At 47.5% G+C, this 142,367-nt stretch overlaps 2 protein-coding genes and 1 long non-coding RNA gene across 12 annotated transcripts; 2 read left to right on the top strand and 1 right to left on the bottom strand.

The window, feature by feature from the left end:
* Positions 1-38,283: 38,283 nt before the first annotated feature.
* Positions 38,284-40,443, bottom strand: LOC149854754 (uncharacterized). Its single transcript, XR_016438730.1, has 3 exons — positions 38,707-40,443; positions 38,528-38,609; positions 38,284-38,425 (listed from the first exon to the last, which is right to left on the bottom strand). It is a non-coding gene; the product is annotated as an uncharacterized LOC149854754 (long non-coding RNA).
* Positions 40,444-43,081: 2,638 nt separating this feature from the next.
* LUC7L (LUC7 like) lies at positions 43,082-81,542 on the top strand. 2 transcript variants are annotated; one of them, XM_090023175.1, is made up of 11 exons: positions 43,082-43,265; positions 44,922-44,992; positions 46,119-46,213; positions 57,372-57,470; positions 64,071-64,181; positions 70,684-70,827; positions 71,406-71,582; positions 72,729-72,817; positions 75,930-75,959; positions 76,481-76,651; positions 79,445-81,542. In XM_090023175.1, exons 4-11 carry the CDS (start codon positions 57,375-57,377, stop codon positions 79,584-79,586), a joined length of 960 nt encoding a protein of 319 aa, XP_089879301.1. In that variant the 5' UTR covers positions 43,082-43,265; positions 44,922-44,992; positions 46,119-46,213; positions 57,372-57,374; the 3' UTR covers positions 79,587-81,542. The 2 variants fall into 2 exon arrangements, with proteins under 2 accessions (XP_089879301.1, XP_089879302.1); XM_090023176.1 differs by lacking the exon at positions 44,922-44,992.
* A 393-nt stretch (positions 81,543-81,935) lies between these two features.
* FAM234A (family with sequence similarity 234 member A) lies at positions 81,936-140,800 on the top strand. 9 transcript variants are annotated; one of them, XM_090023912.1, is made up of 15 exons: positions 81,995-82,216; positions 83,826-83,901; positions 84,924-85,121; positions 104,840-104,927; positions 109,736-110,037; positions 111,401-111,517; positions 111,932-112,120; positions 128,045-128,175; positions 134,667-134,799; positions 135,687-135,825; positions 137,433-137,573; positions 138,364-138,442; positions 139,146-139,298; positions 140,204-140,306; positions 140,463-140,800. In XM_090023912.1, the coding sequence occupies exons 5-15, from the start codon at positions 109,770-109,772 to the stop codon at positions 140,672-140,674; spliced, it is 1,665 nt and encodes a 554-aa protein (XP_089880038.1). In that variant the 5' UTR covers positions 81,995-82,216; positions 83,826-83,901; positions 84,924-85,121; positions 104,840-104,927; positions 109,736-109,769; the 3' UTR covers positions 140,675-140,800. The 9 variants fall into 9 exon arrangements, with proteins under 9 accessions (XP_089880039.1, XP_089880036.1, XP_089880038.1 ...); XM_090023908.1 differs by lacking the exon at positions 104,840-104,927; XM_090023910.1 differs by lacking the exons at positions 81,995-82,216; positions 83,826-83,901; positions 104,840-104,927 and adding an exon at positions 81,949-81,973.
* Positions 140,801-142,367: the final 1,567 nt, after the last annotated feature.

Here is a 142,367-nt window from a genome sequence, read left to right as displayed (position 1 = left end):
CAGGAGCACCCCGATCGCCTGATGGAGGACTACCACGCTCAGGGGTGTGTGCTGAAGGAGATGGGTGCACAGGTGGTTTTCTCTTCTATCCTGCCAGTGAGTGGACGAGGCAGATGGCATGAAACATGCATCGCAGAAACCAACTGGCGGCTACAGGAATGGTGCTTCGAGGCGGGCTTTGGCTTCCTCAGCCATGACCGGCACATCATGACGAGAGACATGCTTGGATGGGATGGGCTTCACTTTTCCCCTAAAGGTAAGCGTGTGTTCTCTTCTAGGTTGGCAGACCTCCTCCAGCGGGCTTTAAACTAGGCCCGTCAGGGGAAGGGGAAGATGAGGGCGGAGGAAGCATCAGACTGCCAGACCAAACAACACCCACAACTACAGCCTAGCCCAGACGAAAGAGTGAAACGAGCAAACAGGTAAGCAATGGGGGCCAGGGCAATGCTGGGACTAGGGGGGCAGTACACACATCCACGGGAGGCCTCAAATGCCTCTGCACAAATGCTCATAGCATGGGAAACAAGCAAGAGGAACTCACCCTCCTGATGGCTGACACCAGCCCAGATATAGTGAGGATCACGGAAACATGGTGGGACTCAACACATGACTGGGCGGTGAATGTCAAGGGGTATAGGTTGTACAGGAGGGACAGGATAGGAAGGAGAGGTGGGGGCGTGGCACTCTAGATCAAGGAGGAATACACATCCTCGTTAATTAGCAAGATGTCAGAGGAGGGGCACTCTGAGGTGCTTTGCGTTAGAGTACAAGGCAGTAGAGGGGTGAGAGATTTAACAGTGGGGGTCTACTACAGACCTCCCAACCAGGGAGAAGAGCTTGACCAGGAATTCTTAGGTCAGCTCACAGAGATAGTGAAGGCTAAAGGTGTGGTAGTCATGGGGGACCTGAACTTCCTGGATATCTGCTGGGAAGAGCAGTCAGCCTGGTCTGACCACTCACGTAGGTTCTTAGACAGAGTGCAGGACCTCCATCTAACCCAGGAGGTGCACAGCCCCACCAGGGGGAACACCTTGTTGGACCTAGTGCTGGCCACGGGTGATGACCTGGTGAGGGGGCTGCGGGTGCTTGACCACCTGGGCGACAGCGATCATTGCCTGCTGGAATTTACCACACCTGGGCCCAAGGTTAACGTGGAACTAGTTAGGGGGCTCCTGGAGGGGTTGGACATGTTTAAGTCAGCTGGCCCAGATGATCTCCACCCTAGAGTCCTAAAGGAATTGACTGAGGTCATTGCAGGACCCCTGGCACAGCTCTATAAGCACTCGTGGTGCTCTGGTGTGGTCCCAGAGGACTGGAAGAGGGCCAACATGGTTCCAATCTTCAAAAAGGGGAGGAAGGAGGACCCAGGAAACTATAGGCCAGTTAGTCTTACCTCGATCCTAGGCAAGCTGTTTGAGAAAATTATGCTGGCACACATCCATGAGGGGCCAGCTGGGGACTGCATGCTTAGGGGCAACCAACATGGGTTCATCAGTGGCAGGTCCTGTCAGACCAACCTGGTGGCCTTCTATGATCAGATCACCAGATCATTAGATGCAGGGGTAGCAGTGGACATAGTCTTCCTGGACTTCCGGAAGGCTTCCAACACTGTCTCTCACCCTGTTCTCATTAAGAAACTGGGGGACTGTGGTGTCGACGCCCACACAGTCAATTGGGTCGCCAGCTGGCTGGAGGGCCGCACCCAGAGGGTGGTAGTGGATGGGTCCTTCTCAACCTGGAAGGACGTGGGCAGTGGGGTTCTGCAGGGCTCGGTCCTCGGGCCCGCACTGTTCAACATCTTCATCAGTGATTTGGACGAGGGGGTAAAAAGCACCCTGTTCAAATTTGCTGATGACACTAAGATGTGGGGGGACGTGGGCACACTAGAAGGAAGCATCAGGCTTCAATCAGACCTAGACAGACTACAAGGGTGGGCGGATGTGAATAGGATGGGATTCAACACAGACAAGTGCAAGGTGATGCACCTCGGGAGGAACAACCAGCACCATACCTACAGGTTGGGGAACTCCCCTCTTGTCAGCACCAAGGAAAAGGATCTTGGAGTCATAATTGACTCCAAGATGAACATGGGCCGGCAGTGTGGGGATGCAGTCAGGAAGGCCAACCGCACCTTGTCATGCATCCACAGATGCATCTCAAGCAGGTCCAAAGAGGTGATCCTCCCCCTCTATGCAGCACGGGTCAGGCCACAACTGGAGTACTGCGTCCAGTTCTGGGCGCCGCACTTCAAGAGGGATGTGGACAGCATCGAGAGGGTCCAGAGGAGGGCCACTTGCATGATCGGGGACAGCAGGGCAGGCCCTATGAGGAGAGGCTACGGGACCTGAACCTGTTCAGCCTCCAAAAGAGAAGGCTGAGGGTGGATCTAGTGGCCTGTTATAAACTAGTCGGGATCAGCAGGCATTGGGGGAGTCACTGTTCCCCTGAGCACTGCCAGGAGTGACCAGGAATAACGGTCACAAGCTGGCAGAGGGCAGGTTTAGGCTAGGTATCAGGAAGCACTACTTCATGGTCAGGGCGGCTAGGATCTGGAACCAACTTCCAAGAGAGATGGTCCTGGCTCCTACCCTGGGGGTTTTTAAGAGAAGGGTGGATGAACATCTTGCTGGGGTCATTTGACCCCAGTATTATTTCCTGCCATGGTGGTGGGTTGGACTAGATGATCTACTCAGGTCCCTTCTGACCCTAGAAACTATGAAACTATGAAACTGCAGGCATGACAGGGGGACATCTCCTTGGTCTGTGCAAATTGCTGGCACTGAATTTATGACCCAGATACCTTATTCCAGGTGGACCCAAACCCTCAGACCATCCACAACTTCTTCCATTCGATAATAGATGAATCTTATTGATACACCGTGATAGCAAATAAGAATAATTCAGGCAAAGCAAACAAAATAACCCCCCTCCCCCCAAGTTCTGTATCCAGATCTATCAGTCCTAGGGTTCACAGAGGGAAGGTATGTCTGGCCAGTACGCAAGCTTCACCCTGTATTTCTTTCTTGAATGTCAGCTGTCAGCAGTCTCGGAGGTCAAGGGCCAAGGCCCACCCACCTCCAGTGGGGTGAGTGAGACAGGCTGGTGGTGTGCCCTCTGTCCATGGTGGCCTAAGGTTCCCGCCCCCTCAGGGCTCCTTTGCTGCTTTGAAATCCCTCTGTGACAGAGTGGGAGTCTAGGGGTGCCGTGAACTCCCCTAGCGCCCCCTACCGTGCCAAGTTGGTGTCACCGCACTCTCACCTTCTCGCCAGCCACGTTTGATGTTAATAGTGTTTAAAGGAAGCTGCCTTTTTGTCCTCTTTGACACGGTGCCCTGATGTATCCCAGCCTGTGCTCTGTCTTAAGTGACTTGGTGCACTCCAGCCTTAGGGGCTAAGTTTGGCTCCAACCACCCCTGTACCACGCCCCAAGTCTCACAAATGTACCAGACGTTGTTTGGTCAATCCCTTTCTGCAACCTCATGGACACTCCCAGGCTTCCCTTGTGGCCCCCCGCGCCCTCACGGATGCTCTCTGGCTTGTGCTTGCCCACACTGGGGCTTCTCTCGCAATCACTTGCCCGCACTGGGGCTGGGGTCGCTACACCCCTGAACGTTGTGCCCTCTCTGGCACCGGGGCCCCCATGCCACTGTGGAGCCCCTATGAGGCCTCCTCCAACCCCTAATAGCCTCACCCAGTCCTCTGGTGTAACAACAAAACAACTAAAGCAATAACGCAAGCTAGTCGGCTATAACTCAAATCTAAGTCTCCTGGCTAAAATGTTCTCTAAACCCCACAACATCTCGCACCCGTAAAACCAGTGGTTTGTACCTCCAGGCCTTTCCCTTTTCCCCATTCAGGGCCAAGCTCTTTTCCTTGGTTTAACAGTGCTCCTTCGGGCCAGCTGCCGGTTGGGAGAGGGAGGGAGAGGGAGCACCTGCAGCCTCCTGTCTATGTTTTATAGTGGTCAGCCCTGCCCCTTCTGGTCAGCTGACTCACCAGATGTGGGCTCTTAGCTCCTCCTGGTTGCCCCTAGCAACCAGCACCTGAGCCCATACTATTGCTTTTCAGTAGCAGGCACCTTAGTGCTCTGCTACACCCTCCTTTTGTATTCTTTCTCTCCTCTGATGCTTCTTCATCTCCAGATACTGTTGACTGGTTTCCCTGTGGTCATCATCCTGTCTACATTCTGTTCTATCAGCATGTGCCTTTGTTTTCCAAACCCATCACATGAACATTCTTAATTTGATCATTTATCAGTGTCTTAATTTGGGCATGCCCCAGCCTCCTAATTTGGCCTGTTCACCAAAACCAGAAATCCAAGGACTCTGCAGGTGTTCACTGTGGCCTGGCTCCAACACAGCCTATCAGCTGTTATGGAACACTGTTTGACTTTCCCAGAATGTGTATGCCCACTTGTCTGTTCACCTTAGATAGGTGTCTGCCTTGAAGGAAACTTTGTCACAAACAGGCTTTTAAAAGCCAATTAACCCTTGGCATCCCCCTGGACCATTATTCAAATGCAATATCTTGGCGGAGGAGGAGGAGAAGCAGGAGCTGTCTACTTTACCTACAAGCCAATTCCTAAACCATCATTTTCTATCCATCACAAACCAGTTTCACTGACAGTCTTGGTGAAGCCACACAGAGAAATGGCTGGAGGATGTTGCAGTGTCAGAGTCACTGCCCCTCTGCCTCTGTTTGCACCTGTGAGGTGTCTGTCCAGGCAGGACTTCTCACTGTTAAGGTTTCCCCCCAGGTCCTGGTTTAGCACTGTGGAGACTGTGGTTTTCTGGTTCCTCCCAGTGACAGCCAGGTGGGGGAGTGCCTGTGATGTGAGTGTGACTTCTTACGGTGTCCCTCAGGGAGCAGACGAGATCTACAGGAGGAGGTGGCAAGGTTCTGAAGCATCCTTTGCCATGAGGATTTCATTGATCTGATGCTGGAAAAGACCCCAGGACTATGGAGGAAGGGCTGTCAGAGAAGGAAGAGGACATGGACTCCCAGGAAGATGGAAGCTTGTGACCCTTGGCAGCCAGCAGAAATCTTCATTTTCATCTGCAGCAGTTTGCCTGGAGAACAAATATGCAGCCCAAGCAACAGAGGAGGAGGAGCACATTCCATTGATGGAAGAGGCCAGGCCAGGCCCCCCAAATTTGGAATGGTTGAGACCACTGCCACCAAGAGGAAGTGACAAGTGGTAGTGGTCGAAGACTTCCTTCTGGGGGGGGAGGCGGCGGGGACAGAGGCATCCTTCTGCCTGCCTGACCTGTTATCTCAGAAGGTCTGCTGCTTGCCTAAATCTAAGACATGACAGAGGGATCACTGAGACTCATCTGGCCCTCTGATTACCACCCTATGCTGCTCATCCATGTGGGAACCAATGACACTGCTGGGGTGACCATAAGCAGATCAAAAGTGATAACAGGGCTCTAGGTGAAGGGGACAGAGACTCAGGTTGCATTCTCTTCAGTCATACCAGTCAAGGGAAAGGGCCTGGGTAGGATCAGACGCATCCTGCAGATTAACGTATGGCTGTACAGATGGTGTCACCAGCAGGGCTTTGGCTTCTTCAACCATGAGATGTTGTTCCAAGAGGAAGGATTGCAAGGAAGAGATAGGATCCACCTGATGAAGACAGAGAAGAGGATTGTTGCACACCCTGGTGTGGTCTGTTGGCTCGGGTCCCACAACGATGAGCCAACAGCATGCCTTTGCTGCAACAAAGGCTAAGGGCATTGTTACCTCTCATCTTTATGTTCTTGGGGAACCCTGACACAGGACGCAGACTGTCTGACTCACAAAGAATACCTCCCCACACCTAAACAGAAACTGATTAAGATGCAGTGGGAGACACACCTAAAACCCTCCAGATAAGGGTGATAAGAGTGAAACAACTGCCCTAGGTCTCATTTGCATCCAAGATGGAACCAGATGACCATTCATTTACATGAGAGATGGAGAACAGAAAACCTGAAGCAGAGACTGCAGTGAATTCTGGGATCAGAAAAGCAGGGGAGCACTGCATGATGGGGAATCTGTACTCCAAATGCTAATCAACCCACATTTACACACACCCAGCTCAGCATTTATCAGACCAGTTCTAATCTGGATTTACAAAGGACTTCCCCCCCCCCACACACACACCTCTAAGCAGAAGTAAGTTTAATAGGCATCTTGGACCATACATTCCCCGGTCCCACTATGGGAGGCCTATTTAAACTTAATTGGCTACAACTCGGTTGCCGGGTTAGGGAATGCTGAGGCAAGACACCGAGTCAGAGGGGGTATGGGCAACATTTGAACAATGGTAAAGGGTTCATCACAGTGTCCAATCCATTGGAGCCCTGACCACAAGTGTTGTCATACTTTTCCCGGGACAACTGATGGAAGTCCTCCCCTCCCAAAGGTTATGAACACTCCAATAATTGCCTTAAGTCTGTTAAAAGACTATAATAAGATCTGGAAAAGTCATGCTAAGCTGAGGCTAGTTCACAAGTAAAAATCCAAAACCCTGATGCTGCAAGCTACCCATTGTTTCTGAAGAAACCAGGAGATATCCCATCAGTATATCTGCTATCCATAGGAATTTCAAGCTGGCTCCTAAGTGTCTGGTTACTCCCTAACCTTATGTGTTTCCTGATTATCAATCAGTTGCCTGAGATATTCCAAACCAGATAACCCCCTGTCAATAGAAAAGACCATTTGATTTACACTATTGAGAATGCTTGAAAGAAGCTGAACTGAGGGTATAAAGATCTGTAAAAAGCAGCAGTGTGTGTTGACACCATCCGCTTTCTTCTTGAGAAGCTGAAGGAGGCAGATTGTCTCCCTTCAAGGATTGTGCTGAGGACTTTAACCTGTCAGCTTTGCAACCCGAGTGCCTTGGACTGGTGAGATCCCAGCTCTCCCTCTTTTCTCTTTTCTCTCTAGGCATAAATTTTTGAACCTGAACTGTATTAGTTAAGCTTGAGCTAAGTTTCCCCAAATACTTAATGAAACCAGGGTAATACTGTGATTGTTTGTGTTTGTTTTTCCTGTGCAGGTTTATTAATACTAGTGCCATTATATATTTCATATACTTAGCAATAAATAACTTTTATAGTCAAACTGGTGGTAACTGGGTAGATTTTTCCTTCACTACTTCTCCTTCCCCACTTGCTCTGCAGCAACACTTCTTTTACCTAAGTTAAAGATCCCTGTGAAACCCAAAAATACTGTGGGGTCTGCTCATCAAGAGGCTAAAAGATTAGGACGTGCTGAGTTTGAAACACATAAGGGGATCAGCTTGTACAGGCTGACTGACCCAGTGTGGCTCAGACGTGCCCTAATGGATGAATGCTGGCCCATGAGGGTGTCAGTTGGATACCCAGCTGGATTCAGAGGTATTCTGATTAACTGTGTGCTTGTGTCTGACTGCAGTTTATTGTTCCTCTGATGAACTGATTTTTGGCATATGAGGGTGTCAGCCTCATATTGGCTGATCAACCCAACCAGGTCAGGCATGTCATGTTAGTTTGTGTGTGTTGGTGTGTATGACTGATTTGGGGACTGGAGGAACCCAGCCCCACTGAAACTGAGTCCTGCAAGATAGCTCCACTGGGGGGTGAGGGCTTGCAGAAGGGAGAGATACAGCTCCGTATAGAAACACAAGTAGCACAGGCAGCACATTAATAGAATTACCAAGACCCTAGACACGTATCCCTAGTAAATGACCACACTCCAAAGTAATGGGCAAATCTGGTAACAGCATACTGGACTGCATTAGTGGGAGTGTTGCTGGTAGATTGAGGGAAGTGATTCTTCCCCTCTATTCAGCACTGGTGGGGCCATATCTGGAATACTGTGTCCAGTTTTAGGCCCACCACTACAGAAAGGATGTGGAAAAATTGGAGAGTCCAGTGGAGGACAGCTGGTTAGAGGGTTAGGGCTCATGGCATCTGAGGAGAGGCTGAGAGAACTGGGCTTATTTTGTCTTGAGAAGAGAAGACAGAGGATTGAATAGCAGTGTGCAACTGCCTGAATAGCACTGGGCTTACTCTTGCTTTATTTTAAACCACTAGACTGGAAAGGGACTAGCAAAGGAAGTTTAAGGTCCCAGATGTGTCCAAGGGACATGTGATTGCCTGTAAGCTCAGCACAGGGTTAGGCTTAGCGTGGGGTTAGGCTCCATGCCCAACCCAGAGGTTTCTGGGAAAGGGGAAGCCTGAGTTTGTGAGGGGCAAGACCAGAGCTCTTGAGGAGTGAATCTTTAGCCTCTAAAGGGTTGAGATCTGAGCCCTGGAGGGGTAAAGTCTAATCCAGTGAGGGGTGAGACAAGAGTCCTTGAGGGGGTGAATCCTGAGCTTGTAAGGGGGTAAGACCTGAGCCCTGCAGGAGTGAATCCTGAGCCCATAAAAGGTGGGACTAGGGGCTTTGATGGGTGACTCCTGAGCCAGTAAGAGGAAAAGACCAGAGATTGTAGAGAATGAGTCTGGATTCTTTGAGGGCAAGATCTGAAATCTAGCAAGTTGGCAGCAGGACCAGGGCCCAAGGGCAAGATGGAAATGATGTGGGCCAGAGCATAGAGTCAAAGTATGACACAAGGCCCTGAAAAGAAAGTGACCTCAATAAAGATCTAGAGCCTGAAGAGACACAACATTGGACTAGGGCCAAGGCCCAGTGAGATGAGTAACACCTGTGAGGCATAGGGATTACTCTAGGGGAAGTCAGAGGCCATGAAACTAGCCATTAAGGTGCTGAGTGCACTAGTACACCAACTGACAGTGGGTGAGTGGCCATTTTGGGTTCCTGGGACAGCCTCCCTTTTCCAAGTTGACTAATTACAGCAAGGTGTGGCAGGTAAGAAGAAGGGGAGATTCTCAGAGAGTCAGAGTAAAGTAGGGGCTACATGGCCACCAGGGGGAATCACAAACATCCCTGAGGTCCTAAATGGACTGAGGATAGGAGGGGCATTGTTGGTAGACCCTCACTAGAGAACATCATGCTTATGTCAGGTTCTCCCCCAGCCTTCAAGCAAATGGAATAGTGTTTAAAAGAAGGGCCTTCCTCTGAAAGCTGCTCCCAGCAGTGAGAGAGAGGGAGGCCCTCAGTCCTGCTACCCTGACCCCTGCTACCCAAGTTCTAGGAATTGACATCTATCCAGAAGACCTCAGCAGTTGTTTGCATTGATCCATGTTCTGTGTTTGGGCTTCTGGTCCATATCTCAAGTAAAGCAAGCTGTAACAGTTTACAAGCAACGGGCACCTTTCAGAGATTGAAACATAGAATAGCAAGGCTGGAAGGACCCTCTGGAGGTCATCTGGTACAACCCTTGTGCAATCATCTGTTTCTAAACCATCCATCTAACCTGCTCTTAAAAACTGCCAGAAATAGTGTTCACAGTTTCTGTAGGCAGCTTTTTCCAATCCTTACCCACCCTCATTTTAAGAAAGTTTTTCCTAATCTATGACCTAAACTTCCCATCCTATAATTTAAGACCATTACTTCTTGTCCTGTCCCCTGGAGCCAAAGACCACAACCACCATTCTCTTTCTAACAACATTTTGAGTATTTGAAGACTGTTCTCAAATCCCTCAAGTTTTATTCCTCCAAACTATCTCAGTTCTTCCAGGCTTTCCTCCTAAATCATGTTTCTCAGACTTCTCATCATTTTTGTTGCCTTTTGCTTGGACTCTTCCTTATTTGTCCATATCTTTCTTTAAATGTGGTGTCCAAAACTGGACAAGATACTCCAGCTAAGGTCTCATCAGTGCTAAACATAAACTGGAAGAATCATTACCCCTGCCTTGCAAGAGACAGTCGCATGAATACAGTCTTTTGGTCTTTTTTTTTTTTTCAATAAAATGCATTGTTAGTTCTCATCAGCTAATAACCCTAAGTTCTTTTCTGCAGCGCTGCAGCTTATTAGTCATTCCCCAGTCTGTATTTGTACATGCAATTTTTCCATCCTGTATAGAATTTTGCATTTATCTTTACTGAAATTCATTGAAGTAATTTTAGATTATTTTTCCAGTTCATTTAAATCAATCTGAAACCTAACCCTATTCTCCAGAATGTCTGTAACTCCACCCAGTAACATATCATCTGCAAATTTGCTAACTGCACTCAATCCCATCCTCCAAATCATAAAGATTCTGAACAATAGTAGACAAAGGACGGACCCCTCAAGAATCTCACTCAGTACCTGCTCCTCATTAGATTCAAGACATCAATGACTACTCTTTGAGCATGAGGATCCAACCAGTTACCAGTATGTTGGATCTAGTATTTTCATCTAAATTATACTCCCTTGATTTACTAATATGAATGACATGGAAAACAATATCAAAAATCCTGCTAAAGTAAAAAAAATTCTCATCCACTGCTCTTCCCCATCCACAGAGCTTATCACCTTGTCATAGAAATTGGGGTGGGGCAGCCATGCACTTGATGAAGCCATGTTGGCTGTTCCTGTTCACCTTGTTCTCCCTCAGGTGCTTAGAAATAGATTCCTTGATAGCCTGTTCCATGATTTTTCCAGGTATCAAGGTCAGAATGACCAGATCTTGCTTTTATCTTTTCTGAAAGGCAGTTATTCAGGACCTTGTGTAACTTCCATGAATACTCAAAGGTCATAGCTAGTAACTTCAAAATTACCTCAGCCAATTCCTTGAATACTATTTATCTAGGGTACATATTATCTAGCCCTACTGGCTTGGCAACATCCAGGTTCTTCAAGTAATACATAACCTGTTCTTCCACTACTCTAGACCAGGGGTTTTCAACCTTTTTAAAGAAGTGTACCCCTTTTGGTGGTGGTGGCAGGGGTGGGATCGGGGGCTTGCACATGCCGGCTACCACTGCCACCCACCACCCTGCACTGCTGCTGCCATCACACCCTGCTTTCAGATGGCCAGTTGCATGTCCATCTCCTCAGGTTGTTGACAGGCCTTGCACCCAGCCAGTTGCACACAGCCCATTAGCAGCCCGCGGAGCCTCATGTGTGACCAGCCATGGGAAAGTGGTGCATAGCAGTGGCACAGGGTGGTGGCTGGTGACACAGGGTAGTGGATGGTATCAGCAGCTGCTGCATGCGAGCTCCCTCCCCCACCCCTGTGTCTGGCCATCTGGGTGGCGGCTGTGCAGCCCACAAAGGGGCGCCGTTGCCCTTGCCCCCTCTCCCCAGCCACCTTGCTCCTGGGAGGTGGCAGTGCAACGTGGTGGGGGAGGGGGCATACCCCCCCACCCGCACATACCCCCCACTCACCCGCGCATACCCCCTAGGACCTTTCCAAGTACCTCTAGGTGTACATGTACCCCCTGGTTGACAACCCCTGCTCTAGACTCTCCTCCCCTATCCTTGTTGCTAATTGTGCTTGTGTTCTGGTAGCTAACCCTATTCCTGAAGATAGAGGCAGTTAGCCATATTAGTCTGAAGCCAAGGGGAAGACAGGGTAATATGCACCTTATAAACAAACTAAAGTAGGAAGGAAGGACGGATGGACAGATGGACTTTGACATTTTAGCTACTTTATTCAGGGCTTTGGGGTACAAAAAGCCGATGCAATATACAAACCAAAGTCCAGCTGCAATATACAAAGCAAAGAGAGACACATCACCATCAAACCAAAAGCACCATGCCATTACATTCATAGCATCACACCGTGACAGACACCTTCGCAGTATTACATGTCATGCCTAACATGTCGTTATGCAGTCAAGACACCTGGCCACATGGTCTTGGTAAGCAAGATAGTTAACCAAATTAGTTTGGTCTTTTACTTGTTGCTCTGTATAAGGTGTGTCTCAGCCCTTGGATCACAGTGGCTCTTCCAATTAAGGTTTTTTCCTCAGCATATCCACCCTATTCTCACCTGCCATGACTTGTTGGATCAAAATAAAAGAGGGAGGCTTGCTGTTCTTAATTGCTGTTGACTGGGGCACAAATAAGGCCTTATTTACCACGTACTTGACTTTTGTGATGCTCAGTCGTGACTGCTATTAGGCAGTTTATCTCTATAGTGTTCCCGGCTATTTTATCTCTATCTATAATCTTCAATGGATGGCAGGATTGTGAATCCCTGTGTTGTCCACAAGTATACCCCTATCCTGCAGCACCACCGCTCACAGTTAGTTATCTTCTGTGTCTTCCAACTTCCCAGGCTGAAATCCTCATTGCTGCGGCAGACCTTGCTGGTGAAGTTTTTTTCTCAGAAGAGGTAGGTAAGTATGACGACTCCTCCAAGTCTTAGGAAGAGATAGTCTCCTACTCTCTTCCTCTATGCCTCCTGCAGCATTATCCCTGGTTTTAATTTTCCCACTGCTCATCCTGCTCTCCCTTCTCATCTCTCTCTCTCTGCCTGCCCTTCCGGTTGTTGCTGGGTGTGGTTTTTTTAACTCTTCTCTGTCCCATGCCCAGCCAGCTGGAGCTGACAGGAGCTAATAAATCTTGGCACTTCTGCTCTTCCTGCTTCTTGCTTCTCCCCAGGTAAGTGGTGGTGCTTGGAGCAGCCTCTGCAGCATGGCTTACCACCTTCCGTGACCTTCTTTTGGGTCCCTGTAGCTTCTTTACGGTGGGCAGTGTGATCCTTGCTGCCACAGTCTTGCAGACCAAAGCGCTTTATAAACAAAAAATTCCTAACCTGTTCTGTCTAGTAATACACATACTAATGCCTTCAACTACCCACTAGGCCCTGTGTGAAAAGGCTAATATTTGCTTTGGATTTGGATTAGGCCGATTCGGGGGTGTGACAGGGGTGCCACTATTGGAGCCTCTCTGGGTATGGCTCCGCCCTCCTGCAATGGGCCAACTGCCTGCTTACTCTCCTGCCATGCCTTCATCTTATTTAATTGATTGTTGTAATAAGCGGGAGGCTGCCCATTTCTACGCGCCCCGATGACAGGGGGCGCTATCTGCGGCTCCTTTTCCTCTCCTGCACGGCAGCCCAAGCCTCGCAGATGGTGCTGGTGTGATCTGATTTGGGCCCTGTTATGTCTCGGCTCTCCTTTTGCCCTTGGGACTCCTCGCTGCCCCCTCTCTCCCTCTCTCAGGGCTCCCCGCTGCCCCTCCTCACTCTCAGGGCTAGGCCAATGCACCCCACAAAATACTGCACCTTCTCCGGCTCCAGGAACCCCCACGCTACTGGGGGGCTCCTATGAGGCCTCCTCCAACCCCTAATAGCCTCACCCGGTCCTCTGGTTAAACAGTAAACACAAAACACAAAGGCCCTGGGCTATAACATAAAGCTAAACCGTCCGGTCAGACAACAGTTAATCCCTACCAAACAAAAATACTCCAGCTCATGGCAGCAACCTGCTGATACTCATGCAGCCAAACCTTGGCCTTCTCTCCACACTGGCTGAGCTCCTCACTCCTTGGCTGCCAGAGGAGGAACTGCCACCCTAGCCTCCTGCCTGGGTTTAAGAAGGGCTAAGCCCTGCCCCTTCCTGTCAGGGGGTTTCGCTGGTTGCTCCGGCAACAAGCACCTGTGTTGCCCTGGTGACTGGCGACTGCGCCTCCCCCTTCTCACCACTAGGGGACTCTCTGGAGCCATCCCTGTTCTCAGGCGCAGGGCACCTAAGTGCTCTGTGACACACCTCCCCCCCTTTTTACTCCAGACTCACTGAGCCAAGTACTTCTTTCGCCAGGTATTCCATCCACCTGGGATTCTCCTCTTGGTCTTTTCCTCCAGCACCCAGCCATTTAGGTATAGGAGGTGGAGACTAGTGTGGATAGCCTGGGTAGGGCGTGTCCCGCTGATGAAGGCGGCTGACACCGTATCCTCATAGTTGGGAGCCCATCTCCCTGCTGCTCCCCTGCCTCGCTTCAGTTGCCCTTCTCCAGGGCTTGGCTTTCCTCCTCCAGCTGCCCACCTGACGGGCCCCCCCGGGAGATCCCAGAATTGGAGGGGTCACTCAGCCTCCTAGCAGTGAGGTTAGGACCTCGAAATATACGCCCCCTTCTTTCTCTCATCAGGGGTCCCTCTGTTCCTTCTGGTCCCTCTTCTTCCTCGTACTGTCTTGAAAGAAAGTTGGCATTTCTATTCTGGGTTCCTGGGTGGTGTTCCACCTTAAAACAATACGGTTGGAGGCTAAGGGCCCACCTCATGAGTCTTGCATTATCTGTTTTCATACTCTGCAACCAGCGCAGGGGTGCATGATCGGTAACCAACGTGAACTTCCGCCCTAATAAATAGTATTGAATGGGCCATTGAATAGTATTCAATGGCCCATTTAATGGCTGGACACTCCTTCTCAACTGTGGCATAATTCCGCTCTGGCGGGTGTAGCTTCCTACTTATATAGGCTATAGGATGCTTGCCTTCTCCTTCCCTTTGCACCAATACCGCACCGATGGCCACATCTGACGCATCGGCGTGCACCAGGAAAGGTTTGTTAAAATTGGGTGTATATAGAAGTGGTTTTAAGCATAGTGCATCCTTTACTGCTCGGAATGCCTTCTCTGCCTCTGGTGTCCATCTTTGGTTGGGGCCCCTGCCTTTATCATCTCCATTAGCATAATCTAGTAAGACCAATATGTACTGGTTTCCTGTGCTACTTCGAGGGAGTGGCCCAACAATGTCCATTGCCACCCTCTCAAAGGGAACCTCTACCAGAGGCATTGGGACTAAAGGGGCTCTTGCAGGCTGTCTTAGGTCTGTTTTTTGGCAGACAGGACACGAAGTGCAGTATCTCGCAAGTTCCCCCATCATACCTGGCCAATAAAACCTTGCTCGAATGCATGCTTGTGTCTTGTCCCAGCCTAGATGCCCGCCCATGGGAAGCTCATGGGCCACCCTCAACAAAGCCCGTTGATACCGCCGTGGGATCAACAGTTGGGCAACCTCCTCTCCTTCCGGCTCCCCTTGCTCCATTCCGGTATAGGACGCCATTCCTCACCTCGAACCTCGGGGTTGTTCTCATCAGCTCCGGCCTCAATACCTCATTGTTTCTCCGAGCAAGGTGTTCCTGTAATGCCCACCTAAAATCCACCTCTCAGCTTTGTTCCAGCTGAAAGTGTTCATCTTCTCCCAGCTGGGCAATATCCACCCTCTGTCCTGCTTCCTCTCCAGGGGAAGGTTGCTCAGTTTCACCCATGAACCCCTCCGCGGTCGCTTTATGCCTCATGCCAACTATCTCTTCTAGCAACTTGGGCCAGTCGCAGCCCAGTACCACAGGGTAGAGTAAATGGTTTGCGACCCCCACTAGCATCCATCGGGTCCTATTGCCCACTCGCAGGGTGACCCTCACCTTGTCAAGATCGAGGAGGTCCCCGCACCAACACTGCACTTTCACACGATCCACTCGTCTCATTTCCCTTGCCAGTAACACGTCGCTCCGTACCACGGTCTGTGCTGAGCCCAAGTCTAGCATAGCCACCACTCTTTTCCCCTCTATGGTTATTTCTACCACCGGTGTGGGCAGCTCATCTGACACCTCACAGCCAACTTGGGCTGCATAGCCACACATTCCTACCTGCTCTGGTGGGCCTGGTCAAGTGTTTCCCCATCATACTGGCTTGCAGGGTCAGTTGTCCTGCTGCTTGATCCTGCGGGCCTTGTACCACTTGGTGTGGCCGATCCAAATCTTGTTTCCCCGTCTCTGGTCCAGGGGTTAGCATTTGTCCTCTTTTCCCTCTCCACGTGGGCCCAAGGGTCCTCTTTTTCAAGCCGGCAACCCAGCATCTTATAAAGCCTACTGCCATATAAACCTTTCCCCGCCAATGCACCATTGTGACAGGGGTGCCACTATTGGAGCCTCTCTGGGTATGGCTCCGCCCTCATGCAATTAATAGATTGTTGTAATTAGTGGGAGGCTGCCCATTTCTATGCGCCCCGATGACAAGGGGCGCTATCTGCAGCTCCTTTTCCTCCCCTACACTGCAGCCCAAGCCTCACAGATGGTGCTGGTGTGATCTGACTTGGGCCCTGTTATGTCTAGGCCCTCCTTTTGCCCTCGGGGCTCCTCACTGCCCCCTCTCTCTCTCGGGGCTCCCCGCTGCCCCTCCACACTCTCGGGGCTAGGCCAATGCACCCCGCAAAATACTGCGCCTTCTCTAGTGCCAGGAACCCCCACGCTACTGGGGGGCTCCTATGAGGCCTCCTCCAACCCCTAATAGCCTCACCCGGTCCTCCGGTTAAACAGTAAGCACAAAACACAAAGCCCCCGGGATATAACATAAAGCTAAACCGTCCGGTCAGACAACAGTTAATTCCTACCAGGCAAAAATACTCCAGCACATGGCAGCAACCCGCAGATATTCATGCAGCCAAACCTTGGCCTTCTCTCCACACTGGCTGAGCTCCTCACTCCTTGGCTGCCAGAGGAGGAACTGCCACCCTAGCCTCCTGCCTGGGTTTAAGAAGGGCTAAGCCCTGCTCCTTCCTGTCAGGGTGGGGTTCACCGGTTGCCCCGGCAACCAGCACCTGTGTTGCCCTGGTGACTGGCGGCTCCGCCTCCCCCTTCTCACCACTAGGAGACTCTCTGGAGCCATCCCTGTTCTCAGGCACAGGGCACCTAAGTGCTCTGCGACAAGGGGACAGTGATTTGATTCAGAGATTCGCATCACTGTGCCGAATCGATTTGGACAAATCTGATTCGGAGATTCAGCTGCTGCCAAATTGGCTAAATTTCTGAATCAGCCCCATCCCTTGTCAGCTCTCCCAGCCCCCTCCATGACTGCCCCGCGCAGCCCCAGCATCCCAGCTCTTTGTAAAAAAAAGCCTGACATTCACTGTATGCTGCCAGGTGGCTGGGGTGGGGCATCCTTGCTGCCCCATGCTGTGTGGGAGGCTTTGTCACAAGCCCCTATCCCCCACCCACTCTCACAGCCCTAGCTCAAGAATCAGGCTGAATCAGGCTGAATCTCCTCCAAATCAAATCAGCACCCAAAGTCCTACTACGCACACAAAGAAAAAAAGCAAAAAGCAGCCTCATGAGCAACTTTGGCCCCAGCCACGGGGTTGGACCAAGGTGGTCAAGGGCCCCAAGTCCCCACTGCACCAAGGCCCCCGCCTCACCGAAGCTTTGCAACAGATATGAACCTCTTGCAGCCACAGCAGAGCCTGCCAAGCTGCCAGCTCCTGCAGGCGACACAGGCTCAACTGTAGCTACTGCCCCTGCTCTCCCTAAGACAAAACGCAAAGTGTTTGTCATGGGAGACTCCATCCTGAGGGGGACTGAGGCGGAAATCTGCTGCACTGACCCCTTAGCCTGGGAAGTATGCTGCTTCCCAGAAGCCTGTATCTGAAACATTGCAGAGAAGATACCTGAGCTTCTCTGACCCACTGACCACTAACCTATCTATGCTCCTTATCCATGTGGGCACAAATGACATGGCATAGAGCAATCGCAGCTGGGTCATGAAGTGCTACAGGGATTTGGGAGCAAGACTAAGAGGGTTGGGGGTGCAGGTGGTGTTTTCCTTGATCATCCTAGTCTTGGGCTATGGGCTGAGGGAGAGGAGGATCAAGCTAGTAAACCAAAGACTATGGTATCATCGGGAAGGCTTCGGCTTTCATGACCATGGTCCTCTCTTTGGTGAAAGAGGCAGTGAGCTGCTGGGAAGGGATGGCCTCCACCTCTCTCTGCTGGGGAGGAGGTTCTTTTCAGCCAGACTGGCTGACCTGCTCCACCGGGCTTTAAACTAAGTCCGCAGGTGGATAGGGGGACTATTCCTGCTGCTGGCCTGCTGAGCAACCCTTGCAAACCCAGCAGGCCAAGGCACTTAAGGGAGCCTGCCCCTTCCCCAGCCCTGGAACGATCTGTAGGCAAGGCAAGAGCCCCCAAAGGCACACTTTCCTGCCTGTACACAAATGCCAGGAGCTTGGGGAATGAACAGAGGAACTTGTCCTCCTGCTTAACACAAATAATTATGATGTCATAGGGATAATGGAGACCTGGTGGGACTCCACCCATGACTGGGCCACAGAGAGATCAAGGAAAGCTATGTGTCCCTGCAAGCCGACATTGGTGCCCAAGGTGGATGACTGGAGACCCTCTGGGTTAAAATCCATGGGGAACATGGCACAGAGGCCACAATGGTGGGAGTCTATTACAGACCTCCTACCCAGGATCAAGAGCTTGACCAGGAGTTGACCAGGGAATTGACTGAAGCTTCATGCTCCTGGTTCATTGCTGTCATGGGAGATTCAACTACCTGGAGATCTTGTGGGAAGGGTGCTCGGCCAAATCTGAGTGGCTGCAAAGCTTTCTCTTGTGTGTGGATGAGCTCTATCTGATGCAAGAAGTCTATCAGCCGACAAGAGGTAAAGCACTGCTCAACCTGGTACTGGCAAAGAGGGATGACCTAATCAGCGACCTAATGATCAAAGGGAGGCTAGGTGACAGTGACCACAAGCTGATCACCTTCACCATCCACCGTAAAGCTGGCAAGTCAGTCAGCAATACAGAAGTCCTTGACTTCAGGAAAGCTGACTTTGACAAGCTCAGGAGGCTTGTCAGTGAGCCCTAAGGGACCATGACTCAAAGGGGAGGGGAGTTCAGGATGAGTGGTTGCTCCTCAAGGGAGCAATCCTGGATCCACAAGCAAAGTCTATTCCATTTTGGAGGAAAGGGAGCAAAAGGGCACAGCAGCCCCCTTGGTTCTGCAGGGAACTAGCGGACCTCTTGCATCTAAAAAGAAAGACCTACAAAGGGTGGAGGACTGGATCTACCTCCAAGGAGGAATACTCTGCACTGGTCCAGACCTGCAGGGAGTGAACCAGGAAAGCCAAGGCTGCCACTGAACTCCAACTAGCTACAAGTATCAAGGACAATAAAAAGTCCTTTTTAGATACATGGGGAGCCTAAGGGAAAGCAAGGGTAACGTTGGACTCCTGATAAACCAGATGGGACAACTGACAACTGATGCCCAGGAAAAAGCCAACTTGCTAAATGGGTACTTTGTGTCAGTTTTTTACCAGTCCCAAGGGATGCCCCTGCCTGTTACAGGATGGGAACGCTTGAGTGAGGGTGATTCCTTACCCTCCATCAGTGCTGACTTTGTGAAGGAACACCTTCAGAGGCTGGACACCTTTGAGTCACTGGGCCCTGACAGTTTACACCCCAGGGCACTCAAGGAGCTGGCGCCATGAGTCAGGCTTCGGATTTTTTGACAATGACCCATATTTCTGTACGGAGGACATGCTGGGGCGGGATGGGCTTCATCTCTCCCCTAAGGGCAAATGTATTTTTCTTCTAGGTTGGCTGATCTCATATGGCAAGCTTTAAACTAGCTTAGCCGAGGGAAGGGGCCACTCCGAGTGGAGAAGATACTTCACCAGCATACAGGGTGACAAGAGAAAGGGATGCCCAGGTAAGCAACAATGTCCTGGGAGTAGGGTGGGAGGCACGTGCACCCTCAGGAAGCTCAAGAGCCTCTACACCAATGCTCATAGTATGGGAAGCAAGCAGGAAGAACTATGCCTCCTGATTGCAAGTAAGAATCCAGACTTAGTAGGGCTTACAGAAACCTGGTGGGACGCTACCCACGACTGGGCAGTGGGCATTCGGGGATACACCATATATACAAGGGACAGGACAGAGAGGAAAGCCGGGGGCTCGCACTCTATGTCAAAGAGCAACTCACATCATCACGGATTAACTTTGGGTTAGAGGAGGGTTGGGTGGAGACACTATGGGTCAAACTACAAGGGGAGCATGGCAAAAGGGATCTTATGTTGGGTGTCTACTACAGACCACCCAACCAGGAGGAAGAGCTGGACCGGGAGTTCTCCGGTCAGCTTATGGAGGCAGTTAGGTCAAGGGATGTCATTGTTATGGGTGACCTAACCTACCCAGACATTTGCTGGGAGGAGTAGATAGCCAGGTCTGACCACTCACGTAGGTTCCTGGCTGTATTACAGGACCTTCACCTTATCCAGGAGGTGCAGAGCCCCACAAGGGGTAATGACCTGGTCCTGGCTACTGGGGATGACCTGGTGAGGGGACTGCAGGTCCTTGACCACCTGGGCAGTAGCAATCATCACCTGCTGGATTTCACTATCCAGCACAGGGTGTCAAGGGCTTATAGCAAGACTAAAGCCCTTGACTTCAGAAGGGCCAACTTCTATGAGATTCGGAGATTAGTGGGGGAGGCACTGAGGGCCCAGAAGGTAGAGGAGATGGGAGTCCATGAGGGATGGTCATACCTTAAGGAGGCAATCCTCCAGGCCCAAAGAGTAACAGTCCCTGAGAGAAGCAAGGTGGGTAAGGGTGCTCAGAAACCCCATGGCTCAGCAAGGGAATTTAGGAATGCCTGAGGACCAAGAGTGGCATACAACCAGTGGAAGGGAGGAGCTATCACCAAGAAGGAGTACTCCTCCTCAGCCCGTGAGTGTAAGAGGGCTATTAGGAAGACCAAGGCAGAGATGGAACTCATGATTAAGGACAACAAAAAGTCCTTTTTCAAGTACATTGGGAGCAAGAAGAGGGCACCAGGCAATGTAGGGCCCCTGCAAGACTCAAATGGTAACCAGATGAGAAAGCCAATATTTTTAACAGCTCAAACTCCAGCCAGAGGCATGTCCGTACCAGGAGGCTGAAAAGCCTCAGGGCATCATCTAAGCTGGTCCTGGCAAGCTGGTTGTGGTGGCTTTTGAGGATGGCCATCTTAGCTTGACCCAGTAGAAAGTTGACCAGACAGATGGTGCCATGCTCAGCTGCCCAGTATGGGTAGGAGCTCCTGTAGGTGTTCTCCAAGCGGCTCCTGCCCAGCACTCACAGCAGCTCAGGGATGACAAAGACCGGCTGCAGGTGGGGACAGTCAAGGAAGGTGTGAAAGAGGCTCTCCTCAATGTCCCGGAGCAGAAGGGGCAGGCCATCGAGGTGGCTGGGTCAAAGTGGGATGCAAATTTGCCAGTGGCTAAAATGCCATGCAGCTGCCACTGCAGGTTGCCAGTCTTCTTGGTGGTTGGTGGCTTATACAGTGTGCGCCAAGCTGAGTGGGCTGGTGGGGAATCTGGGGCCCTCGGGCACCATTGCCACAGTGTATTGAGGCAGCCTGCCAGCACCTGGACATGGCAGACATGAACCACCCAGGCATACAAGCTTCCCTTCCCACTGGGGCAGGGAAGCAAAGGGGCAACCCGTGTTGCTGTCAGGTGGCATGGGCAGCATAAGAAGGGTGCCAGACCTACCAACCAGCTCGCCAGCCACAGCTAGGTGACTGGCAGCAGGAGGAAGGCCTTGTTCAGGGCATCCATGGTGAGGGGGACCTGGCACATCTGGAGATGGTCATTCAGAGCAGCTGCTGCCTCTGGTGGGAGGGCAGCCTGGATGTCATGCAGAAGATGGCCCATGCTGCAGATGAAGCACATACCCAGTTGAGCAGGGCCTCGGGTGACAGCCAGGCTGACTGAGCGGAGTCAAGGGCATGGCCCAGGCGGAGGACACATGCCTGGATGAGGGCGGCTGTGAGGCTGGTGGAGGCCAGGCTTGTCACGGGGCGCTGCAGGCCAAAGTGCTGGCAACCCCCCGGTTGTGTACCAGGGGCTCCCTCAGTAGCTGTGAGAACTACTGGTGCTGGGCCTGGGGCTGGAGGCAGAAGGTGGCCTGCCAGGCTTGTACCACACTGCAATTGAAGGCTGGAAGCACAGCCCAGTTCAAGAGCATGAGATCCAGCAGGAAGAGCTCCCGGTCAAAGATGAGGGTCACCACCCTCTGCAGGAACTGGCAGACCACTTGTTGCCAGGGTAGTCACTCCTTGCTGTAGAGGAATTACTGAAGGGGTTGCAGGTGGAAGGCAGCCACCTTGCTTGCCAGGTTAACCAGGCCAGTGGCGCCCGTCCCAAAAGAAATCTACCAGGAGGTGCTGGAGTCTCTGGAGTAGGTCCAGTAGCAACAGGGTCACCGCCACCAGGTTGTTGGCAATGAGGACACGTCCACAGTAGGAGAGGCTGGGTAGGCGCCAGTGCCACCATTGCAGGTGGGCCTCCATCCTCTGCTCAAGGCTGTTGCAGTTGCATGCCATGAAGGTTGGTGGCCCCAGGAACACACCCAGGATCTTGAGGCCCTCGCAGCACCAGGTGAGCCCCTTCGACAAAGCTGCAGGGGGTCATACTGGTCCATGCGCCAAGCAGCAGGTTATCACTCTTGGCCCAATTGAAATGGGCCAAGGAGGAGCAATCATAGGCTTACTGGCAGTCCATCAGGGCCTACACATTTTCCTGGGTGTTGAGGAAGATGGTCACGTCAACAACTGGAGCAGAGGGCCAATGGACAGGCCTGTGGCCATTGGCAGAGCCATGCCACTCAGGTGGTGCTGCAGCATATGCAACAGCAGCTCAATGGCCGGGGTGTAGAAGCCCTGACAGATGCCCCTGCATCCGGGGAATGGGGCTCAGAGCACTCTGTTCACTTTGAGCAGGCTAGAGGTGTCCGGCCCAGTGACGGAGGCCATGACGGTGTGGAGGCGGGTTGCCAGCACTTTGGCCAGAATCTTGTAGTCCACCCACAGCAGGAAGACAAGCCACCAGTTCTTAATGTAAGCAAGGTCTCCCTTCTTGGACAGCAGTGTGAGCACCGCTCAGTGGCAGCTGATTGGTAGGACCTTGTCAATGAGGCTTTCCTGGAAAACACACAGGAGGCAGGGGACGAGGAGAGGCAGAAGGTCTTTTTTAACTTGGCAGGGGTAACCTGTCAAGGCCTGGGGCTTTGCCAGAGGCAAGGCCAGTCACAGTGGCTGTTAACTCCTCTAGAGACAGTTCCCACTCCAGCTCGCTGGCCTCCAGGGTACAGAGATATGGCAGGTCCTCATGGAGTTCCCACATGGCCTTGGGAAAGGATGGCTTGGCAGCAAACAGGTCATGATAGAATGTGACAGTGTGCTCCTGCACCTTGTCTGGGTCTGTAATTATCCAGCCCTTGGGGGTCTTGAGGTAATCTAAGACTTTGCTTACTGCCCACTGTTGCTCCAGGTCAAAAAAGAAGCAAGTTGGAGCATTGGTTTCTGTGAGCTTTTGGAAGTGGGCGTGGATCCTTGTTTCACAGGCTGTGCTCTCTGCCAAGTTGTGCAGGCATTTCCAGCAGAAATGGAGGCTCTCACACAGCACTGCATCACTGCCAGCAACCAGCAGGGTGGCCTCAAGCTCTGCCACATCTTCATCCAGCTCTCATATATGGCAGCATAGTTCATTCATGGCCAGCTGGGTGTACTGCTGGCAAAAAGCCCAGATCTGTACCTTGCTCATGTCCCACCATAGCTTTCAGGAGGAGTAGCTTGGTCTTGCAGCCTCCCAGCCCCACTAAAACTGGGTGAAGCAGTTCCAGAAGCAGGAGTCTTGGAGCAGGCTGACACTGAAGCACCAATAAGCTGCCTGCATGCAGATTCTGCCAGGCAGGCTCAGTTCGCAGTAGGCCAGGCATGATCTGACAGGCCCAAGGGAATGATGTGGTTGCTGTGCAGAAGTAGCAGATGCTGCTTTGTGACATAAAGGCAGTCAAGGCGGCCATGGTTAGACCACCAGCACCCATCCTGGCCTAGGTGTACTGGTGCACATCAGGATGCAGGGCTCAGCAGATGTTGACTTGGTTCATGGTCTTCAGGTTAGGCTGCAGCATTGTGGATTAAGGGCAGGTGAGGCGGGAGCCCCATGCGGACAAGTGAGGCATCAATGGTGCACTTAAAGTCCCCACCTACGAGAAGCAGGTCATCATCTTCATTAGCATTGCTCAGGAGGGTGGCCAAGATCTCAAACAAATGAGCCTCTCCTGGCCATCAGTGGGTGCTAGATGTTGATGGGTAGCAGGTGGTGTTGTGCTAGGGTGATGCGGGCAGTCAACAGGCAGCTGGGGACAGCATCCTGTGCCATCACTATGTCAAGCCACAGCTGCAGTGATAGGAGAGTTGTGACCCCAGCACTGAGATTGGTGCCATGGCTCAGGAATAAGTGGGCTCACCAGGCAGCATGCCAGGCCACCTGGTTGAGCCTGTCAGAATGTGTCTCCTGGAGGAAGGTGATGGCCAGCTGCTTCTGGTACAAGAGCTCCAAGACGGCCTGCCATTTCACTGGATCTCGACACCCATTGATGTTAAAAGTGCCAATGGTCATGACTGCCAGGGTTGTAGGTATGGGAGAGGAAGAGCGAGGCAAGATGTGGATGGAAAAGTGAGCACCCAAGAGCAGATCAAGACAGGGAGACTGGTTGGGGAAGGCCTATCATGCCCTACTCTACTCCAGGGACCACCCCCAGGCCCCATGCATCTCTCACCCACTGTGTGAGTTTATCCAGATGATAAACTATCTGCTGGGTACCTAGATCTTGTTTCATAAGTTTGGCTGCAGCCCTGGCAGCCTTGACAAAAAGCTTAGGATCTGTGCACCACTGGGTGACGTGCCCTGCTACATTATTCTGTCCTTTGGTCTGCTTCAAAAATAGTTGGGGGTGACCGGGGGCGGGGTCTGCTAACTTGGCCTGGATGTTTCCAACAGAAGAGTGGTGAGGCTGCACCCAAGATGGGAGCTCACCTGAAAATGTGGTGTCTACACTCTCAATGTCAGCTTCCTCTCATTGTCCAGGTTGAAGACCGGCTCCAGGAGAGTGATCCCTGCCTTCTTGGAGAGAGAGAGGTGGTCCTGCTCTCAAGGTTGCTTGTGACACTCAGAAAGCTGGATCTCCAACTCACACTTCCTCATCCAATTCAGTATGCTGGGACATGACCAAGAGGTCAGCAAACTCCTCTGTCCCCTGGGTCAGGCCTTCAGAAGAGAGGCATTTTATATCATCTTTACTGCCACACAACTCCAGGAGCTGGGAGACAAGCAAGGGGTTGGTGACCCTGCCATCACCCCCGCCCCCACCATTGAATCTTCCCCAGCTGCAGCCCCATGCAACAGGGTCACCGGCAGGACAGCCGGAGCAGGGTCAGGCTCTCCAGTGGGGACCCCCCCCGGCACTGGCCCAGGAGGGTCCCAACAGGAATGGGGTGTCCTGAGAGGCCCCCTTCATCTTCCTCTCCTTGATCTTCTTTTTCTTTGGAGGAATGGCAGGCAGCCTCCACTTCATAGGGAATGGGCCAGACTGCTCCTGGCCCACCCCACCAGGGCCAGTCACCTCAGAAAAGACTATGGTGGAAGCCAACCAGGAGGAGGCCTGAGCATCATTCTGTGACAGGGCCTTGGCGCCACAGTTACCGGCCACCCAAGCCACCTTGACTAGCGTAGTCAGGACAGGCAGGGGGCAAGTGGAGGCATCAGCCCTTCCACCTGGTGGGGCCTTTGCACTGGTGGGGTGGGCACTGTAAGTTGGATGGGCAGGGGAGAGGGCTGGGGAGTAGTCCCATCCCCTCTGCTGGATGGTACTTTCACGCTGGAGACCCCAGCCCCCTTGGATGGAACGGGGTGAAAGGACATCAGGAAGAGCTCCCAGCCTCACTGTGTGGGGCCTGTGTCCCAGAGGTGGATGTGGCATTCATCAGTGCTGCTGCAGTCACTGATGTCCCAGCCACTTTTCCCCATGGGCACTGGGCTACCAGGTGGGAAGAGCTACCACACTGGAAACACATGTTTTCCCCCAAGGAAAAATAAATCACAAACCTCTGCCCGTTGAGCATGAGGTTCAAAGAGTAAAGCAGAGACTGAGGGCCCTCCCTGAGGAGGATGAAAATCTGCCTTCGAAAAGACAGGACACGATTCACCTTTGGGTCCTTGCTTCCGATCATCAGTTGGCAAAAGGGACTCGTAGGAACCCCATAGGGTTCAAGTCCCTTGGCCAGCTCCAGGTCAAACACATGTGGGGGCACGTTAGAAATCACCACTTTCACTGACTGGATGTCTAGGGGCATGACAAGATAGTGTATGCCCACAATGTCCAGGCCCTCCACGCACACCCTGTTGACCAGGGTGGAAGCACTCTGTTAAACCACTGGGACCATATTAACATGACCCATGTAATATATGTTACGTCATCCCATGAGATCAGCTAGGGCACCTACACAGACCTTGACCCTGACATAGGGAGTGGTATGAACCCTAAAGCCATGGTTAAAGGGGAGGTCTTGAAAGGCATCCCTATGCCAGCTGCTGAGTGTGGAAATGGCCAGTACTGCTAGGACAGAGATAATCCCAAAAGCTAAAACTCAGGGAATGAAAAAAAAATGTGTATATTAACTACAGAGATAAATGTCTGGGAATGCAGTCATAAAAAGCTAAAAGGGAGAGTAAGTGCTCGAAGTGGGGAGACGAGGAGTGAAAAAGAGTCAGGGGGAGGGTTTATGGATGTTAGCAATAAGAAAGAAACAGAGAAAAGGGAAAAATGGGGGGGATTAAGGACACCCCTTGAAAGGCAAGATATAAAAATAGTTCCCCATGACAGGCAAGCAAGAAAGAAACAAAGGAAAGAAACAGTAAGAAGGGTGTGAACTAGCAACTCTCAGACAAAGAAACCAGAAGTAGAGGGGGAGGGGACAGAGAGCAGAGAAAAAGAAAAAAAAACACTGCAAAAATGCAATAAAAAAATCAGAAAGGGGGATAAACAAAAGCAAAATATCTTTAGACAGGTGAGAGGCAGAAAAGAAAAGAGATAAGAAGGCAGGGAGTCTTATGCTCAGGATCACCCCACACAGCTCCAAGTGAGCCTGGTCTGAAGCATCCAAAGTGGAAGGAAGGACTTTGACTTTTTAACTACTTTATTCAAGGGTTCAGGGATACAAATAGGGTGGCTGCTTACAAAGCAAAAAACAAACAAATTAATATCAAATTAAGAACACCATGTCATTGCATTCATCACATCACACCGTGACAGACACCTTCGCTACATTCCACATCGTGTCTTACATGCTAGTTATGTGGCCGGAGTGCAGGCCACACGGTCATAACTATAATAAACAATTCATACCCTGCTCTATCCAATCATACACATGACAAACCCTTCAACTTCCCACACAAAAAGAAAGCAAAAAAGCAGCCTGGTAAGGGCCCAGGACACAGCACAAGCTGGAAGTCATAGTCTGACACCGAGCCAGCCCGGTCACCCAAACCAGTCATGACATTAGAGTGCATATGTGAGACGGCCATCCTCCACATGGCACAGCGCTCCCTCAAGGGCCCAGCATGTCTCAAAGGCAGTCACCGCCCGCCGGAGCACAACGTGCTCAAACTCCAGCAAGAGGCACGCCTGCACCAGGAGGCAGAAAAGCCACAGGACATCATCTGAGCTGGTCCTGGCAAGCTGGTTTCGGTGGCTCTTGAGGACAGCCAACTTGGCCTGACCCAGTAAGAAGTTGGCCAGGCAGACAGGGCCCTTCTCAGCCGCCTGGTATGGGTAGGAGCACATGTAGGTGGTCTCTGAGAAGCTCCTGCCCATTTCTCGCAGCAGTAGCTCAAGGGTGACAAAGAGCAGCTGCAGGCAGGGAAAATCAAGGAAGGCATGAAAGAGGGTCTCCGCAACACCTCCCGGGCAGAAGGGGTAAGCTGTTGAGGCGGCTGGGTCAAAGTGGGACACAAACATGCTAGTGGCTAGGATGCCATGCAACAACCGCCACTGCAGGACACCAGTCTTCTTGGTGGTTGGCGGCTTATACAATGTGTGCTATGCCAGGTGGGCTGGTGGGAAATCTGGCGGCACCAGGTGCCATTGCCACGGTGTATCGGGGTGGCCCACCAGCATTTGAGCATGGTGGACGTGACCCACACAAGCACATAGGCTTCTACATGACAGAAAAGCAAAGGGGCAACCTGTGTCACTGCCAGGAGGCACAGAGAGCATCAGCAGAGTGCCAGGTCTGCTGGCCAGCTTGCCAGCCATGGCTGGGGTGACTGGCAGTGTGGGAAAAACCTTGCTTGGGACATCTGCGGTGCAGGAGACCTGGCCAACCCAGAGATGGTCATCCAGGGTGGCTTATGCTTCCAATGGGAGGGCAGCCTGGATCTGCAGACAGAGCCCATGCCCAGCTAGGTGGTCAAGGCCTCGGGCGACAGCCAGGCCAATGGAGCGGGGTCAAGGAGATGGCTTAGGCAGAGAACATGCAGCTGGATGAGAACAGCCATGAGGCTGGCAGAGGCCAGGCTCAGTACGGGGCGCCTCAGAGCTGAGTTGTGCACCAGGGGTTCCCTCAGCAGCTGCAGGAACTGCAAGTGATAGGCCTGAGGCTGGAGGCAGAAAGTGGCCTACCAGGCTCATACCATGCTGCAGTAGAAAGCCGGAAGCACCACACAGTTCAGAATCATGAGGTCCAACAAGAAGACCTCCTGGTCAAAGCCAAGGGCCCCCACCCTCTGCAGAAACCGGCACACCAGTTGTTGCCAAGGTAGGAGCTCCTCGCCATACAGGAGTTGTTGAAGGGCCTAGAGGTGGAAGGCAGCCACCTTGCTTGCAAGGTCAACCAAACTCTGCCCCCCCCCCCCCGTCAGCTACAGGTAGGTAAAGGACAGCTCATGGGAGCCAGGGGCGCCCATCCCAGAAAAAATAGACCAGGAGGTGCTGGAGTATCTCGAGTAGGTCCTGTGGTGGATTGAGTATGGTGCATCAGTGCCACAAGGTCACCGCTGTTAGGTTGTTCATGATGAGGACTTGTCCATGGTAGGAGAGGCTGGGTAGGTGCCAGTACCACCCTTGTAGGCAGGGATCTACCCCTTCCTTAAAGCCAGCCCAGGTGTGTGCCATGAAGGTTGATGGCCCTAGGAACATGCGCACAATCTTAAGGCCCTTGCAGTGCCACGTGAGGCCCCCTGGCAAATCTGGGGGTGTTGCACTGATCCATGTGCCAAGCAGCAGGGTATCACTGTTGGCCCAGTTGATATGGGCCGAGGAGTCATGTTCATAGGCTTGCTGGCAGTCTGTCAGGGCCTTCATGTCTTCCTAGGTGTTAAAGAAGATAGTCACATCATCTGCATCTGCTGATAGCTGGAGCAGAGGGGCAATGGAGAGGTCTGTAGCCAATGGCAAGGCCATGCCACTCAGGCAGCTCCACAGCACATGCAACAGTGGCTCAAGGCATAGAGCATGCCCGATAGGGGGCAGCTCTGACGGACGCCTTTGCGTGTGGGGAATGGGGCACAGAGCACCCTGTTCACCTTGAGCAGACTGGAAGTGTCTTGATACAAGACCCAGAGAGCCCTGATGAAAAGGGGCTGTTGCAGAGCACTTAGGCACCCTGCTCCTTTTAGAGAGGGGAAACTGCTAGGAAAGAGCCCTAGCAGTGAGTGAGGAGCCCCAGCTGCTGGTTGCCAGGGCAACCAAAGTTAGCTAGTAACCCACACCTACCAGCGGTCAGCTGACCGGAAGGGGCAGGGCCTGGTTCACATTTAAACCCCCAGAGCTGGGGCCAGGCTGGCAGTTCCCTGCTAGCAGCCAAGGGAGAAGGAGCTCTGCTGGAGAAAACAGGGGAGAAGCCTGACAGTACGAGCAGCTCTTGATTGCTGTTATGGGGTGCAGAATTCCCTAGTAGAGATTGAATGATGTTTAGCCGGACGACTTAGATTTTATGTTATAGCCCAGGGGCTTGTGTTTTGTATTTGATGTTTAGACCCAGAGGTTTGGGTGAGGCTATCAGGGGTTGGAGGAGGCCTCATAGGGGAGCCACGTCCACTTGGAGACCCCAGCCCCAGAGGGAGGGCAGTGAGAAGCCCCAGAGAGGGGGGCAGCATTGATGAATGCTCAGTGAGGCACCCAGTGAAGCAGGGCCATGGAGAGCCCAGGGAGGACGAGGGGGCCAGATTAGAGTAAGGCCCAGACTAAATAATGTGAGTACCATCTGCAAGGCTTGGGCTGTGGTGTAGGGGAGGAAAGGAGCTGCAGATAGCACCCCCTTGCATCGGGACAGTAAAATGGGCAGCCTCCCGCTTAATTAACATCCTCTAATTAAGCAATTAACAACAAGGTGTGGAAGGTGAGAAGGCAGGCGATTGGCCCATAACAGGTGGGCGGGTTCACCAGTGGACACACCCCGAAGGGACACACCTGTCACAGAGACCCAAAGCCAAAGGCCTCCAGGGTCTGAAAGTGGTTGGCGTGGTCCACCCGGTCGATGGCTTTTGACTGATTCAGAGTGATGAGGTCAATGTCTAGGCTGAAGAGTTTGCTGGCTGTGAGTAGGTTGCGCAGCAGAAACAGGTTGTCTTGGATGGTTCTGCCTGGCACACAGTGGCTCTGCTCAGTCTCACTGATGGAGGCCATGACAGTGCGGAGGCAGGTGGCCAGCGCTTTGGCCAGAATCTTGTAGTTCATGCACAGCAGGGAGACTGGCCACCAGTTCTTAATGCAGCCAAGGTCTCCTTTCTTGGGCAGAGCAATGCACAGTGGCAGCTGATTGGCAAGACCTTGTCGGCAAGGCTCTCCTGGAAAATGTGCAGGAGACAGGAGCCAAGAAGAGGCGAGAAAGTCTTATAAATCTCAGCAGGTAACCTGTCAAGGCCTGGGGCTTTGCCAGAGGTGTGGCCAGCTGCAGCAGCTGCCAGGTCCACCAGAGAAAATTCCTGCTCAAGCTCACTGGCCTCCAGGGCACAAAGGTATGGCAGGCCCACATGGAGTTCCCACGTGGCTTCAGGGCAGGATGGCTCAGCCGCAAACAGGTCACGATAGAAGGCAACCATGTGCTTATGTACTTTACCGGGGTCAGTGATTACCTGTCCCTCAGGAGTCTTGAGGTGATTTAAGACTTTGCTCACTGCCCGCTGTCACTTCAGGTTGAAGAAGAAATGGGTTGGGGCATCTGTTTTGCCAGCTCTTGGCAGTGGGCATGGATCCTCGCTCTACAGGCCGTACTCTCTGCCAAGACACGCAGGCACTTCCTGCAGAACCGGAGGCTCTCGCACAGCACTGCATCACTGCCGGCAGCCAGCAGGGCAGACTCAAGCTCTACCACATCTTCCTCCAGCTCTCTGATAGCAGTGTGTTGAAATAGGTTTATCCAGGCCTCTAACTTGACTATAAATTTATCCAGGCCTCTAACTTGACTTTAAAATGAAGAAAAAAAATGTTCTTGCTTCATATTTTAAAATGTTTTAAAATAAGAAAAACCCTTCTGCTTTATTATGTCTTTTACAGTTCTCTGGGAACAAATGTTCTTCCTTTCCTAAAAACAAAAGAAGTGATAACAGTTCTCAAAACAAAATGTATTGCTGAGCAAGCAACTGTTATGATCTACCTTTGACTCTCTTTTCAAGGATGCTTTGTTTAAATCATGTGTCTGGTTTCACAATTTTAGGTATAAAAAGGTATGTTAACTTGTAAAAGGGAGGAGTTCTGTTTTAGATCTCCTCCCTATGTTTGTTTGTATGAGTGCCATTAAACTCAGACTGGGCGCTCTATGAATTCTAATACCAAACACAATGAGAAGTTTGATTTCTTCCACAGGTGGCACAGTTCATTTGTGGCCAGCTGAGTGTACTGCTGGCAAAAAGCCCGGATCTGTACCTTGCCCCCAACCCACCATAGCTTCTAGGTGGAGTAATTCAGTCTTGTGGCCTCCCAGCCCCACCAAAACTTGGCAAAGCAGTCCCGGAAGTAAGAGTCTTGAAGCAGGCTGACGTTGAAGCACGAATAGGGTGCTCGCAGCAGGTTCTCCCCAGCAGGCTCAATTCACAGCAAGCCAGGCCATGATCTGACAGGCCTGAGGGAATGATGCAGCCACTGCATAGGAGTGGCAGATGGTGCCTGGTGACATAAATGCAGCTGAGGCGGGCCATAGTGAGACTACCGGCACTCATCCTGGCCCAGGTGTACTGGCACATGTCAGGGTGCAGGGCTCGCCAGACTTCAACAAGGCCTGCAGTCTCCAAGATGGACTGCAGCTTGTGGGCTGAGGACAGGTGAGGCTCAGGCCCTGTACGGTCAAGCGGGGTGTCAGTGTACAATTAGAGTCCCCACCTACAAGGAGTAGGTCATCAGTCTCATTAACATCATGCAAAAGGGCAGCCAACGTCTCGAAGAAAGTGGCCCTCTCCTGGCCATCTGTAGGTGCATAAACTTTGACAACTAGCAGGTGGTGTTGTGCTAGGGTGACACAGACAGTCAGCAAGCAGTCGGGACACTCTCCCGTGCCACCGCCGTGTCATGCTGTAGCTGTGATGATAGGAGAGTCGCAACCCCAGCGCTAAGGTTGGTGCCATGACTCAGAAACAAGTGGCCTCAGGAACTGGTTGAGCCTGTTGGAATGCATCTCCTGGAGGAAGGAAACAGCCAGCCGCTTCTGGCACAGGAGCTCCAGGTTGGCCTTCTGTTTCACATGAATTAGAGTAGGGCGAACCTGGAAGCTGCCCCCGCCATCCACAAACGGGACCGGGTAGGTTCGCAAAGGAACCTGAACCACCGCATTCGGGTGTTCCTTCTCCTGGCTGGGTGAAAATGCCTCCCCCACAGGACCTCGGCTCCGGGTCCAGACCAAAGAAAAGCCTCTGGAGGCAGGGAGCCCTGAGCTCAGAGCTGGCGCTGATGCCACGGGAGCTGCAGCGCTCTCGTCAGGGGGAAGGGGTTGACTGGGGACAGGGAGAGCAGGGTAGAGAGGCTCAGGTCCGTCTTCAGACTCCACAGAGACTGAAATTGGAGGATCATAAGGAGGTGGAGTGGTAGAGTAAAGAACCAGTTTTGGGGCTTTTTCGGCCAATTCAGCCCACAGGTACCAATAATCCATCTGTTGAGGTTTTAAAGCTACCAATTCCATTCGAAGGAATGGCAAACGAGACCGATCAAATGAGCCAAATTTCGGCCACCGTTTATCCGGAGCACCTTGTTGAGTTAAGACAGACCACTCCTGTGTACACAAAATACAAGTGCGCTTCCTGCTCGTGCCAGACTGCACCGGCAGATTCCCTTCTCCCCAAACCTGGAGAAGCCTCCCTAAAGGAGATCCCGGTGGGACCTTTGAAGCCGATTGTCCCATCCTCCCGAGACTTAAGCACTCTGGTCTATAAATTCCTGGGAACAGCTACCCCTCACGGCAGGCCCCACTTACCCGACTCCCGGACCAAGCCCTCCGAATGGTGACAAACTCACCTATGCCGGCTGGGAAGGTTGGTCCGAACGACAAGCAGCCGGGTCAGCACACAAGGGGTCCCATCTGGGTTGCCAAATTGTTGAGGAGTTCGTGACCCCTTGCGGAGCTGTTCCCAAAGACGCAGAGACACTGTCAGTCTCAAAATTTATTCAGCATGCTGGGCACCCTGAGCAAGCTCAGAGGCCCCGAATAAAACTGTTAGAGGGGATTTATAGTTTACAGACAAGATGCGCACGGAGGTGGGAATTTTCCACCGTGAAAGAAAACAAGATATCAGGTCAGTGTGAGAAAACTCTTAACTGTTTCAAAACTGGTTTTTGGCTGCATGCTAACTAATTGGGAGGGGTGGGGACTGCATTCTTGATTGTTTCAGACTTCAATGCGACTAGACCTGTGTCTTATCAGCCTGTCTTTGAAGCACTGAGTCTGCTTTATAGTTAACTTCTTACATTATTATTTATGGTCTTGTTAGTAAATTTCTACAACAGGATACTTCCAATGATGCCTTTCAGAGTGTGCAGAAGTACCTCTTAAATAAATGGGTACCACACCCAAAAGGGAAAAGTCAGTCAGCTAATTTTGCCTCTGTGCAAGATGAGGAGAGAATTACAGCCACGTCTGTTCCCCCTAACTCAGTGGGGTCACAGGAGGGTTGTACAACTGCCAGCAGGGTCAGGAGGGTGCCACTGCATTTCAGGGAGACAGGGGCAGTTCAGGGTCATGGTGAGGTGAAGACAAAGAAGCACACATAACTATAATAGTGTGTTGCAAAAAATAAAACCTCACGGTTTCCTGGCTTCCTGTGTCTGCCTCCATATCCACCCTTACACTGCTTGGTTGCAAAGGTGGATTTTGTTCATTGTTTGGGTTCATTTCTCAGGTTATTTTTCCTGTCAATTGCTGTATGGTGCCAGGGGGGAGGGGTTGGCAACCTCTCTTGCACTGGTACACAGGGTGGCTCCAGAGGTAAATGGGGGGGGTGGGGGGGCTGCCTGGGTGGGTCACAACACACAAGTGCTGGCCTGCACACCAGCATTTTGTAAAGGCAGCATCCACTCTGCAAAGTCACTTTTGAGGCCATACTTACTGCTTCTGATTTCACCTCCCTTAGTTGGGAGAAGGGAAGTGGTGTGTCACCCCACAGCAGCCTGGCTTGCTTTTTTGCAACCCACCAGCCACTTTGCAAAGTCTCCCACAGGGGTGCATACTTTCCCAGGCTCTTTGGCTCACCCTTCACAACCCTTGCATTTTTCCTAGAAAGCAACTTTGAAAATGCGTTTTCAAGATTCTTTTCATGCTCTTTTCCAGACAGGTGCCAGGCACTGTCTCCTTTGTTTTGGAACACCAAAGCAAGGCTGTGGGTGGGGAGATGGCATGGGGTTTAAGACCTGCTTTGCTTGCACACAAACCCGTGGACTTTGCAAAATTTTCTGCCCTCTTTTTGTGCTCTTTTCCAGCCTGGCACCAGAGTGTCTGGTTTTTTTTTCCACACCAAAAAGAGAAGTGAGGGGGAGGGTGTTGAGCTGCTGAAGCACTATAAATTGAGAGAGCAGAGGTTGGGGTGTGCATTCACTCTATCAATGAGGGAGGTATGAGGCAGGTGAGGGTCGACAGCACAGTGGAGGCAGAGAAGTACTCATCCCAGTCATGAGACTTGCCCCTGGAGGGCACAGCAATGTGAATCCAGGGTTTCACAAAACTGCAGGCTGATCAAGTGGGGTGCAGTGAAGTTTTGAGTGCTATTTGATGCCTGCACCTCTGTGACATGAGACTTGAAAGAGGACATTGTTAGAAATATTATTAAAATAGAAATATTATTAAAAATGTATAGTGAATAGAGTGTTGTTAAAACTGCACAGTTTGTATCTCGTACCTGATAAGCAGAAACACCACCAAGGACATCTCGCTAATTTACTATCTCTTTGTAACACTAAATCACACATACCTTCAAACTCCTCTGCCTCTGCTCTTGTAAACTACAAAGGCTGTGATTTAATTGACTGTGTCCTTGGGAAAGAGGGGGGTTTGAACTTTTGGTAACCTGGAGAGCTTTCTAAGCATGCATGATTAGCTAATGCATATAAGCCTATCCGCCCCGCATACTTAAGTAGTTAATTATAATGCACATGTGACGGATGACGTGACGTCATTTCATATATGTTTGTATGAACCGGAAATGAGTTGTAAGAGTTCCTGGTTCTGCACACGTGCCCAGGAGGGAAGGGATAAAACCCAGCTGAGAGTTTTCCTCAAGGGCAGAGTGTGGTCTTTTGTCTTCACTCTGACCCTATTTGCAAATATATCCTTTGTGTTACTAACAATGTGTGCCTGAAGGATTATTATTCGTGAGCCTCCAAAGAAACGAACCGTGATTTTTATATCAACATGGTGATGTGCTACACACCACCTTTGGTAAGTGACACCTGACACTTGTCTGTGCCCTGAGGGTGGCAAGCTCATCCCTAGGGGGGCGTGAATACAAGCGACTGCCCTGGGCACAGTGCTTTGGGGGCCCCACAGAGATGGGCAGAGTGGATGGGGTGACTCCTCAGTGCCGCCACTGGCCTTGCATCTGGACATTTGCCAATTCCCCTCCACTGCCGCTGCTGCAGCAGTGGCATGAGGGATCCACTCTGTGTGGGGGGTGATAATTTGCCCAAGGCCCTGCACCAGTGGTGTACTGTGGGTGTCCAGGGCCTGAGAGACAATCCCAGGGTGCCACTGCCCTCGCCCCATGTGCCCTGGACAAGCTGCCTTCTGTGGTGGTTTTGGTGGCGGGGGAGGGACGAGCAGCACGGATGGGCAGCACCCTCTTTGCACCTGCCAATGGCACCCCTGTTTCATCCGTGCCGGAGCAGCTGCACCACCCACCACCGTTGGTGCACCATTGCCCTGTGCCCTGATATGGTCATCTTTGGTTGGGGGAGATACATTATTTATTTCAACTTTATTGTAAATAGGGATGGTGGAATTTTATGGGGGTGAAGGAAGGTACACGAGGTGCACAAGAGGCACCAATACAAATTCCCACGCTCTTTTTATCCTTCCTGCCAGCTTTCAGGGGGATCGGTGCAGGGGCTTCTGGGTTCTGGGGCCCTGCACCTCTAGTTGCTGACAGGCAAAACTTGTGACACGGGTGCTTGTGCAACTGACTGTCTCTGTCTTGGGGCAGTTGATTGTCTGTATCGATTATTTCCTCTCCTTAGTCTGTGGTTTTGTAGGTTTTAATCATTGCTAATTAACTGGTTACACTAGCTAGCTACTGTGTATTGAACTGGTCCCTGAGTGAATCATGATTGATTGGTAACTGGTAACACAGTAGCCTAGCAGCCAGCAGTCAGGCCTGCAGTAGTCCAGTCCCCCCTACCCTCCCCCAGCATCCCAAGACAGACACAGTTGCACAAGCACCCATGTCACGAGATGACCCAGCTGTCTTCCTGCTGGGACATATTCAGAAACCAGGAAAGGGTGCAGGACGCCTCCCTCCCTTCCTGTCCCCCACCAACCCACCTGGGAGCCCTCCCTCAGCTTTGTGGCAAACAAAGATTCCAAAGTTATAATGTAATGGAGATTAGCAGGGCCCAACTCAGCCAGCCAGATGAGTCAGGCCATCCATCTCCACCTGAGGGGGCCCCTAGGAGACCGTGCCTGGGGGCCCCCCATCTGAGGGGGCCCCTTCCTCCCTAACTAAGCTTTGTAAGTGGTTTTTAGTCTTCTTTCTTGCAAGAAATGCTGGCTGCACACTAATACGGTCCAAGTATTCGACCTCCCTCCATCCAATAACACTCCACCCTGCAACTTTCCAGTAATGTCATGACTCCATAAAAGTCGCACCATCATCAGTTCTCCAAAAAGCACCCCACCCACCCCGCATTGGACATACACGCCATATAGACCAAAAATAAAACATTGCTGAGACACGGCCAGTAACCAGGAAGAGCCAGTAACCAGGCAACCAGTAATCCCATGTCAAGGGATTACTCAAGGAACTTTGGGAGCATACTGTGAACTGGTGTTTTATCCTGTTGTATTGTGTTTGCTGGCAATAGCTTTACTGTAAAAAAGGTATTCACCAGTTGACTACCAACAGCATTGTTGAGTAAAACAAAACAATGCGTATACTTTTTTAGCTTTTTTGTGATTTCTCAATAAATTGAATTGATTGCAATTCAATTTATTGTGAAAAAAATTAAGACGAGGAACAAAAAATTCTGATTTGTACTTACTCCTGCTTCATTTCAGGGCATGGACCCAGGGGTGGGGGAGCGGTTTGCAGCAGACCAGAGGTGGGAGTGCAGTAACTTCCCAGGCTAGAAACAAAGTTGGTCAGGGCCCACATTTCAGATTGGTTGGCCTCCCCTCCAGGCACCTCAATAATATGTCTGGGGATAGCCATGTGCTGCATAACACTTCTGCCCTCTCTATAGGGAGCAGAGTTGCTTTTTGAAACCCTGGCCCTGGCTAATTAGCAGCTCTGCTTAGCCGAGACTCATCTGATGAGGACATGCCAATACCTAGTGTAGGAGAAGGAGGTATTACAAATTTCTTGAATTTGGATTAAAAAAAGTTCTCCCACAATGATGCTTTCTTTGAATACACTTGATTCTGCAGAGGCCTAGAGGCAGCTGAACAGATTACCCTAGGCTGCCTTGGGAATGCTGTTCTTTGCTTCCCTCTCACCCTCTTCCTGTCCTTTGAGAGGGGCTGAGATATAGCAAGGGTGGACAAAGCAATCCTGAACAAAATCTGATGAACTCTCTCTGGTGGGTTGCAGGCGGCTGGGGGAGGGGGAGATCTGCAAACCCAGCTCTGAAAGGTGCTGCATGCAGGAATTTGTAAAGAAAACATTGCACTGCAAAGAAAGCATTGAAAAGAAAATAATTTTTGCATTGCACCTCCCATAACAATACATCCTGCAAAGAAAAAACTCAAAAAAAAAAAAAAGAAGCTGTTTTGGAGCTGCTGCAGCAGCAGGCGTTAACTCCAGCTCCCCACCCGCTTTGTCAACCATGCATATGAAATGTATTATAATGTATTAAAGACTTGCTAAAGACTAAAGGCTCTGGGAGGTCCATGCATAGAGGTTGGGTGGGGTTTGTTTAGTCTTTTTTTTTTTTTTTACAAGAAATGCTGTCTGCACCCTAGCTAGAACTTAAGCATTCAACCTCCCTCGGATAAGAGTCCACCTGGAACTCTTTGTAACTCTTTCCGGTAATGCCATGACTCTATAACCCGCCCCCACCCCCACCAAGCACAGCATCCCCGCACTGAGGTGGGTGCTGTCTCCGAAAACCAACCCAACCACCTACACCCCAAAGAAAAAAATGACACGTATATAGAGCAAAAATAAAACTTAATTGAAAATGCTGCAGCTTAACAATAAAAAATATATACAAAATGTAAAACAATAACCCTCCCCCCTGCAAATCTGAAGATATTTCACTCTCCTCTTCATTATCTTCATTCATTACTGGGCTGGTTGCCACCCCCAGAAAGTTCTGCCAATGAAAGTTTTCTGCAAGGAGGGGGAAAAAAGGAAGAAAAGGAAGAAGAGGGGGTTTGGAACACAGTCGAAAAAATGGACTTTTCCCCCCCCCAGGCTGGTCAGACATGTTACCTAAATATCACCTGGGACGCTACGTATCCTGGGCATCAGGTCTGGCAGGCAGCCTCCTGGCCCTGGACGTTTGGTCATGGTTCTGAAATGGAATGTGATGAAGTTGGGAAGGTTTGCAATATTGAAGGAAGTCATGTACCACTCGCTCCAAAGTTTCAAATTACTTGCAAAAAACTTACCATTATGGTGATGCTTTAGCTGTTGTCAGGAGCTATATCCACTGCAGTGGCACCACACAGTGTGGGGTGCAGGGGGCACAGGTGAAGAAGACATGGGGTGGGGAAGACAGGAGGGTACATGGTCAGGGGTGGGGAGGACATACACTATAGGTGGCAGAGGGGGTAGAAGAATTAAGAGGGGTAGAAAATTAAGGGATTATTGGCCTCCCCTGTTTTAAAATAATAATTGGTCTGAGCCGACCCATCCCAACCTGAACTGTGTTGTGAGGGAGGAGGAAGGGGTGAGGAGGGTAAAAAAGAACACACAGCAGCACCTACTGGCTAAAGGTCAGAACACAGCGCTCCTTCACCGCAAAGGGGATTAATTAGAAGGCTCTGCATTCCTGGCTGTTTTGGAAGAACAACTCCACAGTTGGAGTGGCGTAACTGGAGAACACAGCAAGGTAACATCTCTGAGTAGTGTCAGTTTAAGATGCTAAATGGACTTTAGAGGGGGAGGAAATCCTGGGTCATGCAAACACAAGCGCAGTTGCATCAAAGTAAACGGGAACTATTGTTTAGTCTATACACAACCTAACACAGCAACTAAAGGATCTAGAGGACATCTACTTCTTTTTTAGCAAAAATATTTATTTTGATATACAGTATATAAATAAATAAATAAATATAACTCCACCTCCAACACTCTGCTAAGAGGCCCTTGTGGTTTACTCAGCAGCTCAAAACACACTAAAAACTTGTTACACAGTTTGCCACAGTTCTAGTGGCCAGCTACTGCAACACACTTCACTGCTGTTTGGGCTGAGGACTCTCTAGATCTGGATTTCCAGTGGTCAGAGGACCTTTCAACCCCAGTTACATAACTAGGGTGAGTGAGTGAGTGAGCACCAGTCCTGGGCAATGATTTAGAAGGGGTGGCAGAATGGCAGCCCCCAGGAGTTACAAGCAAGCATCCGGAGCAGCAGCTCATGTGCTATAAGACTCTCCAGGACTTGGAACCCCTCATCCCCTCACTCTCAGGTATCTATGCCCAGGATGCCTCAATTCTGTATGTGTGGTTCATACATCTTAGGCAAACCCTCAGCTATTAGGGCTAAAATATGGGAGAGTCCTCCTTTATTTCCCTTCTACGCACTAGTCATGGATCTTGGCTAAGCATAATTTTGTGACTTACATACACTCAGTGTGCCTATGTACATAGCAGTGCGCTGTCTTGGCCGTTATGTGGCCTACTGAGCATGCTCAGAAGTTATATGGATGCTTCTGCGTCCAGGCCACATGGGGAACAGAATTGCAGACTGTGTGGAAGGGTCAAAAATGCCGCGCACGTGGCTGAGAACTGATGTTTGGGTGCATAAAGTGAAACAGAATATTACCTTCAGTTTGCCTGGCTGGTGAGCTTCAGGGCATCAAAGAGAGACAGAGAAGAGTTAGGAGGCAACCTGGGAAGCAGAGTACCCACCTTAGCTGGCATGCCCTCATCACCCTGACCCTTGGACTCAGTGAGTTCCCTATGCTTCTGCTATCATTTCTCAGCACTCCCTGCCTACACCCAGTGGCAATCCTAGCTGGGACCTCTCGTCTTCCTCTCAGGCACTGCTGCTTGTCCTCCCCCCACAGCTAGGGAGGCACTGATAGAGATTTTGGGGCCAATACTGATAGCTGATTTTTAAGGAGGCATATCTGCCAAAACTGATCCGATTTCCAGTACAGCTGTGTGCAGCTGGTAAGTCTGTTGTGGCGGAAGGGGAGGGAAGGGGCATGGCGGGGGGCAGATCAAAGCCCCTGTGGTGAGGGAAGGAGTGGGGCTGGGGCAGGCGTTGCCCAGCTGGGATGGGGCAAGGCATGGGATGGAGCCGCAGTTCATCTTGCAGGTATCAGGGTGGCTCCTGCTGCTGCGTGCACCCCGAGAGGGCACAGGGTGTGGTCTTGTGCCCCCAGATCTTCACGGGATGAGGGCAGGGAGGGCTGCAATGGTGGCATTGCTGGGAGGGGCCTACAGGTGGGGTGGGGCATGGGGAGGCATGTGCCCCCTGATTTGCATGGGGCAGGTGATGGTGTTGCTGGGAGGGTGCTACAGGGGGGACTGCAGCCACCCTAAAAATTGCTGTGGCCACTCCATAGCCCCCCTCCCAGAGCTTCTGCTGCCTGCCCCACGCAGATCCAGGGGCACACGCCCCCCACCCTTTCCCCAGCCCTAGCCTTCAGCTGCAGCCCACCCTGCCCTCATCCCGTGAAGATCCAGGGGCACAAGCCCTCACCCTGCGCCCTCCCGGGGTGCACACAGCAGCAGGAGCCACCCCCATACCTCCAACATGAGCTGTGGCTCCATCCCATGCCCTGAAACAAGTACTTTCAGGTAGCCCTCCCTGGGCCAGGAACACAAATGTCCCGTAGAGCAGCAGGGAGGATGCTTCATAGAATCATAGATTTGGAAGGGACTTCAAGGGTATCTAGTCCAACCCCCCAGCATGAATGCAGCAATGCTATTCCTAAACAGTTCTTATAAAAAAATGTATCTGGACTCATCTTGGCTTGTACGGGGAAGCAGACTGACAACTTTGGGGTTAGCAGCATCATGCTGTGGCCAGCTGAATAAATTAGCCCAAGCAGTGCTCAAAACAGCAAAAACAAAAGAGCAGCAAAAGAAGGCCCAACCACAAGGATCCCTTGCTGGGCTAGCTTGCTTACCACAGACAGCAGCCAAAAGCTGGTTCTGATTTACCCAACTCTTGAGCCTGTCTCGGTCCAGCTAAACCTGCAGCCTATCTTCAGGCATGACCACGCTCCCCCATAACTTGGTATCATCCGTGAATTTGGCCAGTGAGCTCTTCATCCCAACATCCAAATCATTGCTAAAGATGTTGAAAAGCACTGGACCCAGCATGAACCTCTGAGGGACACCACCAGCCACTTCTTGCCAGGACAACAGATCCATTCGTAAGAGCTCTCCATGTCCTACCTTGCAGCCAGTTTCCTACCCACTTAACCGCTGAGCAGTTAAGCCCATAATCTTCCAATTTTCCCATGAGGATATCGTGGGATACTGGATCAAAGGCGTTTTGGAAGTCTAGGTTTAGAATGTTGACCTCCTCTCCCTTGTCCAGGTGGTGAGATACCTGGCTGTAGAAGGAGATGAGATTAGCAAGACAAGACCTGCCCATGACAAAGCCAGGCTGACTGTTGTTCAGAATCCTACTCTCTGTGAGCATATTGCACATAGATTCCTTGATGAGTTTTTCTAGGATTTTCCCTGGGATAAAAAGTCAGGCTGATTGGTTTGTAGTTGCCCAGGTCCTCCCTTTTCCCCTTCTTGAAGATAGGCACAATACTGGTCCTCTTCCAATCCTCAGGGATCTCCCCTGAGCACCATGAGTTTTGGAAAAGTTTTGCCAGGGGTCCTGCAATGACCTTGCCCAGCTCCTTCAGTACTCTTGGGTATGATTTATCTTGTCCTCCTGACTTATAAATGTCTAGCTTTTCTAGTTGGTCATGCACAAGCTCAGCATCAACAGTAGGAAGGCACACACTTCACATTCCCACCATGCCCCCTGTGAACCTTATCTACCATGTTTTTCCCCTTGGTCCAGTGAAATACCAAAGCAAAGTGGGCATTCAGGAGTTCATTTTTTTCCTGAGTGTCCGTTACCAGCTGTCCTGAGGTGTTAAGCAGGGGTCCCACATTTCCATTTGTTTTCCTTCTACTGCCTACATACCTACAGAAGAACTTCTTATTGTCTTTGATTCTCATCACTAACTTAAAATCAGTCGCCACCTTAGATTTCCTAATCTTCTTCCTACATGTGCGGACTGCTGTTGTATAGTCTTCCTTGAGGACTGTCTCTAGCTTCCATTTGTATGCCTTTTTTGTTTTTTCAAGGCAACCATGATATCGCTATTAAGCCAAGAGGGCTTGCCAGCCCTTCTACCTTTCCTCTGCAGGGCATTGGTCTTTTTTTGTGCTTCGAGGATCGTGTCCTTGAAGAACAATCACTCTTCATGCACTCCATTTGCCTTTGGCCCCTGGTCCCACATTGCCTCTCCTACTAATGGCCTGAGCCTCTTGCAATTCGTGTTTTTAAAGTCCAGGACTTCAATTCCACTAGTTGATTTGTCTGCCTTGCGGCAGATAGTGAACCTGGTGAGCTCAAGGTTGCTGTCGCCCAAGCTACCTTCAGTATTCAAGGTGCTCACCAGATCATTTCCTTCAGCCAGGACCAAGTCTCGGAGAGCAAAAAGCTGACCACGTGTCCTGTAGTGTCATCTACCTACATCGCCAGGGTTGAAATGATCCTACCAATACGATCATTACGAGGCCGGGCTCTGGCTGGACTCTATGTCCCAGGCCCCCGCGCGCTGCCGGGCGGGGCCGCTTCCTCCCAGCGTCCCCCGCGGCGCCAGCAGAGGCCGGAGCAGGAGCCGCCGCCGTCCGCCGCCGCCTCCCGCCTCGTCCGTGGGGGTCCAGCAGCAAGAGGCTGCTGCCGCCGCCGCCGCCATCATGTCGGCCCAGGCCCAGATGCGGGCGCTGCTGGACCAGCTCATGGGCACGGCCCGGGACGGTGAGTAGCGCGGCGGGGCCTGCAGGAAGCGCCGCGGCCTGGCAGTCGCGCAGGCCTGGCCCGGGCGGGCGCGGCCGGGGACAGGGCCGCCCCCGCCTGGGCCTCGCCCTCTCCCAGCGTAGGCCCGATCCCTGCCTCGGCTCTGCGCATCCTCCAGCCGGGCTGGCGGAGCCGGGCTCGCACCTCCTGCGTCCCATTCGTCCGCGGCGCTGGCGCAGGCGCTGGGCCCGATCCCGGCCGCCTCAAGCCCCTTGGGGCGCCAGTAGGGCCCTGTGCCCGAGCCGCGATCCTTCTGCTCCTGGCTGGCCTGGCCGCTGTAGGATAGCTGCCTCCCCGTCAGAGCGCCGGTTCCTCCTGAGCCTGGTTTTTGCACCCTCCCTCTTCTCCCTCAGCCCGTGGGACGTCGGCTCACCCTGGGCCTGGCTCTTGCCCCGTTTCCTCTGCCCCCATTATCCTGGCAGGACCTCTGACTCCCAGGTCTTGCCTTAGCCCTTTTCCTCTCTTCCCTCCAGCTAGCGTTCTGGGCCCTGGCTTTGATCCTCTGCTCCAAACGGACACACACAACCCAATCTCTTGCTGCCCTCTCTTGCAGCAGAGGCCCTGTGTCAGTGTCGGGTTTTCTTGCTGGTGACACCCTTGACGCTGCCTGTGGGGACCCTCTGCCGAGCTGTTTAGAGCCTGTCATAATCTGTCTAGAACCATCAGCAGCTGGAAGCATTTGCGTGCATTAGTCAGACTTAAACTGTGCTGTTATTCCAGTGCCTGTCCTCGCACGGGATGGGTGAGGACACATTGAGGATCCAGGCCTCGTTCTCAAACATGGGCTCCTTACCAGATCACCTCCAAGTGGTTGGATTTAGCATTTGAGCATGAGCATCTGTTCTGCATGTGTCTGTGTCAACTTTGAGTGTCCACAACTGGTATTTGGCTGACTCACTAAGGAGCCTAGGTTTGAAAGATTGGGCCCTCTCAGAGTTTCCTCCTCTGTCTAGGTGCTGCTGTCCAACAAAAGTATATTTATAGTAAAGCCCATAAAATAGCCCAGAAACAATGTTCTGGGACTGCAGTTGCTATAAGTAGAGTAAGCCTATGTTTTAGTCTTTGTAGCCTTTTTCTGAGGCTACCTGGAAACCTCAACAGAAAATACCCTTGGTATATAGTTCTGCAATGCAGAAAAACTCAGGCTTCTCCCACGGAAAATAGAGTCCTGAGTGTCCCATCACTCTACTGTTGTACTTGCAAGGAGAGCTGAAAGTCTTAACTTTCCTGACTTCATGTTGATCTATTTGGAGAGGCTTTCCAATGGAAGGCCCACAGGAAAAGCTCTGCATTTAATCAACGCCTTTCACACACAAGTGTACATAGGTAGGTTTGTGTTTAGAAACTGGTATTCCTAGATATTGTCCAAGAAAAGGAATGTCACATCTTGTACAAAACTGTATTCTTGCTATGGTTTGTATCTTCTCTTCTACTGAGTTATTGACTATTTAAACGCACTCTGACACTTAGCAGGGCTATCCAGGTATTTTGCACTTTGTTTCGTAAGTGAATAAGTGCTTTTTCTTTCTTTGTGTATTGAGTTGCTTTTGAATTGCTTCCCATATTTTTATTTCATACAAACTGAACAATTGTGGCCCCTCTATTTTATTTATAAAGGTTCAGTGTATCTTTGCCTGCCTACATCAATCTGCAAGGGAGTTGCAGAAAAGCCTCATGTTCATCGAGCCGTGAGTCACAACCAATTTTTAAAGCTGTTATAACAAAAAAAAGTGTTTGCTTTTTCTCACGAGTAACTTTAAAAGTGTAGCTTAGAAAGAAGGAAAGAAAGAAAGAAAAAAAGAAAGAAAGAAAACATTTTCAATAGACACTACATTAATCCTGGATGCTTGCAAATCCTAAGCTATATTCATACTTTAGTATTACACATACCTGTGTCATATACACAGATTAGTTTTAAAATTGTCACATACCATTGCCACTTTGCCTTTACTTTTATGTATCATTCCCCTGACTTCCTTACTGCAGGTGTGGGCAAGAAAACTTTTCCTTTAAAACTTTTCAACAGTGGGCATAAAATTCTACAGCTGAGGTCTTGAAGAATGCAGATGGGTATAGTATGTGTTGGAGCTCGCAGTGTGTATTGACTAACTTTGTTTCTTTTTTCTTTTTTTTCCTTTTTCTGCTTTTCTGATATTGTCTTGTTTAAGTGGCTCCCAACTACAAAATGTCTTCTGGTGGGTGGGAGGTGGGTGGGAAGTACATGTTTCATGTTCCAGGCCGATACCTACAAGCTTTGTTTTTCACATGGCCTTGGAGAACACACTACACAATTTGGTTGCCCAAACCAGTTGGACTAATGCATTAGGTTATTGGATTAGTAAATAGCAGTTACCTGTAAAGACTGCCAAGCACAGCCCTGTTTTGTGATTCATGGTCCTCTGATAGCATGGGTTTTAGTATCTCCTGTCCCCTACATACTCTTTGTATATTGGGAAAAAAAAAAGGCACAAAACATTATGGCTGTCAGCCAGGTTGTCTGTCTGTCTTTCTCTTTTTCTGGCTGTGCTGTCTCTTTACATGGATGACAGGTGATAGACATTATTTGGCTTGCCAGCACACCATTTAACATGTGATATACTTGATGTATAAATTCAAAAATAATGTTTCAGTTGCCAGTTGTAAAAAATCCAGAATAATTTATCCCTAACTAAGCTTTTTCAAACAATCTTGGGGAACAGGAAGGTGAAGTATTTTTTTTAATCCGCATATTAAGGCAAAATCATCATACCAACACCTTCATGCTTTTATCAGTATTCTAATGCTTTCTTATTTGAAACCACACCTGAATTTCAGGAGATGAAACCAGACAAAGGGTGAAGTTTACTGATGATCGTGTCTGCAAGAGTCATCTTCTGGACTGCTGCCCTCATGATATTCTGGCAGGAACGGTAAGTGTGAGTCTTTGTAAGTTGGAATAAACTCTGAGTTTGTGGAAACTGTGTGGGATGGATCTCTGTATGATATAAGCATCCTAAGAGGAGCCAGTTAGGAAATATTAGACTCAAATTATGAATGTTTTAGTGCACAAATTCTAATGTAACCAGTCTCTGACCTAGACATGCAGCTGCCGAAAGATCCAGCACAGAATTGACTGGAAGTACTTGAAAATGAGGATCCTAGAAATACTTTTATCTTGACCCCAGATAGTCTTTTCAATTTGAAATAGGACCTAAAATGCCTTTCCATTTCTTTTAAAAGGCACACAAAACTACTTTAGTTTCCAGAGATGACATACTATATCATCCTAGTTAAATATCAGGAGTTTGGTGTGGAGGTGTTTTTTTCTTTTCTTCAGTTTAATTTAATTCTTGGGCCTCTTCCCCTCCCCACTGTGTCGCTCTTCCCCCCAACTTTTCACACCTGAGCAGCATGGTCATATCTGAAGGACTTGCTAGTAAGTCAGATTTTTTTCATCTCTCCTGATGCAAAGGACAATAAATATATTGAGAGTATTAATGGCAATTTACTGTTGTCTGTAATCTTGTTTTTAATCTGGTTTGGCAAAGGAGGCAGATAAGGTATGTTGGAGCAGATTTGTTTAATTGGCACATGGAAAAAAATCACATCTTCCTGCTTTTCTAGCATCTGCCCATTAATCTCTCGTGTTCAGTTCAGAAATGTTCTGTGGGAGCAAAGGGGTACTGTGGGATGATGCTCAAAAGTGCTTTAGTTCAAAGTATCTTAACTTTGGCTGCCTGCATAAAAATTATAAAAATAGTTTCAATAACAGATACCTCAAAAGATTGCTTAATTATTGTATACCCTGTAATACTTTCAAAAGGAAACACAGCACAGCTTGTCACCACCACATAAGAATTAGATTGCTGCATGGTAGAGAAGAATTTAGATACTTGCTCTACTTTTTAACAGTCAGTACTGCCATATTGCTCTGATTATAAATTCACCCTACCTATAAGCTGACTCCATGGTTTCAGGTTCATGTTTAGGAAAAAACAGTTTTTCCCACAGCTAAAGACCTTGAACTTTCATTCCCTTAAAAAAATCTTCCTGGAGAATCAAACAATCTGGGAAAGGCCTGAAAGGATGAAATATAGTAAAAATACTAAAAGAAAAACTGCCTTATGTTCTTATGCCCAGAAAAAAAATTCTAATGTGATGCTGTTATTGCATGCGCAAAATATACTGCCAGTGCAAGGATCAAAATTTTCAGGCCTTAATTGTAGGTCAGCCTGTTGCGGGGGAAAAAGGCCAGTGTAATTTTATGGTTCTTCTGGAGGAAAAAAAATCAATTTAGAATAATTTACAGTAAATTATTTTTAATTTGAAAACTGTTGCTTTACATTGCCAGCTTCTCTAAACTAAGTAGCTTAGGAGCAGCACAGCCATATTATCCTTCATTTTCCTTGTGTGGGGAGCTCAGTATCTTGAACTTTTTTTTGACTTGAGAGAAATAATCAAGCAGTTTTTCTATTGCAGAGAACTCAGAAAGACTATAGATAGGGATTTTTATTTGAAATATCTGGGCACCCTGGTTGGGAATCATTGCGTAAGTTCTGGAACCAAGGTGGTGTTAAGTCTGTGCCAACAGAGAGAGCCACAGCACAGGCTTTGACTTGAACATATTACTGCAGCTTCCAAAATGTTTAAATTTTTGGGTAAAATTGTTAGTTGTAGACATTTCCTTATATTTTTAAAATAGTGTCAAAATAGACCCTAGTAAAGAAACTTGGAGTTTGGTCGCCTTGTTCTTTCTTGCCATGCATCAGCCTCTATTCCATCATGTGAGAAAGCTCTCCTGCCTTTTCTTCCTGCTTTGTCACTTGCCCATCTTGAGTTCCATGTTGTACTCTTGCAGAGTGCTTTAGAACATGGGTGTCAAACTCACGCAGTCCTGAAGGCTGGGTGACTATAGAATCACAGAAAGTGTGAATAAAGCATTATGGACAGACAGACAGACAGACAGATAAACTTAGGCTTTTATAATATTAAAATAGAAATTAGAGGTGGAAGGGACCTCAGGAGGTCTTCTAGTCCAACCCCTACTCAGAGCAGGACCATCGCCCACAAATCATCCCAGAAAAGCTTTGTCTAGGCTGGGTTTGGAAAACCTCCAAGGAAGGAGCTTCTACCACCTTTCTGGGTAACCTGTCCTAGTGTTTTACTACTCTCCTAGAAAATTCTTCCTAATATCTAATCTAAACTTACCTTGCTGCAACTTGAGACCATTACTCCTTGTTCTGTCATCTGCCACCACTGAGAACAGTCTAGCTCCATTGTCTTTTGAACCCTGCTTCAGGTAGTTGAAGTCCGCTGTTAAATCCCCTCTGTCTCCTCTTCTCTAGACTAAATAAGCCCAGTTCCCTCAGCCTCTCCTCATAAGTCATGTGCCCCAGCCTCTGAATCATTTTTGTCGCCCTCTGCTGGACTGTCTCCAATTTGTCAGTATCCTTTCTGTAGTGAGAGGCCCACAACTGAAAACACTACTCCAGATGTGGCCTCCCTAGTGCTGAATAGAGTGGAATAATCACTTCCCCTAGTGATTGACCTAGTGGCAGCACTCCTACCAATGCAGCCCAGTATGCCATTAGCCTTCTTGGCTACAAGGGCATACTGCTGGCTTATTCAGCTTATTGTCCACTGTAACCCCCAGGTCCTTTTCTGCAGAGCTGCTGCCCAGCCAGTCAGCTCCAGCCTGTACCGGTGCATGGGATTGTTCCATCCTAAGTACAGGACTTTGCACTTGTCCTTGTTGAACCTCATGAGATTCCTTTTGTCCCAATCCTCCAATTTGTCTAGGTCACTTTGAATCCTACTCCTACCCTCCAGCATATTTACTATTCTCCCCAGCTTGGTGTCATCTGCATACTTGCTGAGGGTGTACTCTATGTTATCTTCCAGTTGTTGATGAAGACATTGAACAAAACCAGCCCCCAGACCAACCCCTGAGGCACCCCACTTGATACCGCCTGCCAACTAGACATCAAGTCATTGATTACTACTGTCTGAGCCCGATGCTTCAGCCGATTTTTCTCTCTACCTTATAGTTTGTTCATCCAGTCCATACTCCCTTAGCTTGCCTAGGAGAATGTTGTGGGAAATGGTATCAAAAGCCTTGCTAAAATCAAGGCAGATCACATCCAGTGTTCTCCATGCATCCACAGAGTCAGTCATCCCATAGAAGAGAAGCAAGTTTCTCAGGCATGGCTTGCCCCTGATGAATCCATGCTGACTGTTCCTAATCACCTTCTCCTCCAAACGCTTAGAAATTAATTCCTTATGGATCTACTCCATGATTTTTCCAGAGACTGAGGTGAGGCTGACTGGGCTGTAGTTTCCTAGCTCCTCCTCCTTCCCTTTCTTAAATATGGGCACTATATGTGTCCTTTTCCAATCATCTGGGACCTCTCCTGATAGCTATGAGTTTTCAAAGATGATGGCCAGTGGCCTGGCAATTACAGCATCCAACTCCCTCAGCACCCTTGGATGCATTCATCTGGCCCCATGTGCTTGTACATGTCCAACTTTTCTAAGTAGTCCCTAACTTGGTTTTTTACCACTGAGGTGAGCTAATCTCCTGCCTAGTGTAGTAGTTTGGGAGCTGACCTTCCCTGTGAAGACTCGGGCAAAAAAGGCATTAAGCACTTCAGCCTTTTCTGCTTCCTCTGTTGCAAGGTTGCTTCTGTCATTCAGTAAGGGACCCATATTGTTTCTGATCCTCCTCTTGCTACCAACATACTTGTAGAATTCCTTCTTCAAGTAGTGCAGGGTTAGTCTGTGGGCTGCATCAGGCCTGCAGATTAGTCCCATGCGCTGCATCAAGAGCCTGAAGCCAACTTGGTGTAACCATCACATGTAACACATGCTAGACCAGCCCTGCAGGCAGCATATAGCATGTGTATGCTGCCTGGCCCCAGACGCTGCATGCAGCAGGGTGCATTTAATGTGCTGGCATGCATCTCGGCCATTGCCACCAGTGCTAAGGAGCGAATTAAAGTGGGGAAGTGCAAAGGAACCCTCAAGTGGATGCAAAGGCGGCTTTATTAGAAGTCTGTAGTCTTAAATTGTGTGTTGGGTGTAAGGGTTTTGAGGCCTTATTAAATGGGATAGGCAGTACACTGTTCCTTAGGGTAAGCCTCTGCCTTTCAGATAACCATCACTCAGCTCTCGTAGATACTTTTAGAAAGGTGTTACAAGATTCCTGCCAGCTTGACCCTTTTGTTTTTTTCCTCCATGTGTACCTTCATTGCAATCTATTAAGTTGCTTATTGGAAGGTCTCGTGAAGCACAGGAGGAAGAATGGATGTTGAGTAGCTTTGCTTAGTGAAATGTGATGGTTTGGTTTCTATTTGGTGAGTCTTGGATGCTGACCGTCTGAGGGCTTTTATCTACATTATGAGTTTTCTACCAGCAGAAGTTCTGACAGAGAGCAGCTGCCAGCATAAAGCTTTTAGAGTGCATATTGTCTCTACATGCACACACAGCGTGGGCATGTCTACAGGCATTTTCTCTCAGCTGCTAGGTGGCAATAGGAGTCTTTCAGTCAGAAAGCGAGTTTTCCTTTGCTAGCAGAAAGGAGTTGTCACCTCCTAAGAATCACTGAGTGAACAAGCTTACAGTTCTTCCAGCAAATCTATGTAGTGTAGTTATGGCTTTTGTGTGGTGTTGGAGGCTCTAAGAGATTGGTAGTATGCCAGTTAGATTTCTTTACATTTCCTTCAGTCAGACATATGAGGCCACAGAGATAGAAGTGGGAATGTTCTGTCGGTGTCTTGATACTGGTTTACCTTTCTGCCCCACTGAATATTGTAAGGAATCATAAAATGTCACAACCAAGGTAATCTGACCTGTAAGAGCAAATGGGTGTCCATTCAGCAGGCTTGTAGATGTGCATTGGGGTGGTATTTCCTACTTCCTGTTGGACCAGTTTTCAGACAAGTCCACATGTGGGAAAAACCATCTGTTTGCAATCTGATTAGACTAGTTAATTCTACTTGCATTCTTCCAGTTCCAATTTAGGACAGCTGAGCCTGGTTCCAAACATGATGGTGCTAAGGGAGACTTATAGGCTTGCAAATGAAGATATTTTGGTTAGGCTTTTGCTATTTTAGTTTGAGCTTATTGTTTGATGTAGTCTGTGGTGAGTCTGTTGCCAGTCTCAGTGTGAATAGTTGTGAATTCTGGAGGAATTTAAGATGGGAGGTAAAATATTGCGATCTGTCCTTTTAGTCGACTGAAGCAATGCTTGAGCTTCCTTGGAGACCTTATTCTGTATTACATGTATGTGTATCTGAACTCATAAGCTGATGCTTGTGATCATCCTTGCTTAGGGGTTGTGCAGTCAAGATGTTCTAGATGTTTGTTTTCAATAGAGGTGCATCGATACATTGGTTCATATCGTATTGGCACTGATAAAAGGAAAATTGACATTATTGGCAAACAGCTTTTTTTGTCTGATGTGGCTGATAATGTTGCCGAAAAATGCCAGGTGCATGTGCACAGCTGGAGCATGCATGTAGCCAGGAATGCAGCCTAGCAGCTTGGAGAGCAGCATCTGGCTGGTAAGTCTGTGGGGTGAAGAGGTATGGGGGTAGATTGAGGCCCCCACAGTGAGGGAGAGAGTGGGGTTGGGGCAGGGGCAGGTACTGCCCAGGTGGGGCAGGGTGGGGCACAGGATGGAGCTCATACAGGGGGTGCAGGGAGTGGGGAGGGGGAGTGGCTCCTGCCGCTGTGTGCACCCCAGGGGAGACATGGAGGGGTATGTACCCCCCGGATCTGTATGTGGGATGAGGTCAGGCTGCCCACTGTGCCTCTTCCCAGCTGGGGGGATAGGTCAGGGCTGCACGCAGGGGCAGGGGCAGGGGCGTCAGCACTGTTGGGGGGGGGGTGGAGCCTGTGGCCACCCCAAAACTATCCATAGCCACCTTGTAGCTACCTGCCCTGAGCGCAGCCCCTATCCAGACCTCTGCCAGAAGAGCCCAGCATCACCCCGACCACGCAGTGGGCAGCCTGCCTTTGTCCAGCACACAGATCCAGGGGCACATGCCCCCCATGTCTTTTCTGGTAGTGCATGCAGTGGCGGGAACTGCCACATATTCCCATGCCCCTTGGACAAGCCTGGTGCCCTACCCAATCCCAGCCTCACTCTCTCCCTCACTGTGGGGGCCTCAATCTGTACCCCGCTGCCAATCCCTTTCCCCCAACTGACTTATCAGCTGGAAGCTGCTCTCCAGTGCATATCAGCGATCGGATTGGTATCAGCCGATATGGCTGGCCAATAATTGGCCGTTGGTATCAGCCCAAAAAATTTTATTGGTGCACCCCTAGTTCTCAGATAGCAATGGGCGTATTTTTACCAGCAGAGGAACTGCAGTACTCCTGGATGGGGTGCCTGCTGGTAATGATGCTACCAGATTAGCTGATGAAACAATTCTGAAAACTGTGTAAGTGGAATATCCTCCAGGGAGCTGTCTTTATACAAACTGTCATCTTGCTTTGGTGTTGCATGTGGAGGTCCAGGTCCTGGTAAAAATATCCAGATATCTAGAATTTATTGCAAGTCATTGGGAACTAGAACCCAAGGCTTTTCTGCAGATGTTTGCTTGCCCAAAGAGAGAAACCTGGAGATACATTGCCATCTTACAAAGTCTGGAGAAAGAGGAGCTGGCAAGGTTGAGGACTACTTTGCTTAGCTTGCGAACATGTCTCTCCAAAGTGATGGTACCACTTCAGTTTGGAAAAAGTTCTTGAACTTCTTTTGGAAATATGACAGTCCTGGGCTGTGATTTTCAGAAGAGGTCCCTCCACCTCCTAAGCTAGTGTTGGAAAGGAATTTGGGTATACAGTGGCCCCACATAATGGAATGACTGAAAGTGCGTATGTAGTTCTGGGATTGCTGGAAGTTGTAACCGCAATAAAACGACTGAACTGGAAGCTTCTCTAAATCCAAGGAAGAGAGTTGGCTGGGTCTGATCTTGCAAAACTTTCAGAGCTATTTCTAAAGAGTTATATTTCATTTCTACCCAGAACTTGCTTCTGGGAGTGGTGCTTATGTCTAACGCTCATGATTAGCAGCACATATTTCTCTGTTCAAGTTGAGGGAGGTGTAGATGAATAGATAGCTCAGTGGTGACAAGTCAGAATAGTTTCAGTCTTGCTAACTAAAGATCATACTAATGCAGGGGAGGGCAAAATATGGGCTGTGGGCCAGATCCTAGTGCCCGTAGTGTGTAGCAGGCAGCCTTCCACAGATCCAGGGGACACGTGCCCCCTGTGTCTCCCGTGGGGCCTGCCCAGTGATGGCAGTTGCCTCAGCCCCTCCCTGCCCCCCCACCCAACGTAGTCTCGGAGGAGCCGCTCAAGGCTCCATCCTGTGTCCCGGCTAGACAGTACCTACCCCTGCCCCAGCCCCACTCCCTCGCTTCCTCGTTGCAGGAGTCTCTATCCCTCCTCTGCGCTCCTGCCTCCCACACACTTACAGGCTGGACTCTTGGCTGGGTGCATGCTGCAGTTGCATGCATGCGTGTGCCATTTTTTCAGCGACATGATTAGTCACGTTGGCCAAAAAAAGTCAATTGCCGATAATGTCAGTTTTCCTTTTATCAGTGCCAATACGATATGGACCAATGTATTTTGGTGCACCTCTGTTTTAAGTCAACAGTTTTAAACCAGGACTTGTGGCATGGTCCACTTACCGTGAAGCTGTTTTGGGATGTGGATAATTTGAATAATAATGAGAATCAGTATATGAGTGCTTTGCCAGATAGTGTATAACATGGTGTAATGAAAAGAGAAGAAATAAGCAGATAAAGAAGGTGGGAATTATTGCCTCATTTGTATGCAATAAGGAGTTGTGCTGGTTTAAATTGTGGGTGCCGCTTGCTAATATCATGGGCCGATAGTGGTGGGGGCCACTATTTTCATTAGAGGTGCACCTATACATTGGTCCCATGTTGGATCAGCACCAATATAGGGAATGTTGACTGTATTAAAAATCGGCTTTTTTTGCCTGCTGTGGCTGATAATGTGGCCAGTAAAAGCCCTGTGCATATGCACAACTGGAGCATAGCCCAGTGGCTTGGAGACCAGTGTCAGGTTGGTAAGTCGGGAGTTGGGGTGCAGATCGAGGCCTCCGCAGTGAGGGAGGGAGTGGGGCTGGGGCAGGCACTGTTCAGCTGGGGCAGGGCAGAGTTGCAAATGGCTCATCCGGAGTGTGGGGGGAGGTGCACCTGAGGGCATGGCGGGACATGTGCCCCTGGATCTGTGTGCGGGGTGGGGTGGGCTGTTGCTGCAGGCTGGGACTGGGACTGGGGTCTGCACTGGACTCTTCCGGGGGGGTGGGGATGGGTTGGGTTGCACTTGGGGTGGGCGGAAGCAGCGCTGGGAGGAGGCTAGGAGGATGCTATGGCGAGTTTTGGGGTGGCTGCAGCCCCCCTCTTGTAGCCCCCTCCCAGTGCTGCCACCTTACCCGAGTGCAACCAGCTTCAGCCCACCCAACCAGGAAGAGCCCAGCGCAGCCCTGGCCCCAACCCGCAGCAGAAGCCTGCCCTGCCCTGCCCCCCACAGATCTGGGGGCACGCAACCCCATGCCCTCCCAGAGTGTGTGCAGGGTGGGAGCCACCCCGCACACACTCCCTGGATGAGCTGCTTGTGGCACCATCCCATGACCTGCCCTGGCTGAGCAGTGCCTGCCTCTGCCCTGCTCCCTCACCTTATGGGCCTCAATCTCCCCCTCACCCACCTTTTTCCCCCAACGCTGGTCTGCAACCTGCCCGGCTGCATATCGTATCAGTATCGGCCAATATGGCTCCTTAAAAATTGGCCATCGGTATTGGCTCCAAAAATCTCTATTGATGCACCCCTAATTTTTATGCCCAGGCGGTGCTTTTTGTTCTGATGGCTGCTACAGTGGGGAAAGCATTCCCCAGTCAGCAGTGAAAGCCTAGTATCCCAGGGGAGGGGGGAAGGGGGTCATAAAAGGGACAGGGGAAAGGGAGGGGCTTTTTCTACCTCTGGGCAGGAAAATGTGTGGAGGGGGTCAGGTGTACCTGGGGGCTGCCTTGGCAGATGGCCCTGGCACTGGGTAGGTGAGAGGCTGTTTGGTCCTCTGTGTTTCCCGTTCTCAAACCCTAGCGTCCCAGTTTTTCTGTCTGGAGGAGCAAACAGCCCCTTCCATACCTGGTGTCAGGGCCATCTGCCAAGGCAGTCCCCAGGTGCACCCAACACCCTGCACCCCAGTTTTCTAGCCTGAAGGAGCAAAAAGCCTCTCCCTCTCCAAGCTCTCTCCTTCCTCTGTCCCTTTTGCAACCCCTGGGCTGCTAGGCTTTTGCTGCTGGCTAGAGCAGTGTTTCTTAACCTTTTAAGTAGCAGGTACCCCCTAACTTCTGAAAATTTTAATAAGTATCCCAACACTCAATTTCCATGGGGCTTTTATGTTTACAGACTAATGTGTGCCATATGTTGGAAGAACGGCTGTGTATATAAGGCCGTGATACGACAGATGTCTGATCTGGTACGGGTAGGGTTGCCACCTTTTACACCAGCAGTGCACAACTCAAGTATGTACCTGGGCTAGAGGTGATGTTGGCTAAAGCTAGGAGGGCTGAACCCAGTGCCACGCAAAGTGCAGCACAAGAAATTAATACTGGGGAATTTAATTTTTTAAGTTGCACCAAATTTTTTGCCATAGTTTTAAGAGGAGGAAGGGGCAAGAGAGTGAGGAAAAGAGGGCAAGAGAGAGAGAGTTTTGGGGTACCTGTGTACCCCCTGACTGTGTGTCTCATACTCCCAGGGGTACGTGTACCACAGGTTGAGAAACTATGGGCTGGGGAATGCTTTCCTCCGCCTGTAGTAACCATCTTGTTGCAATGAAATGCCTTGCTGGGGAACTCCCCAACAGGTGGTCATATCATGGGATTTTGTAGCAAGTCGCATTTTACATGAAAATCACTTAATTTAATGATTTTCATGAAAAATGTGAAATTGCAGTTTAAGTCAGGCCCTACCTGTAGAGCAAAATAGGCTGAACAGTCAGCAGCTCTTCAAGTTCAAGTTGTGTGGCTAGAACTGGTTAAGCCATATGTAGTCTTAACGTTAATCTTTCTCACTCCCTGTTCATTATCTGTCTCTCAGCTCTTGCTCTGAGGAGCCTGGAAGGGAATACAGTATTGCATGTGCAGTTTGCTTCTGTAGGGTAAGGCACATGTGTGCTTCTTTGTGACGTAGAGTATAAAGATACATATATACAGAGAGCTGCAGTCTAACCTCGTGTGCTCTTGTGTATAGTTAGGCCTTTTGGCATTATGACTTTCAGGATGCTAAGCATCCTTTGTCCGTTTGAAAACAAAATGAATACTGGCTTTCCTGATAAATGAAATAAGTAATCTATTGGGCATTTTAATTAAATGCTTAAATACTACTTTTGGTTGCTGGCCTACAGATTGAGAACCTTTTTTAACACCATCTGCTACAAATTTGCTCTTTTGGGTGTGGTTGGAAGACTCTCATGGAAAGGATCCTGTCTTCTTCCATTGGGTTTTTTTGTCAGTTTGATTTGTATGGTCTTGTGCAAAAGAGTCCTTTGTTTTGGGCCAATGGAATTTTAAAAGCCCTGCTGCATTAGGATGGGTCAGTCCTGTAAAGGGGTTAATTTTGCGAGACTTAGACACATTGCTCCCCTGGCCATATCCTTTTCCTCTAAGTTACACTTCACCAGGAAGCAGCACCTTAATTTTGACAGGTTCATTTTGACCCTTTCTCAGTGTTCTTCCTGGTGAGACCCATTTTCCTGTCATTGTGTAGTTTTAGGATTAAGATTGGGTAACTGCTTCATCCTACTTTTCTTTGACTGTAGAGCTATTATGTTTTGTTGACAGTTAACCAAAATAGATCACTACAAGAACACGTGGAAGACCTTTTGGTTACTTTTCTTATTAGTTGACCAAGAGGGAAGATCAATTCCTAAAGTGCCTTTAAGGATGATGTGATGCATGAAAGGAATATATACATCAATGTCAGCAGTTAAATATCCTCTGTTTCTTGCAGTAATAGAAGGTTTTTAATGTTAATTTTCTTTTTGCTTTCCAACAGCGCATGGACCTGGGAGAATGTACAAAGATCCATGATTTGGCACTGAGAGCAGATTATGAGATTGCAAGTAAAGAGAGAGACCTGTTTTTTGAATTGGATGTAAGTTTGGAGGTGGGGGTAACTACAGTTATAAATGCTTACATCTTGCTGGACTCTGGAATGCCAGAGTGTCCAGTTGGCATTCCAACTAACCTTTGTGTATGAAAAATTTACTAATGTGTATAATTCATTGCCTCTTGTCAGCTAGATGAATCAGACAGGCATCAAAGGTTAAAACAGGTTAATTATATCATTAACAAAAAATAAGAACAGAAGTAATACACTGTAAAATATGGACTTTCCCTGCATTTTTTGCCTGTGCAGACCTGCCAGTGACACTGCTGTAAGTCATGTTTGGAAATCCTGTTGCCAGCTATGCACAGTATGGGACATTCTCTGCTCTTCACAGACTCACCTTTGCCAGCCTGAACTTCTTGATTGGCTTCCTGTACTGGAACCAGTCAAGGGCAGAAGCAGTGCTAACTTTCCCTTCTTTGTATAGCTGTTGTCCATGCTGTGACGGTTCAGTGCACTGTGTCAGCAGTCTCTATACACATTGCCCACTAGATCTTAAAATGTAGAGACTGCCAGTCTTGCTCATAAACTTTGAAGCGGGGCCCAAGTCTTCTATTATTTTTGCAGTGTTATTTGCACCACTGTTAGACCTAAGGTGCAGTTAACCTGCCTTACGGACTTTCCTGAGCAAAAGAAAGAGGTTGGGGGACTGGAGAAATGAAGCAGATAATTCAGTTTTGGCAACTGAGCTTGCTTCATCTCATTGCCAAAACAGATAATAAACTATTTTCTGGTTGTCCTGCATGTCCCTGTTTCTTTTGAAATAAAGTGCCATTTCCAGTGCTCTTTTTACAGGCTGGTCTTACGCTTTTGTTTGTTTTATTAGCCTAATATGTTTCTAGCCAAACTTGTATATTTCTCGCAGGTTTTTTAATTATCAACAACCTGATATTTCAACCCACCCCCATTCTTTAAGAGACTGCTGATATACAAAACTAGGGCCGGAAGGGAGCTAAGGATCTGTTCCAAGCCCCTTTTCAAGGCAGGATCATCCCTGTCTAAACTATGCTATGTCTAAACCCAACTATATAAGTGTATATGTAACCTGCTATTAAAAATATCCAAGGATGGAAATTCTACAGCCTCTGTAGGTAGCCTGTTCCAGTGCTTAAGCACCCACACAGTAAGAGAGTTCTTCTTAATAATTAACTGAATTTCTCTTGCTGTAATTTAAGACCACTTCTCCTTGTCCTATCCCCTGTGACCACAGAGAATAGTCTATTGCCACCCTCTTTATAATCACCCTTCAGTAACTGAAGACTATTATTAAATCCTCCCTCAGGTTTCTCTTTTTCAGACTGAATAATCACCACTCTCCCAGTGTTTCCGTCTAAATCATGTTTCCTTGACTTGTAATCATTTTTGTTGCTTTCTGCTGAGCTTTTTAATTTGCCAACATCTTTTCTGAATTTTGGTGTCCAAAACTAGACATGATGCTCCAATTGAGGCCTCATCAGTGCTGAATCAAATGGAAAAAACACTTTGCTTGACTTGCAAATGATGCTCCTATTAATACAGCCCAGTATATTATTTCCCTTTTTTCCAACTAGTACACACTGTTGACCCATATTCAGCTTACAGTTCACTATAACCCCCAGGTCCTTTTCTGCATTACAGCAGACTAGCTAGGCCAGGGGTAGGTAACCCCCCAGCACGAGTGCGAGAGCATGACATGTGAAGGCATTTTGCTTAGTATGTGTGTCTCAGAAGGGGCCAGGGCTGTACTACCACAACAACAGTCAGGTCCCTCCATTGTCTGACCCGACATGCCAACATCTTACCAGTCAGCGTTGTGGGTATTTTTGGCGCTCTTCTGAGAAACATTGCTGAACTCTCAGCTAGGCATTTCCTAGTCTGTATTTGTACATGTGGTCTTAAGTATAGAACTTTTTAACTTTTTTTTGTATTTGATTTTATTTGATTAATGTCATATCGCTTCTCCAGTTAATTGGTCATTCTAAATCCTAATCCTTCCCTTCAGAGTGTCTGCAGCTCTGTCTAACTTGATGTCCTCTGTAAATATGCAAATCTCCCATCTGCCCAATCATAATGAAGATATTAAACAATCCTATACCCATGACCAGAAATGTAGGTTTTCTGGAAAATTTTGAATTGGAAAATTTTCCAATGGCCTAAATAGAGCGTGATCTGATTTAGCATGTTTGTTTGACTTTAGTAAACAAAACTAACAAAGTACCCCATGTTAATTTTGTCCCAGTAGCCACAAGTATTTGAACTGAAATATTTGATTAGGAAAAAAATTAAATACAGCACACTTAATGTGGTTTAAATGTTAGAGTCAAACAAATTAAAAGCTTTATGTGGAAACAAATTATTTTTATTGGAATACTTGTAAAAATGTAAAGACAGTACATAATAGCGTGTACTTCCCTTATATTATTTGTTTAAATGTAAGAAAAAAACCGAAGACACTGAAAACTGTTGACCCTCATTTTAGCACACCCAAAGAACTGTGCGTGATAAGTTGTGGTCGTCTACTCATCTACTTCAATGGAGTTTAACTCTCTTCCACTGAGGTCATCGTGGCACCTCCAGGAATCACTTGCAGTACTTATTAGTTTCATTTCAAAATCAGATTCAGAACTACTTGAACCACGTTCTCTTTCACTAAGGGATGGTTTTACGAATGAGTCTGTGGGCAAGGGCAGCTTATCATTGCACTGCATCTTCTTCACTAATTGTGCTTCTGACTGATTCTCCAGAAGCAAGCAATTTTGAGAAACAGAAACAAGCTTAGCAGTGCATTCATTTGTTAGTCTATTCTTCTTTTTTGTCTTGATTGAGCTGAAAGCCTTCCAGGGAATGCTTAGGATTCTTAGAGCAATCCTGGACAACAGTCGGGTATTACAGCGTCCCTTCCAACATGTGAAAGGAGACACATTCTCTGCTGTCCACCAAATTATGTCTTTGCTTTGAAGTTTTTCTTTTGCACGATCATGGCTGTTTCAATGATGTTGGGGACTTTCTTAGCTACTTCCATAATTGTATCAAGAGCAGTAGATAATTCACCTTCTGATAATTGTTGTCCTCTGTGTTGAAGATCCAGAAAGGTTTGCTGCCAGATGAACTGGATGAGAGCAAAACTCAGATCTCTTAATAAACATTTGTTTTACTATTACTACTACTTTTTTGGATAGAGGTGAAGAAGGCAGAAGCTCAATTAGATTTTCATTCAGCTGTCTGAATATCTGTGGAAGATTTGAAAGCATCTCCGTCAAGTTTTTTGATAGCCACTGAAACTGGTAGTAGCAAATGGGATGGTCCTTGAACTTGAACCCAGAACACATCATTGTCGAGAATCTGCTTCCAGATGTTCACGGGAATAATTGGGGATGCTGTGTCATCTATTGAAGCACGCTGCAAACAGTTCCTTGTGTGCAGCAAACTATGTATAAACACTTTGTAGCTGAGCCCCATCTAGTTTCCCCTGGCAATAAAAGTTCACTTTCCTTCCCCTGCTTCTCTTTCTGTAATTTCTTCAAAGTCTGATTAGCAATGTGATGATTGTTGAATATCTTCACAATCACTTTGCAGTTTGTCAATATTGTTTTAATTGTATTCACACTTACTATGTCCTTTTCCGGAAGATTCAACCCATGAGCAAGACAGCTAAATACTATTAAATGAGGATACATTGCCTTTAATATCTGCCATGCAGCTTTCATGTTACTCACATTATCAGTTACAAGGGCTTGTACCCTGGAGGGACCTGCACTTTCAGTCTCTTCACTCAGTAATTTGGCTATGTGTTCACCTGTATGATGAGAAGATTTGGTGGCAATTGCTTTCAGGAATATTGGCTCATATTGCATAATAAAGGATTTCCTTGTCTATCAGTCCATCCATCCGACATCGGAATCAGTGATTCTGTTTGACCAATTCTTTGAATAACCGTTGCTTGAATTCTGTCATACTCTCTGTCGAAGAGAGAATGCGATAAGTGATAACAAAAAGTATTGATTATCAGTTATGGAGAGAGGTGTATCACTTGCAACTATAGCTTGAGCTAATGTCTCATCTGCTTTTTCTTGATCTTCTTTTGACATTTTGTGTACAAAGCTTGATAAAAGGTTTGGCTGTCTTGAACAGCTACTCATGGTGGATTGTATATCTGGTGTCAGTGATCCTGAAAGCAAGGATCCTGCTTGTTCTTCGCCCAGACGTGGCAGCTCAACATTTTTTCATTTTCCATTTTTTGCATATATGCTATTTCATTTGAGCTACCAAGTTCCTGCAACAAAAGGGGGAAAAGATTTTTATTTTAGCCTATTCTAGTCTGGCCTCATCCATCAAAAGGAGAAGGAGCAGCGGCAGGGAGCTTGCTTCCCTCCTCCCTGCCAGAAAGAACACTGCTGCTCAACTTACTGCTCAGTTGTCCTGGGACTGCAGAGCCGTATAGTTTGACCTCTGCCATTGGCCAAAGCAATATAAGCTCACTGTGCTGGGTTGAAATAGTTAACTATTTATCTATTATGTAATTTAAAAAAATATTTATTGTTAATCCTAAGCCACTTTGGGTGCTTAGTGCAAGCAGAATACAAATATTTTAAATAACAGTCCAGAGTTGTATTAACAACTTTTAAAATTATAGTGTTATAAAACAATATAGATTCTATTTAACATATTAATTTGTTTAATTGCATAGGATTCCTGAAGTAGACTTTTCTCAGATGATGTTGTTCCACCACTTTGTTGTATTAGCTTTCTGTATATGGCTTGTACACTTTCAGGACAGTTTCTATATGTTATTAAATGTTTCTTCATTCTTGTTGCATTGTTAGCATACTTACATCTTTCTAAGCCTGCAGTATTTACATCTACCAACTTTCTTCCTTCCTTCAGTGGCTTGAGCTTTACTATAATGATGCCACATGCTAGTTTTTTGTTTCTGATTAGGCGTTCTTATGACTACTTCAAACCAAAAGCACAAAAAACCTAACAGACTCCCCTTGATACCTTCTCCTAATTGAACACTCCGTGAGCTATTGATAATGACTCTTTGAGCACAGTAAAGTCAGGCTTAGCTGGTGCAGCCTAGGCAGCACCGCTCACAGGACATGGGAACAGGCTCAATGCCTGGCCAAGCGCTGTCTCCATAGTGATAGCAAGGCCCACAGGCTGTGCTCAGGCTCTGCCTGGGTTCTATGGCCTCCAGCGACAGGGATGCTGTTGGTAGGTGAAGAATGTCAGGTCAGGGCTGGGCCAGGGTTTTGCCGGGGTGGCACTGGAGTGGGGGTGAAAAGTATTGTTATGGTGTATAAGTCAAGGTTGAATTTTAAGAATTAAAAGTTGGGTTTCAAAGCTCAACTTCTATACTGTGAAATATGGTAGTTATATCCACCTTACAATACTTTAATGTATCTTAACTTACTAGAGAACATCATGGGAGATGATGTTGAAAGCCTTGCTAAAGTCAAGGTATATCCCATCCACTGCTTCCCCCTGTCCCCTACCCTGTATCCACAGAGCCTATCACCTAGCTATAGAAGGAAATCAAGCTGGTGTGAGGCATGATTTGCTCTTGGTGAATTCCTGCTCTTGATTGTTCCTGGTCACGTTGTTCTCCTACAGGTACTTGGAAATAGATTCCTCAATGACCTGCTCCATGATCTTTCTAGGTATCAAGGTCAGACTGACTGGTCTGTAATTCCCTGGATCCTATTAGCGGTATGTAGGGGGTGCACATGCATCCCCTGAGAGAAGTGGTGCCTGCAGGCGGTTGCCACTCCTCCCTCTCCCCTCACTGCCATCGCCATCGGTGGTGTCTGTGGGAGGTTGGCACTCGCTACCCCTCCCTGCCGCCAACACTGCTGTGGCCACCTGCAGGAGCTTGTCGCCTCTCCTCCGCCACCTGCGGCCAGTTGCCATGCCCCCCAGTTTCTGGGGACACATGTCGTTCGTGCTGGATTCTCCTTCCCTTTCTTGAAGAATGACACTATATTTGCCCTTTTCCAGCAGGACCTCTCCCAACCTCAGTGAGTTACCAGAGGGACTAGCCATTGGCTCTGCAGTTATCACAGCCAGTTTTTTGAGTACATCCCATTTGACTGTGCTGACTTGACATCCTGCTCTCCTAGTTACCATTTCTTTCTAATCCTACTTTATGTTTCTTTGGTTAAGAAAATATTCTGTCCCACCCCAATTAGAAGGGTCACATGAAACTTTCTCTGCTTGAAGGAAAAGGGAGTCAGTTATGGTCGAGCTCTGTTTCTTGTATGACAGTTCAGAACCACAACCATCACTATATTTCAGAAGGAACAGACTGGTAGATTTAACCTTCTGTCTCTACCCTCCATTTGAAATCATGCCTTTCTCAGAGAAGGCAAGATGAGTACAAGGAACATGACAATTGCTATACTGAGCCTTGCTAGTGGGTTTGTAAATGTTATCCTGTATCTATGTGGGGAAGGGAAGGGGGATATTATTGAAGCTATGTGGAAGACTTTGCTCTGTGCAGGAATTGTTTTTATCTGAAAGCACTGAGAACTAGAGCCCACAGCCTACAATATTGTATGTATAGATAAAAGCAAGCCTAATGACAGTTCTCTGTTTGAACACATGCAGGCCATGGACCACCTGGAGTCCTTTATTGCAGAGTGTGATAGGAGGACAGAACTTGCCAAGAAACGACTGGCTGAAACACAGGAGGAGATCAGTGCTGAAGTGTCTGCAAAGGTATTGCTCTTCAGTTGCACAAAGGCCCTCAGACCAAGTGTTTAATAGCCTCTGTTTTGGTTAGCAACATTACTGTTGGACCCATGGAGAGAAAACAAAAAACAATCATAATCCTATAATGTGACTTTTGCCCATGTACTTAATAATCCTTCTTACCTGCACAGGAAAGCAATGTTCAAAGAAGATGTAAAGACTAAGATACGCTGTTTTTCCTGTCCTATTCCAAACTCATTTTGTGGGTGGACCACTGCCTGGTTTGCCATAACAGCAGTAAATACTGTTTCATTGACATCAAATTTGTCCTGAGATCCTACTTACCTTATTTACCATATAGATCCTGGAGTCACTTGATGTAGCCATTCATGTATGTATACCCCTCATGAGGCAAAGGACCTGCACGTGCATTGCTCTCTGTCTAAAGCTAACTCATCTGAAGTTGCTTCTGCTCAGTCTCCTGTTGCCCAGGGCCGTGTTATTTGCTGTTTTCCTTTCAGATGAGTTATGGGTGCTTTTTCCTCCAGTCTAAAACAACGCTCAGAATTCTGATAACAATGGAGCAATAAAATGGGCAGGGCATCCTAGCCATTGATGTTGCAGGCATCCACTATGAGAGGTAATCCCAAATGTAGTGAGTCTCCCGAATGTAGTGAGGCTGAATTCTTCAGCAGTAATGTACACAGTAAAGATAAAATTAACAAACCACGATCAACAGTTAATAAGGAGTGGGGAGGTCTTTGCCTTGACTAGCTATAGGCAGCTATGTCTCTTTCTGCTCTCCCTATGGGGAGAACAAAGCAAAGATAAAGGAAAGATGATGAGGAATACCCATCAAATTTGTTTACCGAGCTCCAGAAGAGGAAAGAGCTTAGAGCTATGGTATGTTAATAGTATGTGATGGAGAATAATCTGTCTCACACTTCCAATTCAACTTAGTCACCCATTCCTGGTTTCATCACATATCTCTAACAGTCATGCCTGTACTTGACTCACTAGTCTTTTGGGACTGCTACTGTTCCACATCTCTGAGCAATTTCCAGCATCTGCTACTGCAAAATCAGCCTGCCAAAAATTGTTACCTTTTCCCAATGTGAAGTTGAGTGCACTGCATTTTAAAGCTTGTCTAAATCTATCCCAACCATGCAACTGGTTCAGTAAAAATGTATCACCCACAAAAATCCCTGCCTTTTGCCTGTGTTCTCCAAAAATGTTTTTCTTGGAAAAAGAGTCTAGTTTGAGGGCTCTGGCTAGGGGGTATTAAGTTCCACATTAGTAACTGGTCACCACCCTGCTTAGTGACCCTCCAGTGCTAGAATGAGAAATTCTTGTGTGCCTTTGTAAGAGAGAGGGTTCAGCAGAAATTACTGGATCTGATGCAGGAATTGCTTGGTGAGGTTAGCTAGATGATTGTTGTGGTCCTTTACAGCTTTTACTTATGGATGTAGAGAAGAAATGTTCCCATCTTTCAGTTGGAATGTTTTCCTCCAGCTCTTAAAATTGTCACTTTTTTAAAAAGTATCAGAAACTTTTCTGCAGTTTTTGTGGGTTTTTTGGCACATTTTCAACCCTTCATATTTAGACTCAGGATAGCTAAGGTGCTTGATTCTATAGGCAGAGGATAGAAAACATTCCCAATAGCGTACTAAAAAAACCTTTTCAACTATTTGTAATATACTTTACTTGTAACAAGTATGATGGACCCACCATGTATATAAGGGTGCCAGGTTTAGTGGGGCTAGTGCTCTGAAAGACCAAAATAATGTGGTTGTAACCTAAAAACTTGTGAGCAATGCTGCTACACAAACTCAAGCTCCTCAAACTATGCACCATGTACAGTATACTCTGGTTACTTCACCTGTGAGATGATTAGGCTTGACAAAATTCACATTTTTTATAGTTTTGATAAATAATACCAATGTTTATTTTTAAGCATGTATTTTGATTTTCCAATCAAATTTTTAGGATTGTGCTAAATTAGGGGTATGTTGGGCAGGCAGTTTATTAATGAAAGTAGAATATGATTATTGTGCAGTTTAACCACCCGTCGCAACAAACATAACTACTGTAAGACTGCTACCAGCTGAGTAGCATAGCTGTCATCAGTCTCAGCTCTGCTCGCCTGTAGCTTTCCTGTCCACTTTGTTACTTCCTCTTCCTTTTTTCCCAATCCACTGGAGTTTCTGGGCATTGCAGCCCAAGCCACAGACAGCACTGTTCTGAAAGACCGCTCCCCCTGTCCTCCTCATCAGCTATCATTTTCCTTGCATCCTCTCTCTACAAATTTTGATTATTAACAATGAGAATATTTTTCATCAGGCTGTGAGTATGAGGTGAAATCAACATTTATCAACAGTTAAAGATAAGAATTGAATCCTGCCAGGCCTAGGGATAACTCACCACTATTCTGATTTGCAGCCAGCATCCCTCTCCCCCTCATCACCCACCCCCAATTATCAACTCCTAATAATTGGAGTGGATAATTTGCTGCTGTTTGCATTTTGCTTAGAGTGGCAAATGAAGCAGAGTTTATTTTAAATACTAGTACTGAATTTTTACAAAGTATGAAAAATTACTCCTCTACAGGCCTAAAGAATAGTCTGCTGGTTTCCTGGCATCTGTCAGCAAATTGAGAGCTACAGCTTGTATTTCTGAAGAGTGTCTGTTGATATAAACAAAGTCACATTCCTAATAGGAAGCCTTTAAAGTTTATACAAATTCCCTTTAGGACAGGATAAGGTTAGAATAATTTATAATAAGGATAGACTAGGGTAAGGCTTTATGAGCGCTCATGGTGCTTGGGCCAGGTGCTGGATGATTGGAAGGTAGCCAACGTGGTCCCCATCTTTAAAAAAGGGAGGAGGGGGGACCCAGGCAACTATAGGCCTGTCAGTGTTACCTCAATCCTAGGGAAACTCCTTGAGAAGATCATCATGGAGCATATCTGCGATGGGCCGGCCTCAGAGATGATGCTCAAGGGCAACCAGCACTGTTTCATTAGGGGGAGGTCATGTCAGACCAATCTGATTGCCTTTCATGATCAGGTCACAAAAGCCTTGGATGCAGGTGTTGCCATGGATGTAATCTTTCTGGACTTCAGCAAGGCCTTTGACACCATCTCCCACCTCATCCTAATTAAGAAATTTGGTGACTGTGGCATTGATGCCTACAGTCAGATGGATTGCAGATTGGCTGAAGGGTTGCACTCAGAGGGTGGTGGTGGATGGGTCATATTCAGCCTGGGGAGAAGTGGGCAGCGGAGTCCCCCAGGGCTCGGTCCTTGGGCCTGCGCCGTTCAATCCCTTTATCAGTGATTTGGATGATGGGGTGAAAAGCACCCTGTTTAAATTTGCTGATGATACCAAAATTTGGGGTGAGGTGAGCACACTAGTAGGGAGGGAAAGACTGCAGTAAGACTTGGATAGGTTACAGGGGTGGGCTAGCAAAAACAGGATGCACTTCAACACTGACAAGTGCAGGGTGCTGCACGTAGGCAGTAGTAACCAGCAGCACACTTATAAGATGGGAAATTCCCTTCTTGAGAGCACAGAGGCAGAAAGGGATCTTGGAGTCATTTACTGACTCCAAGATGAACATGGGCCAACAATGTGAGGTCACAGTTGGCAGGGCTAACCGGACCTTGTCATGCATCCACAGGTGCATCTCTAGCAGGGCCAAGGAGATGATCGTCCCCCTCTATGCAACACTGGTCAGGCCACAGCTGGAGTACTGTGTCCGGTTCTGTGTGCCCCACTTCAGGAGGGATGTGGACAACATCGAGAGGGTCCAGAGGAGGGCCACCCGAATGATCCGGGGACTACAGGGCAGACCCTACAATGAGAGACTGTGGGACCTGAACCTGTTCAGCCTTCACAAGAGAAGGCTGAGGGGGGACCTGGTGACAGTCTATAAACTCACTAGGGGGGACCAGAAGGATTTGGGAGAGACCTTGTTTCCCCTAGCGTCCCCTGGCATAACAAGGAATAATGGCCACAAGTTGTTGAGGAGGTTTAGATTAGACATCCGTAAGAACTACTTCACAGTTAGGGCGGCTAGGATCTGGAACCAGCTTCCAAGGGAAGTGGTGCTGGCTCCTGCCCTGGGGGTCTTTAAGAGGAGGCTTGATGCCTAACTAGCTGGGATCATTTGAGCCCAGTTTTTTTTCTCCTGCCCTGGCAGTGGGTCGGACTTGAAGATCTGCAAGGTCCCTTCCGACCCTATTTTTATGATTCTATGAGCAGAATTTGGTTCCAATTAAGTTAAAATACAAAAGATGATTTGTGGAGTTTAGGCTGTTCTGAGGCAAACTACTTTTAACACCTACTCTCAAATAGTTCCTGTTGGGGCATGCACACAACACTTAGAACAAGGGTGTCAAACATACAGGCTGGGTCCAGCCCATGGGTTTTAGGACTGACTTTACACATTGCATGGGGCATGCTCTTGCTGGACTCAGTGCCACACATTCGCCACGCAGCACAGCTTAAATGCAGAACATGTCACAGTCCAGATTGGGCCATGTCAGAGCCAGTGCACAGGGCTGGTCTGGCAGGGTACCTTGTGCAGCATGCACCCTTTGATGGCCCTGGTGTTGATTGCTGGCTGGTCCAACCCATGTACAGGACATCCTGGCCCTAGAGCTCACTCTACCCACAATGCACGGGCTGGATTTGGCACAGCATGTAGCTCAGGGTACAGCCCACGCCCTGGACCATCCATCCCCCTGTGCTACATGCTAAGTGCAGCCTGTGTGCCATGTACTGAGCAAGCCCTGGGCCAGTATGGACTAGACATGCATGCATGGATGCACATAACATTTAAAACAGGGGTGTGAACATACAGCCTGCAGACTGAATCTGGCCCATGGAGCCGTATGATCTGGCTTGTTGGCCTCTTAGCTGGACCCAATGCCCTGGGTGCTGCATGTGGCACAGGGGGTTTGTCCCAATCTGGCCCACAGGCTACCCTAGTGACCCTTATCCAGCCTGCAGGGTCGAATGAGTTTGACACCCTGACTTAGAACGGTTTAAATGATATTTAAACCTGAAGTGGACAGACACGCAAGCCTATCTGGAATAGTTGAAAAGGGTACCTGGAAAATCAGATATTGTTTTGAATTGGTTCGTGTGAACCACTTCAGTATTATGTAAAGACATCAGGTGTTTTGTGACAGTGTTCTGGTCAGTCCTTCAGTCACTCCACACTGCATTGGTACTTCCTACCCCCCACCGCAAACACACACATTCCGCTGCAGTTGGCCACTCTGGTACGCAGATGGAATTCTGCTGCTTCCTTCTATTTTTCCTTTCTGGTGACTTTGTATCAATGAGCTCCCATGCACTACTTATTCAGAAAAAGCTATCTTTCTAACAACCAGCTATGTCTTCACTCCCTACTTGACCACAGCTCCTTATCATGCTTCCCAGGCCTTGGGGAGACTTAGCACTCCCTGCTACCTCCAGAGTCGGGCAAGCACACTTCAGACTTTGGAAATTTGCAAGCTATTGAAGTTTAATGAACTTATATTTAGGAAACAAGAGAAAACAGAGAAATGACAACACTGCCAGCTGCAGGTCGCCTACCCACTGGAACCCCCAGAGCAGGGGTGCAAGCACTGCTCCCCTCCCTCTTTCCACTCAACCTCTGAGAGGTATGCTGGGCTGGATGCTCACTTCCACCCCTTGGTGTTAGAGCCATAGCACTTCACACTGTTGTAACTGTTAGGTGTGTCACACCTTGTCCTGCAGCAATTGTGAGCCAGGGAAACAATTGCGGATCACTGACATTTGAGACTGGTTCGTTTGTCTTATGCATCTTCACTTTTGAAATGCTTGTGATTCCCATTGTACCTTTGGGGCATCATCTGTAAGGATAATAAAGGATTATATGGAAGAGCCAGCATGTACCATTTCAAAGGACAGTACATTCCTTGCTGGTTAATCTAAGGGCAGTGAAGTTTCTGCCAGCTGTTATGCTGTTCTGTCAACCAGCCAGCCAGCCAACTAAGGAAGCTGGGATGGGGCCATGAGTGCAGAAGTATTTGAGGCATTTAAACCAATGTGTTTAATGTGCATGGATTGTTCAAGAATCTGGGTGCTATGCTATTCCTCATCTTTTTGCTCAGATTCCATATTAAAACCTTAGGGACAGGTGTTAATGGGGTGTTTGTAATTGCTGGGAGATGAAAGGAGTTTTCAAGGGAGTCACACATCTAAGGTAGAGTTTGTCATTGTTTTGATTTTTTTGTCAGTCACATTTAGAAGATCCTTATGTTGTTGGGCAGGCAGGCAGGAGCAAAGGACAGGAGATGGGATGAGAGGGGGTTGAGGATAACTTTCTCTTTCAACCTGTGGGGAGACTGCAGGCCTCTCTGGCTTTGAGGTGATTGATGGTGGTGGCAAGGTGGCTTCTCTGTTTCTGTAAGTATAATGAAAAGGCTTATTAGTCACAAGCCCCATGAAAGTTACTGCATTCTTTGGCTTGTTAAAAAATAAGTTCCTCTCTTCAGGCGGAAAAAGTGCATGAGCTGAATGAAGACATAGGGAAACTCCTGGCGAAAGCTGAGCAGTTAGGAGCAGAAGGGAACGTGGATGAATCTCAAAAGATCCTGATGGAAGTGGAAAAAGTCCGAGCAAAAAAGAAAGAAGCGGAGGTTTGTTGAAAACAGTAATCTTAATATGTCTTAATGTTTTCTGAGTAACTGCTAACTGAATCACTACACAAAGCAGGAAATTCCTATCTAGACAACTTCCCCTCTTCTCTACCTCCACACTGGGTTAGCAAGTAGTTGGCCATAAGGAATGAAAGCTGATTAAATGGCTTTGAGGGCTTGTCTACATTGCAAGCTTTTTGCCACCAGAAAGAAGTTCTGGCAGCTCCACATGGCTCTGCTGCATAAAGTTGCATCAGCAGGGTGCATAGTGCATTCTGTAAGGCACCAGCTATTCAAAGGACTTTGATAGCCTGCAGAGAGTGTGGGCACATGTACAAGTGCATTCTTGCATCTTGCCTGTTAGGGCAGAAGCCTTTTGTTGGTTGCTCTGCCAGCAGAAAGAAGAGATTCTGCTTGCAGATGTGATAAAAAATGAAGGTGTCACAGTTTTGCTGAGAGTACCTAAGTCCTGTCAACCAAACTTTAGTATAGACCAATTCCTTACAAGCTCTAAGCTGTTTAAGAGTGCTTACTGCATGGTGGGTTCCTTATGTTGGCTTGTGTCTACTTTTCCTCAGGAAGAATACCGCAATTCTATGCCAGCTTCCAGTTTCCAGCAGCAGAAGCTGCGTGTCTGTGAGGTCTGTTCAGCATACCTTGGTCTCCATGACAATGACCGCCGTCTCGCTGATCATTTTGGTGGCAAATTACATTTGGGCTTCATTCAGATTCGTGAGAAACTGGATCAGTTGAGGGTAATCCTATTAAACCTCTTTTCTCCCCTTCAGATAGCAGTGGGTGGCAGTTTATGGATCCTTGCCACTTTGTCATGCACAGTCCCTTTCTCTGGCTTATATGAAAGCTCTGCCAAATCCTTGTTCTCAAAAGCTCTCTGATTTCAAAAAACTGTGAATCTTCAAATGGAAGCTTATGTACCTTTGCCTTAGGTTCTGCCTTATAATGTCTGATTAACTGAAATTTTACTAGTAGAGTAATATGCCCCCCAAAATATCAAATTAATTTCTGCTTTAATAATGAAACTGTTGATTATGCACTACATTGTAGTCCATTGGGCTGAAGCAACATTTATCACTAATTCTAAAATTATTTTCTTTTTAATTTTGAAAACCATTCAGAGACCTCCAGACAAAATATTTTATAAAACTTAATGTGTTACATTGTGCTGTCAGCAGAGGTCTTGTACAGCTCAAATTTTGACGACAGAGCACTTTTCAAAAGCCACAGGTACTTTGACTCGGTAGGACTGATGTACTTAGCTAGGTCAGTTTTTACAGAGTCCTTACAAACAGAAGCTTTCTGGCTTTCCCATCAGTGTTCTTCATTTCCATGCTATTCTTATTTTGGGGGTTGATTCTTTTATATTGCAATTGTGTCAAGATACACTAACCTCAAGATTTAGACATTGTGGTAGGTGTATACAGAGTGAGACGAACCCTGATCCAAAGAGCTTATGGGTGAAGTAGACAGTACCACAGACATAAAGGCCAGAGCAGGAAATACATTCCTTGCCTCACCAAAATGTACCATTGTCCTCAGCTGTTGCAGAAGAAACAGAAACACGAGTGGAGATTTTGAGAGAGTGTCAAAAATTTGCTTTTGAAGTGTTTATATAAATGTATAAGAAAGTCATTGTCATCCATAGTTTGTTCTTCAGCCCTTCTTCTGTCTTGACTTTTATAAGCAAAACAGTCCTGTGCTCTCACTTTCAAACCAGTAAGGAAACAAATGACATGTTGGAAAATGTCAAAATAAAATCCAGATCCAACAGAAAATTCTTCTGAATTATTACATTTTTTGCCTCAGTACTTATAGGATCTTGCTACACTGGTTTGGGCCACTACGGAATATCTAACAAACTTGTTAATTCATTCCTTATCTAGAAAACAGTGGCAGAAAAACAAGAGAAAAGAAACCAAGATCGTTTGAGGCGGAGAGAGGAACGAGAACGAGAAGAGAGAATGGGCAGACGGTGAGTGAAAGCAGTGAGCCCCTCTTTTGGGGTTAGGATTTAAAATAGTACTGCCCTTGTGCAGCAGTTACAAGAACCATGAAAATGGCAAATGAATCCTTTCCAAACTTAGGCATTTGTTAGTGCTGAAAGATCTGCCACAGCATATGCAATGGGGGGCAGCTATGCCAACACAGGTAAGCCTTTTGTTGAGCCCATTCCTCATAGTGGGTGTTATCTCTACAATGAGAGCATGCAGTTAAAATATACAGCACTTAAAATGTGTGAGCTGCCACACAGTGGTTTACTACCTAATTTAAGAATCCAGCTCAAGACGCATGCAGGAGGTGCAATTGTGTGGATCGCACATTAGATCCAATCATGACTTACGTACGCTTGTAGAGGGAACCAAAGAGTGCTTTTCATGGTAGCCCCTCACCCTTGGAGCATTTCAGTCTTAGTTTCATAGTTGGTAGGGTCAGAAGGGAATAGTTCTAGGGTCTCTTATTTGATCAGTCTTTCATGTAAATTCTGGCTCAACTTCCATTTATTTCTCTCTTCTTCCAAAAGCAGTCCTCCAAACCTTGGGAACAGGGCATGGATTCTATGCATGATGCTGCTTATGTGTTGATTTTCAGAAACTGTAGTTTCGGACATGCATAAAATTTAAAGAACGATATATTAAAAATGTTGAATTGTGTTGGTGTAGACTCTTGCTTTGTTCCTATAGCTTCTTTGTATGTCACTGCTGAGGTTGAGACCTCAGCCCTTGTCCCACAGACATAGGTATCCATCTCTTTGTGAGTCCTGCTGTCTTAATAATAATTAACTGTCTTCCTCAGCAGAACTTAAAGTGCTTTATAAAAAGAGGTCAGTGTTGTCTTACATGATGGGGGGAAGGGAGGAAACTGAGGTATGGAGAAGGGGACATGACTGGTCCCAGAGTCACTTAACAGCATTGTTAGGAAGACAGGTACTGTCTTGTTAGTCCCAGTTCAGTGCTTCAGTCTCTAAGCTATGTTTCTCTTACAAGGAGGCAGATAACACTTCCCTCAAATCCCAGAGTAGTGTGTGCGTAAACCATCAAATTCAGTCTCCATCAGACAGACCCTAAAATATTTATTTAAGGTATCATTGAGTTTTTTTTCCATGTGTTATTGCATTGATCATGTTTTCATACTGTACAGAAATGTTTAAAAAAGCATCAGGTGAACCAGGGAGTCCCTGCTGCGGCCTGGAGGGCTCTGCCCTGCTTGCACTGTGCGTGCCCCCCTGGTATGCACAGTCCCCCTGTGCCAGCCAGGCAGTGTTCACCTGTGGGCAGGGCAGCTGTGCCCCACCCCCACGGAGCTGCGCAGCCTGTGCCAGGCTCCATCTCCGGTGCCACTGAGCACCTGCACTGCAGGCCGAGTCTGCTGAGCCCTGGAGCCAATCCCATTCTCCACCCAGCCCCTGCTCTCCTTTGGCTGCTGCCTTCCCAGTCTGCCTGCAGTGCCTCCTCCATGTCTGCTCTCCCCATGTCTCTTTCCCTCTGTTTTCCCTTCCCCTCTCCTCTCTCTGCCTCTTCTCTCTGTTTGTTCTGTTTGCTGTCTTCTGTGTTCTCTCTCTCTCTTCCTCTCCTCTCATCAGAACACGCTTAACAAAAAATACACAAGAACAAAGGTAGTATATGAAGTTTTATTGTCACCAGGTTTAGAATTTTTAGAAAACCTGGTATTTACTGTTTAAAAAAAAAAAAGCAGCAGCAACATTTATGATGATTAACTATATTAATATACAGTGCGTCCTGCCATGTACCCTCTGCCCCTGTTTTGTTTTTCTGGTGTACCCGCAGTCTGGCACCTTACAGGGTACACAGTGCGGTTTTTTCAGTACTCTGGACAAAAATATTGCCTGATTTACACTGTCTTTTTTCCAATTTACACTTGTTTCATATGGCTACCATAACTGATAAAACAATGTCTTATGATTACTAAATGTTTTGATGTTGTTTTAATACATAGTTAACCTATGTGTATGAAAAACGTGCTAGCGGTGCTTAAGGCTGTATTATTTTAAATTGGTGGTACTCAGTCTTCCAGAGTTTGGGAACCACTGGGTTAGGGAATAGGTCTGTAGCATTTGTGTGTATTTAGATCCATAAGAAATGTGCTTGCTTTGAAGCAGACATCTACAGCTGAATGACAGACATCTATTCATGTTAGCATTTTAACAGGTTCTGATCATTTCTGTGCAGAAATCATGAGATTTTAGACTTTGTTGTTCACAGGCTGATGGAAAATCTGGTGCATAAGAGTGGAACTGAAAACCCAGTGGGCTAATTCAAACCACTACTGTGGAAAAAGTTGCTAGGGTTTAGCTGCCTGGTTTAAAAAGTCTCTGACCCTGAGAAGGCAGTAAAATGTTCCTGATGCGTTTCTTAATTATCTTTTCCAATATCAGTTCTTTACCAAGAATTAAATTTCTCTTCCCCCACCCCACACAAAAATCCACGTAAAAATCTTGTTGAGTAGATTTAGCTAGGTTTGTAAAATAGGTAACTTGCCTCAAGTTGCCCCAAAAATATTTATATGTTTTATTTGTATATGATCATAAATATATAGTTATTAATATAATATATTAATAATATGTATGTGTCCAGGCCACTTCTTATGTGACCTAGTTACATTCGTAGATTTGAAAATAATTAGGTTTGTTCTTACAAAAGAGAGCACTTGCAACTAATATATTGGACATGAACAATGGATTATAAAATTAGAGTGAATGCCCACATCTCAAAACTTTACTTTTCTTTAAGCCTCCAACCCCAGTACATCAAAAAGTTTTGGAGTCACTTGGTTGATCAATTAAATTTTGACCAAAAAATTATGCTGGGCATAAGAAATTTTCTTGGCAAAATTTCATTAAAATTGATGTTTCCACAAAACGGTCTGGCTTTCAAAGAGGCACGCACATGTGTTGTTACAGGAAAAAGAGAAATTTTCAACCAGCTCTGGTTTGGAATAGGTTAACTAGTGTGCTGCAGAACCCCTGAGAACAACTGCTAGAGAACAGGCTGTTTTATAGAAACTGGTGATGATATCCTAGTTTCCTCTTTATAGTAGTCTCAAACACACATTGTTATTCTTTTTAGGTCTGGATCAAGAAACAGAGATCGTAGAAGGTGAGTATGCAGATCCCTCCCCATAGATATTGCTGTCCTTTGTTTTAGGAAAATGAGTTATTCTTTCCAGTATCCAGTACAGTACTTCCCTAGGAAAGTCTGTTGGCAGTCCTTTTAGAGACTGCATGATACTTCCTCATACCATGTATTTTCTCACCCCTCTTTTCTTGATCCCGTTTCCAAATGCTGTATATTCAGTACCTGTGCTCTATATCAGCATATGCTTGAATTTGTTTGAATTGCAACTTTCTAGAGAACTTCTAGAGAGAGAATTTATTGGCTTTGGGTTCTGATTGGTAGAACTCTATCCCAGGACACTGCATGCTCCCTTGAGGGATTGCCTTTTGTATTGGGCAGTGCGTGGCCTTGATTGTAAAACAGCACAAGTCCTTGGTGGCTGACTATTCATATACACTATGTTACTCTGAAATGTTTTTGTCTGGATTATTGACAGAAAAGTTGTTCAACCATATACTGATCACATACAGTCTGGGTTTGAAATGGTTTTTCTGACCCTGCAGGTCACGATCTCGGGATAGGAGGCGAAGGCGCTCGCGATCAGTTTCTCGTGAAAGACGGAAGTCCCGCTCCAGGTCCCGAGAGCGTGACCGACACAGACGCCACCGAAGCCGCTCACGCAGCCACAGCAGAGGTCACCGCCGGGGTTCTAGAGACAGGAGTTCAAAACATAAGTATGTACTCAGTTCACTTGGCACTACCAGGGTGGGGCCCCTTCTCTCAGACTCCTGGGCTTCCTAAAAGAGCTTACCATCAGATGAACAGTAATGCATCTGATTTTAGAACCATGACCTTCAGTGTTTGTGACTAACTCCTGAGTCGGCAAAATTCTTTCCAAAAGCTGTCCATAGACAGTTGGATGAGAACAAGTTGGCACTAAATGGAACAATAGCTTAAAAATTGACCCTAAACTAAAAACTGCTTTCCATTTGGAGTCACAGCTTAGTTTCTGTAGAAGAGTTTTCCTAATGCCTTGGTGAACAAGAAAAGGCCAGGAGCCTGTTTGTGCTAACCTGTAAGTTACAGACATGCAGGTGTGCACGTGCGCACACACACACATATGCATGCACACACGCAAAGTAAATGGGGTTGCATATTGGCATGCCATGACTAGCTGCTGCTTGTACAGCTATCTTCCTAATCTTAGCCCACACAAATGTATTTTTGTTGGGAAAAGGATATGTTGTTTGCTGGGGAGCGGACTGCGTCTCGAGCAGTCTTTGGCATGTTTACCCGTGAAAAGTGGACATTTTTCCAAAGAATGCGTTGGGAGGGAGAAGGGATGCATATATCCTCTGTCATCCAGTGCTATAGCAGCTCTCTGGTTGAGAAGTGTTTGATATCTTTCCTCTGGGACTTAACCCACTAACCCAGGGGCTGTTAAGCGGGAGGGGAAGAGAAAAAGTCACTGAAGTATAATATTAGAACTTTGCCCCAGACTGTTGGAATGCCCTTTTGCAGTGCTTCCAAGCCCTGAAGCTGGAGGTCTGAATGGTGATCCTGTATGTGCAAGCAGAGCTGTTTGCTGCAATTGGACCAAGTAGGCTTGTGGGTGCTGTGAATCAAGAGTTTCTTAGACAGCTTTGAGGAAGGTGTTTTAAATGCCACCTTCCTCTTCTTGGACCCATTTGAGATCAGTGGAAAAGGAAAAAAAAAAAGTATAACCTGCATGCCATGCCTTGGAGCACTGCTAGCTATAGGGAATAAGAAAGGCATTTACAGATACCTGATGGGGAGGGAAAGGAGCATTACAGTGAAAGTAGGTCTCTTAATTAAATGAGGGGGGTGAAAATGTTGTCTCTGGAATGGCTGAGATACTAAAGTCCTTTTTTAAATCTGTCTTGAACATGAAAAATAAAGAAAAGAAGTTTGGACAATTAGGAAGTGAGGAAGACCCAGTAATAACTATTACTAAAGAGCAGGTAAGGGAATACTTCGAAAAGCCTGAATGTATTCAATCAGCCGACCTAGAAAATGCATCCTAGAGAGCTATTTAACAAACATATTATTCTAGTTACATTTTGTTTCTAAAAACTCTGAAGGAATTGGGGAGGTTCCAAAGTCTGGTAAAACAGTAGTGTAATTCCCATTTTCACAGAAGGAATTGCTGAGCTTGATGCTTTCTTTTTCCATTGGTTTGATTTCCCCACTTAAACTAATCAAACAGATACTGAGAGCTGTTGAATTCTAAAGCATAGTACAATTATGGGTTGTGAGTGCCCATGTAAGGATGTGTTAACAAATAAATCATGTCAAACAGGTTTGCTTGCTTTTTTGGCTAATTGACAGACTGTATAGTAGAGGAAGGCAAGGTAGCTGATATGTTTAGGTTTTATTAAACATTTGATGCAGTGTCTCCGATTCCTGTGTTCCACACTAAATTAAGCTTTCATTTAAAACAGCCCCTAAGTCATCCTGTTGTGGCTGTAGAGAGAAAGCATGTTCTGTCTTTAAGGAGCTCTAGAGTTTTTAAGGTCTCTGAAAGCATCCCTTTAGTTCTGAGAAGTAGGTAAACATCTCTTGAATATACCTGATAACGGTTTGGTTCTTAACAATCAGCTTGGGTCATACTGCAAGACTGTGACTTGGGAATTGTGCCTGCTTAATTTTGCACTTGCCAGCATGTAGAATTGATGAAACAGATGATCTGTAGCAATGATTCTTAACTTCAGAGCAGCAGGCCAGGTGTTTGCAACTTGGCTGCAATGTGAACTACTGGTTGGGTAAGTGGGGAGGGAAGTAGCTGCCAACCTGAGAAGGAGAGAAGGTGGAGTGAGAAAAGAAGCGCTTACCACTGATAAGTCATACCTGCAGGGGATGGGGAGAAAAGGAGGGAGAGGGTAAGCAGGGAGGGCTGCGTGTACATTAGAGCTGTGCTTTGAAACAAGAATATTAGCAGATATTAAATTTTTGATGATAAAAGTAACGAATACCCAGGATTTGAAGTTAGCATTTTTGTTTAACAGTCAGTAATTAAAGGAGTTCTTAGGCAGAAAGTTGCTCCTTGCAGCCTCAGAGGATGCTGCAAAAGAAACTGAAGTAGAGTAGAAGGATTGCAGGAGGAGTCATACTAGTAGTTGCCATGTATATAGGAACTGCTGCTGTTGCCCAGCAAACTGTCAGGTGATCTTAGAGGGCACACCCTAAAGAGCTTGTAGTATTGAGCAGGAAAGAATGGGAGAATGGGATGAAACCCAACACAGTACTTTTCGCATAAAGAAGTGTTACTTGAATTCCACTGACAGTCATTGGATGATTCTATTACATAAAAAAATGCACCAGGTGCTGTTTGCTTTTTATTTCGTATGGGGTAATCTTTCTCTGTGATGGGGCAGTAATTAGGCAGATGTCTCTTTAAGCTGCATTATACTGCATGTTTCCTGAAAAGAATGAGTCTGCCATCAAGTGTACATTTATGATTGTTTTTAGTTGTGAAGTTTATAGTTACGGTTTACTTTCTACTTCAGGTCCTCTAAAGATCGATCTTCAAGAGAAAAGTCACGAGACAGAGAGAAGAAAGAGAAGAGCTCTTCTGAGAGACGGCACGAGAGCACAAATGGCAAATCTCGTTCCAAGAGATCAGAAGAGAGAGAAGCTGGCGAGATCTGAACTCAAATGATCTGTGTTGCACTGTAAATAGTCTGATGAAACATTCTACACAAAGCCTAAATTTCCCATTTATATTTACTGAATACAACTCATCTTTTGTAGTTTTGAATTTTTATTGTTTGGCAGATAGCTGTGAGTTTGTAGGGATACACAGTTATGTACTGTTTAACAGGATTTGTTTTAGTAGGAGTAATAAATCTGATGGATCGTTTTCAACATGGGCCAGTGATTTTATGCACTGTACATTTGTCACAAACTAACGAATGCAGCGGTTAGAGCTAGTCCTGTGGTTGTAAACACAACCTGCTGTAATATTTGTAACACTTGTGCCCTTTCAGAACATCCACTTTGACCCCTTGCACCATTGGAATTTGAAATCAGTAGCACTGATGCTAACTGAATTCATTTTTCTTCAATTTGTACATGTTCAAAGGAATTCGGGATTTCTTTTTTTTTTTTTTTTTAAAGCAGTTAGCAAGCTCACTTCATGTTTTTAGGATCTGAAAGAATCCCTTGCTATTCCAGTTGGAGACAAACAAAATGGGCCCCTGATCTTTCTCTTAAAAGCTACTGTTAATCTTTATGAAGATGGCTTACGCATCTGGGGCACTTTGTCAAGATACATTCACTCCTAGTGATGATATAGGGGTTTGAATGAGTTATTTAGATTGGTCTCTTGTAATTGAGTTCAACAATGAGGATTTTCAGAGCTTGTCTATTAACCTGCTTACTATGATCAGATTATAACTTCCTAGATCCGGTTTTGCGAGTTGTAAAAATTTGTAGGTTTAAGTCATTAGGGACCAGTCAAACAAAGATTGTTTGCTTGTTGGAGGCAGGCTTCTAATCAAGATGGAGCAGAATTCTGCTTTCACGTACGTCTTAAGGATAGTTGCTTGTACGGATTGCAGTGTATGTGAACTTCTGCTGAACTCTTTTCAATGCTTTCAGCTGCCAGTGAAATAAATCTGGTGTATAGTAATAAAGCGGGGGGGGACTTAAACAAGCATAATTGTTTATTTTTTAAATTAAGGACAAAAACTTCCTGTTCCAGCCACAGTGGTGACCCTGAGACTTTGCACAGAACAGTGTAGCTGAAGCAGTTTAAGACATGCTGAATTTGAGCTGATGAAGTGAAATTCTAGCCACTGCTGTACAGTTTTGACCTACCAGCCAGCCTGTTCATTAGTTCATTCAGGCAGGTATCTTAAATTAAGACAATTAATCTTAATATTTTCACTCAGTGGAAACGCAAGGCATTTGTAAATAAAACTGTAGCAGTACATCTAGTGTGTCAGGGTTTTCTGGCTTTTTTTTTTTAGATTAACTTTTTTCCTCCCCCCTTTCTTTAACTTGGGACTCTTTTTTTTTTTATTATTATTATTTGCAAAGGTGCAGGAACTGTCCTTACTATGTTAGTCTTCTAGCTGCATGTTTAACTATGGCCAGAATCTAGTTGCTTTTTAATTTACAACTAATAATACATTTTAATTATTTTTAATCTCCATGTACCAGTCTGTGAGCTCCCTCCCTTTAGGGCTGTTACTTACAAGGTCAGCTCTGGAATACATTAACAAATGATGAGAGAATGCCAATCGGATGGCAGTTGTAGTAGGTGCAGTGGGCCCAACTTTGTCTTAAGGTACACGTGTCATTTCTGTTGAAAGCTAGTAGTGAGGACAGGGTCTGGCCCCCAGTGCACTTCCTTTAAAGGAATACAAATGACCTAACTGAACTCGAAAGCTGATCACGTGCAAATGTAGTGGAGTGTTAGAAGGGAACCCACCTTGCACTGATGTGTTGTATGTGCAACATTTGCAGTCTGTCATGATGTCAGAGCATTTTGTTCTTTATATGGCACCTTTGTTTATGAAGAGGTTTGGTCTAAGCATAAAACTGTAAGTAAAAATGCTGTTCTCTTGCCAGTCTGACTCACATTAAAGACTTATGTTTGTGGCTTGGCGTGATCCTCTGGCTTGTTCTTCATCGTATTGCAGGGTCTGGACTCTGGACCCTGCCCCTCTTACCTTGGAATTGTCCCCACGCGCGGGTCTCGACCGCGGTGCTAGGCTGCGCTGGGGCTCGCCAACGGGCGCCCTTTACCTACCGAAACCTGGGGGGAAACTTCTAGTCAGCGCCAGGAAGCGGGCGCCAAACCCGGCTTCCCGCGCTGGGCTCGGCGTTCGGCTTTGGCGACCCCGCAGGCCGACCAGGTTGCTTGTCTACGTCCGTCCTGGGCTGGCCGGGTCTGGGCCGGCCGAGGCTTGGCCGCAAACCCCCGGTCAGTGCAACCCACAGGCAAGGGAGGGCGGGGCGGGGCGGGCACGGGGCCGGAAGTGCTCGCGCAGGGGCGGGGCCGCTTCCGGCGGCAAAGAGCCCGGGTGGAGGTGAGTGACGGCGCGCTCCTGCCCCTCGGTCGCGGCGGGCCGAGAAACGGAACTGGTCCCGGTTACGCTCTCCGCGCTGCCTGTGCCCTCCCTCTTCGCGGCGGCGCGTGCCGGAGCCGGCCGCCACAGCCCGTCGCGCCTGGCGGGAGAGGAACGAGGCGTCCGTGTGAACCGTCGGGAGTTGGGAGCACTGCAGCCGGCGGCTGGCAGGAGTGTGGGGGGGCCGCCTGCTCATGTGAAAAGGTCTGGTAGCCGGACAGGAAAGCAGCTGGCCCTGGAGCTTGGCACTGGGAAAGCACGGCCTAGTAGCCAGAGCTCCGAGCATCCCTGCTCTGTCCCATCCAGACCAAGGGGCCTAGATTAAGGAGGGCTGTCAAACGATTAAAAAACTTGATAGTGATTAGGTGCACAATTAAATAGTCACAGTTAATTGTGATTTTAATTGCACAGCTAAAAACTCAAATTCATGCAGGTTGGGGGGTGGGTGTGGGGTTTGAAGCCTGGGGAGGAGGGGTCCCTGAATGCCTTGGCAGGGTAAAGAATACTGTAGGTCAGGAGTGAGGGGCAGCAGCAGGGCTGGGGATGCTGTGGCTTGGGAGTGAGAGGCAGTACATGGGCATAATGCTGCTCTCTTCCCCCCACAGTCATATTACTACCCCTCCAGGTGTCCTCTCTTTTGAAACTAACTATGATAACTCTACAAGAACACAGCCTGGAGGTGTGTAAAGGAGCACCCAGCAGGTAAGTCCATGGAGAGGATAGGAAGCGGGGACACAGATCGAGGCCCCCACATTGAGGGACAAAGTGGGGCAGGGCTGGGTGCTGGGGTGAATGGGGCCCTGGGGCCAGAGCAGGTTGTGGGACCAAGTCACAGGTGGCTTGTTCAGGGGCGTGAGGTGGGGGGGCAGGGTGCGGCTACCCACCACTGCATCCCCAGGGGAAGCATGGGGGGCAGATGTGTGTGCAGGGTGGAGGCGGGCTGCCCACTGCGGGCTGGGACTCAGCACTCTGCTGCCTTTGACCTGGGAGCCACGCAATGCCATATTGTGCCTCCCACTGCTGGGCAGGCAGGGGATGCACAGCCAGTATGTGGCTCCCAGGGCAAAGGCAGCAGGGCACAGAGCCCCAGCCCACTGCGTGGGGCAGAGGCAGGCTGTGCATTAATCTGGGAGGCACGTAGCCCCCATACCTCTCCTGGGGGTGCACACAGCAGTGGAGAGCCATGGCCCTGGATAAGCCACCTGCAGTTCTGTCCAATGACGGGCCCCAGGGCCCCATTCCCAGCCCTACTCCCTCCCTCACCTTGGGGGCCTCTATCTGCAACCCCCTTCCTTCTCCCCACCCTGCCCCTTCCCTTCCACAGACTTACCTGCTGGGCACTGCTCTACATACTGCCAGGCTGCATTCCCGGGGGGGGGGGTGTCCACTGCAGCAGCCTGGAGCCTGCATCTGGGCTGCCCTGTGGCTCCTTTGTACCGTCACCGCTGCCCATCTGGGCATCCTGGAGGCAGTGATGATGACTCTGGAGTAGAGCCCGGGCATGGGCTCCAGAACCAAGTGCTGCATGATTAACAAAAGAACCAATTAATGTGTTAATTATGCACATTAATTGGCAGCCCTAAAATGCTAAAATGAAGGACTTGTCAACCAAGTGAAGTTCACCAAAGTGGTCTCTTTGTGTCTCAGTTCCCCATTTGTAAGGTGTGGGGACAGTCATGATTCCATGAACAGTTGTGAAGTGCTCAGAAATTGAAGTGGCTGCCACATATAGTTCAACACCTACTGAATCTTTCTCAGCATATTGCAGAACTGTTTTCTAACCTCTCTCTCTCAATTCTCTGAACAAGTGTAGCCTGAAATCCTTTAGACCAGCAGTTTCCAGTCTGTGGTACGGGTACCACCAGTGGTACACAGACAACTTGTCAGTGGTACGCATTAACAAATTTATTATGTTTATATGATAAAAATGTGCTGGTGGTACTTAAGGTTGTATCATTTTAAATTGGTGATAGGTAATCTGTCAGAGTTTGGGAACCGCTGCTTTAGAACATTTTGAATCCTGTTGATCATCATGTCCAAGCAGACAACTCAATTAGTTTTGTTGGGTTTTTATGTTATAGGACTTCAGTTATTTTGAACTATATTAAACGTAAGAGCTGCAACTGTTGGAAACTTCCAAAATGAAAACAGAAATGTCTGGGGGCCAGATTCCATGGAATGTGCAGCTGATGTCTCTGAACAATTGTGTTGTGTGTCCATTTTTTGTTTTTTGTTGTTGGGTTGTTTTTGTTTTGTTTTTGTTTGTTTTTTTACTAAGAGCTAGATATTGACAAGAAAAGCTAGCATGTGGCCTGTACTGCACCATGACTGTATGTCATGGAATGGAGTGTTTTCTTTAATATTTTGCTTCAGGCAGCATACCTTTATGAGAGTGTCCAGTTTACAGAACACAAGAACAGATTACAATTCATAGCAGCAAACTTAAAGGTTCCATACCTTTTCTTAGCCTTAAATTAAAGGCTATGCTTGCACTGGGGTGAACAGTTAAATAGTGAAAAACAGATGTCTAACAGTCACAGGAAAGGAGAGGAATTTAAGATATACATTGAATTCTAATTAAGTGAGTACTAAGGCTACTAAACTTGTAGGTGGCCCAAAGTCAAGAAGGGTCAAAGTAAAGATTATGCACAAAGCCTTAATTTGGTCCTATGTGCACACATTTTCAGTCTTCTGTGTATTTGCTGAGTGTTGGTCAGTGGCTGAAGCAGGGCCATTATTTCAGGCCCAGATCTATTTGCAGCAGCAACCATGTAAATCCAAACCCATTTAATTCCTTTTAGTTAGCTCTCTCTTGGGTAATTAAGTGGCTCACTTCACTATAGGATCTGAGCATATTATTGTGTTTTCATGTATTTATTCCTACAAACCTCTGAGGTAATATCTCTTACAGGTGGGAAACTGAGGCACAGGCAGGAGAAATACAGAGGGAGCATGCAGGAAACCAGGATTTTGGATCAGTTGACAGATTTTAATGACAGAAGGTTTTCCACGCTAATGCCCCAACCTCTGGACCACACCATGACTGACATGTAAACATGGACTTCAGTGTATAGGTTGGGAGGGGTTCAGCAATCACTAAATAGTACAGGTAAGAATACCACTCTAAGCTAGCGGTCCTTAATGTTTTTAGGGTTGTGGCACCCCCTCCATAACTTTTGTGAACTGAGTGGCACTCCATTTCAAAAACAAATATTATATGTATTATAGTGCTTACCACCTTGTGGGGAGGAGGCATTGTGGATTGGAGGATTGGTCAGGCAGGCACAACTCTGACACTTTGCTTATCTCCTCACTGCACCCTTCAAAGGATTTGATGTCACCCTGGAGTGCTGTGGCACCCTGCTTGAAAATCACTGCTTTAAGTATGAGGTTTTTTTTAGACCATTAGAAAAAACAGGGCCTCTTGTATTGTACCTTTGCTTTTATACATCAGTGCTAACAGGCAACATCATAGAAACAGAAAATTAGGCTTGGAAGGGACCTTAAGAGTTCTTGTCCAACCCCCTGCTCAAAACAGGACCAGCCCCAACTACATCATCCCAGCCAAAGCTGTCTAGCCATGTCTTAAAAACCCCCAGGGATGGAGATTCTGCAACTTCTCTGGGTAACTTGCTTTAGTGTTTTACTACCCTCCTAGTGAGAGAGTTCTTTCCAATAGCTTACCTAAATTTCCCTTGTTGCAACTTGAGACCATTGCTCCTTGTTCTGTCATCTGCCACTACTGAAAACAGTCCAGCCCCATCCTCTTTGGAACCCCCCTTCAGATGGTTGAAGGCTGCTATTAAATCCCCTCTCAGTCTTCTCCAGACTAAAAAAACTCTGTTCCTCATCCTCTCCTCATAAATCACATGCCCCAGTCCCCTGATCATTTTCATTGCCCTCTGTTGGACTCTGTCCAATGTATCTCCTTTCTGTAGTGAGGGGCCCAAAACTGGACACAGTACCCCAGATTTGGCCTCACTTGTGCTGAAGAAAGGGGAATCACTTCCCTTGACCTGCTGGCAACAATCCTACCAATGCAGCACAGTATGCTGTTAGCCTTCTTTGCATCAAGGGCACACTGCTGGCTCATTCATCTTATTGTCCACTCTAACCCCCAGGTCCTCTTTTGCAGAGCTGATGCTTAGTCAGTTGGTCCTCAGCCTGTGAGCTGATTGTTCCATTCTAAGCGCAGGACTTTGCATTTTTCTTTTTTGAACCTCATGAGATTTCTTTTGGTTCAATCCGAAGGTCAAGGTCTCTCTGAATCCTAGCCCTACCCTCCAGCCTATTTATTACTCCCCAGTCTGGTGTCATCTGCAAACTTGCCGAGGGTGCACTCTATGCTATCTTTCAGGCCATTGATGAAAATACTGAAGAGAACTGGCCCCAGGGCTGACTCCTGGGACACTCCACTTGTAGATATTGAGCCATTGACTACTACCCTCTGAGCCCAATTATCCAGCGAGTTTTCTGCCTACCTTACAATTCATTCATCCAGCCATATTTCCTTAGCTTGCTTGCAAGAATGTTGTGGAAGACTATCAAAAGCCTTGCTGAATCCAAGGTATATCACATCCACTGGTCTCTCTGTATCCACAGAGCCAATCGATCATCTCATCATAGAAGGCAGTCAGGTTGGTAAGACATGACTTGCCCTTGGTGAATCCATGCTGGCTGTTCCTGATCACTTCCTTCTTCTAACAAGGGCTTAGAAATGGATTTCTTGAGAACTTGCTCCATGATTTTTCCAGGGACTGAGGTGAGGCTGACAGCTTAGTTCCCTGAATCTTCCTTCTTCCCTTTCTTTAAGATGGGCACTGTTTGCCCCTTTCCAATCATCTGAGACCTCTGCTGATCTCCATGAGTTTTCAAAGATAATGGCCAGCAGCTCTGTAGCCACATCAGCCATCTCCCTCAGCACCTGTGGGTGCATTGCGTCTGATCCCATGGACTTCTACATGTCCAGCTTTTCTAAAGAGTCCCTGTGTTACTCGGTAACTGGTCAAGAACTTTCACCGCTGTTGGCTGCTCATCTCCTCCCCAAACTGTGCTGCAAGGTGGAGTAGTCTGGGAGTCGACCTTGCCTGTGAAGACTAAGGTGAAAAAGGCGCTGAGTACTTCAAACTTTTCTGCATCCTCTGTCACTAGATTGCCTTCTCCATTCAGTAAGGTATCCACTTTCCCTGATCCTCCTCTTGTTACTAACATACTTGTAGAAACCTTGTTACTCTTCATGTCCCCTACTAGCTGCTACTCCAATTGTGCTTTAGTTTTCCTGATTTCATTCCTGCATGCCCAAGCAATACTCCTGTACCCTTCCGTAGTTGTTTGTCATCATCATTCTTTGTTGTTCCAGATCTCTTGAATATAGTGTTATTTTTATTTATTGATGAAGTCACTGTGAACTAAGAGCTAAGATTACAGTGCTATGCTTTTCTAACCAATGTAAAAAGGTTACTGTACTAATCCACTGTGCCAAGGACTGCTTTTTCCCATTCATTTAAATGAAACGCTGAGTTCTTACTTGCTTGTGAAATGAACTTGATGGCACAGTGATATGTGCTAGCAATCCATTTTTCCTTTCTTGTAGCAAACAGTGATCCATATTAGTTATTTTTTACTGTGTCCTTTGGAAGAAATGCCTGGAAGCTTGTTTATGTTTACTGTGGAATCCAGAATAATTTAATACAATGCAACCAAAATGCAGGTCTCTAATGTGAAGCATAGAAGCTTGTTTTTTAAGCTCTTGCACAAGATCATTGTAGGAGAAAGTAAAAATACCTACCTTTTTGTTCTTTCATAAATATCTTACTTGAAAAAGGTTGAAAAGATATGTCTGTGCATTAGAAGGTTTTATAATAGACTGACTTGCAGAATATGCCTGCTTCCCATCTGGAGGAGAAGAATAAATCCTGGATATGATGGAGAGAATTCAGTGGTAGAGTAGAAATATTCAGGCTTTGCCCAGCTAGTGGTCACACTTGGCAACTGATCAAGGACTTAAAAGTAGCCTTATCTGGTATCAGTCGAATTGGATTGCAGCTGTCCTCATCTTTAATTCAGAGGCCCACTTTGCCAAAGCTGTTCAGATCAAGATGGAATATTGTGATTGTGAAAATGTCTCCACAGGCTGAATTTCTATAAATTAGAATCCTAGAGTTGGAAGAGGAAACCTTAAGGGTCATTTAGTCTAACCCCCTATACACATTTTCCTGAAATTTAATCTCACTCTGTTTTGAGATCTTCTTCTTCTTCTTTGTGGCACCCTTTCAGATATTTGAAAACTGCTTTTGTTCCCCCTTGATACCTTTTTTTCCAAACTGAACATACTTACTTCTCTCAACTTTTTTCTATTGCACCTTGCATTTCTACCCATTTATTACCTTTTTTGGTCATCTCTGGATTTTCTTCAGATTCTCTGCATCCTTTTCCAAATGTAGTGCCTAAAACTGCTGTCCAGCTGAACCCTAACCAGCACTGCCTAGAGTGATATTGTCAGCTTCTATATCTTGTATATCTGTTACTGCTGCCCAAAATCAGATTTGCTTTATATGTGTCTGCATCACATTGCTTTATATGTGATTGCATCACATTTACATTTGCTTTATATGTGATTGCATCACATCATGTTGAGGTTGTGATCCATCCAAACACCGAGATCCTATTCTCCATAGTGTTTGAAATCATTCCCAGTTTTGCATCTACAAAATTAAGCAGGAAGCTCTCTCTTCCTGCATCCAAGCTATTAAAAATGTTAAACAGCACCAGACCCAGAGCAGATCCCCCATAACTCAGTTTGAACCTTTTACTATCCTGACCTTAATCCTTTTACAATCATTATTCTTTGATTGCTTGTATTTGGCCAAATATATATCCATCTGGCAGTAATTCTATCTGTCCCAAACTTCTTTAGTTTATTTATGAAAGCATCATGTAAGAGTATATTCAAGTCTTACTAAAATCCAGGTATCTTCAGTCAAGTATATTTCGCTTCATCCATCTAGCTAGTTACCTTGCCAAAGATGGAAGCCAAACTGGTTTGGCTTGATTTGTTCTTAACAAATCCAAATGGGCTACTAGTGATTGCCCCTTACTTAAGGTGTTTACAAACGGACTGTTTCATAATTTGCTCTAATAACATTTGACAGAATAGGCTGTAGAAATCAAAGTAGATTTGCACCTTATAGACTGTGTCAGAGATGCATAAGCTTTCATAAGCAGTGGCTTGTGTCATAGATGCTGTGGAGGGATTGCAGGAAGTAGAGCTTTGAAACAGAAAGCAGGGATTTGAATACAAAGGATAGGGAAGGAGAAGGAAAAAGAAGAGGGCACTATTGAAAGAGCCCAGGTGCAAAGGGGAGAGACAAATTTAAGCAGTTAATCCATTGAAGGACATAGGGGTTATAAGAGCTGATTCAGGTAATGAGATATAGGCTGTAGCCTAGGAAAACTCATACCTCTGTAAACAAGCTAGTCAATAAGGTGCCACCCTCCCCTGCTTTCTGCATAACTGCCTGGAATTAGTCAGGCTGATTGGTTTGTAATTAAAGGTGAACATTTTCTTCTTATCCCGGTCACCCACAACTGACTGCTGGACTTATCTTTCTAGCAAAGGACAGTCCATAAACAACAGTCTCTAAGTTTCAACTTTGACCTCAGTCATTCTATATGCAGCAAAGGGAGCATGAAGTGGGTGATACAGAAGAATTCTATAGTGAATTGTCTTGTTTATATAAATAGTTTGCATTATTAGAACTAAAGGCTGCTTGCACATGTTTAAAAAAAAAAAAAAAAAGCAGCTGAGCCCAGTGCATGCTCAGAAGAGGCAGTCCATTTGTTGGACCCAGCTTGCCAACATTTGCATAGATTGGGCACTTTAGAGGGGTTTTTTTTTGGTGCTTTTATCTAATAGTTGATTGAATTAGCTTTAGCTAAAAGTACCAAAAAGCCATGCTGAGGCACCTGGTGTATACAGATGCTATAGAGCCAGGCTGAAATAACGCTGCTTCTTCCAGTAAAGTATGTTGTTTGTTTTTTTTTAATGTCTGCAAACAGCCAAAGATGATAATCTCCTGCCCTGCTTTCACTTTTAAGTAGTTAACTTACTGGTTTTTCTAAAAAATTGTGACTGCAGTAAGAGTGAAGTGCTCTAATCCTCTCAGTTCATAGATTTCTAGGGTCAGAAGGGACCTGGCAACTTGAGTCCAACCCCTTGCTCCAGGAAGGAAAGAGCGCTGGGGTTAAGTAACCCCAGCCAGATGCCTATCCAATCTCTTCTTGAACACCTCCAAGGTAGGAGAAAGCACCATCACCCTTGGAAGCCCGTTCCATATTTTGCCAACCCTCACCATAAAGAATTTCTTCCTTGCACCCAATCTAAATCTGTTCTCCTTCAGTTTGTGACCATTATTTCTAGTAACCCCGAGGGGTGCCCCTATTCCCTGCTGGCCCCCCGATGAGTTTGTAGACAGCCACAAGATCGCCTCTCAGCCTTCTCTTGTGGAGGCTGAAGAGATTCAGGTCCCTCAGTCTGTCTTCATAGGGTCTTACCTGCAGGCCCTCAACCATATGAGTAGCTCTCGTTTGGACCCTCTCAAGGTTATCCACATCCCTCTTGAAGTGTATCACCCAAAACTGGATGCAGTACTCCAGCTGTGGCCCCACCAGTGCTGCATAGAGGGGAATTATCACTTCCCTAGACCTGCTTGTGATGCACCTATTGATGCAAGAAAGAGTGCGGTTAGTCTTGCTTATTACCTTGTCACATTAGCGGCTCATGTTCATTTTGAGTCAACCAGGACTCCGAGATCTTTTTCCACTGTTGTGGATTCTTTCTTCCCAGGTGCAGCACCTTGCATTTATCCTTGTTAAATTACGTCCTATTCTGATCCGTCCACTTCCCCAGTCTGCCCAAATCTGCCTGAATTCACTCCCTTCCCTCCAGTGTGTTAACTGTACCTCATAGTTTAGTGTTGTCTGCGAATTTGGACAAGGTGCTTTCAACACTTTCATTGAAATCACATGATGAAGATATTAAACAGCACTGGTCCAAGGACAGAGCCTTGGGGGACACCACTGCCCACATCCCTCCAGGGAGAAACCAACCCATCCACCACCACTCTCTGAGTGCATCCTGTGAGCCAGCTTTTCACCTACCTTACTGTGAAAAAATCTACATCACAGCTATAGGGTGGAGAATTGGCTGGAGGGTCGCACCCAGAGAGTCGTGGTGGATGGGTCGGTTTCGACCTGGAAGGGTGTGGGCAGTGGGGTCCCGCAGGGCTCGGTCCTTGGACCGATACTCTTTAATGTCTTCATCAGCGACTTGGATGAGGGAGTGAAATGTACTCTGTCCAAGTTTGCAGATGACACTAAGCTATGGGGCGAAGTGGACACGCCGGAGGGCAGGGAGCAGCTGCAAGCAGACCTGGACAGGTTAGACAAGTGGGCAGAAAACAACAGAATGCAGTTCAACAAGGAGAAATGCAAAGTGCTGCATCTAGGGAGGAAAAATGTCCAGCACACCTACAGCCTAGGAAATGACCTGCTGGGTGGCACGGAAGTGGAAAGGGATCTTGGAGTCCTAGTGGACTCCAAGATGAACATGAGTCGGCAGCGTGACGAAACCATCAGAAAAGCCAATGGCACTTTATCGTGCATCAGCAGATGCATGACAAATAGGTCCAAGGAGGTGATACTTCCCCTCTATCGGGTGCTGGTCAGACCGCAGCTGGAGTACTGCGTGCAATTCTGGGCGCCGCACTTCACGAAGGATGCGGATAACCTGGAGAGGGTCCAGAGAAGGGCCACTCGTATGGTTAAGGGCCTACAGGCCAAGCCCTACGAGGAGAGACTAGAGAAACTGGACCTTTTCAGCCTCCGCAAGAGAAGGTTGAGAGGCGACCTGGTGGCTGCCTATAAGTTCATCAGGGGGGCACAGAAGGGAATTGGTGAGTATTTATTCACCAAGGCCCCCCCGGGGGTTACAAGAAATAACGGCCACAAGCTAGAAGAGAGCAGATTTAGATTGGATATTAGGAGGAACTTCTTCACAGTTCGAGTGGCCAAGGTCTGGAACGGGCTCCCAAGGGAGGTGGTGCTCTCCCCTACCCTGGGGGTCTTCAAGCAAAGGCTAGATGTGTATCTAGCTGGGGTAATGTAGGCCCAGCACTCTTTCCTGCTTATGCAGGGGGTCGGACTCGATGATCTATTGAGGTCCCTTCCGACCCTAGCATCTATGAATCTATGAATTCAGTTTGCTTGTAAGAATTGGGTGCAACACTGTGTCAGAAGCCTTTTTAAAATCCAGGTAAATAATATCTACTTCCATTCCTACATCTAAGCACTTTGTGACCTGGTCATAAAAAGAGACCAGGTTAGTCAGGCAGGATCTGCCCTCTATAAACTAATGCTTATCATAGTGTGACTTGCTGGCCCCCTGCAAATGTGATCCTTTATGATTTCTTCTAAGGTCTTGCTCAGGATAGAGGTGAGGCTAACTGGGCTATAATTACCCAGGTCCTCCTTCCTCCTTTTCTTGAAAATAGGGACCACGTTGCCCCTTTTCCAGTCCTCTGGAGCTGTCCTGAGTGCCACAAGTTTTCGGACAGTTGCGCTAGCCAATTCCTTTAGTACACTTGGGTGAAGATCGTCAGGGCCCACCGACTTATGTCCAGCTTTTCAAAATGCCTCTTCACTAGGTCAGTGCTAACCATTGTTGGATTGCTATTACTCACACTCCAGACTGAAGACTCATTGGGAGGTGTATTTTTTTGAAGTTCATTTTTTCAGATTTAATTAATCCTTTATGTATAACTATTCTAATATTATAAAAGCCTTAATCTGTCCGTAACGCTTTATTCGCACTCTGATTGGCTGGCTGAAACAACCAGTCAGAGTGCGAATACAGCATTGGGACAGGAGGTGGCAGTAGTGGAGCGCCGCCATGATGGCAGGGATGGAAGGGTGAGGGGGAAGCTGACCCGCCGCAGTGGTGGTGGGGAGGGAAGCAGTGGGCCCCGGGCTGATACCTTGAGCAGAGGGGAGGAGTGGGCCACCTCCCCCACTCTTCCCTCCCCCGCATTGGCCCAGAGCCTGCTCCTCCTGTCTCCCTGCCCCCATGGTGGGGAAGGTGGGAGTGGGCCCCAACTCCAAGCAGCAGGAGGGAAGGGGGGAGTGGGCCTAGGTAGAGGGGGGAGATGCAACACAGGGCACTGTCCCTGGCTGCCACTCTTCCCCACCCCCCAGCTGGACCAATTGGCTAGTGTCAAATAACAGTGTTGAAGGACCACTTTCTTTTGAAGCTGCTGCTTCCAAGTGCATTATATTTTAAAATCTGTTCAAAGATCAGCAGTGGGTTTTTCTGGAATCATCCTTGAATTTTGTGTGACTGTTTTAATGACTTTGTGGGACAAAAACCCTTTAACATACTACAGGAAGAACTAGTGTTGCAGTGCGGGGGGAGAGGAAGTAATCATGATTCTTTTCCTAATTCCTTAAAGTATATATTTTTTGAATGGAAATAACTGTCTGCTATTATACACTACAACAATGATTAACGTTATACAGGAAAGGTAGGCACACATGCTAAAATAGATGTACAGACAATTAACAAAATTTGTTCAGGGTGATTTGCTTAATATGAAGAGAGAGTCCATAGGAATAAAGATCCCATCCCAAGGGGTTCTGAGTGGAGTTAGTGGAAGTTGAGAGTACTTGGCATCTCTCAAGGTTGGGCCATGAGATGGCAAATTGAATGTTTTGTGAAATATGAGACTTTTCTTGTTCTTCAGCATAAATGTGGTGGAGAAAGAGAGATCAGGAAAGTAGATAATTTCTTGAGGGATTTCTTGGACAGTAAGGGACAATATTGGGAACTAACGTCATGAATTCATACTAATGGCTGGAATATACAGCATGTCTTACAGAATTTTGTGGAAATTAGCATGTAAATGAAAGAGTGCTAGAGCAGTGGTTCTCAGACTTATTTGGATTTTGTATTGCTTTTCGTGGTATGAATCCCTGTAATTCTATGTTATGGATAACAATGTACTATGTCACTACAATTACACTGTAACCTCTTCACCAGTCTCAGACAGCGGTTCGCAATCTGTGGTACAGGTACCACCAGTGGTACACAGAGAACCTGTCAGTGGTATGTGTTAACAGATTTATAATAATTACTTTCTGTGACAAATTTGCTGGTGGTACTTTAGGTTGAACTGAAAAATTTCCTGAGGCTACTTAAGGTTTTAGCATTCTAAATTGGTGGTATGCGATCTGTCAGAGTTTGGGAACCGCTGATCTAGGAGATAACCTGAAGTTTTTTTGTTTTGTTTTTCTAATCTCTTCTTTCTTTGTCTTCCGTTTGCTGCTTTCTGCTTTTCCATTCCTTTCTCTTGCAAATCCCAGTTGAAGAACACTATGAAGGAGCAAAGATACCTGCCTGACAATGAGATACTTTTAATTAGTTTATTGTAATGTTTATTTAGTTTTAATTTACAGTAAAATTTAACATATTCTAACAGATTTCCAAGAGGAGGTATGTTTAACTTTGAGATCTCTCTTTGAGGTCTCTGCTGTTAAATTTTTGGAGGTGTGGAGAAGTCAGTTTTTTGTGAGGTGGATTCTGAAGCAGGGGCAGGCAATTATTTCGGGCAGAGGGCTGCTTACCGAGTTTTGGCAAGCTGCTGAGGGCCACAAGGCTAGCCCCACTCCCTGGTTGCCATCTGGGACCGGAAGTCCTACCCCTAACCCCTGACCCTCCTCTTGCCCCCTCCCCCCGCCTTCAGAAATAGTTTTTTCAGCAAGGGTTTGCCATCTCAGAACCAGAAAAATACCAAATTATATTCTAAAAAATCAAACATTTACAACAAAATTCATTAATTTGATTTCAAATAATAATTTATTCTGGTTTACATGTGTTTGTGTAGTGCACATGGAAGTGATTGTATAATAGCTTAAAATGAAGACTTACCCCTGTATATTGTGGGGGTTGGGAGGTATGGGGGGTGGGTATAGGTTTGTGGTATGTGGGTATGTGGGGTCACAGGCCAGAACCCTCTGCTTGGCATGGGGCTTCTGGCTAGGGATGGGACAGTGGGGCCAGCCAGGCCTTGCTTTTGCAGCAGCTTGGTCCTGTCAGCAGCTTCCCCTGGTTCCTACTGCCCCTGGCTCCTATGATCTTTGACAGGCAGCCACAGGCAGATCAGTATTAATTTTCTAAATTTTGGGGGGCCCTGTGGGCTGGATAGAATGGCCAGGTTTGGCCCACCGGCCGTATTTTGCCCATCTCTGATGTGAAGCCTATGGCTGATTGAAGTGTATTAAAATAAATGCAGATATAAATTATTTAACTTTTTGTTTTTAGTGGGAGTATGGAATATAACACAGTAACAATCAATCAAGTAAGAGGCATTGAACCAAAGCTGCATAACTTCTAGGTCATAGATGGTACTTGCATAAATGATAGTTTGGTACATCAGGGCGTTAGCAACAACAGTTTACTTTGATACCGTAATGCTGCTCTTCCTGCTTTGCTGTAGTAACTAGCTGTTATCAAGAGGCAGGCACACTTTTTTTTTTTAATTAAAGAGATACAAGGGTCTTGCACCTTGAATGCAAATCATAAAGAAAGCTATTTGAGAAAAGGTGACTTTTCTGTTACAAAATGACAAACAGCTAACTAGGCTGAGCAGCAGGCTACCACTCTGGAAAGTTTTAAAGCTTTTATTTTGAATGCCTTTCTGGCTGCTTCTGTTGACTTGAAATAGACAGCTAAGATAAGATAATACACTGTTTTATAAATAAGTTTTGCTGACAGTGGCAAAATGATAGCAAGACTGAGAAATGAGCAACTGTCCCCTAGAAGCAGGTTATAGAGATATCGTAACCCCTAGCTGGGCAGAATCCTGAGATTTGCTTTTTTAGGGAGGAGCCTGATACTGTAGAGATGGAATAGAGCAGTAGGAAGAAGTGGGAAGTGCATGAATGTAAGCTGCAAACTGATCAGTAGGAGGCAAGGAGTGGCTTGTGACATAGGGGGAGACCAGAAAGGGGAAGATCCTCCTCAGAACAATCTTCTTTCTTCAAGCTATTCATAGCTATTAACCCAAGCAACTGGTAAGGCAAGGCATTGAGTGGCTGAGTTAGTCATACTTTAGATACTTCAGGGAAAGATCAACATTGTTGAACTATCAGCTTTCAAGAGGTATTTGAAATACTGTTTGTCTGAAAATAAATTGCAGACTTATGGTTGAATGGCCATGCAAGGTGAGATGTTACTATAATCTGTGCGTGCGCACGACAGAGAGAGAGAGAGAGAGAGAGAAAATGTGCGTGTTTGGAGGTGAGTTTGCTTTTTAAAATTCTGTATGTTTTCTGAGATGACGGTCTCTTCTGGATTTTGCAGTCTTTCCCTGCTCTTCAAATACTGACCTCAGTAGAGTTGCACAGCTGGGGCAGTCTTTGGTCTGTTTGACCCTAAGCTGCAAGGGGATCCTAGTAAGTTCATTAAGGTTCACAGGTATTTATTTGTTTTGCATCAAAACATCAACACATGGCTGGTTATGGGAGATATCAAATGTTAAGGAGATGCTACTTGGGAGAGCACAGTGTTTTAGAGGGACTGCAGATAGTAGACACTGGCTGTTGCTTATATTGAAGACAAGGTAGATTTGCGCCTTATGGACTAAATTTAGTTGGTCTATAAGGTGTAAACTTATTCTGCTGTTTGTCCGACTTCAGAGTAACATAGCTAACTACTAGGGCTGTGCAAAACACCATTGTTTCGTTTCAGTGTCTGTTTAGCCATTTCGAAGGGACGGTGTTTCATTTAGTCATTTTGTTTGGTTTCAAAACATTGTCCTGTTTTTTTCCGTCAAAACTGTTTTTCTGTTTCGACTTGTTTCAACATTTCGCCCATAGGCTATAATGGGGAATCATGAAAACGCCTAAAACGTCATCATTTGTTGCCTGATTCAGATGCAAATTGCAGGACTGGTACCCCTTATGGAGGCATGAAGCCTACCAAGTTTCAAGGAGATAGGTGCAGAGGTTTCTCAGAAACTGCACCTCAAATCTTGAAAGCAAAATTTGCAGGCAGCAGCAACCTCCTGTCGTTGGGCGTGCAGATCCGGGGGCTTGTACCCCGGGAGGGCTTTGGGTCTGTACCAGACTCCTCCCAGGGGTGCAGGGCCTTGGATCTGTGCTGGATGACAGGAGACTACCGTTGCCGCCTGGGACCGACACCCCAGCCCAGATTGGGGAAGACAGATGCTGCCTCCTGTCATCCAGGTACAGATCTGGAGTCCTGCACCCCCAGGAGGGCTGCAGGTCTGTGCTGGACTCCTTCCAGGGGTACGGGCCCCTGGATCTGCTCCCCAGATGAGAGGAGGCTGCCCTGTCATCTGGGACTGGTGTTGGGCATGGGCTGTGCCCAGCACCAGAGAAAATTGCTGTTGCTGCCTATCCCAAGCAGCAGCAACCGTCTACCCTCATCCAGTGTGCAGATCCGGGGGCTCACATTCTCAGGAGGTGTGTGGCACAGACTGCCAGCCCTCCTGAGGGTGCAAGCCCCCAGATCTGCACCCTGGATGAGAAGAGGCTCAGGCTGTGGCAGCAGCAATCTTGTCTGGTGCTAGGTGCAGCGTGCACCCAGTGCCAATCCCAGCTGGGAGAGGCAGCCTGAGCCTCCTCTCATCTGGGGTGATCTGGGGTCTTGCACCCCTGGAAGGGCTGCCAGTCTGTGCCCCCCTGGGGTGCAGGCCCCCAGATCTGTGCCAGATGACAGGAGGCTGCTGCTGCTGTCTGGGACCGGTGCTGGGCACACCACGGAGCTCAGCTTGGCGGCAGAAAGTGGAGCACAGCCCCAGCTCTGCCCGCCTCTCGCCACCGGGCTGTGCTCCAATCAGTTCTGCCAGCCCCATGGAGAGCAGGCTGGCTCTGGGAGGTGGACAGAGATGGTGCTGTGCTCTGCCTCCCGCCACCAAGGGGGCTAGCTCCATGGGGCTGGCAGAGCCAATCCGAGTGCAGCCTGGCAGTGGGAGGTGGAGAGAGCCAGTGCTGTGTTGCACCTCTCACTGATGGGCTGAGCTCCTTGGGGCTGATGGAGCCAATTAGTGTGCAGCCCAGCAGTGGGAGGTGGGCAGAGCCAGTGCTGTTCTCTGATCAGCTCTGCCAGCTGCATGGAGCACAGGCAGGAGGCGGGGAGAACCAGGGCTGTGCTCCATGCTGGGCTGAGCTCCATGAGGCTGCGGAGCCACTCAGAGCGCAGCCCTGGCTCTCCCTTGCCTTCCACCACCAGGGTGCTTTGAAACTCAAAACATTTCCAAGCTTTTGAAATGTTTCAAGTGCCCTTATTTAATTTCAAAGATGTTTTGATGCTTTTTGTTTCTTTTCAATTTTGCTGTTTCGAGCTCGAAATGCATCAAAACAGTTTTGAAACGAAACACTTGGTGAAACGTTGCACAGACCTAAGTACCTCTGTGTTTCTTTATATTGTCAGTCAGGTTCTATAGCTTCAAATGCTTTGGCTGACAAATATGATTCAACTGTAAAGTATGTGAAAATGCTTCAGTAAGTTCCTAAAGTGGCCAGGAAGGTTTCAACAGATTGCTCAGACTGAAAACAAATCATACTTGATGACTGGATCTAGCAGAGTTATTTATCCATAATGTGTTGATTAGAAGTCTTCTAGACAAAACTGAAAGTAAGTTTGAGTCTGAGTTAGATCTCATAAAGTATATTGAAGCAAATAGCAAAAGGTTATTTTACCCTTTTATATAAAAAGAAAGAAAATAAGAAATACAATCATTATGTAGTAAAGGTGGTATAGAAATTGTTAATTGTTAAGCTCCGAGCATGCAGCAGCAGCAAACGCTGCCCGGAGCCAGCGTGTGGCCCAGGCTGGCAGCAGGGGCAGGTTACAAGCTGGTGCTGAATGTGGGGGGAAAAGTGGCCCCTCCCCTGCCCTGTGGCTAGCACCCCGCACTGCAGCTGCTCACAGCCCGCCTGGGGCCGCCTGTGCCTGCTCAGGACAGTCCAGTGCGGGCTGTGAGTGGCTGCAGCAGGGAGCACCGGCCTGGGTGTGGGAGCACAGGGCCCACACCAGTGTCCTAGGGCCAGAGCCAGCAGGGCCCAGAGCAGGGTGGCAGGGGTACAGGGTCTCAGCTGGCAGGGGCTCTGTGGAGTCGGGCCAGCTCCCCCCTCTCCCTGCTGGTGCAGCCCAACCCAGCTCCGTAGACCCCTGCCAGCCTGCACCCTGCTCTGGTCCCCAGTGGTGCTGGCCCTGGGACATTGCTCCTAAGATGGTGACCAGGGGCATGGGGCCCCTGTCAAGGGGCAGGGCTACCCATGCGGCCCTGGACAGCTTGCCAAAACTAGGTGAGCGGCCCTCTGCCCAAATAATTGCCTGCCCAAAATAATTGCCCGCCTCCGGTCTAGGGTCCTTGCTACATATGGCCCCTACTGAACTAACCCTGTGTGCTAGCTATGGAGCCACTCTGGATCAGGCTGTGCTGTAGCCAGCATGCCAGGTCAGTCAGATGGGGTGCTACTTGCAGCTCATGCCCCATGCCAGCCTCCTGTGCTATATGCAGGGTGCATAGCCAGTGTGGGCCATGCACTGCATGCTGCATGCACTGGCCCTGGGCTCATTGTGCATACAGTACATGCGGTGGCATGGGGCACATTCTGATTGTAAGCTAAAGGTTGGTGTTGACCAAAGAAGAAATGGGTATATAGTGACTGTGAACAAATGTAGGTGACAAAATAATTTCTTAGTCATTGGAACAGTGAGAGTTGGGAACAGCTTTTCACTTGTGGTAGGGAGAAAGGGCAGCAAAATTGGAGGGGGTAGTGGGGAAGAATTAATGATAGAGGAGGGGTAGTGAGTTAACTGTCTGCTGAAAACATTTTAGTGGTTTGATGAGCATGTCATTTTAGATCAGTGGTGCTCAACCTTCTAGTACTGCAGGCCAGTCCATAGACTGAATCTGATATTTGGTGTCAGTCCATAGGTATGATCTGGCATGCTGGCCCAACACCACGTATAGCCCAAATCCATGTGCCATATCCAGCCATTTACCAGCTCAACCTTGCTTTCATCTCCTTATCCTGTTCTTATTCTCTCCCCCTTTTCTGTTCTTTCCTCCTTTTTTTCTTTGTCTTTCCTTTTTTTGGGGTATTATTCTTTGTTAATCATTTCTAGCTCCATTCCCATGTTATTACTTTTCTCTTTTCTGCAGGAGCCTCAGGCACCACCTCTGGGAGGAGGTGTAAAAAATAGCCACCACTATAGCAGCAATTGATTGCGCTGCTGGGATTGGCATGGTGCAGCACCTCTGGGTCCTCCTTCCCTCACTCACTGGCAAATTGCACCGTGTTTGAGAGCAGAGCAGAAAACCTTGTCTCTTCTGGTTAGTGTAGTAGGGGTCACAACATATGCAGTTACTGACCATCTGCCTGCAAGAGCAAAAACATATGTGCAGTAGCAGGTCTGATGGCACTACACTGGTAGAACTTTTCTAGTCTGCTCACCGTGGCTGAGTGAGAGAGCAGCCCTTGATCCTTCTAAGTCATTGGTGTATGCATGAGAGTTGGGGGAAGGGGCAGAGGGAGGGAAAGTGTGGAGGTCTGGAGCAGATCGAGGCCCCCCACAGTGAAGGAGGGAGTGGAGCTGGGGGAGGGGCAGACCCTGCCCAGCCGGTGTGGTGCACGGGACAGAGCCACAAGCGGGCAGCTCCTGCCACTGCGCACACCGCTGGAGGGCATGTGTCCCCCATATCTGTACATGGGGCAAGGATGGGCTGCCGCTGCAGGCTGGGGGCATTGCTGAGTTTTTCTTGGAGGGGGGTTGGGCCAGGTGCGCTCGGGTTGGGCAGTGGCAGCACCGGGAACAGTGTATAAGCACAGGGAACCAAACCCCAGTCTCCTGCGTGGCAGACAGGGATTCTACCCTGAACCACAGGAGGCTCCATTGTGGGTAAGAGAGAATCTAGTAAGGATTTAAAGTAGTGAGAATCCAGTAACTTTTCATGTGACACTTGTTTTACTTGTAACTCCAAAATTATACCTTGTAAGTGATATTTAAAAAAAAAAATGAGAAACCCCCTTAATTTTGAGCAAGAAGTCTGAGTCAATGGGTGTTAGTGTGCTGATTATACTGTGTTGACTAATTACCTAACTGAGTGTTTAACCAGATCCAAACACTTTTTCTAGATGCATTTAACCATGTCTCTTAGGAGTAGTCAATGTGTGACTGGCAGACAAAATATTACCAGTTGTAGGAACAGAAAAAATAGAACAGAAAAAAATCTGAGTTGGCATTGTTGAAGTCATCTTATCCTCTATTAAATTAATTACTAGCTTACATTTGTGATTTTAAAGAACAGACAGACTTTCATGTGGGGTTGAGCAGATCTTTGCCAATCTCAGTGAGCTTTCTAGCTGTTTTTGAGTCTGCTGCACATTAGATCTTTGAAGAGCGTTCTGACACTGTTTACTCCAACAGTTCTAGAGGGCATTGTTCAAATCATGGGAAAATAGGCAGAAAGATATTATAAAGGATATTTTTGAGTTGGCAGTTCCCAGGGCCATTATTGCAGAAGAAGGGAAGTTGTTGAGTTTCCCATAATAATGATGTCATGCCTGTGAAATGATTTACACTAGGTTATAAATGATAACTTCTCATGAAAGGCTCAAGGTGTTGTCAGCTTTGATCAAAGTACAGTGCAGTACAGTTTCCTGGTATTTTAGTGGGATAGATGGAAGCCTTTTGAAAATGTTTTTCATTATTGTGGTGGGTGATGGGCACATTTGACTGTGTATCAAAAGTTTCACTAGCTTTATGGTTGGAGCATGATGCTGACTTCCAGATCTGAAAATAATGGTCTGAGCTGTGCTGGGGCTCTACCCACTATAGAAAAGGACAGCATCTGCTAGCTGCTGCATCATTGTTATGGAAGATGATACTTTGTCACCCCCCACTCATTGAAGGGATGAGAGAATTTAGTAGGTAAGAAGGTGTGGAAATTAGCTTGTGGGATGAGCCTTGTTATGTACTTTGCTAAACCTCATGTTTTCCCATCACAGTGACACTGTCTTCCCAATGAGTTTCTGATTGCTCGGTGCTTGGGGCTTCCCTTCACAGCGTTGCGCTGCGTGTTGTACCAATGTCACTTTACCCAACTTTCTGCTGTAGCAACTACATTGTACTTTGTACTTGTACACCACCGCCTAAAAACAATTAAGGCTAGGAGAAGGTGGCACCTATCAAGATGGCCAGAATGCGGTGGGGAAGACTGTATGCAAGTCAGTTCCTTCCTGTGTTCCATGCTCAGTTGTATTGCTTCCCAGTATTCCTTGTCTCTTCTTAAATAAAGTTTCTTTGTAGCAGCACAGATGGATCTGCAGCAGCTAGTTTTGAAAGACAGCAGTGTGTTGTCTGGTCCTGTCCTCTGACTTTTCTGCCAGGCTGAGTTAGTAGAATGGACAGGTATTTTGGTGTGGAGGTCTGTAGGAGAAGGTGGGGGTTTTTTTTAATATTACTGCTGACTTGACTTAGGTTTGTATCAGTTGGAGCTGTATTCTATTATTAATGTTATTTGAAAACCAGTCAAGGTTCTAGAGTCTGGGATAGGTACTTACAGCATTTGTTGTAACTCTCAAGAAATATAGCATGTGTTTAAGTGAGCTTGTTGATCTGTGATTCCACCTATGACTTACTGCCAGGTGTCCACTCAAGCACTGTAGTTTTACTTGGTCCTTTTGTGACTGTATTCCAGTGACGTTTTTCAACCACTGCTTTGCATTGCCACACAACCTGTGTCTCTCTCACTGGCATTCGCAGCATTTCCTCTAGGAAATGCTGTTGTTGTACTAGATTTCTATATGTCCTTTTGTACTAAGAAAGGTTTGCTTGACATTTTCATTTGTTCCACTGAACTTTATATGGAACTTAGATCCAAACCACCTCAGAACAACATGGGCTTCAGTTCTCTGTTCCACTGATCAGATGTTTGAAACTACTGTGACCTTCTTTTCTGGGATTTTCCATAGCGTGGCTGGGTACTGTTTTATGCAATTAAGACTGTGTACCCTTGCCAAGTAGAGGATACAGGGTGCAAGTCTGTCCAACTAGGGAGAAGGTGCAGTATCCGTTCCAAAGAACCTGTCACATCAAAGGATAGTGACTAGGGCTGTGTGAAGCTTCGGTAGCTGATTCAATTCAGAGGAGATTCGGCTTGATTCGGCAGCCAAATCTCTGAACCTGAATTGGGAGCAGTGGCGATAGCCTTTGAACAAGCCACTACATGAGCAGCTCCCAGACTGGCGGTGTGCACTGGCACAAGCCGCCCCACGCCCCCCCGGGCAGCGCCTGCCCCAGCCCGAGTCCCAGTCCCAATCCCTCCCTCGTTGTGGGGGCATTGATCTGCCTCCCCCCACACACACATGCACATCCCTTCGCTCCCCACTCTGCCCACCACAGCACAGACTTACTAGCTGGAGGCAGCTGTGTCTAGTGTCAAGGACTGCTGCATGTTTAGTCTATAACCGAATCACCTGAAGCGGTGCTGAATCTTCAGATCTGATTCAGCCAAGTTGAATCGGGACAGTGATTCAAATCACCGAATCAAATTGCAGTCCTTCTGAATAGTGACTGCATGTTTTCTCATAAGTAGGGGTCTACCTAACTCGGAGGTGGCTGACAGCTGGCCCTCTGATCCAAGGACTGGCTGCCATTTTCATAGGCTGAGTTGCGATGGTACCCCCACGTAGTGATTTTAAGTTTTCTATTATAAATTACGCTTGTTATTGTATTTTTATATAGCAAAACAAGTATTGCTTCTTTCTGTATTCTTTTTTATGATGCTTGGGTATATGGATGAATGAGTGTAGAGTGACTGGTAAGAACAGAAATAAATTACATGTTGGCAAACAAGTTATGGTGAATCTGTTGAAGTTCGTGAGGAGGTAAGTCTGTACCAGGCGAAAAATAAAGATAAGCAGAAAAGACAAGATTGAAGCCAAGGTCTGCAACATCTTAACACTAAAGACTCCAGACACTGGCCACAGCAGCAATAATGGAAAAATGTTGTAAACGAAGTGATTAAAGAGCAACACCTGAAGACAATGATGTGTGAGCCTAACTGCTTGTCAGGGTGGAAAAGTACTGAGATTTCAGACAAAGGAGCCACAGAATCAGAAAAGGTGGACCAGTCACCCAACACCAACTTGATAACCACTATGAAGGAGAGAGACTTATCAGTAAGAAGTGGAAAGACACTGAAAACTTCACTGGAAGCACAGACATGTCTGCATGCCCTGCTTTTAATCTCATACTCTCGAGGCTGGCCACCTAGTGTAATACTGAACAATAGATTTTGGTAACTATAACATCAGCAGAGTGATTGAGAGTGAGTGTGTGTATATTTATGAGTGCTCTTTTGAATATTATAATCAATAAAGGTGCCTTTTTGCCTTATTCCCCTCCCATAAAGTCTCGCTCATCATTTGAGCATTTGGTTATTTGTGGAACACCCACACTTCTAATTAACCAAGGGGACTGTGGCCCCACCCCCTGTTGCTGGTTGGTTGAGAACTGTCTGCCATATGGCCCCACCCTCACTTCTGATTTGTGGCAAGGGGTGGGGGCCTGTGACTGGCAGCCCTCAGCTGTTCAGCTTATGAGGAGTGGGCTGCAGCCATCTTGCTGGCAGCCTCCATTCCCCACTGGCCATGCTGTAGCCCCATGGAGACTGCTGACTCTGTCTGGAGGCCAGCATTTTATTTTCAGTAAGGTTTTTTTTGTTGTTTTTTTTGCAGCAAGCCTGCCATTTTTCTCAGAGGCTGTCTGAATTCGCAGTTTCCATGAAAACACTGCAATCATGAATTCCCTATTCACAAGTCTTAGGTGAGCTAGTGCATGTTTCCCTAACAGGGCAATTTGAATACTAGATCTGCTAATATTGCAGGCATGTGAGAATGGAGCTGCAAGGCTTGATGTTTGCTTTTTTTCTTTGTATTAGCAATGAGCTTTTAAACTAATGTCTGCTGTTGCCAGTTCTGGAGAAATACGTTATTTGGACAGATTCTCTAGGTACATGACTGCAGGCATCACAAAGGAAAATTGACTTGGTCCTCATGGGTATTGGCTCTGAAGAAACTTTTTATGACAAATTGTCATGCAGATCTTGTTCAAGGCTATTGGAACATATAATTCCACATTTTTTCCCTCTCCTTCTTTCCCTCAGTGCAACACTGTCAGTTTAATGAAGCCTAGAAACTTAATTTAGTAGAAAGTCTATTTTTTATTGTGGTTGTAGATGTAAAGCTCTGAGTTCCTGTAACATGCCTGATTTTCTTAGACTCATTCCTTGCAACTTTCAGAATAAGCTGAAAGCAGTTTTCTCAGCTGATGTGCCACAAGATCCTTTTAAGGGTGCTGTGGCACCCAGTCCCTGTGCAAGGAGGTAAGTTCTTGCTCCTCCCCCTGCTGGAGCCCTGCATCCAGCGCAGTGTTTTGTGGACTCCCGCTGCTGACCTAATGCTCCCACTCTGAGCAGCGTGCTGTATCACCCTGGTGGACCTGGGGTCCTGCTTTTCAGTCCCACAGGTGGCATCAGTCAAGAATGTAAGGCTCTGGAGTAGCATCTTTCTTGCCCACACATTTTCCCTCGGGTACAAATCGGGGCCAACGAGGAGGCAGAAACCAGAAAAAGCAGGGCATGGAGTGGTGGTCCCTCCTCCTGTACCCTTGCCTGGTATGAGATAGTGGGTGCATCTACATAAGACATTTACTGCAGTGTAGACTAATTAGCTCCGCAGTAAAACATCACACATCTACACATGCACCCCTGTTAGGCTGGAGAAAGCTAATTCATTCCAGTAAATGCAAGTACTGTCCTACTGCATAGTTTTTCGGTAGGCAGCAGCACACATATAGATGCTGCCCTGGCTGGCTGGGACATGAGAGTGCTTCAGTGAGGGTGCTGCCTGCTGGCTAGCACCAGAGTGAAACACGCTTTTCCCCAGCCAGCCCCTCCACAGCATGTTGAGTCAGGGGAACAGCCCTGGGCTGGCAGGCTGACCTCCCCCCCCCCGGGCCCTCTGCCAGTCGGTGCTGCTATGACTGGGTTTATACGTGCTGTCGTCCCAGGTGCATGTTCAAACAGCACACCTGGGGGCAATAAATTGGAGTATATTGCTTCTCATTAATTGCACTTGTAGACATGCCCACTTTTTAGGATTTTAAACCTTTTACTGATCTCTTCCTGAGTGGTTAGTGTCAGGTTTTCTTTGCCTGTTTTTTTATAAAAAGGAGCAATATAGGAAACTTCATTTTCCTCTAGCTTACTGTGGTGCTCAACCGGGATGACACTAAATTCAGAGAACCTATGGAAAGGTTCCTTGAGCCTGAAAAGGTGGAGAAACTGAACTAAGAGGAAGAACATAATGTGGCACAAAAGTTATACTGATCCCGTAGATGTGATTTTTATTTTTTTTCAGTCAAATGTAGAAACAGACCATACCCTGTGAGATCCAGAGAGTTTATTTCCCCACCTTACCTCTTTCTAATCTACTACTGTTTATTTCCATTATGATTTTCTCCTTTTGCTGAGGGCTTGGGCTGGTTGATCAGGGTTGTTGGGTGTAAGTTTGTCCTGCTTACTTAGGCAGTGAGAAGCTCACCCAAATAAGGACCTAGCTTTCTGCAACTTATGAACTTACGGGGCAGATGAGAAAGACAGGCATTCCCCTTGCCCCTTAGAATGAGTGGTGTTTGTCACAGCACTGCCTGTTCTGTTTTGGCATGTCAGAAGGAGGCATTTTCAGTCATGCTGAACAAAAATGATTTGCCAATTGTCAGAATAAACAATGTGAGCCAAATATGGACAATCTGTAAAACTGGAGGAGTAATGGAGAAAACTAAGTTGTCATTAATGTAATAACCTGTCCCTGGGAAGTGTCACAGATTATTTGTCCTACCCTAATGTAAACTCCCCATTCCTCTGTTGACTCCGGGAAGAGGTATGTTGCTTACTGTTCTGAAGACTGGGTTTTGCAACATTGCTAGGTCCTATGGTGTTCCTTTTTTGAAGACAGGCCACGAGATTTGTTCTGCCCTTCTATAGAATTACTCAGTGTTTGCTTTTACCTCTCCTGTAGAAACTCCTGTGCTGTTAGACTAGAGAATGGCTTTCAAGTGCTGCAAAAAGAAGGTCACAGAGTCTCCATTCACTTCTGTGATACAGGATCCTTCTGAAAAGTTAGATAACAGGGATCAGTGTACTAGCGGAGGGAGTGTTCATTGTATGCCTTTTACTTGAGTGACCTGGAGAACAGGTCAAGACCCTCCGACTTAAAATCCTTCTGAGCTTTTGGCTCTTCTCTGTCATCAGTGGTCCAGCTCTCTGCTGAGTGGTGATTGTGTGCAAAGCTGTACTTTATCCTGCATTTCCCTCCCTCACTTCTCCCTATCAGAGTGGGAGCCCTCTTTTACCAGAAGTTGGATCATGTTAAACTGTATCTGGTATGATCTGCTTAGCTCCTCTTTAATTCCTAGATCAGTGGTTTTCAGCCTTTTTTCATTTGTGGACCCCCTAAAAATTTTGAATAGATGTGCCAGACTCCTTTGAATTGTCAGTGTAGGTATTCACATGCTTTTGAGTGATCATAGTCCTCTTTTGCAGACCCTTTAGACATAGTCTGCAGACTCTCAGGAGTCCACAGACCACAGGTTGAAAGCCGCTGGTCTCTAGATTGTTTTTTAGGATGGACCATTGTTAATCACTGTCTTTTTGAGCATCCGCCCTACTGGGATCCCTGACGGACCCAGGGGAGGTGCTGCCAGGCCCAGGATCAGTGAGGGCCTAGTCAAGGAACTTCCGGTGGGCCTAGATGTGTTCAGGTCAGTGGGTCCTGACAATCTCCACCCCAGAGTGCTGAGGGAATTAGCAGAGGTCATTGCAGGATCCCTGGCGCAGCTTTACAAGCACTCATGGTGCTCTGGTGAGGTGCTAGAGGACTGGAAAAGGGCCAGTGTGGTCCCCATTTTCAAAAAAGGGAGGAAGAAGGACCCAGGAAACTACAGGCCCGTTAGTCTTATCTCAGTCCTGGGGAAGCTCTTTGAAAAAGTTATCCAAGAGCACATCTGCAAGGGAACAGCAGGGGAGATCATGCTTAGGGGCAACCAACTTGGGTTCATTAGAGGCAGGTCCTGTCATACCAACCTGCTTGCCTTCTATAACCAGATCACAAAATCCTTGGACGCAGGTGTTGCGGTGGACGTAGTCTTTCTGGGACGTCAGGAAGGCCTTTGACACTGTCTCTCACTCTGTTCTCATTAAGAAATTAGACGACTGTGGCATCGATGCCTCCACAGTCAGATGGGTCACAAATTGGCTGGAGGGCCACACCCAGAGAGTGGTGGTGGATGGGTCTTTTTCAACCTGGAGGGATGTGGGCAGTGGGGTCCCCCAGGGCTCGGTCCTCGGGCCCACACTGTTCAACATCTTCATCAGCGATTTGGATGACGGGGATGAAAAGCACCTTGTTCAAATTTGCAGGTGACACTAAGATGTGGGGAGAAGTGAGCACACTGGAGGAGAGGGACAGGCTGAAACTAGATCTAGACAGGTTACAGGGGTGGGCAGATGTCAACACTGAATCCCATCCTGTTCTCAAGTGCAAGGTGCTGCGCCTGGGGAGGAAGAACCAGCAGCATACCTACAGGCTGGGGAACTCCCTTCTAGTTAGCACAGAGGCAGGAAAGGATCTTGGTGTCATTATTGATTCCAAAATGAACACGGGCTGCCAATGTGGGGACATGGTCAAGAAGGCTAACCGCACCTTGTCGTGCATCCACAGATGCATCACAAGCAGGTCCAAGGAGGTGATCCTCCCTCTCCTACGCGGCACTAGTCAGGCCGCAGTTGGAGTACTGTGTCCAGTTCTGGGCGATGCACTTCAGGAGGGATGTGGACAGCATCGAGAGGGTCCAGATGGGGCCACTCACGTGATCAGGGGGCAGCAAGGCAGGCCCTGCGAGCAGAGGCTAAGGGACCTGAAACCTGTTCAGCCTCCACAAGAGAAGGCTGAGAGGGGATCTGGTGGCCATCTACAAACTGGCCAAGGGGGACCAACAGGAGAGTCCCTGTTCCCCCAAGCACTACTAGGAGTAACGAGGAATAATGGCCATAAATTGACTGAGAGGAAATTCAGACTAGATATCAGGAGGCACTGCTTCACAGTCAGGGAAGCTAGGATCTGGAACCAACTTCCATGGAAAGTGGTGCTCGCTTCTACCCTGGGAATATTCAGAAGGAGGCTAGATAATCACTTAGCCAGGGTTGTTTGATCCCAGCCTTCTTTCCTGCCCATGGCAGGGGATCCAACTTGATGATCTGCTCAGGTCCCTTTTGACCCTACAAACTGTGAAGCCCTTCTACCTCCTTCCCCCAACAAGCATGTACAGACCTGTGCCCTGAACTCCCTTTTGGCAATCACATGATTGGGATCTTGCCCCCAATCCTAACAGTTGTACCTCCTGCGATGAATGTGTGGCATGGCAGGAGGTACAGTTGTTAGGATTGGGGATCAGAGCCCCTTATGCCATTTAGTGTACAGCTGCCAGCCCCTGATGGAGACCTGAATATTCAATAACTTGCTTCATTTGATATATCCCAAATCCTATTTTAACTCTCCTTTCTGTTGCTGCAGGTGACCAAAGTTATTGAAAACTCATGAATAACCTATGATGGACAGCAAAGACTTGGAAGCAGAAATCCACCCTCTAAAGAATGAGGATGGGAAAGCACAAGAGAACCATGAAAATTGTACAGAGAAAGAACGTGTCTGTAAAAAGCCCACAGGATTTGCTCAGCTCTCCCGATGGCGAACTGCTGCCTTCTTCCTCTCGTTATTTCTCTGTCTTATTGTGGTGTTTGCTTTTTCATTCATCATACCTTGTCCAGTGAGGCCTCTTTCACAAAAAACATGGCACAGAACATATGAAAACGCAGGTGAATTTGCTATATAAAAATATTTCTAAACTGCCGTTTTCTACAGATTGTGGGACTCTTGCCAGAATGTGGCCCTCAATCCAGCCTGCAGGGGTCTTGATGAGCATATGAGCTGCAGTTAATTTAGGTTTCCATATACAGCGGTTCCTTTTAATCAGAGTGGCCTTCTGGTAGAAGTTTGCAATGTGTTATGGTTCGGCAAATAGGGTGTTGCCCTCCGGCATTAACAGTACAGCAAGTGGGCCTGATTTGGGCAAAGTGAGTGCTCTAAGAAGTTAGATCCTTGCTGAATATTAGTGCTCCTTAAAATGTACCTTGAAGTGACTTTGAGCTGAGATTTGAAAGCAGCCCTTTTTCCATAAGAAACTCTTACAAGCATTGGATAAGTGAAAGGGAAGTGCAAGGAAGGAAATCTTGTTACTTGTAAATAACGCACTGTAATCTGAAGGAAAATATCCTTTTACTGAAGTTGTCTCTGGAAATCTGGGAGCAGTTTGTTTATTGCTACAGCATGTGTTTCTGTGCCCTTGTAGCTTACTGTCTCACCATCGTCATCTTCCCCTTTTTTTGAAGCAGAATAAGATTTTTATCTTGTGCGCATCGTCTAACAAATTATGGCCATGTACTCACAGACACTGCAAGTCTTTGGAGATTGAACCAATCATTTCCAGCATCAGAAACAAAATCCTCTTTTCTTTTAAATTGAAAAAGAATTCCTCTTAGTTGTAAATTAGAAGCTATTACATGTATGGGTTCACCCATTGGTAAAGTGTACCTCAAACCAGAGATTGAGATTGTTTATCAAACTATTTTAATGGTTTGACTTGCCTAAAACAGGAGCCAGCAACCAATGGACTATGAGTTGGATCTGGCCATAGAGCTGTTTTATTCAGTCCATGGAGCTTGAGGGACTTGTGTTAATGGTGGAGGGCTGCTACAGCATTTTGGCAGTAGGGGGCTTCACCAGGGCAGGGCAGAGGCACTGTAGTTGTGGTTCTGGCTCTGGCTTTAGCTCTGGCTCCTGTTCAAACACAAGGTACTTATCATCTGGTTAGGATTAAACTACAGTAAACTAAGGACACACTTATATAGTGGTTTGATGCTCTTAACTTATTGTCATTGGCTTCACATCTTTGGTGGTTTTGCTTTGACTTCTCTGAGCATTCCTATTTAGATGTGTTTTTTTATAAATGAAACACTAATCTGTTCTGGCATTGCTTTCACAAAAGAAAGAGGTTGTGAATAGTTATCAGGTTTCTAAGGGCATGCAGTTTTCTCCATTTAGCTGCATTACTGCTGTATTCTTTCATCCTATTTATGAAAGTAGGTACTTATTAGGATTTGGTCTGTGATCTCTTTGCAGTGACCTACTCATTTTTGGCTGTAGAAGATGTGGACAAAGACAAAGTTCAAGATATTATCTTTGCTTTCAAAAGTACCAATGGTAGCAGCAGTTTTAACAGATCCTGCTTGGATGAAGGTAACTTTGACTCTAAGGAGGCTCAAAAAGAGGTTTTTGGTGAAAAATGTGTGTGAGGGGTGGGGGGGTTGTGTCATACTGGTGGGTAAGGTTGCTGTGACGGATCCCTTCTGTGGATGGAGTTATCATCTGACAAAGACAAGTTAACTTCTTTAGGAAGCTGCCATTTGATTTCTGTTGAGCTTATGTCCAGTCTTGAAGCTCTCTTGTCATAGTTGAGAATCAGGAAACTCTTTGTGACATGACAGATTAAAAAGGGAAAATTGGCAGAGAATCTGTGAATATAAAGAGGAAAACAGTCTCTGGAGGAGAAGGGTTGGTGTAGGTACCCTGCTGAAATGGTTGTATGTACAGTGATACCCAAGGTAAGAAAGGGATTTTATTGTCCCCTCTAAAACATGTTTTTCTGTTCAGGCCTTTCTACTCCATGTGCCTTTATTGTTGCTGTGTCAGGCACTGATGGCAGCACACTCTGGGAGAGGCCTGTCACTGAAGATGTCCATTGGATGGAGTGTGGCATTGAACAATTGGGTGGGGCTCAGTCCCCAGGCTGCCTTGTCTTGGGGAAGCTGGAGTCTTTAACTGCAATCAACTCTCAAACAGGTAGATCAAAGTAGAATTTTACTGATGCATAGTACAATCAATTTTTATTTAATTTGCCCATTTGCTTCTCTCTGTTTGCTGGTGCTTTTGGCACTTTGCCCCAAAAATGTTGCTGACCTCTGGACCCTAGGGTGTTTTATCATCACCATGCAAACTGAATTGGATGCATCCACATTGCAGATGGTATTATGCTTTCAGCCAATTCAATTTCTAAGCTGTTTCCTCCTGCTTGTTGTTTGGGTTGTGTCCAGTTTGAAGTACATCCATTCTGGACTTCTGATCAATAAAGAGACTTAATCACTGGACAGGAAGTTTATAGTTAAGTCTGTGCTAGGAGCATATTATCAGCATAGCTGTATTTGTATATTATGTCACAAAAACAAAAGTGAAGGCAGCAATAAGAAATAAAAGTCTGATATGTAACGAGTAGGGAAGGTCATCCAGTTCGGGGCTGTCCAACTTCTGGGCAGCTGGGAGCTACATGCCGCATGAGCCCTTCCAGGGCCACATGGGTAGCTTAGAGCACCCTGTCCCTCTCCAACTGGCACACACCATGCAAACACCCTGCCTTCCCTACTTTCCCAGTCATTTGTGCTGTGTGGGGAGCGCTTCTTTCCCACTGACATCTGCAGCACAGGCAGCCTGGCTTCCCCCTGCTGCACATGCAGCACCTTCCTTTCCAGTCATGCACCCACCTGCAATGTAGGCAGCCTGGGTCCTGTCTTTCTCATTCACAGTGTAAGCATTCCAGTCCCCTCCCTTGCTTTGTGCACAATGTGGGCACTCTGGCCCCCCGCTGCACACTCAACTCAGGCACCCCAGCCCCTTCCCACCTCCGTGGGCAAGAAGTAAAAGCAGAGGTGGGCAGGGGAGCCTGAAGAACCCAGCTACTGTGGCAGGAGTAGTGGCAGGGGGAGGGAGGGAGCAGTGGTGGCTATTCCAGACACAGGCCACATGGTTATCTTTTGGGAGTTGCATGCTGCCTGCAGGCTGTTAGTTGGACAGCCCTGGCCTTGTCCAGCCCCCTGCTCAAGGCAGGATCATCCCTGTCTTAAAGCATCCCAGCCAAGTGTCTGTCTAACTTGCTCTTAAAAATTTCCAGGTTTGGGATAGCCTATTCCAGTACTTAATCACATTCAGAGTTTAGAAAGTTCTTCCTAATATCTCATCTAAATTTCCCCTGGTAAAGTTTTAAAACTGTTAGTACTTATTCTCTTCCCTGCAGCAACAGAGAGTAGTCAGAGACTTTATAACCACTCTGTCTATCTGGAGACTTGTTAATTTGATGTTTCAGACTGTTTTTCCAGTTTATCAGAGCCATTCAGAATCCTAATCTTATCCTCCAAAACTTCTGCAACACCAGCCAGCTTGATATCATCTGCAAATTTGCTAAGCATGCACTTCATTCCATCCTGCAGGTCATTAATGATAGTATTAAACAGTCAGAAGGCAGGGTAGGTTTGCACCTTATAGACTAAGTGTGGGCAAAATACAATTCCATGGCCAGATTCACCCTGCCAAAGGATTTTGTCCGGTTTGTGGTGGGTCCTTTGGTCCCACATAACCTAGCTCAGGGGGGCAGCCTGGGCTGTAATACACGTGGCCGGTCTTCCCACACCCAGGCAAGCAATGGGGCAGGAGCAGCATGGCGGCTGGATTCAGTTCCCAGCAGCCCCCATAGCAGCGGCTCCTTCCAGCCACAGCTGCTAGTCACTGTCTCCAGACCTAGTCCCACTGTCCTGTCATCCCAACCCATCTGCCCTGTACCCACCACTGCAGTGCTGTATGGAGTGGGCAGGCAGGGTCTCCATGAAGACCAACCCAGGACCTGCATATGCAGGGTGCACTTGGTTGGATGCATGGGGTGGGGCTGTAAGCCAGCAGGGAGCAGCCACCCCAAAATTTACTGTAGCTCCCACTGCCCCCTTTCCCAGCACTGCTGCCTCCTACCCCAAGTGGAGCCCTGGCCCCAGCCCGCAGTGGTATCCCGTCCTGCCCCATGCAGATATGCAGGCACACACCCCCATTTCCCCCCCATTCCACCCCGCTGAGCTGTGGCTCCATCCTGTGCCCTGCCTTGGCTAGGCAATGCCTGCCCCAGCCCCAGTCCCTCCCTCACTGTGGGGACTTCGAACTGCCTCCCCATGCCCCTTCCTTCCCCACTCCTGTTCCACCACAACAGACTTACTAGCTAGATGCAGTTCTCCAAGCTGCTGGGCTGTGCTCCTCACCACCTACATGCTGCGCTGCAACTGCATGCATGCATGGGGCATTTATTGACCACATTGGGCAAAAAAAAAAAGCCGATTTCCAATACACTTGATTTTCTTTACATCTGTGGCAGTCTGATATTGGACTGATGTATTGACGCACCTCTAGTTTTCAGCTGATATAGAGTAAAGGTAAAAGGTCATGTAAGCAATCAGACCATTGTGAAAAATTAGTTTTGTCAAACAAGTCTAATTTAATTTTTTTGAGATAATTACATGCTTGGTTGATTAAGTTAACGGTGCAGATGTAATACATTTAGACTTTTTTTAAAGGTGTCTGACTTTGTACTGCACAGAAGTCTGCTTAAAATAGCACTATACATTATGAGTTAAACTCGTTAGATACATTGAGCTGGTCAACTGCCATATTTCCAAAAATAATTGTTGATAGACAAACCATCATTAAATGCAGGAGTTTCTAGTGAGGATTTATTGGAATTAGGCCTGATGCTATTTGACATTTTATCAAATTTCTAGAATTTTTTTTTCAATTTTCCAACTCCTAGATTATCGATTCTTAAAGGAGCACCTTGTAAAGAGTGTTTTGTCACAATACTAAAATTGGTGCCACACCATCAACCTGGGTGCATTAGAAAATATAGAAAGTGCTGTGGAGCCTACTCAAGATGTCATTCAGCTAGGATTTAAATTTCTGGCCCTGTTGGTCAACCCAGATAAAAAATGCCTGTACAAAGGCATTAGAAGAGCTAATTTTGCAGTAAAGAACTTTTGTTTGTGTGCCAGTAGACTGGGTTTTTCTTCAAGCAGAGATGTGGAGAATGATGATAATGTACTAAAAGGTCTTTTTTTGTTTCATGTGACTAACTGAAATTTTCCCTCTGCATTACTATTATTAGATGGTTAATTTCAGATTCTATTAGTTTTGCTGACTGTATGAGATGCCTGCATGGTGGCATCTAGACCTTTGAAGTAATCGGATGTTCTACTTTGATGCTATGTAGCATACATGTCTCCGTGCCAGTCCTTTGTGGCAGAACTGAAATCTTCAGCTAGATGGTTTGGACTCTTTCTCCCTGGGCCATACATAGGCTTGCATCTCATTTCATGGGCAGCCCATACAGGCCACCTTGCTGTAAAGGGAAATGTGTGACCTCCAGATAATCACCTCCTCATCACTGACCTAGAAATCAAAGAAATAAAACCTCTTCTCTCAGAATTCATTAGCAAATCTGCCATCCTTCTAGACAGCAACAATAGACAGTGGTGTCTAACCTAAAGTATAAATTCAAGGAAAAGGTATACAGCAGAGGTGTTAAAAAGTTGTTTAAAGGTGGCGCAGACTTATACAGAGAAATATTTCAAGCTCTTAGCCTGTTCTGCTAAATCAGTTCTGGAATTCCTATTCACAAGGTAAAGGTCTTAATCCAAGGTTCTTTCATGCTATTGCATCTGGCTTGGGAACCTTCCAGCCTTAAAGAAACATTTTGCCGTCTGTTTTTAATCAGCTTATTTTCAAATCAGTGACCAGATTCATACTTAGCTTTAAAGATACAGTGGTGGTGTTCTTTCCAGACAAAATAGTCTTGTGTTTTCATTTTTCTTTCTAAGCACTTGTCTGCCTTCCATCTGAATTTACATTACCTTCCTATAAATGTAACTAAAAATAATTAGAAAAACCCCTATAGGTATACTCTGGAGGCAGAATTCTGTGACATTTTGGGAACTTAGGCATCATTTATGAATGTGTCGCTTGTGCAGGGTAGATAGGCAAGTATCCACAACACTACTAGGTTACATAGTGGCTAGGCAGGTATGTAGCTAGGTACACAAGTCTGTGAGCATAAGTTATTGAAAAAAAAACCAGGAGGAGGAAGGAGAGGGTGAGGGCCCTACCATATTTAACTTTAACAGCAGATTGGTTGGAGTGTTTGCCCAAGAAGCTGGAGACCTGGTTTCTAGTACCCCTCCCCTTGCCCAGAGGACCTTGGAACTTGCTTCTCTTCGATATTTCATCCCTGTGCTCTAACCACCATACCACAGATTATGTGAGGCATTAGCTTATGTGTCCACACTACATGAGTAATAGAATTGCGTAAGTGCTAACACTGCCGTTTAGGATTTAGGAGACCAGAGTAATTGGATTCTCTGTTCATCCTTAATGGAGATCAAATGAAAACATGAAAGCTTCAAAGATCGCTTGTGTTAGATCAGACTGGCCATTACTCAGGCCTATACCTGTACTAAATTAGACTCAATTTTGAAGCATTAAGATACCTTCCTACAAATTTATTTCTACAGCCTACCGAGCAAAGGTTAAAGCCTCCTCTGATTAAGTATGTTGTGCACCTGCCTGATCTTCCCTTCATAGCCTCAGGCTATGTGGAAGCCAGGGTAATATTAGCTACAATTTGTATTCTCCCTTACCTGCCTGCTTGCTGGGTTTTTTGGAGGCAAGTTGTTAGCAACTCTTACAGAGTGGACAGGTAAAAAAAAATTAAATGGACCTGTGACAAGAAGCCATCTTTGGTTGCATTTGTTTTTTTAAGATTGTGCCCCTGTCAAGTCTTGCTGAATTTTCTTTCTCTGGGGATCAGCTTCTCCTCCCCCACCCCCTTTTTACTCACCTGCCATGACTTGATGTTACTTGGTTCTAAAAAAAGGAAGAAAAAAAAAGAGGGAGGCTGACCCACAGGTTCCCAGTCAGGCTCACTGCCTGTATGATAATGAGCTGTTGCCTTAAGGGCAAAAAAACTGCACCATCCTACCTCCCCTTGACGTGTCCTGTGCCTCACAGATGTTTTATAAATTTCTCTTTGTGTTGGGCTCTCAGCTGCTGTGGGCTTACGCTCTCTCTCTCTAGCTAGGCCTGTCAGTCAAAACTCATCCTTCATAGATGCTAGGGTCGGAAGGGACCTCAATAGATCATCGAGTCCAACCCCCTGCATAAGCAGGAAAGAGTGCTGGGCCTACAATACCCCAGCCAGATACACATCTAACCTTCGCTTGAAGACCCCCAGGGTAGGGGAGAGCACCACCTCCCTTGGGAGCCCGTTCCAGACCTTGGCCACTCGAACTGTGAAGAAGTTCCTCCTAATATCCAATCTAAATCTGCTCTCTTCTAGAATGTGGCCATTATTTCTTGTAACCCCCGGGGGGGCCTTGGTGAATAAATACTCACCAATTCCCTTCTGTGCCCCCCTGATGAACTTATAGGCAGCCACCAGGTCGCCTCTCAACCTTCTCTTGCGGAGGCTGAAAAGGTCCAGTTTCTCTAGTCTCTCCTCGTAGGGCTTGGCCTGTAGGCCCTTAACCATACGAGTGGCCCTTCTCTGGACCCTCTCCAGGTTATCCGCATCCTTCGTGAAGTGCGGCGCCCAGAATTGCACGCAGTACTCCAGCTGCGGTCTGACCAGCACCCGATAGAGGGGAAGTATCACCTCCTTGGACCTATTTGTCATGCATCTGCTGATGCACGATAAAGTGCCATTGGCTTTTCTGATGGTTTCGTCACACTGCCGACTCATGTTCATCTTGGAGTCCACTAGGACTCCAAGATCCCTTTCCACTTCCGTGCCACCCAGCAGGTCATTTCCTAGGCTGTAGGTGTGCTGGACATTTTTCCTCCCTAGATGCAGCACTTTGCATTTCTCCTTGTTGAACTGCATTCTGTTGTTTTCTGCCCACTTGCCTAACCTGTCCAGGTCTGCTTGCAGCTGCTCCCTGCCCTCCGGCGTGTCCACTTCGCCCCATAGCTTAGTGTCATCTGCAAACTTGGACAGAGTACATTTCACTCCCTCATCCAAGTCGCTGATGAAGACATTAAAGAGTATCGGTCCAAGGACCGAGCCCTGCGGGACCCCACTGCCCACACCCTTCCAGGTCGAAACCGACCCCTCCACCACAACTCTCTGGGTGCGACCCTCCAGCCAATTCTCCACCCACCGGACTGTGCAGTCATCCAAGTCACAGCCCCTTAACTTGTTCACCAGTATGGGGTGGGATACCGTGTCAAAGGCCTTCTTGAAGTCCAAGTATACGACATCCACCCCCCCTCCTGCGTCGAGGCGTTTTGTAACCTGGTCGTAAAAAGAGACTAGATTGGTCAGGCACGATCTGCCTGCCACGAACCCATGCTGGTTTCCCCTCAGCATAACTTGCCCTGCCGGGCTCTCACAAATGTGAGCCTTGATAATTTTTTCAAAGACTTTGCCAAGGATGGAGGTGAGACTAATTGGCCTATAGTTGCCCAGGTCCTCCTTCCTCCCCTTCTTGAAAATGGGAACCACATTGGCCCTTTTCCAGTCCTCCGGGACTTGACCCGTGCGCCACGAGCATTCAAATATTCCCGCCAGTGGCTCTGCAATGATGTCAGCCAGTGCTTTCAGTACCCTCGGATGGAGCTCATCCGGGCCTGCCGACTTAAAGGCATCCAGTTCTTCCAAGTGACCCTGCACCACCTCAGGGTCCACGCATGGAAGTCTGGTGCCTTGCTGCTGCCTCCCTACACTCCCAGTGAGAGACTTGTCATGCCTCTCGCTTAGGAACACTGAGGCGAAGAACCCGTTGAGGAGTTCAGCCTTGTCCCCTCTGTCCGTCACCAATTGTTTCTGCCCATTTAGCAGAGGTCCTATTCCTCCCTGGGCCTTCCTTTTACTCCCTGTATATCTAAAAAACAATTTCTTATTGTCTTTTACTTGGGTTGCCATCCTCAGCTCCATGGTAGCTTTGGCCTGTCTAACTGCCTCCCTACAAGCACGAGCAGAAGAGGTATATTCCTCTTTGGTGATCTATCCCTGTTTCCACTTTTTATGTGCTCCCCTTTTGGCCCTTAGTCTGCCCTGGATTTCTCTGGTCAGCCAGGGAAGCCTCCTGGCCCCTTTCCCTCTTTTACCTCTCATGGGGATCGTCTCGCTTTGTGCTCGAAGGATAGTTTCCTTAAGGCACAGCCACCCTTCTTGGGCTCCCATCATTTCAAAACTACTACTCTGCAGTGCGTCCTTCACTAATCGCCTGAGTTCACTGAAATCAGCTTTCCTAAAGTCCAGCACGTTCACCCTACTAGTTACCTTACCCACTCGACGCCTTATGTTGAATTGTATTTTTAGGTGATCACTGTCCCCCAGATGGCTACCGATCTGTAGGTCCCCTACTATGTCATCCCCCGTTGCCAATACCAGATCCAGTAAGGCATTCCCCCTAGTGGGACCATGTACCTCCTGCGTCAGGTGGAGGTCCTGTACACAGGTTAGAAACCTGCGTGAGCGGTGGGACTTTGCTGTCTGTGTCTCCCAACAGATGTCCGGGTAGTTTAGGTCCCCCATGACCACCGCCTCTTTAGCTTTTATGGTCTCCGAGAGTTGCCTCAGGAGCCCCAAATCTATTTCTTCCCCTTGATGTGGGGGTCTGTAGCAGACCCCTACCACCAAATCCTTTTCTCCTTGCCCCCCATGTAGCCTAACCCACAGTCCTTCTACTTCCTCATCCTTTGATTCTGTCTTGATGAGGGTTGATGTATATTGCTCCTTGACATAGAGCGCAACCCCTCCCCCCTTTTTCCCCACCCTGTCCTTTCTGTACAATCTATAGCCCTCGATATGTACCGCCCAGTCATGGGATGAATCCCACCAGGTTTCCGTCAGCCCCACTAAGTCATAGGCGTTTAGTGCAACCAGGAGCGCTAGTTCATCCTGCTTGTTCCCCATGCTCCTAGCATTAGTATATAGGCACTTGAGCCCTACGACTGGTGCCTTTGCTGCCCCCCCGCTCCAAGTCCCAAAGGGCTCTTTGTCTCTTACCTTCTCATTCCTTACCTGTGCCGTATTGCTGTCCACCCCCTGTCTTTCATGTTCCCAAAGCTCTCTTTCTTCAGGCTGGGCTGTCCTTGTTGGTGCCACCTGGTTTGGTGGTCCACAGCTTCCCCCGCCCTCATCTTCCCCTGTTTCTTGATAACAGGGCTAGGGTTCCCTGTTACAAGGCTGCTCTGCTTCCTAGTAACAGGGCTAGGTTCCCTGTTACAGGACCTTTGAGTCATTCCAACCAGTGTGAGAGGTTTATTGATTAATTGACAAAGCAAAATTAATAGCTGAGCAAAATCATAATCTTACGGGATGGGTCTTTACTGCCAGGAAGGGAAGTTGGCCAGGCTCATGGACTCCGTGGCAGGGGGTCCTCCAAACAGTCCCACAAGCAAACAATCCAGCAGGCAAACAGTCCAACGGATATTATGTAAAAATTCAAAGTTTCCCTTCAGTCTATTCCTACTATTTATAGATGACTGGTAAATATAACCTTAATATTCTAATAAATGATCCCTGATTGGTTTTATTTAAATGCATTTGTTTCACTGAGACTTTCAGAACTGAATTAAATCAGATCTTTTGTGGACCAGAAAAGTGTATGAACTAGTTAAAATTCATATCCTTGAGAAAGCAAAAAGGACCAGAAGGAGATTTCCTTATGTCCTTTTCATTTTCATTTAAACTAATTTGTTACCTCTGTACTTTAATTGATGGTCTGATAAGGCTGCTTTGTTCTTACACCTTATCTAAATATTTTAACAAAAATTCATTTATTATGGCAAAGTAACATTCCATACATTTGGCTACATCAGTCACTACTTACAGTTCTTTCTTAGAGTGTTTCCAGCTTTCACAGATGTTAACTTAGTGCCTGCTACTCACTTTGAAATGTAAATGTAGCGCCCTGATTTCTTATGTCACAATAGCCAGTTTAAGCAGCCTGGTATCCCTTCTCTGCTGTAGGTCTGTCAGTAGCTCCAGACTTACTTAAAGGGCTCAAACATGATGACCATGCCAAGTTTTTGCCAATAAAGGGGAAAGAGGAAAAGGGGCAGGAAGAGAGAGAGGTACTGGATTAAGAGACTCAGAGAAATGGCTGGAGGATGTTGCAGTGCCAGAGCCACTGCCCCTCTTCCTCTGCTTGTACCTGTGAGGTGTCTGTCCAGGCAAACCTCTTCCTGTTGGGGCCTCCACCCACATCCTGGTTTGGCACTGTGGAGACAGGTTCCTTTTAGTAGCAGCCAGGTGGGGGAGTGCCTGTGATGTGAGTGGTGCTCCCTAGTGGTGTTCCTCAGGGAGCAAGCAAGAGAACTACAGGAGGAGGCAGCAAGGCTCCAAAGTATCTTCCCCCATGAGGACTTCATTGATTCAGTTCTGGAGGAGACCTCTAGGACTGCGGAGAAAGGACTGCCAGAGGCAACGCTACAGAAGGAAGAGGACATGGACTCCCAGGAAGGTGGAAGCCAGAAGCTTGTGACCTCTGGCAGCAAACAGAAATCTTCATCTCCACCTGCAGCAGTTTGCCTGAAGAACAGATTTGGGGCCCTAGCTACAAAGGAGAGGCAGCATGTTCCATTGGTGAACAATGCCAGGACCGGCCTCCCCAAGGTTGGAAGGATCAAGACCACTGCTACCAAGAGGAAGTGATGGGTGGTGGTGGTTGGAGACTCCCTTCTGTGGGGGATGGAGGCATCCATCTGCCTACCTGACCTGTTATCTCAGGAGGTCTGCTGCTTGCCCAGAGCCTGGATCTGAGATGTCACAAAGGGATTACTGAGACTCATTCGGCCCTTTGACTACTACCCCATGCTGCTCATCCATGTGGGCACCAGTGACACTGCCAGGGGTGACCCTAAGCAGACCAAAAGTGACTATAGGGCTCTGGGTGCAAAGGTGAAGGGGACAGGGGCTTAGGTGGTCTCTATCCTTTCGGTCAAGGGGAAGGGCCCAGGCAGGAGTGGACACATCCTGCAGAACAAGGCATGGCTGTGCAGATGGTGTCGCCAGCAGGGCTTTCGCTTCTTTGACTACAGGATGTTGTTCCAAGAAGGATGGCGAGGAAGAGATGGGATCCACCTGATGAAGAGGAGGAAGAGCATCTTTGCAGACAGACTCGCTAACCTAGTGAAGAGGACTTTAAATTAAGTTCACCGAGACAAAAGCCCTGAGGTATATGGGGAAGAGGGTGACATGGAGGAGTGACCTAGACAAATTGGAGGATTGAGCCAAAAGAAGTCTCATGAGGTTCAACAAGGACAAGTGCAAAGTCCTGCACTGAGGACAGAAGAATCCCATGCACCAGTACAGGCTGGGGACTGACTGGCTGGGCAGTAGCTCTGCAGAAAAGGACCTGGGAGTTAGAGTGGACAGTAAGCTGAATACGAGCCAGCAGTATGCCCTTGTAGCCAAGAAGGGTAACAGCATATTGGGCTGCATTGGTAGGAATGTTGCCAGCAAGTGATTCCCCTTCTTCATCACTGATGAGGCCACATCTAGAGTACTGTGTCCAGGTGTGGGGACCCCCCTACAGAAAGCATGTACACAAATTGAAATGAGTCCAGCAGAGGGCAGTGAAGATGGTTAAGGTGCTGGGACACATGACTTATGAGGAGAGTCTGAGGGACCTGGGGTTATTTAGTCTGCAGAAGGGAAGACTGAGAAGGGATCTGACAGCAGCCTTTAAGTACCTGAGGGGTGGTTCTGAAGAGGATGCATGACAAGGTACGGTTGGCCTTCCTGACTGCATCCCCACACTGCCAGCCCATGTTCATCTTGGAGTCGATGATGACTCCAAGATCCTTTTCTGCCTCCGTGCTGACAAGAAGGGAGTTCCCTAACCTGTAGGTATGGAGCCGGTTGTTCCTCCCTAGGTGATCACTTTGCACTTGTCAGTGTTGAATCCCATCCTGTTCTCATCCACCCACCCTTGTAACCTGTCTAGGTCTGATTGTAGCCTATTGCTCCCTTCTAGAGTGCTCATATCCCCCCACATCTTAGCGTCATCAGCAAATTTGAACAGGGTGCTTTTTACTCCCTCGTCCAAGTTGCTGATGAAAATGTTGAACAGTGCGGGCCTGAGGACCGAGCCCTGGGGGACCCCACTGCCCACATCCCTCCAGGCTGAAAATGACCCATCCACCACCACTCTCTGGGTGCGGCCCTCCAGCCAGTTAGCAGCCCAGTTGACTGTGTGGGTGTCGACACCACAGTCCCCCAGTTTCTTAATGAGAACAGGGTGAGAGACAGTGTTGAAGGCCTTCCGAAAGTCCAGGAAGACTTTGTCCACTGCTACCCCTGCATCTAATGATTTGGTGATCTGATCATAGGAGGCCACCAGGTTGGTCTGACAGGACCTGCCACTGATGAACCCGTGTTGGTTGCGCCTAAGCATGAAATCCCCTGCTGGCCCCTCATGGATGTGTGCCAGAATAATTTTCTCGAACAGCTTGCCTAGGATCGAAGTAAGACTAACTGGCCTGTAGTTTCCCGGGACCTCCTTCTTCCCCTTTTTGAAGATGGGAACCATGTTGGCCCTCTTCCAGTCCTCTGGCACCACACCAGAGCACCACGAGTGCTCGTAAAGCTGTGCCGGGGTCCTGCAATGACCTCAGCCAATTGCTTTAGTACTCTAGGGTGGAGATCGTCCAGACCAGCTGACTTGAATACGTCCAGTCCCTCCAGAAGCTCTCTAACTAGTTCCTCACTAACCTTTGGCCCAGGTGTGCCTCCTTTGGGTTCTGAGGGGGGTCCAGCGGGGGGGTGGCTGTTCCGGTCCCTGCTTAGGAAGATGGAGGCAAATAAATCGTTAAATATGTTGGCTTTGTCGTCTGGTGTGACGACCAAATTTCCCAACGTGTCCTGCAGGGGCCCCACATCATCTGGAACCTTCTTTTTACCCCCTATGTATTTAAAGAAGGACTTCTCATTGTCCTTAATCTGGGAAGCTAGTCCCAGTTCCACCTCTCCCTTGGCCTTCCTGACTGCCCCCCTACATCCTTGAGCAACTGCAGTATAGTCATCCCTGGTGATGTCCCCTCCTTTCCATTGGGTGTACACCTCCCTTTTAGCTAGGAGACATTCCCAGATGCTTTTGGTGAGCCATGGGGGCTTGTGTGCCCTCCTGCTCCCTTTGATCCTCATTGGGATTACCTCTGTTTGGGCTTGGAGGATCATCTCCTTGAGGAGCGACCACTCTCCTTGGACACCTGGCTTCCCTGCCCTCTGGGACCTCAATGCTTCCCTGACTATTCTCCTTAGCTCGGTGAAGTTTGCCCTCCTGAAATCTAGGGTTGCTGCCTTGCTGTAGGCCTTTGCCACCTTGCGCTGGATGGTGAATTCCAGCAGGCGATGATCACTGTCACCCAGGTGGTTGAGCACCCGCAGCCCCCTCACCAGGTCATCACCCATGGCCAACACCAGGTCCAACAAGGTGTCTCCCCTGGTGGGGCTGTGCACCTCCTGGGTTAGATGGAGGTCCTGCACTCTGTTTAAGAACCTACGTGAGCAGTCAGACCTGGCTGACTGCTCTTCCCAGCAGATGTCCGGGAAGTTCAGGTCCCCCATGACTACGACATCCTTAGACTTCACTACCTCCGTGAGCTGACCTAAGAATTCTTGGTCGAGCTCTTCCTCTTGGTTGGGAGGTCTGTAGTAGACCCCACTGTTAAGTCTCTTTCTCCTCGACTGCCTTGTAATTTAACCCAAAGCACTTCAGAGTGCCCTTCCTCTGATTCTTTATTAATTGATGAGGATGTGTATTCCTCCTTAATGTAGAGTGCCACGCCCTCACCTTTCCTCCTTGTCCTGTCCCTCCTGTACAACCTATAGCCCTTGACATTAACCGCTCAGTCGTGTGTTGAGTCCCACCATGTTTCAGTGATCCCCACTATTTTTGGGTTGGTGTCAGCCAGCAGGAGGGTGAGTTCCTCCTGCTTGTTTTCCATACTACGGGCATTTGTGTAGAGGCATTTGAGGCCTCCTGTGGATGTGTGTACTGGCCCCCTAATCACAGCATTGCCCTGGCCCTTGTCACTTACCTGTGTATACATTTCACTCGTTGGTCTAGGCTGGGCTGTACTTGCAGGCGTTGCTTGGTCTGGCAGTCTGATTCCTTCACCCTCGTCTTCCCCTTCCCCTGACGAGCCTAGTTTAAAGCCCGCTGGAGGAGGTCTGCCAACCTAGGAGAAAACACATGCTTACCTTTAGGGGAAAGGTGGAGCCCATCCCATCCAAGCATGTCTCTCGTCGTGATGTGCCAGTCATGGTTGAGGAAGCCAAAGTCCACCTCGAGACACCATTCCTGAAGCCGCCAGTTGGTCTCCCATGCACGTTTCATGCTGTCTCCCATGTCCACTCACTGGTAGGATAAAAGAGAAAACCACCTGTGCGCCCATTTCCTTTAGCATGCACCCCAGAGCATGATAGTCCTCCATCAGGCAATCAGGGCTTCTGGCCACATCATTAGTACCCACATGGACTAGGACCATGGGGTAGTAATCGGTGGGCTCAATCACGGTTTGGAGCATCCCTGAATCTTCGCTCCAGGTAGGCAGTAAACCTCGTGTGCCGAGGGGTCCTGGCGACAGATGGGACCCTCCGTACCTCTCAGGATGCAGTCACCTATGACGATCACGCGAAGCTTTCTCCTCCTGGCCTGCTTGTCTCCTTCGGCCTGCTTGTATCCTTCAGCCTGCATTGAGCCTCTTGAGGCTGGTTCTTCGTTGAGTCTACATGGCCTCTTGAGCTCCCTTCCAGCAATATTTTTTTAGGGGTGTACTGATAAAGATTTTTTAGGCTGATACCAATGGCCAATTATTAATCAGCTGTATCAGCCGACACTGATCTGATAGCCAATATGCAGCTTAGCAGCTTTGAAAGCAGCATCTGGCCAGTAAGTCTGTGGTGGGGGGAAGGTTTGTGTGGGAGGGAAGGGGCATGGGGGGGAAGTTTGGGGCCTCTATGGTGAAGGAGTGGGGCAGGAGTAGGCACTGCCCAGCTTAGTTGGGGCAGGACACAGGACAGAGCCATGGGCAGGTTGTTTGGGGGGGTGGGGCACATACCTACCAGATTTGTGCATGGGGTGAGGGTGAGGGTGTGCTGCCTGCTGTGGGCTCAGGCCAGTGGCTGCCCCAGCATCTTTTCAGTGGGGTAACGGCTGGGGCTGTGCTTGGGGCAGGCAGGGCAGGCAGCACTGGGAGGAGGGTTATGGCCCCGCCGTAGTCCACCCTCCCAGTGCTGCCACCACCTGCCCCCCTGCCAAGAAGAGGCTGGTGCAGCCCATAACAGACAGGCTGCCCTCACCCCAGGCACAAATCTAGAGGACACATGCCCCCATGCCTCCCCTGGGGGTGTGTGCAGCTGTGGGAGCTGCTCTCATCCCCACCCGCCCAGGTGAGCCACCCACAGCTCCGTCCCTTGCCCCGTTCTGTCCTGGCTGGGCGGCATCTGCCCCAGCCCCACTCCCTCCCTAACTATGCGGGCCTTGATCTGCCCCCCCACCTCCCCTGCTCCACACACCATACCCCTTCCATCCCTTCCCCCCATAGACTTACCAGCTGGAGACAGCTCTCCAAGCTGTCATTGGCCCACAGCATGCACACAGCCAGAAACACAATGGGCACATTTTGGAAGAACAGAAAACTGGGAATGTACTTACCTGCATTTGCTGGGTACTACAGCATACTTCTTTGCACATCATCCATCCTCACTTGAGAAGTGCACCTTGTTTGGGGAAGGCAGAATGAAGCAAAAAAGATTTTTTCCTTGAAGTAAAAGGTTAGGGGAATGGGTGGTCTAACTTGCTGCCGCAGGCAGAGGGCAGCGAAGTCCTCACATCAGCCTTTCTCCCCCTTCACATGCAACATGCTGCTACTGCAACAGCTACAGAGTTAACCCACTCATGCCCATAGCCTAATTATGTGTACACCAGGGGTAGGCAACATTTTTTGGCTGGAGTGCTGAAAAAACCTCAATGCCTACATTGGAAGGTGCCGGAGTGCTGACATGCTGGATCCCGGAGCAGCTGTTTGCAGCCTCCCAGCTGCAGCCAGCTCACGGAGCCCGGTCTGCTTGCAGCAGGGCTTCCAGCTTCCTAGCTGCCTGCTGGGAGCACCTTGGGCTCTGTGGCTGCAGGAGCTGCTTAGAGCCAGGGCTGGTGGTGGTGTGCTGAGCAAAATGGCCTTGTGTGCCATGCTCGGCATGCGTGCCAGGGGTTGCTGATCCCTGGTGTAAACCAACACTGTAAAAATCTTAACTCTGTAGCAGCTGTGAAAGGATTAAACTGGTAGTAGTTGGGCATGCAGCAGGGAGAGGGGGCAGTGAGGCAGTAAATCCTGCCCTACTCCATGCAGCCAGAGTCTTCGGCCCTTATGTAAATCAGTTTCCCCCGTTTAAGACACCCCCCCCAATTTTCTATCATTGATTTTTGAGGGAATGGTGCACGTGGTGTGTGAATGAATGCAGTATATATGTTCTTTAAAGAAAACACATGCTGACAGGTTATATCTTTTTATGGGTTATTGGAGAGACGTGCACTCTTTCTGTTAAGCCCAACCCCACCTATTGCTTTAGGACTGGGGAAGAAGAAAGTTTTTTGTCAGCTGTACTTTAGACCCATTCTATTCAGGGTGGTCCAGTATGAAACTCATGGGTAAATTAGACTGCTCAAGGTCTTGGATTGATGATTAAAATGCAAAGATGATGCTCAACTACAGAGTATGGAGTCTAATGCTTTGTGAGGTGCAAGACTAGGTAATGATAGTGGTGACTGGTTTGTTTGCAGTCTCTGGGACAACAGTACTGGTTAAGACAAATTGCTTCATAATTTTGAAGAGCAATTAAGTGTTTAAGCACAATTTATCAAACGTTTCCCAATAACAGGAATAATTGTTTTTCAGGGGAAGCTCTGTGGAGACGGACTAACAACTTTGAAGCTAATTATACACTGATGACTCCTTTGTTAAAAATCCCAGATGTTGATGGGGACAGTGTTCGGGACCTGATGTTCTTTACCACTGTGAGAGAAGAGGTACAGCACCTTAAAGTCATGATAGAGGCTTTGCATGTACTGCTAGCCATACCAGGAGTGTTGCTTATCTTCACTGAACTATTCTAAAATGTGAAATATCTATTTGAGCCTCTTTGAAGCTAGCATATTTCAAGAGGCCAGTTCCCCTTCTTTTTTGCCATGCAGAAGAGACCAATTTGTGCAGCTTTGGGCTCAGTACACATCTTTTACAAATCTCCAAATCATTAGAAAGTGTTTGATTTAAAAAAAAAAAATCCAAAGAAAATAACTCTGGAGTAAACATTGCCCTGCTGAGTTTGATGGTCATCCATTGGATATACAGTTAAAAGCAAAATTTCCTTGGCTTTGTCATGTTGCTCAGACTCGGAGAAAGGTAAAGCTTGAACAAACAACCCCAGGAACTGTGGGTTTTAAAATATTGGAGCTGGACTCTGGATGGTAAATGCACATGAAGATGTTTGCTTTGTCAGAACTATTGTTTTTAAAAGGGCACTGTCCTCAGTGTTGTCCTCAAACCTGCAATTGAGTTGAGGTGTGCTCTACACACAGTTTTTGTGCTACTATAAAGCATGTTGGTAGTTATAACTCAGGTTTATGTATCTTTGATGGAATAGCTCTCAGTAGGAATAGTATTAAGGTGACTAGTAAGTCATAGGGGTGCACCAATAGAGATTTTTTGGGCTGATACCAATGCCCAATCTTTAGCGAGCCATATTGGCTGATACCGATCTAATTCTAATATGCATGCAGCCAGGGAGCATGGAGAGTGGCATCCGGCTGGTAAGTCTGTTGTCGGGAAAGGGGCGAGGGGGGAGGGGGTGATTGAGGCCTCAACGGTGAAGGAGGAAGTGGGGCTGGGGCAGAGTGCAGGATGGAGCCGCAAGTGGCTCATCCGGGGGGGCTTCTGCCACTACGTGCACCCTGGGAGGGCATGGGGGGGGTGCCCCTGGATCTGTGTGGGGTGTAGGTGGGCTACTGCCGTGGGCTGGGGGAGCGCCAGGCTCTTCCCGGTGTAGGGGCTGAACCCGGCTGCGCTTGGGGCAGGCAGCGGTGCTGGGTGGGGTCTGTCACGGGCCAGTAGGGGGCGCTTCTGCATTGAGCCACCCACCTCACTGTGCCCGACCACCTTCCAGGTTCCAAGTGCCTCCCTGCAGGTGCCTCACATCTGGCTGACCCCCTTCGTAGAACACACTGGCTAGCCTGGGGGTAATGCTGCCACGCACGGATGGGCTTGATTTTGGCTCTGCGCACCCTAGGAAACACAGGCCTAGTAGGCTTCGAGGGTACTTGATTTACTTCAAGAACTTGGGATGCTTCCCTCAGTTGGAAGCACAAGTAGTGGTCTCCCTTAGTCAGCCGAACCAAAGGGACCCCAAGACATAATCTAGACCCACTCCCAATAAGTCTCCCACACCAGATACAAAGGAGAACTTTATTGGTGTAGGTTTGGAATAGGGTAAAGGGTAGAGCAATATCAGAGAAATCCCATAGAACAAACTGGCATGGCTGGGTAGCCTTTGAACACACATCTGAGTTACTGCAAGCTAACTAGATCTCAGGTAGCTTACTCACGAGTATCATCCAGAGGTGGGTGGAAATTCCCTCTGGAGACCGGCAGTTCCTTGATCATGAGTTTTGAGAGACAGCAAGTTTCAGATGGTCCAGCTCTTCTCTCTCTCTGAGTCTTCCTCGTGGCTGCTGCCCCCCCCCCCCCCCCCCCGGCAGTCCTTAACTTGTATAGCCCTTATGACCTCATTTACCTGGTCCAGTGGAGGCCAGCACCTGTTGGTGCATCATTGGTTGCTGGGCAGACTAGCAGTTCCCAGCTCCCCAGGGAGCCCAAACCCCTCACCCAGGTATGTGATGCCAGTCACGTAGGCAGAGGGAGCTGGTTTCCCCCCTCCCTCAGGAATGTATCTACTAGCTCAGGTTATCTAAAGAGATAGGGTAAGGTGTGTAGCCTCTGCAGGGCCCATCGTAACCAAATTGTCACAGAGCACAGTTTTTGGGGAGAAACAGAGGTGGCCTTCTGCCACAGGTTCTACAGGGGCAGGGGAGCTGCAGCCACCCCAAAATTTGCTGTAGCCCCCCGACACCTCTTCCCAGCACCGCCCACCCCGAACTTAGCCCTGGCCCAACCACCCCTCCCCCCCATCAGGAAGAGCCTGGCACCGCTCCTGACTCCAGCCTGCAGCGGCAGCCTGTCCTCACCCCATGCAGATCCAGGGGCATGCCCCCCATGCCCTCCCAGGGTGCACATAGCAATAGGAGCTTCCCCAGTCTCCACTTGTGATTCCATCCTGGTTGTGCAGGGCCTGCCCCTGCCCTGCTCCCTCCCTTGCCACTGGGGCCTTGATCTGCCCCCCCATGCCCCTTTCCTCACAAGAGACTTATCAGCTGGACCCAGCTGCTTTCCATGCTGCCAGGCTGTGCTCCTAGCTGTCTGCATGCTGCACTGACTGTACATGCACAGAGCACTTATTGGCCTCTTTATCGGCCGCATCAACCAAAAAAAGGTGATTGCTGATACTATCACTTTTCCTTATATTGTTGCTTTTCTGATATGGGACTGATGTATCTGTGTGCCTTTAAGTGGTGGTGTTACTTATTCTTTCCTGTATTTGAGTCCAGTTTTTCTCCCACCCAGGCGGTGGGTCAGACTTGAAGATCTACAAGGTCCCTTCCGACCCTACTTCTGTGATTCTATGATTCTGTGAATAGTTATTCCATTATAAAATAACTTTGTACTAATGTGAATGTTGATCAACGCTAAAAGATAGCAGTACCATGTTATAAATAAGAACATAAGAAATTCCACAGTGGGTTCTGATCAATGGTCCATCTAGCCCAGTACCTTATTTCTGACAGTGGCACCCAATAGACCTGTGTTCCATGAATTTGGCTAATCCTTTTTTGAACTTGGTTATACTATCTGCCTCTTTAATCAAGTAAGACTAAGCTGTGATATCGTTCAGGGAGTTTTTGTTTTATATCTTATTTTAATGTTCTACCTGTTTTTATTAGTTTTCTCTCTTATTGTAAGCTGCCCTGAGCCATCACTGGAAAGAGCACTGCATAATAAAAGTGATTCCTCTGGTTTATTTTAAACTTGCCTAATGCTTATTTCAGTGGGTGCCCCCTAGTTCTTGTGTTTTGGGACTTGGTGAATTACAGTTTCCTGTTCACTTTATCCATACTTTTTATGATTTTATAGATTTCTATCACATCCTCCCCTCAGCCCTCTCCTTTTTTAATCTGTCCTGTACAGCAGCTACTCCATACCCCTGACCATCTTAGTTGCCTCTGTACTTTATCTGCTTCCCATTTATTCTTTTAAGATGTGGAGTATAGAATTGAACTTGGTATTCAAGATGTGGATGCACTATGGATTTACACAGTGGCATAACAATGTTTTCAGTTCCCTTCTATTCTTAATGATTTTCCAACATTTTATTATCTTTCTTGGATCCTGCTGCGCATCACGCCAACATGTTTAGGGACCTGTCTACAGTGACTCCAGGGTCCCTTTCCTGAGTCATAATGGCTCAGCCCAGATTTGTGTATGTAACAACGATATACATAATAATAATGATATGCTTAAAGTGGGGGGGTTGTATATAGACAAACCTTAAGGCACTCTAAAAGACTAACGAAGGTGAAGAAACCCCATAACCTCAGGGTTTCGAGTAGCCCTTGTTTTCACTGTTTGAGGCATCACTGTTATCAAGGTCATCGGAAATTCCACCATCTCTAACTCCTACATCCCCTCTATTTTACTTCCTTCTCACTTGTTTCCCTTGCTAATTGTCTTATTCATATCTTGCAGGTTGTATCTCGGGGGCCAAGAAATAGTTGAACACAAGCCATACGTGCAAAGCCTTGTCAGTGGCTTTAGAGTTGCTTTATTCTGTTTAATTTTACAGTCATCACAGTGTGAAGCCCTCCTTAATCCTCCTCCTGCCCCTCTACTAAGGGACTTGGTTTAGTTTCTGCCAGTTTTTAAACAAAAGGGCATTGATATTTAAGAGATGTCTTTCTACATCAGGTGCACTGCAGCTCATGCTGTGGGTGGCTCACATTAAGTTTCTGCAGCTTGAAAAAGTTTCTTTGGAAGAGTGGTCCAGTATTTCTGTGAACTGGCTCTGCTACTGCTGAACTTCTTAGAGTTAAATGATTCTGATCAGCAGCAAGGATGTTACCTATATTTTGGCTTTCTCTAGAGGGTCAGCAGCTTCAGGCTGTAGGCTGTGGGAAAGGAAACCTGTGTGTTGTGGCAGGGCCTGTTTTCCTTACAGCCCTGTGGGGTGCTGGTGTTTAGAAGACCACACTTGGTGAGATCTTGGAAACAAACACAGTGGTGCAAAGCAGTCATTAGTGCATAGCTTGTTTTCACCTCATGTAGTTCTTATGTTTATTAAACTACAGTGAAGCGCAGGTCAGATCCACGAGCCATTTTTCCAACCTAGCCTATAAATGTCACTGGCTGCTGTTGTCTTTGGGAATTGATTCAGTACCAGAGTTTAATGGCTTTAGAAATAACCAGGAAAATGCAGCTCTCCATAAGGGATAACAGCTAATGACTGGGCAAAATCTGTATCCTTCTCCACATGGAGGGAACTGTCAAGTTTGTTGTTCTTTCCTTGGACCTTGAGCTGGGTTGGCAGTGGAAATGAGTAGTCAGGAGTTCTTATGTTGTCGATCTGCAAAAACGATGTTCTTACATGTACTCTCTGTGCAGCCCTTACCATCAGTTACCACTCCCAGATATATTTGGTCTTTAGATGCCATCCCTCTAACTTCTCCATCACATGCAGTCTTGCCTGTTGGCTCTGCTAGATATGATTTTTGCCCAGTCATATGACTGAGCTTGTTTTGGCCCCTTTGTGTTGTTTTCTGGCCAAAGAATTTCTGGAATATTGGGCTGGAACAGAAAGCTTATATCTAAAAATGTATTTGTGGTCAGAGGTTTCCTAGGTTAGTGAACAGAATCCTACTGCTGACTTCAATAGACATAGGACTGGGTTCTTAATTTGAGTTAGCACCTTAGCAGTGCTGCTTTCTCTATAGAGCCTTAAAAGGAGCTTAGTTTCATACTGTCTTGGCATGCTGATATTAGATTTAAGTTTGCTGAGGTGCTGTCATTCTTGTCTGTGATTCATAGCATCTGAGGTTCAAGTACCATCCAGGCCTTGTGGGCATTTATACATGTGCTCCTGGGAGGAGGTGGGCCAGGGGAGAGGGCTCTTTAATTAGAGCAGGTCCAAGAGCCACTCTAAAGCACCCAGAGTGTCATGTGCTCAGTGTTTCTGTACTGAAAAATGGCAGCAGAGGTGCTTTAACTAAAGCTCGTTGAATGAGCAGCAGACTTGATTAATTGAATTTGCTCCAATGTGCTGTAATTACAATGCATTGGAACAGTCTAAGTGCCTATGTATAAGTAGGCACCCTGTGTTGATGACTTTTGTCATATAGACCAGTGGGAGCCAACCTTTTTGGCAGGCATGTCACAAATTAACCCTGCTCACTTCCCAGGTGCCATTCTGATCCCTTCCCCTATCCAGTCCACAGCTCTGCTTTCTGCTCCCTGCCCTGTGCACCCTGCTCCATCTGCTACTCTGCTCTTACTTCCTGCTTTGTGCCTCCTGTCCAAATTTGCTGCATAGTTTTATGCTTCCTGTTTCATCTGCTGCTGTGCTGCTTGTTCCTTCCCCAAACTGGCATACACAGAGGCTGCACATGTCACATGTGGCACCTGTGCTACAGATTGCCTTTACCTGGTGTAGAACATTTAAGTGCCTCTTGCTCCTCTTTCTGGAGGCTGTTCCAAATGGAAGCTTAAGATTGGCTGGTACTGGAAGAGGACAGGACAGGAAGAGTAAAGGGAAAATACAGTGTCCTCACCAGCAATTCAACAGGTCACAATAAAGCAGTAAGAGGTAGCACCTCTGCTGTGTTTGCATAGCCATTTACTTCACTGCTCACAAGTTAACTCATGATTTGGGATAGATGAGTATGACACATGTTATCTAAAGCCTAAATCTCATGTTATCCAACACAATGGGAGAAATGCACAAAGGAATAGTTACACACAGTCACTAATGCTACTGTCAGTAAAGCTGAACCTGCCATCACACCATTTCAGAAAGTGAAAACTCGGGCTTATAAGCTGGATCCTCAATAATGGTAGGGACTCCTAGTGGCTGGATGATTATGTTGGGAATTATTTAGAAGCATCTTAAGTTAAATGAAATGTCTTCATTTAACTTCATTGTGAAATGTCTTCCAGTTTGTGGATGAAGCTGCTTAAAGATAAGGGAGGCTCAAAGAGGGTGTGTTCCCAGACTCATCAGCTGTCCATAATGACCCAATGAACCATGTAAAGCTGTTGCCCTCTCAGGTTTGGGATGAGTTTGCATTTGTGTAGCAGCAGCAGTAGCACACTGACCTGCATTTCTGTTGCCTGTTTCCTCTTATTTTATTTTTCTCTGTAGATTAAAACCTACATCCTTTCAGGAAAAAATGGCAATCAGGTCGGCTTCCCTGCACGACTGGGTTTGGGCAGAAAGGCAGTTTATCTAATGTACGCTACAAAAACGGGCTCCGACTACCTTCTCTTCCATACAGGTAAGGTTTGTTACTGGCTGCATTCTACAGACAACCACACACATGGTACTGAGCAGTCCTTTTGGAAGGGTATTTGCTGAAATATGACTGACTTGAAAGTTTAGCTTCTAGTTTATAAAACAGCCATTTGAGCTTCACAGGCAAAGGGAGCCCTGTTGCTGAAAATAAGACTGATTATGAACTTGGTGAACTCTCCTTGGTATGTAGGCAGTGCATGTGAAGTAAGCTGGTTTGTGCTTTCCAAAGATTGACACATGATTTCTGAGCGGAGAGGAGGTGGTTTAGAACAAAGGTATCAAACTCACCCTGGGCCCTGGCCACACCCATGGGGCTGCATTTGGGCAGCAATGTTGGTCCAGACCGGGCAGCAGCATGGGTCTAGAGGCATATGGCTGCATGCAGCTACATTCACGCATAGTGGAACCAGGTGGCTTACGCCTATGAGGAGCCAGGGGCATGTGACAGTGTGTTGCTCTGGCCAGGCAGCAGCATACTACTAAGGCTGTTCAGCATTGTGACCCGTGTTTAGTCAGAGCTTCATACTGCTGCACAACCCTGGCTCCTTGCATGCCTCCAACTCATATTGCACGAGCACAGCTCTGTGCAGCGACATGCCCCTGGAACTGTGCTTCTATACACCCCTGACGCTGCCAACCAGCAAGAGCTCTGCCACTGAGCAGCAGTACACATTCATGTGGCTATGCAGCGCCGGCTCCATGCATGCTGTTCTCCCATGGCACGGAGCTGTCTGGGCATGCAGCATTGTGGAGCTGAGGGGCAGTGCAATTTCGGTAGCTGGTCTGCTGGTAAGCCAGGTACAGTGGTTCTGTGGGTTGGACAAAAGCCAAAGTAATTTTCCATTTTCATTGTGTTCTCTCTCTGCACAGTAAATTCTCTGTATGGCTACTCCTTGAAGGATCTCTACAGTATGGCAACTGGAATGGAACCTAAATTAGTCAGCCTTAAGCAAGATCCTCAATGGGAGAAGAAGATTGAGAGCAGCTCACATCACATATCCCTTCTCAGGTAGCAGCAAGACAGCTCCCTTGTTGGAGGGCTCAAAGTCTGTTTGAGTTGCCAGGGGGAGATGGGGGGGCTGGCATTTGTCTGTCAGAGAATCCTTTCCAGTGTTGTTTCTGACTCGCCAAAGAGCCTATCTGTGTACCACAGTGAGGAGGAGGCAGAAAGCATTGTCTCACTGAGAGACAGCAAGGTGAAGGGAATATAGTTGTCTAAGCTTGCATAGGGGAAAATGTAAAGACCAGAAAAGACCTGAGAACTAGAGGGGGGAGACCTGAATTTTAGAGAGAAGTCAAACCTAATCAGGAAGAAAATACTCCTATCCATGAAATATCTGTCAGGCTGTGGCATTGCCTAGTGAGGGGAAAAAGTGGAAGCCCCAAGCAATAGGGACTTCTATAACTAGGCAAGAAAGCCTTGTGAAATGCCCTGCTTATCCCATTCTTGTGCACTGGCTCAGGGATATAGAGTGGGCAATATAATGTATTCTCCATTTCTGATTTCTGTGGTTTTTACCAAGTTTCAGGCTTGGGATACCCCAGTTCAGATTTGCTTAAACCAGGGATCAGCAAACATTTAAGCAGGGTGGGGTGCCACTATCACCCAGTTGCTGATTCCTCTGTTCCTTCCCCCTGCCACTGCAGGCTGGATGCAGCCTCCGGGCTGTAGGTTGCCAACCCCTGATTTAAGACTAAAATTTTTTGATACAAGTGAGATACTGCCCACAAGACGCAATTTATTGTTATCAGCAAATTGCATTGTGGCTGTTTCTGCAAGCCTTCAAAATCCAGACCTTTGCCAATTGAACCAGCCTTCAGATCCACAGCTTTTAAAACTCTTATGCCAACACATGCGTGCTCATTCCTCAGTAGGCTCATTTTCAGTTTGCTATACAGGTCCCCACTTCTGTACATTCGCACTAAAATACACTTAACTCTCAGGCCTGAGCTACACTGAGATGCATTACTTATGTATGACTGTAATGACAGTCATGTGATTTGGACTTGAATAAAGCATGAGTTCAGAGTTAAGGTTGTGTGTTTGAGTGCACAAGTAGATTGGGAGGAGCTGACTGGGTGTGTAGTGCTTCAGGGAACAAGTTAAATTTTCCCTAATGTAGTTCTTGTCAGACCTTCTTTTGACAAGACCTGAACTTCTAAGTAGTAACAAAAAGCTTTCATGGAGGGTTGAGAAGGGAGCACTTCCAGATTATAATGATCCATTGGAGAGAAACAAAGGGTGCAAACCAAACATTCTCTGCTCTAACAGTCACCTGCACTGGACAGAAACCAAAGGTTTTTTGTTGTCTGTGTGCAAGGGAAGGTTTCATTTGCTTTTAGCCAACCGTTTGTAATGTGACATGATGGCTGACTGCAAGGGGGAGCTGCTGTCTGTGGAAAGAGAGTTTCTAGTTGCATAAAAAAAGTGGGCAACCAGCAGCCTGTGCTTCCCAAACATCAGCTTCAGCAGAGCCTGACATTTCCTCATATAGCCTTAGTTCTTTCTGGCTGGGATGAGAGCCTTTGATTCCTCCATGGTGCCCAGCAAAAATAAATTGTCATTCTCCATTTGGAAAGTTCAGTTGTTTTTTGCCATGTCCCCTCCTTGTGTAGCTCTGGAGACATTCGTTACATGGTGAAGCTTCCCAGGAGATCAGGGGAGGATATCTTGGTTGTGAAGTCAGATATGGCTGAGCTGCTCAGTGGACAAAATCTTGAATCCCTATGGACTCTCAACACATCCCGTATTCTGAGGTAATACTTGCTGCTGTAGGAGTGAAATGGAGTTGTTCCAAGCGTTTGCCTGTAACACCCAACATAACAGTGAAACACAAAGCCTCTCTTACGTGAAGTTCACGTTTCATCTATGAACGTGTCACGTGTCCTCTGTTTGCAAAGTCGGTTACTACAAAAAGGAAGAGCTTGAAGCTCTGCAGTGTTTCTAGAGAGCGTGGGAAGCTTATCCTTTGCCTGCAGCCCAGCTTGCTGACACTGCCTGCTTTGGCAGCATGCCAGAGGAGGTGCTCTGGTACTTCTAGAAGTCATGGCATTGGCTGCGTTCGTTCTCCCTTCCAGGTCGCCGTTTGTTCTGTTGCCAGCCTCACCAGACCCCTGGCTCCATGGCCCTGTCGTAAAATGCCAAGCTTCAATTCGTGGCTGTTTCATGCGGAGGGAATCTGGCCTGTTCCCCAGGGTGTGCCATGGAGGGGGATGGTCATACCTCATCTTCCCTGACCGCTATTATTGGCTACATGACCTTTCCTTATTATATGAGTACTTCCCCTCCTAAGGTCACAGCTCCCACAAGAGAGGAGTAGCGTGCAAGTACAGCTTTGGCAGCCTAAGGAGCAAAGGGTCTGGGCCAGGTGGTAATGTGGAATGTTGAAGGCAGCAGCCTGAGCCAGGGAGGCAGTAATGAGGTCTCTCACTGCAGCAATTGCTGTGAGAGCGCAGGCAGATAAAAAAGGAGGCACTAAGTCTGACACTCAGATCCCCAGCTTACTTGATACAGTGTCTCAGTGCCCTTTTCCTGTCTTTCTTGCAGCAAGCCTGTGCTTGGTTACTATAAACCTGATGTTCTTGACGTTGTCCTTGAGAGTACAGTTGGACCCAACAGGAAAAAGGTTTGAAAGTTCTTTCATTTTCCCTTCTCTGCTCCCTTGCTGACTACAGTCTGGGTTTGGATGAGTATAAGGAGTCAGAGCTGCAGCCAGTTGATGGGAGCTGCTTCTCTTGGTAGGTGTTGATGGCATGGGGTGAGAATGTGCATCTAGACAATTTTAAGGCTTTCCCAGCAGGTTCCCTGAGGTAATCCAGGCTGTTTTGTTTTCCCTCCATCAAGTTTCTGAGCTAGATGTCAGGTGAATTTAAAAACCATGTGATTCCTCTGAAACAGCCTGTAAAATGTGGCTTTGCATTGATTTGGTTCACATATGCCTCAGGACTTCCAGAGGCACATTATACATTTTATGGCTATGGCCTGTGGGTATACCTTGTAAATATCAACTGGAAAGGCAGCAAAAGCACAGGAAAAGAGAGAATACAAAGGGACCAGACTGCCAAGGGCAGTCAGGGGACCCGGGCCAGAGCAAGAGGAGCTAGAGCTCCAGTTCAGAATGGCAGGCACGCCATCCTGCTGTTAAAGTCTGGGTTCCTCTGGTCTCTCAAATCCTGGGACCCTTTTTCCACATAGCCAAGTATGTTGTATTCACAGGAAGGCATAGAGCTGGGCAGGGCTATTTGACCTCTCTTCTCACAAGTTTACAGATCCCTGGAGCTGTCAGTGCTCTGTGTACTCCAGAATAATCTTTGTCTTTTCTCTGCCAGATTGTGATTGTTGGGAGTGGTTCTGGAGCAGTTCAGTGGGAGCTGGAGCTGAATTCAAGAGCAAGAAGTCCCAGGCCAGCCACCCTCCCTACTGCAAATCATCGTTCCACCTTCCTCTTCTGGGGGGAGTACCAGGCAGAGGCTAATGAGACGGTGAGGGTGGGCAAGCAGTGATAGCATATACCTACAACCAGAAGTTACAGAATCCCTAATCTCTTATTTTCATATCTGCTCTTCACACATTCTAAGGCCTGTGGTGGGAGTACTCTGTTATGTGCATACATGGAGGGACACATCGCTCCAGTCTTTTCTGTCAGAGAGATTGCCACTAATTCAGGGCTCTGCTCATGCTCAGACCCTGTGATGCATCAGTGGGTTCCCTGTCTGAATATGTGCCAACCTATGAGAAAATAGTCTGTGCTGGAGCTGCCAGTGGAGAATTTGATTTAACTATTCACTGTAGAACTTGTTCTGAGGATGTGGAGTCTCTTAGGTGATCAGTCAAGTTCGAACTGTCCCTCAGTGTCCTGGAGCAATCTCTCTGCCACTGAACAACACCTTCAGTAGAAAAAGGTAACTAGCACAGCAGAACAAGCAGGGCAAAAAGGGCTGTGCCCGTATCAGACCTGCACTGAATGAGGTGTGCCCCCCATAACTGTCCCAGTTCATACGTCTTTTCAGATCTCCCCTCTGTAACAGCTGTGTGTTCCCTGCACATGGGAGAACCAGCTTGGAGAAGTCAAGAACTGTACAATAAACAAATGGTAACTGGACAGCTACACAGCAGTAAATCAAGTCTAGCCCTGGTTTTGATGGCACTAGAGTTCAACTGAGTTAGATAGGTAGTGACCCCAGTCATATCCAGTGTCATTGGTACCAGGGCTGGAACTGATTTACCACTGTGAGCACACTCCCTCCCCATTGGACTCCTGGCATGAACTAGCAGGGATGAGCCAAATCTGGTGTGTTTCCTGCCTGCCATGACAGCATTTCAGGAACATGGAAGCAGGGTTGTGTACTGAAGTGCTCCATCACAGACCCTCCTCTGTTTGTTGCAGCAATCCCGAGTGCCCTTCCAGAACCTGTACCTGTTTCATCCCTCTTACCCTAACGCCCTCTTGGAGCTGGCCAACAGCACAGAGCAGATAGTTGTCTTTGATGGTAAGTGTGGCTTCTCAAGAAGCCAAGTTCCCCCGGCTGTTTGGCCCTTTACTCTTATAGAGCTTTAGAATTGGCTCTGAAACTGGGTGTGGAGGCAGAACTCTGACAGTCACTCCCTACCCATCCAAGGAGCTGTGCCTCTGTTCTTTGTTCCAGCTGTGCTGTTTGAGCGGAGCCGGCATGCGTGCTACGTGCTGCTGACAGGCCCTCAGAGCAGTGAGGAGCCAGGCTTGGTGTCAGTCATGAAACGGAAACTGAAAGAGGACATCACTGACAGTAAAGTGATATGGCTAGGCCAGGTGTCAGGAGACAGCGAGCAGTACATCAAGGACCGCCTCTACAGGATGCGCTTCCAGAGCCAAATCTGAACACACTGAAATGGACCCAGGAGAGGCTGCCCCAGCACAGTCTCCTCTGAGCCATCTGTCATTTGCAGCAGTGGGCTTGATAAACCCAGAACAGATTCAAATAAAGCCACCATTTTTGATCCACAAGCTAAAGTGTGACTGGCCAGAAAATAGCGGCAGCAAAAAAATCTGGGCACCCAAGTACCTATATGAGTGGCTGCCAGCACAGTGGGGCTGAGCCAGTGGGGCTACAGTCCTCAGTTGTCACTTCAGGGAAGCAGGGCTCTTTCCCTTTCTAAATCAAACAGTACCTACTACACTGCAGAGCATACCTCAGCTAGGCCTAACTTCTTGGTACCTCCACAGGAAGGCACAGCTGTTTGCTGGGGAAACCTGAGTTGGTGACTTCGTTGTTTGCATTGAGGAGAGAACATGTCCATGACAGTGAGAGACAAGGAGAGACAGTGTAGGGTGGAGAAGCGGGGTTGCTTGCATGGTGTTGAATTTTCCTTTCTATTTGGCCATACATATGCCTTGATTCTCCTTAGGTAGAAATTTCATCCTTTACAAGGAGCTGACTGGCCAGAGGTTGCTTGCCCTTGTTCTCCATTGAAAGACCTGAATATCTGGCTTTAGCAGCAGTAGAGCAGTGAGACATAGATAATGACAGACCTCTGAGAGGAAATGCAGTGGTTGATATATCTGGACCAGGAGAGCCACAGGCTAAAATGTAGTTCTACACAGAAAATGTGTTGTTTCTTTTTTTTATACAAAAGACAGGCCTCTTGCTTCCCAGGCTGGTTTTCACACCGTACACTTAGATCTGCTGCTGACTAAAATAAGAGTATGCTGTTTTTCACCCCTGTTAACCATGCAACACTGGCACAGCTCTAGGAAAGGGAGCTCAGCTGTGTTCCAGTCCATGCAACAAGGGTCGAATTGGTAGCCAAGTCCCAGCTATAGATGATATGGGAGCCAGAATGGACCAATCCTGGCTTGTTGATCCCCAGGAACACTATGAGAAACTGCTCAAATGAGCAGAATAGAACTTGCTTGGGACCTGTTTGTAGCTGCTCTTCAGAGTAGAACTACGCTTTAGTGTTCCACAGAGACAGGGTAGTTGTTTCAAGATGATGGGAGACCCTAGAAGATGTGGCAAGGTCCTTCTGTTTTGCAGCAAAGCTGCAGAAAAGCTTAAGAGCCCTCCCAGTCCTTGTCCCCTGCTCTAATCATGGGATGACTCTGCCCCTTTACCATAAAATCAGTTCATGGGTATGGACATGTGGTGTGCTTTTCTTCATAGATGCCCTGCCCTCTTGGTGGTAGGTATTTACTGTCTTGGTTTGAGTATGGAGCTGCTGTGTGAAGGGGAGATGGTACAGTTGGGGAGACCATCCATGTGCTGCTGAGTCCCTGGTGGGACAGGAGTAAAGCGTGAAGGGGAGATGGTACAGTTGGGGAGACCATCCATGTGCTGCTGAGTCCCTGGTGGGACAGGAGTAAAGCAGTGAGTGAACAACAGAAATCAAAAGCAGAATGGGAATGTGGGGAGAAGCTGCTGGGAGTAGTAGTGCCCTATTGACAGGTCTGGGAGGATTTTGGTTTCGAAGTGGGGTGCTGTGCAGTGATGGAACTGTAGCCCAGCTAATGAGGCAAGAGTTTTTTCCAACTGCTTTTTCCCCTGTTGCTGTTTGTTGCAGTGTTTAATGAATAA

Source organism: Crocodylus siamensis, chromosome 12 (genome assembly GCF_052110815.1).
Source record: "Crocodylus siamensis isolate JL-2025a chromosome 12, ASM5211081v1, whole genome shotgun sequence".
NCBI lineage: Eukaryota > Metazoa > Chordata > Crocodylia > Crocodylidae > Crocodylus > Crocodylus siamensis.
This window is presented reverse-complemented; position numbering and strand designations above follow the sequence as displayed.

Excerpts from the sequence above, each read along its gene's own strand:
- LUC7L (XM_090023176.1), top strand. The coding sequence starts at position 43,205 with ATGTCGGCCCAGGCCCAGATGCGGGCGCTGCTGGACCAGCTCATGGGC. Across the intron at positions 75,960-76,480 it reads AGAAACAGAGATCGTAGAAG|GTCACGATCTCGGGATAGGA; the intron begins GTGAGTATGCAG and ends CTGACCCTGCAG. Across the intron at positions 76,652-79,444 it reads GACAGGAGTTCAAAACATAA|GTCCTCTAAAGATCGATCTT; the intron begins GTATGTACTCAG and ends TTTCTACTTCAG.
- FAM234A (XM_090023913.1), top strand. The coding sequence starts at position 109,770 with ATGATGGACAGCAAAGACTTGGAAGCAGAAATCCACCCTCTAAAGAAT. Across the intron at positions 111,518-111,931 it reads CAGATCCTGCTTGGATGAAG|GCCTTTCTACTCCATGTGCC; the intron begins GTAACTTTGACT and ends TTTTCTGTTCAG. Across the intron at positions 128,176-134,666 it reads TTACCACTGTGAGAGAAGAG|ATTAAAACCTACATCCTTTC; the intron begins GTACAGCACCTT and ends TTTTCTCTGTAG.